We start from the raw sequence: 115,537 nt of genomic DNA on the forward strand, positions 1-115,537 counted from the left end.
TTTTGCGAGAGGTACGGTTTTGCTTTCGCGAGAAGCACGGATTTGCTTCCGCGAGAGGCACGATCGTGCCTCTAGGAAATGGTTTTTTGAAAGGGAGAAAAAGACGTGCTCCTGGTGTGGCTTTTTCTTCCGGTTTTTTCATGAAAAAAAGTTCTTAAAAACCTATCAACATGATATCTGATTTTGAAGATCTAGACATGAGGAATTCAAGGGTGAAAACGATTTCAGATTTGGACGCACAGCTTAAAAGAGAAAACGTTTTAAATAAACGAATTTATGGAAAAAGGGAAAACTACCAGATAACGACAAGTGACGTACATGTAGTACTTCATTTGTCGCAACCTAGGAAGGTGGAAGTGATCTTTGAAAGAAGTACTTTTCAATTAGTGATTTCGGACGGGTTGGCTCATAGCATGTTTATCCCCTGATCTTGGGCTGGTTTAGGGGCTAATATGTATTTGAATTTTTTTTAAAAAGGAAAAGTAAATGGGTCGTGCCGTACCCAACCTCCCAGCCCAGGCACAACCCTAGGTAGGTCATGTTCTCGAAATCACTAATTAAGTACTCCTTTCAAACATCACTCTCACCTCCTCAATTTGCGACTAGTCGCGCACTGCATGCGCGACACTTGTCGTAATCCGAGAGTTTTCCTTTTTCATACATCTGTTTCTTCAAACATTTTATCTCTTAAATCGTGTGTCCAAATCTCGAACTATTTTCACCATTAGATTCCTCGCGTTGAGATCTTCAAAACTAGATTCCATGTTGACACGTTTTGACGAACTATTTTTTCACGAAAAAACCCAGACAAAATAAATCGGACGGAAAAACTGAATAGGAAGCATGTTTTTTCCCTTTCCGAAAAAGGCACGGCCGTGCCTCTCTCGATAGCACCACGGTGCCTCTCGCGGAAGCTAACCCTTGCCTATCGCGGAAGGAAAAAAAATAGAAAACACATTTTTCGTGCCCCTTGCAAAAGCACAACCGTGTCTCTCGCGAGAGCACAACCATGGTCGCGGAAGCAAAATTGTGTCGTGCGGAAGGAAAAAAAACAGAAAACGTGTTTTTTCCGTTTTCGAGAGGCACGCCCGTGCTCCTCGCGAAAACACAACCGTGCCTCTCACGGAAGGAAAAAAACAAAAAACGCATTTTTCGTGCCCCTCGCGAAAGCACAACCGTGCCTCTCGCGAAAGCACAACCATGCCTCTCGCGGAAGGAAAATCGTGTCGTGGCGGAAGAAAAAAAAGCAGAAAATGTGTTTTTTCATTTTCGAGAGGCACGGCCGTGCTCCTCGCGAAAACACAACCGTGCCTCTCACGGAAGGAACAAACATAGAAAATGTGTACCCTAAACCGTGCCTCTAGCGAAAAAACAAAAAACGTGTTCCTTTTTCGTTTTCGAGAGGCACGGCATGAAAGCACAATCATGCCTCTCACGGAAGCAAAATCGTGCCTCTTGCGAAGAAAAAAATGCCCCAAAAGCTAAGGAGGACCGGTGAAAAACCAAAAAATAAAAAACATGAAAAAAAATCGTTTAAAAAGCCGAAAACGTGTGCGTAAAATAAAAAGAATAAAATCTGATAGGAGCATACAGAGCGCGACACGTGACTTAGCCCACTCTCAAGTGATCGTTGGGAGGCTCCCGAAGAAGCGCTCGAAGGAGGACCGGTGAAAAACCAAAAAATGAAAAAAAACATTTAAAAACCGAAAACGTGTGCGTAAAATAAAAAGAATAAAATCTGATAGGAGCGTCCAGAACGCGACACGTGACTTAGCCCACTCTCAAATAATCGTTGGGAGGCTTCTGAAGAAGCGCTTTGCTCTCTCATGTTCTGGAATGACCCAATTATAAAACGTGTCGGGCTGTGGAAAGACACCACAGCCGGGCACGTGGGCTATCGCGCAAGCACACCAAGATCAACCCATTTGGCCACCTTTGTATACAGCCTGGCCTAAATTCATACAACCCTTAGGGGTGCTAACGCAGTAATCAAGGAGCCTAAAAAAATTGAAGAAATCAAGGCCATGTAGAACGAGACGGAGCATATTAATTTCTGCCATGAACGAAGGGAGGTTAACATACTCCCTCGGTCTCGGTTTAGAGGGCGTGTGCGTAGGTCTAGGTTATTCATTTGACTAACTAAATATGAGTAATATGTCACCAAAAGTATATCATTAAATTTTTAAGCGGATGCAGTTTCCAAACCTATATTTTTATCACATATAATACATATATAGCTAAATTCTTCACCTAAAACGACGAGCATACCCTGTAAACCGAGACGAAGGGAGTAGCTAAGAATGTTCTTACTTTTATGTCTGGCTCCTAGATTCATCGGATTATGTAAAACTTTCTGTTGAGATTTAATAAAGTCGGGCATTTCCCTCAAAAACAAGAAAAAAAAACCTACCATACAGAGCGCCTCCCAGCGATTGAGGCACCTAGATTACGCTAGCGGACTCCTCCGTCCGCTCTAGTGTACTAGGGGGCTGTTTGGTTCACAACCTGAGAAACTTGCCTGAAAAATGAGCGCCGACGCGGCACGCACTGATTGCTCTGCCTGAGTCAGGCCTCAATTTTGGTGGCCTGGCTCCCACTAATTACGTGCCGGAAATGCTCGTGGTAGGCTGGTCGAATTGTGCCGAGGCGCCAACCAAACAAGGTGCAGGCAGTTGTCCGGCTTCGGGTCAGGCACTTTTCTCTCAGGGCAGCAACCAGACAGCCCCTAGGCTCCCAGCCTCCCAACCCAACCTCCCAGCCCAGGCACAACCCTAGGTAGGCCATGTTTTCGAAATCACTAATTAAGTACTCCTTTCAAACATCACTCTCACCTCCTCAATTTGCGACTAGTGGCGCACTGCATGCGCGACACTTGTCGTAATCCGGGAGTTTCCCTTTTTCGTACATCCATTTATTCAAACATTTTATCTCTTAAATCCGTGCGTCCAAATCTCGAACTATTTTCACCATTGGATTCCTCGCGTCGAGATCTTCAAAACTAAATTCCATGTTGATACGTTTTGACGAACTATTTTTTCATTAAAAAACCCAGACAAAATAAATCGAACGGAAAAACTGAATAGGAAGCATGTTTTTCCCTTTCCGAAAAAGGCACGGCCGTGCCTCTCTCGATAGCACCACCGTGCCTCTCGCGGAAGCTAACCTGTGCCTATCGCGGAAGGAAAAATATAGAAAACGCATTTTTTGTGCCCCTTGCAAAAGCACAACCGTGCCTCTCGCGAAAGCACAACCATGGTCGTGGAAGCAAAATCGTGTCGTGCGGAAGGAAAAAAACAGAAAACGCATTTTTTTCCGTTTTCGAGAGACACGACCGTGCTCCTCGCGAAAACACAACCGTGCCTCTCCCGGAAGGAAAAAAAACAAAAAACGCATTTTTCGTGCCCTCGCGAAAGCACAACCATGCCTCTCGCGGAAGCAAAATCGTGTCGTGGCGGAAGAAAAAAAAACAGAAAACGCGTTTTTCCGTTTTCAAGCGGCACGGCCATGCTCCTCGCGAAAACACAACCGTGCCTCTCACGGAAGGAAAAAAATATAGAAAACGTGTACCCTAAACCGTGCCTCTAGCGGGAAAAGAAACAAAAAACGTGTTCCTTTTTCGTTTTCGAGAGGCACGGCATGAAAGCACAACCGTGCCTCTCACGGAAGCAAAATCGTGCCTCTCGCGAAGAAAAAAAATGCCCCAAAAGCTAAGGAGGACAGTTGAAAAACCAAAAAATGAAAAACATAAAAAAAATCGTTTAAAAAGCCAAAAACGCGTGCGTAAAATAAAAGGAATAAAATCTGATAGGAGCATCCAGAGCGCGACACGTGACTTAGCCCACTCTCAAGTGATCATTGGGAGGCTCCCGAAGAAGCGCTTGAAGGAGGACCGGTGAAAACCCAAAAAATGAAAAAAAAAACGCTTAAAAACCGAAAACATGTGCGTAAAATAAAAATAATAAAATCTGATAGGAACGTCCAGAAAGCGACACGTGACTTAGCCCACTCTTAAATAATCGTTGGGAGACTCCTGAAGAAGCGCTCATTTGCTCTCTCATGTTCTGGAATGACGCAATTATAAAACGTGTCGGGCTGTGAAAAGACACCACAGCCGGGCACGTGGGCTATCGCGCAAGCACACCAAGATCAACCCATTTGGCCACCTTTGTATACAGCCTGGCCTAAAATCCTACAACCCTTAGGGGTGCTAACGCAGTAATCAAGGAGCCTAAAAAAATTGAAGAAATCAAGGCTATGCAGAACGAGACGGAGCATATTAATTTCTGCCATGAACGAAGGGAGGTTAACATACTCCCTCGGTCTCGGTTTAGAGGGCGTGTGTGTAGGTCTAGGTTATTCATTTGACTAACTAAATATGAGTAATATGTCACCAAAAGTATACCATTGAATTCTTAAGCGGATGTAGTTTCTAAACATATATTTTTATCACATATAATACATATATTACTAATTAAATTCTCCACCTAAAACGACGTGCATACCCTGTAAACCGAGACGGATGGAGTAGCTAAGAATGCTCTTACTTTTATGTCTGGCTCCTAGATTCATTGGATTATGTAAAACTTTCTGTTGAGATTTAATAAAGTCGGGCATTTCCCTCAAAAACAAGAAAAAAAATTTACCATACAGAGCGCCTCCCAGCGATTGAGGCACCTGGATTGCGCTAGCGGACTCCTTCGTCCGCTCTAGTGTACTAGGGGGCTGTTTGGTTCACAGCCTGAGAAACTTGCCTGAAAAATGAGCGCCGACGCGGCACGCACTGATTGCTCTGCCTGAGTCAGGCCTCAATTTTGGTGGCCTGGCTCCCACTAATTACGTGCCAGAAATGCTCGTGGCAAGCTGGTCGAATTGTGCTGAGGCGCCAACCAAACAAGGTGCAGGCAGTTGTCCGGCTTCGGGTCAGGCACTTTTCTCTCAGGGCAGCAACCAGACAGCCCCTAGGCTTGTGTGTTGGTTGACCATTGAGTTTCTAGAAAAACAATGTTTGCAAATCTATAAAAACTTCATGCGTTTGAAAAAATTAAATGAATCAAAAAATGTTCACTAATTTTTAAAAGTCGAAAATAAAAAATGATCCAGAATTCTCTCAAAGTTTGCCAATTTGAAAAACATAAATTAATTTCAAAAAAGTTCATAAATTTAAAAAATGTTCATGAATTGGAGAAAATAGTCAAGAATTAGGAAAAAAATGTAAATAAAATGGAATAAAACCCGTCATAGAAAACCAGAAGAAAAGCCGTCCAAAACCGATGGGGAAAAACCTACATGGGCTGCCCATATAGAGCTAACGTAGGGGGATGTGAGAGCACTATCTACGGTTAATAAATTAAACATTGTGGCGAATTCATAAAGCTTCGCGAGATTGGCTCAAAAAAATCTGCGGTTAACTGTCAAATAGTTTTTTTTTCAGGAGGGGCTTTGTCTCGCTCGCAGCGAGCAAGAGCTCCTGGTCGACACCTATTGGCATTAAATCGACATGCTACGGTTGAAGTGAGGTGCAAAGGGCTGACCAATAACGTGCCAACCTAAGGGTGTATTCTGAAACTACCTAGATTCAGCTTCTACACTATAATTTGCCAGGCAACACTAGGTAGTGGTTATTTTTGGTTTATTCGTTTTTCTTTGATTTTTTGCTGTTTCCTACATTCCATAAATACTCCAAAATGAATGTGTATTTTGAAAAATATTTAACACATACTAAAAATGGTTAATGTATTTGAAAATGTTCAACGCATGTTTTAAAAATGTTCACCATATATTAAAAAACGTCCTCGTATATTAAAATGTTCACCATGTACTTGAAAATATTAACTGTATTTATGTTTAAAAAGTTCTCCATGTGATAAAATAATTTTCTTCATGTTTTGAAAATGAGCATTGTTTATTAAAAAAGAAACAGTAAAAAAAGGACTGGAAGGAAAAACCAAAAACTAGCAAAAGGGAAACAAAATGCACAGCAAAAAAACTGAAAAAAAGACCCTGGAATGACACCACAAATGAAACAGCATGAAAAAAATGAAACACAGGCCACAATAGAAAGAAAAAACATTGCAGCAATGCAACTAATGAAATAGTAGGAAAAAAAACAACAATGGAAAACCAAAAAGAATCTCCAGCAGGTTAGCAAATGCCAAAGTGGGCCTACCCAATTTTCCTCGCATGTGGGCATCGCCATATCCATTCGATGTGTGCGGGCAAAAAATAGGATTTTGATCCCTCAAAAAAGAAAAAGAAATAGGATTTGCCAATGCGAGCATCCCTCTCCTCAAGTGACGAGCTATTGGGCTGGACCAGTACCCTGTTGCTTCACTTGATTGTTAGTTGCTTTCTCTGATTTTCCTTTTTGGTTCTTTTGTATTTTTGTTTATATTTTGAAATACACTAAATATATTTTATTAGCTATTTTTTAAATGGTCATCGTGAATTTTAAAAATGTTTATGCAGTGTAAAATAATGTTCACACAACTTTTAGAAAATGTTCATGCAGTTATATTATTAGGGTATATATAGTTTGCATGATCCCCATTATTATGCAATCACCTCAACTCCTCTTAATAGTACGGTTATCCTATGACTCCCAAAAAAACCTTCGAGTCTTCGGAAGAATCATCACCCATTTTCTTTTTGAAGTGGGGGTCAACCAACTTCATATAAACTCATCGAGAGACCAATGTCCTGAGATAAACTTAATAACCAACACTGGTCTCACTAACCACATTATCATCGACACCAAAATATCATTAGGGACTAAATGCACTTACAATTTTGTATGTGCTTTGTTAAAATCGATCTCATTTTAATATCAAACTCAATTCAGACACAACTTGCCCAACATAGTATTGAACCAACATGAACATGTAAACCACATTTGATCACAGCTAAAGCATCATGCCAGCTATTAGATCTCCTCATAAAAACATTATATACTATATTCTATTTGTGTGTGGCTAGTAGACCCGAAACCACTCTTGGGATATTTGTAAAATTGTATGATTTATATATCTATCTCGAGATATTTAAGAATATTAAAATATGCACCATAACGCACATACATACACTATAATTTGACGCAAATTTCATATAATAATCGATGAAAATATGAGATTTCATTCATTTCTATTTTTACGGTTTAATGGGATCAACTTAAATTTTAAGAGAAATTATTTGGAAAAAAACTTTGTGGCTACATGATACAATATACATTTAGTATGGTGCGTGTGTGGTGTATATTTCAATGGTAGATGTTAGAAATTCATATCAAAACATGTTATTATTAATTGTGGCTATATACAATATAATAGTTAACTTTATAATTTTCTATAATAAATCAAAGTAAGTAGGAAAGTTTAGTACAAATATTATATGTTTTAACTCGCTTTGAGCCTAAAGTTTGGATCGCCGTTGTAGATACGATGCCAACATATTGATTCCATTCATCACAAACTTTCATACTGGGTGTTTGCAATGCAATGAAATGAACAGAGTGCAACTCTGGGTGGTTTGCAATGCGATGAAACTTTGCCAACAATACACCATTTGCCTATAGTAACTAATTCTGTATATCGGAGGAATGATCCGATTAGGAATATACCTCGTAGTGAGAAATTTGAATTCTTTTTGTAAAATATAGTCGCATCAGTGAGAAATTTGAGGACATTCATGTTAATGGGGGAATATGACTCCTTGTTCTTCAAACCATTCCAAGATGTCTTTCAAAAAGAACATAATCTACGTCTACTGCAAATGTCTTCAGTATCTCCTGACTTCAATTCCTTTATGTGTATCTTGGCAAATCGTACACATCTTGGGTATCTAAAAATTCAGAATGGTTCTAGTGGCTTTGCCATATGTCCTGATTAGGTTTTTCTATCTTCAAGTATTGAATGTTGGTTTTTTAAGTCATTACATACGGTTCATCTAGAGGATTGCGAAGAATGGAGAATACTTCCATCTCTGGAAATGCTTCGGTCTCTTAAAAGATTGAAGTTGAGCAACATGCAGAGAGTAAGAGAAATCATGGTTCTGTCATTGGAAGCGCTGGTTTAGATGGAATGCCAGATTTACGGAGATGTTCCTGTACTTCTGTGGGGGAGATGAAGTCTAGTTTAAGTGTGTTGGAGATTTGGAGTTTCTCTGCACTTGAGGTGTTTGATCTATTTCAGAAAGATTGTAACTACGAAATTGAACATAAGTCATGGTTTCCCAGCCCTAGCCAACTCATTATGGTCTGTTGTCCTCGTTTGCAAGTACATAACCCCCTCCGCCTTTAGCCACATATTCTAAACTAATAAGACTAGTGTTTCAACAATTGTGTCAATGGGGGGATCTTCCATGGAAACATTAAATCTTTATGGATATGGACTTCCGAGTGAGATGATCGCACTTGATGACAAAATGTTAGCGTTCGATAATATTAAGGATATAAAATACTTGGAGATATTGTTGTGCAAAAGCATGATATCTATTTCATTCATAGGTTTAAGTCAGGTCATCTCTTTAAAGAGTTTGAAATAGAGTACTACAAGAACTTTTCTCATCACATGTTGTGCGAGAGCAGACCCATGAAGACATGATAACTGCAAATGCGGCTGCTCTTGAAAGTCTTTGTATTAGAGATTGTTGAATAATAGGAAGTGGCTATCTCTTATTTGTGACATTCACATGCCCTGAATGAATTGACTTTATATGACTGCCCGTAGTTGAAACAACTAAAGACAGAAGAGGAAGGAAAGGTTCAATCAAACTTTATCTCAGCTTCCGAGGCTTCGTCATCTTGATATGTAGATGGTGCATGGCCAAGGTCAGATGTAGACGGAGTTGTGCACACCCTGTTGAATCTCAGAAAGATAACCATTGGTAAATGCCCTCATCTAATATTTGACGGGACTAGTGAAGACTTGGTTGGATTTATCTCCCTTGATGAAGATGCCTAAGAGAGGGGAAGATGTCTCCTCCCGTAATCACTTGATCAACTTGTTTGGATATTATCCCCAAAAAAACACTACGACCCTGTTTTGTGGGGAACCTCACGCGCAGAAAATTAGAAGTGATTGAAGGAAGTTTGGCATACCTACAGATGGATTCCTGTACGTCGTTAGAAGTACTGGCAATTGAAAATTGCCATTTGTCGTCGCTATAGAGGGCATACGATTGCTTGGATCCCTCGGGTCTTTGGTATTATTTGTGAACTCAAGCATGGAATCTCTACAACTGCATTGGTGCATGACGTTGGAATGTTTGGAAATTCATTACCGCAGTTCGCTCGTCTCACTAGAGGGCTTGCGATCCCTCCTGAACCTTAAGCATTTGGAAATACTCGGTTCCCCTGCCTTGGGTTCCCTTACCTCATCGGAGAGTTATGGGCCAATTGAGGGAATTTCAAGCCACAACTATGAGTTATTCCACGCACTGGAAAGTCTCGAGGTCCGCAGGGCTGGGAAACCAGACCAGGGCTGGCCGGACCTGACCGGAGGACCGCAGGGGCACCACCACCAGGGGGCCAGGCAGAGAAGGCCCAGACCCCGCCTCCACGCGCGCCAGGGCCCAGCCCAGCCGTCACCGGAAGCAGAGCCGCGAGCCCGCGCGCCAGATCCGAACCACCCCGACCGAGAGGAGGAACCGCGCGCCGCCCCCAACGCCCCCAACGCCCACAGCCCCTTCGCACGGCCGCAAGCAGTCCGCGCCTCCGTCGCCAGCTGTTGCCACCGCGCCTTCACGCCCCGTGCCCGTGCCACGCCGCCCGCCCGACTCCGACGGCCCGCGCCACCAGGAACCGAGCAGGGGAAGGAGAACGCCCCGCCGTCGTCGATGCTGGCCAGGCTTTGCCCGTCAGCTCGCCATGGCGGCGGCGAGGAAAGGAGGAGGGGAAGGAGGGCCCTGGGCCGGCGGCTAGGGTTTCCCCCCCGGCGCTCGCGGGAGCGATGTGGGAGGGGGAAGGGGATCCCTTTGGGGGTTTTTCGCAGGCTCCCGTCGTTACGAATTAATTCGAAGCTGGGCATGAGATCGATATTAGTTTATTAGTCCCTTCTTTTGTGCATCAGCTTAAGAGCGTATCAAGGTTGTCACTGCCGATCCATGATCTATTTCTTATTTCAGCACCACTGATGCTACTACAGTTCCTATGCCCGTTGCAACTGGCAATTCGTTCAGCAGAGAAAGGATGAGAACCGGTCACGAGTCAACACACATCACCACAGCTAACCCAAACGGGTGGAACAAAGGAAGAATTTTCCGAAAGGATACATGACATTACTTGTCAGCTGCAAGATGGACGAGAGGCTATCACAAGGCTTCTCAACATACTTGGGTCCGATGGTGCAATTTCAAATGTCTGTCAGAGTACAATCTCCGATCCATGTAGAAGAACAGCAAGTCTTGTTCAAGGGAAAGTGTATGGGAGAGACGAAGAGAAGAGATCCATCAAATCACTGATAAAGAACACAAAGCAACTGTCGGTTTAACTGTTCTGCCTATTGTAGGCATCGGAGGAGTTGGGAAGACAGCTCTTGCTCAGCTTGTATACAATGATCCAGCTGTGGAAAGCCAATTTGATCACAAGATATGGATTTGGGTGTCTAATAAATTTGATGAAATGAGACTCACAAGAGAGATGTTAGATCACGTCTCCCAAGAAACACATGATGGCATATGCAGCTTTTCCAAGCTTCAGGAGGTCTTGAAGGATCATATTAAATCAAAGAGGGTTCTACTTATTTTAGATGATCTCTGGGAAGGCATGGATGATGGCCGATGGAACAAATTGTTAGCTCCGTTCAGTTCTGATGGTGCAACTGGCAATATGATAGTTCTGACAACAAGAAAACCGTTTCTTGCCAAAAATAGAGGTACAACTGGACCAATTAACTTGGATGGTTTGAAAAATGGTGATTTTTGGCCAATGTTCAAAACATGTGCATTTGGTGATGAGAATTACAAAGAGCAAGCAAGTCTAGGTGACTTAGGACAGAAAATAGCAGGATGGTTGAAAGGAAACCCATTAGCAACACAAACTATTGGGGCACTATTAAGACATCATCTTACTGTGGATCATTGGAATAACATTCTGAAGACTGAAGATTGGAAATCCCTACAACACACTGGTGGTATTATGTCTGCCTTGAAGCTTTCCTATGATGACTTGCCCTACCCTGTAGGGCAATGCTTCTCATATTGTTCTATATTCCCCTACGGTTATGGATTTCTTGCTGAGGATCTAGTTCGTCTTTGGATTTCACATGGATTTGTGAAGCGTGATCATTCAAGTAAGAGTTTGGAGGATATGGGACGGTACTATTTTACTGACTTGGTGAACCGGGGCTTGTTTGAGCAGGTTGAACTTCAATGTCAAACTTACTATGCCATTTGCGTCCTGATGCATGATTTTGCAAGGCTAGTTTCAAGAACAGAGTGTGCAGCTTTGGATGGTTTGCAATGCAATGAAATTTTGCCAACTGTACACCATTTGTCCATAATAACCGATTTTGTATATCAGAGGGATGATCAGACTGGGAATATACCTCGTATTGAGTGGTTTGAACTTTCATTACAAAGTATAGTCGCATCAGTGAGAAAACTGAGAACATTAGTGTTAATTGGGGAATATGACTCCTTTTTCTTCAAAGCATTCCAAGATGTCTTTGAAGAAGCACATAATCTGCGTCTGCTGCAAATGTCTGCAACATCTCCTGATTTTAATTCTTTTCTGTGTAGCTTGGCAAATCCTACACATCTTCGGTATCTAAAAATTCAGGATGGTCATACTGAGCAGAAGGCTTTGCCTCGTGTTTTGAGCAAGTTCTTCCATCTTCAAGTATTGGATGTTGCTTTCTTTAATGCATTGCATACGGTTCATCTAGAGGATTGTGGAGAATGGATAATACTTCCATCTCTGGAAATGCTTCGGTTTCTTAAAAGGTTGAAGCTGAGCAACATGCGGAGAGTAAGAGTAGTATTAGTTCCGCCATTGGAGGAACTGGTTTTAGATCGAATGCCAGATTTACATATATGTTCCTGTACTTCTGTGGGGAATATAAAGTCTAGTTTAAGGTTGCTGGAGATCTGGAGTTGCTCTGCACTTGAGGTGTTTGATTTCTTTCAGAAAGGTTATAACTACGAAACAGAGCTTAAGTCACCGTGCCCAGCCTGAGGAAACTCATTATGGTCGGTTGTCCTCGTTTGCAAGTACAGACCCCTCTTCCGCCTTCAGCCACACTTTCTAAACTAATAATCACTAGTGTTTCAACAATTATGTCAATGGAGGGACTTTCCATGGAAACATTAAAGCTTTATGGATATGGACTTCCAAGTGAGATGATGGCAGTCAATGAGAAAATACTTGGAGATATTGTCGGGCAAAAGCATGACATCTATTTCATTCAAAGGTTTAAGTCAACTCATCTCTTTAAAGAGTTTGAAAATAGAGTACTGCAGAGAACTTTTATCTTCAGATGTTGTGCCTGCAAATGAGGATGCTCTCCCATCTCTTGAAAGTCTTTATATTAGAGATTGTGGAATAACAGGGAAGTGGCTATCTCTGATGCTACGACATTCACCGGCCCTGAAGGAATTGACTTTATATGAATGTCCGCAGTTGAAATAGCTAAAGATAGAAGAGGAAGGAAAGGTCCAATCAAACTTTATGTCAGCTTCCGAGGCTTCGTCATCAGGATATGTAAATGATGCATGGCCAAGCTCAGATGCTGACGGAGTCGTGCACATTCCGCTGAATCTCACAAAGATAACCATTGGTAAATGCCCTCATCTAATATTTGAGGGGAGTAGGGAAGATTTGGTTGGATTTACCTCCCTTGATGAAGATGCCCAAGAGAAGGGAAGATGTCTCCTCCCACAATCACTCGATCAACTTGTTTGGACTGGTTGTCCCCAAAAGACAATGCGGCCCTGCTTTGTGGGAAATCCCACGTGCCTCAGAAAATTGGAATTAAATGAAGGAAGTTTGGAATATTTACAGGTGGATTCTGTACGGCGTTAGAAGAATTGGAAGTTGAAAATTGTCATCTGCTCGTCGCTATAGAGGGCACACAGGCGCTTGGAACACTCAGGTCTTTGGTATTACTTGTGAACTCAAGCATGGAATCTCTACAGCTACATTCGTGCACGGCGCTGGAACATTTGGAAATTCAGTACTGCAGTTCACTCGTCTCACTAGAGGGCTTGCGATCCCTCGTGAACCTCAAGCATTTGAAAATACTCTATTCCCCTGCCTTGGGTTCCCTTACCCCGTTGAAGAGTTATGAGCCAACTGAGGGAATTTCAAGTCATAGCTATGAGTTATTCCCTGCACTGGAAAGTCTCGAGGTCCATGATTTGTCTCCCCTTAACACGTCATTCTGCAAGGGCCTCACCTGCCTCCGAAGCCTAATGCTTATTGAATTGGAATCAACGAGGCTAACAGATGAGCAAGAGAGAGCGCTTCTGCTCCTCAGGTCCCTGCAAGAGCTCTGCTTTGTTGAATGTGAGGATCTCGTACATCTTCCTGCAGGCCTGCATGGCCTCCATTCCCTCAATACGTTGAAGATCACATGTTGTAATAGCATCTCAGGGCTTCCGAAGGAGGGCCTTCCACCTTGCAACAAGCAAGCTAGAGGTCGAAATTGATGGGTGCTATGTGAACTGATCGCTGAGTAACTTTCTAAGGTATACTTCTACCATACATGCCCAGTTTGTTTTGGGACTAAATACCTATATGCTACTGGAGGGATTGCCCAGGCCATCCCTGTCCTGGATCACCTATTACATTAGTTATTATATTTGGTTGGGAGGGAAAATGCTTAACGTATTTTTCTTGTGATATGAACAGGTTCGGTTTCACTTCAGAACCTCGTCCTCACGCGGTCATGATAATGGCGTCTCATACTCGCAATCTCAATATTTTGTTCTCCACTCGTTGGGTCCGAAAAGGGGATTCATGCTGCCGGAAAAGCCTGGTATTTTCGCTGTCATATAAAATAAAATGAAAGCTCCAAAAGGTAAACCTTCGTTGTTCATTATCCATCTCATGTTTTGAATTAAAAAAAAGGTGATTGTTTCTCAGGTTTCTTGGCTGCACGCAGAAGATAGATAACGCTGGGAGGTCAGTTGATAATCAAAACCTCATACCCATGTGGCCATCTTGATTTTGACGTCTCGATAATCAGTACCTCTCTGCTCTAGTTGCCGGGATTTCAGAAAACAAACTGGGGGTTTATGCTGCCATGTCGGGAAAGCCTACCTACTATCCTGCTGCCATATCTGAAATCTGAAATCTTCAACAGGTAAACCTGCGTTTTTTTCGTCTCTGTTTATTATTCACCACATGTTCTGAGCTAAAAACAAGATGATTATTTTTCAGTTCTTTGACTGCATTCAGAAGACAGATCCAGAGATGCTGGGACAGGAATTCCAACATGCTAGGATTGATCGAACTCGTATATCCCCCCCCCCCCCCCCCCCCCGCGTCAGAAATTCGGGATAGCCTTTCCAGAGGACGTGCATTCTGAACCCGCCCGTCTCCTCCGACAGGACAAGTTTCTGCTTGTCTCCGTTCCATGTTCAGGGTTCAGGCAAGGCAAGCAACCAGCCTGTATGCTCACTGGTAATACTACAAATAACCCCATTTTGAAGGCGTAATGGACGAGCTATGTCGACACACTGCTTGCTTGACCGTTTTCCGAACCTTCTATGCATCAAAGGAGGATGCAGGGGCATGTGTCAGTGAGTAGTCTCAACTTGTTGGCCTATTGTCAGTGCATTTGTTTGTATTCTGGTATTGGTTTGTCGTCCTGAGTTTTCAGTTCATGTGTAACTTTTTCCTTGTTTTCGCCTTGGGCAATAACTCTGTAACTGAACATCACTTCTATCATCCATGGTGATCTGACTTGCCATTACTTCTGGGTGCAAGCAGTTTCGATGTAGTTATTCTTCGACCTTTTTTGTTGTTGTTGTTGTTGACAACGTAGTTCTTGAACCTCATCATCTTGTTAGATGTTGTTTTGTTACCATTTCAGAAGAATGCGTCCGTATAGGTTATTCATATTTACCTGCAAAACAGAAAAGGTTATACATGTTGTCTGTGTAACCATTTTTATGTTGGGAAGAATGCTTCCTTTATGTCAAGTGGTGAGCCGCAAGCGTACATGACGGTTTAGCTGTGTAAAAAAGTTTGCTAGCAGCTTACACGCATACATAAGAACTAACCTGTCAATAGAAGTGCAAGTTGGTCAGGCCAGTTTGCAGAGAGACAAAGGTACAATTCATCTCTGAGGAGCTTCTCTTTGCTCACACGACTCATTAGTCCCAAAAAATTCAGCGCTAAAGCTCAGCAGATCTTATCGTCCCCAGCACTCTTGCCTCTCTTATCAGATGAGTACTGCACAATAATTTACCGAAACAGCTCGATCACATGTTTCAGAGTCACTACCAGCTTTGTAGTTCACCACTTTTAGTCTTCCAGACAGCACCAACATTTAACATCGGATTCGCATCATAAATAATTGACATTAATGGACCAACTTCCCTTCCTTTTTTCATCTATCCATCAACCTTGCTAAAAGAAATGGAAACATCCTCTCCTCCTGGGAAACGGAGGAGAAACTATAATCCAACGACAACATCCATCCAGAATATTAAAAAGAGAAACATTGCTTTGGTTCATCACATCCATCAACAGCAGTGCACCAGCAATCGGATGGTGGAATGAAACATTAGTTAACAGCACTAAACCGAATGACAAGTCCCACACAAGACTCCACCTGAATTTAGTAATTCACCACACAAGTGATCTGAAAGACCTTATATGAGTTTACAGAGGGAGTAATTGTCAAAGCACAGCACGATGGCGCTACAGTCCCATATCCAGTCTCCATGTTCATAAGGAAATGATTTGTCTCGCACCCATAACTAGCAACCAGCTTGAAACGACACAACTGTTACACGGAAAGCTATATATAAAAGTTGCATGTTGTCTAGCACTACTAAGACACTTGATTAGAGAGGATCGATTCATGGAGGTGGATGAATCAGCATAGTTGCAGCTGCAATTTCAAATCTCTGCGGTGAACCTTCATGATGCCTGATCCAGCTTCTGCAGCTTCGCCTTTGCAGTATCAAGTTGCTCTGAATAAGAAATTGGAGAGAGAAGAATCATGTTATCACCATGAGTGATGCACACATAAAACAACAACAAAAGCGATGAGATGAGCATCGATCATACTCTGTTGGGATGCGACGGCGGATTTGATGTCCTTGCGGAAGAAGATGTTGCAGGTCTTCTGGTACGCGGCCTGCGCATCAGACAAGTGGCAAGTGGTCAGTTGCTACTACCTAGCAACTATCAAGTCATCACACTAAAACAGCCCAAATTGACCATCGCCCATATTCATTCAGCAATCTATCGTAAAAGAGTTCACCCGGGTCCCCGAGGAGGAGGGATACTTACCCTGGATGGAGGCAGGCTGTTGAGCTCGCCGATTGCCACTTGGTGCGCTCTTACCTGAACCAAATAACACATGCAGATTATCTATCTTTTACCGTTGGCGAATGAACAAATCCAAAGGACTGCAAGGCGCACAAGGTGTAGAGAAACATCCATCAGGGGATGACAGATAGCCCTACTACCTCCTTCATAAGCTCCATCTTCTTCATGTCCGCCTCCTTCGCCGCCGCCGCCGCCATGTCTCTCGCCGGTGCCGAAGCTGGAGGCCCGCTTCAGGCTTCAGGGCACCTCATTTAGACGACCACAACGCAGCTACCGATGCCTAAACGAAAGAAACAAATCTGGTTCATACCCATAAATTAGAGCTCAAACTCAGCCAAAATCGAACCTGCTGGAGTTCCAAACACAATCCACCCCCCAGCGAACCCACAGCCGATCCAGAAGGAAGCGAAGCGAGCCCCGCCCCGCGCGCGCGACTGCGGCTGCGGCTACGAGAAGGAAGATGGATAGGGTTCTAGTAGGTGGTTCTATAGAGGGAGAGGGAGAGAGACCTGACGGGGTGGCGTCGCGGCGGAGACGGGAGGACGGTGGACGACGGCGGTGCGGGGACGAGTGCGGCGACAGTGGAAAGAAGGGTTTTTTTTAGGGTTAGTGGAAAGAAGGGATGAGACCAAGAGACGGGTGCGTGTCGGCTCCCATCAGGCAGGCCCTGACTAACGGCCCATATAAGCCCAAACCTGGCCAGATGGACCACACGGCCCAGCCCATCCTAGACAGGCCATGCAAGGCACAGCCCACCCAGACACTCCTAATACACAGGCCGTGCCGGGCCGGCACTCGTGCCGCGCTCCCTAGCCCAGACACGGCACAAAAAGGAAATGGGCCAGCCCATCGGCATGTTTAGCCCACCAACCCACACATGATTTGGGTTGTTTTGGGGGCTAATATATATTCAAAAAAATCGATTCTCAAAAAAAAATATTCAAAAAATCTTAAAAAAATAATAAAAAGTTTTTTAGACAAAATAATAATAATAAGTGAATGGGTCGTGTCGTGCCGACAATTGTGCCCAGCCTCTGAGCCTAGGCACATGCCTAGGTGGGCCATGTTCTGGCATGACCCAATTATAAAACATGTCGGGCTAGGCCCAGGCCGGGCATGTGGGCTATCGGCCAGCGCACCAGGATCGGCCCATTTGGGCACCTTTGCATACAGCCTGGCCTCAGTTACTACCAATGTGGGGATATCGCTTATCAGGAACTTATCGGTCGACCCAAGATATGGAGTAAATCAACTATTTTATCGATATATCGGCCGATATATCGCCATATCGGCTGATTTATCAGCCAATTTATCTTATCGGTCAGACAGCGGTAAGCGATAAATCGGCCGATTTATCGGAATATCGGAAGATATCTTGAACAGTGATTACTACAACCAAGCTTCGGGTGCTAACACAGCATCATTAACGAAATCAAGCTCGTGCAGAACGAGACGGAGCATGTTAATTTCTACCATGAACGAAGGGACGTTAACATAGCTAAGAATGCTCTCGCTTTTATTTCTGGCTCTTTAATTCATCGGATTATGTAAAACTTTTTTATTGAGATTTACTAAAGTCGGGCGTTTCCCTAAAAAAATATTGCCATACAGAGCGCCTGCCAACGATTTAGGCACCCTGGATTGCGTTAGCTGACTCCTTCGTCCGCTCCAGTTTACTATGGTAAGCTTTGCTACATCCACGTAATCTTACGTGAGTTTACGTGCTGAATATGAGGTGGCAACGTTTAATTGGGCTTAATGAGGCGCGGGGCCCACCCTGAAAATCAGGGGGGAATGTTTAATACGTGGGGAAGAAGGTTTCGTAACTTCACGTAATAGTTTACGTAGGTTTAGCATTTTCGGTACTATGGTACTGTTTGCTTCACTATGTAAGCAATCTGCCTGAAAAAATGAGCGCCCGACAGGGCACACACTGATTGATCTGCCTAAGTCATACCTCGATTTTGGTGGCCTTACTCCAACTAATTACATGTTGGACATGCTTATGTCAGGCTGGTCGAATTGTCCTGAGGCATCGACCAAACAAGGTCCAGGGAATTGCCTGGCTTATTCCTGGCCAGGCAGATTTCTCTCAGGGCAGCAACCAGACAACCCCTAGGTTTGCTTGCTGGTTGACCTTTTACTTTTTAAAAAATGTTTGCAAAAATTTAAAAAATTCATTTGTTCAAAAAAATGAAAGGAATCCAAAATAAGTGTACACTGATTACAAAACAAAATTAAAAATGATCATGTATTCTCTGAAAGCTTGTGAAATTGAAAAACATTCATGAATTTGCAAACTTCATGAATTTTAAAAATGATTATTAATTTTAGAAAGCTAGAAATTTAAATATAAAATAATTAACCCTTTCCAGAAAACCATAAGAAACTGTCCAAAAACGTTGGGGGAAAAGCCCACGTGGACAGCCCATATAGAACTAGCGTACATAGTTCTATTTGGCACGTGTCAACTAGAAGCTCTCGCTCGCTTGCTGGTTAACACGTGCCAAATAGTTTTTCCAGGAGGGGCTTTGTCTCACTCGCAGCGAGCAAGAGCTCCTAGTTGAGACCTGTTGGCATCAAATCTACATGCTACGCTTGAAGCGAGGCACAAAGGGCTGACCAGTAACATGCCAACCTATGTTTATGTAGCCAGGAAACCCTATATAGTGGTTATTTTGTTGTTTTCTGCTTTTTATAAATAGTCCAAAATGAATGTGTTTATTTAAAAATATTTAACATGGACTGCAAATGGTTAATGTATTTGAAAATGTTCAACACAGGTTTAAAAATGTTCACTGTATATTAAAAAAGTTCGGCGTATATTAAGAATGTTCACCCTGTACTTAAAAAATATCTGTATTTATATTTAAGAAGTCCTCCATGTAATAAAGAATGTTCATCATGTTTAATAGAAATATAAATATTTTTCATTTATTAAAATAATTTTTGTCATGTTTTGAAAATGGCCATTGTGTATTAAGAAATAAAATGCTAACGAAAAAAGAAAAAGGTAAGAAAGAACTGGAAGGAAAAACCAAAAACCAACAAAAGGGACACGAAATGCACAACAAAAAACTGAATAAAGATCCTGGAATGACACCACAAACGAAACAGCAGGAAAAAATGAAACAAAAGCCACAATAGAAAGAAAAAAGAACATTGCAGCAATGCAACGAATGAAATAGTAGGAAAAAAACAACAGGGGAAAACCAAAAAGAATTCTTCAGCAGGTTAGCAAACGCCAAATTGGGCGGATCCAATTTTCCTCGCATGTGGGCGCCGCCCTATCCATTCGATGTGTGCAGGCATCTTGGCGGAATCTCTAGTTAAAGAGTACTCTTCGCAAAGATCACTCCTGCCTTCCCAGGTTGCGACAAGTGACGCCTGCATGTGCGCCACTTGCCACAACCTGGAAGTTTTCTCTTTTTCGTAGATTTGTTTATTCAAAACATTTTATCGCTTAAACCATGCGTCCAAATCTCGAACCATTTTTATCCTTGGATTTCTCGCGTCGAGATCTTTAAAACAAGATCCCATGTTAATAGGTTTTAACGAATTTATTTTCATGAAAAAAACTGGACGAATAAACCGAACCGGAGCATGGGTTTTTTCCCTTTCCAAAAGAGGCACACCCGTGCCTCTCGCAAAATCACAACCGTGCCTCTCGCGGAAGCAAAACTGTGCCTCTTACGGAAGGAAAAGAAAAGAGAAAACGCATTTTTTTTCGTTTCCGAGGAGGCACGGCCGTGCCTCTCGCGAAAGCACAACACTGCCTCTCGCAGAAGCAAAACCGTGCCTCTCCCGAAAGAAAAAAAAGAAAATGCATTTTTTTCTTTCCGAGAGGCACGGCCGTGCCTCTCGTGAAAGCACAACCGTGCTTCTCGCGGAATCAAAACCGTGCCTCTCTCGGAAGAATTTTTTTTTGAAAACATGTTTTCTTTTTCCGTTTCCGAGAGGCACAGCCGTGCCTCTCGCGAAAGCACAATCATGCCTCTCTCGGAAGCAAAACCGTGCCTCTCGTGGAAGGAAAAAAAAACAGAAAACGCATTTTTTTCGTTTTCGAGAGGCACGGCAGTGACTCTCGCGAAAGTAAAACCGTGCCTCTCGCGGAAGCAAAACCATGGCACTCGCGAAAGAAAAAAAACGCTTTTTCGCGCAATTTTTTTCCGAAATTGTTTTTTGTCCAAAAGTTAAGAAAAACTGAAATGTCAAAAAAACGTTTAAAAAGCCGAAAACGCGTGCGGAAAAATAAAAAAATAAAATCTAGAGGGAGCGCCCAGAGCGCGACACGTGACGGGCGACTGAGAGCGCACCAAGTGGCGCTGATTGTTGTGAGGCTCCCGAAGGAGCGCTCGTTAATTAGTTGCTCTCGCATTTTGGACTTGCCAATGCGAGCATCCCCTCCCCTCAAGCGACAAGCTATTCTGCCGGCCCAGCACCACATTGCTTCATTTGCTTGTTATTTGCTTTGTCTGGTTTTTCTTTTTGGTTCTTTTGTATTTTTGTTTATATTTTTGAAATACTTGAAATATATTTTATTAGCTAATTTTTTAAAAAATGTTCATCATGAATTTAAAAAATGTTTATGCAGTGTAAAAATAATGTTCACACAACTTTTAGAAAATGTTCGTCCAGTCACTTTAGGAGGGTTTTAATCAATTATCTTTGAGGTAAGAATGTGATGCCTTGGTATATATGTTTTCCATGATCCCCATTCTTATGCAATCACCTCAACTCCTTTTAATAGTGTGGTTATCCTATGACTCCAAAGAAAACAATAAAACATTCGAGTCTTCGGAAGAACCGACACCCATTTCCTTTTTGAAGTGGGGGTCAACCAACTCCATATACATCAAGAGACCAATGTCCCGAGATAAACTTAATAGCCGACATTAGTCTCACTAACCACATTATCATCAACACCAAAATATCATTAGGTACTAAGTGCACTTCCAATTTTGTATGTGATTTGTTATTAAAATCAATCACATTTCGATAACAAACTCAATTCAGACACAAGTTGCCCAACATAATATTGAACCAAGATGAACATGTAAACCACATTCGATCACAGCTAAAGCATAATGCCAGCTATTAGGTGATAATATCTTCATAAAAACATTATATACTATATACTATTTGTGTGTGGCTATTACACCAGAAACCACTCTTGGGATATTTGTAAAATTGTATGCTTTATGTATCTGTCTCGAGATATATAAGAATATTAAAATATGCACCATGCGCACATACATACACTATAATTTGACGTGAATTTCATACAATAATCGACGACACTATGAGATTTCATTCTTATTATTTTTAGGGTTTAAGGGTTCCAACACAAAAAAACTTTGTGGCTACATGATACAATTTACGTTTAGTATGGTGTGTGTGGTGCATCTTTCAATGGTAGATGTTAGAAATTTATATCAAAATGTTACCATTACTTGTGAATAAATATAAATTAAAATACAATATTTAGCTTTATAATTTTATATAATAAAATCAAAGTAAGTATGAAAATTTAGTACAAATGTTATATCTTTTAACTCGCTTTGAGAAAAATGTTTGGATCGTCATTGTAGATACGATGCCAACATATCGATCCCATTCATAGTAAACTTAGGATTATATAGGAAAATTGTAAGAGAAAATTGTTAATTTGCCGAATAGTTAAGTGTAAATGCTTCTCATATTGTTTTATATTGCCCTACAATTACTGATTTTTGAAACGTCACCATTGAAATAAGAGTTTGGAGGAGAAGCGATGATACTATCTTACTGACTTGGGGACATTGGTGAGAGAGCTAAGGACATTGGTGTTAATTGGGAATATGACTCCTTTTTCTTCAAAGCATTCCAAGATGTCTTTGAAAAAGCACATAATCTGCGTCTGCTGCAAATCTCTACAACAACTCCTGATTTTAATTCCTTTCTCTATAGCTTGGCATATCCTACAAATCTTCAGTATCTAAAAATTCAGGATGGTCATACTGAGAAGAAGGCTTTGCCTCATGTTTTTGCAAAAACTTTCATCTTCAAGTATTGGATGTTGCTTTCTTTACGCCATTGCATACGGTTCATCTAGAGAATTGCAGAGAATGGGGAATACTTCCATCTCTAGAATTCTTCAGTTTCTTAAAAGGTTGACGTTGAGCAACATGCACAGAGTAAGAGAATCTTGGTTACACCATTGCAGGAGCTGGTTTTAGATGGAATGCCAGATTTACAGAGATGTTTCAGTACTTCTGTGGGGGACATGAAGTCTAATTTAAGGGTGTTGGAGATTTGGAGGTGCTCTGCACTGGAGGTGTTTGATTTGTTTTAGAAAGGTTATAACTGCAAAACTAAATATAAGTCATGGTTGCCCAGCCCAAGGAAACTCATGATGGTCGGTTGTCCTCGTCTGAAACTACAGAACCCCCTTTCGCCTTCAGCCACATATTCTAAACTACTCTAATAAGCACTAGTGCTTCAACAATCATGTCAATGTAGGGATCTTCCATGGAAACATTAAAGCTTTGCGGATATGGACTTCCCCGTGAGATGATGGCACTCGATGACAAAATTTTGGCATTCAATAATCTTAAGGATATAAAATACTTGAAGATATTGTCGTGCAAAAGCATGACATCTATTTCTTTCAAAGGTTTAAGTCAGCTTATCTCTGTGAAGAGTTTGAAAATATGGTAATGTAGAGAACTTTTCTCTTCAGATGTTGTGCCAGAGCAGACCCATGTAGACATGATAATTGCAAATGAGGCTGCTCTCCCATCTCTTCAAAGTCTTTGTATTGGAGATTGCGGAATAACAAGGAAGTGGCTACCTCCGATGCTGCGACATTCGCTATCCCTAAAGGAATTGAATTTGTATGACTGCTCGCAGTTGAAATAGTTAAAGATAGAAGATGAAGGAAAGGTTCAATCAAACTTTATCTCAGCTTTCGAGGCTTCCTCATCAGGATATGTAGATGATGCATGGCCAAGCTCAGATGTAGACAGAGTCGTGCACCTTCCGTTGAATATCAGAAAGATAACCATTCGTAAATGCCCTCATCTAATATTTGACGGGAGTAGGGAAGGCGTTGTTCGGTTTCGTCCCTTAATGAAGATGCCCAAGAAAGGGGAAGATGTCTCCTCCTGCAATCCCTATCAACTTGTTTGGATTAATTATCGCCAAAAAAGCAATGCAGCCCTACTTTGTGGGGAACCTCACATGCCTTAGAAAATTACAAGTAATTGAAGGAACTTTGGAATATCTACAGATGGATTCTTGTACGGCGTAGGAAGATTTGAAAATTGAATGGTGGAATCTGCTCATCGCATTAGAGGGCATGTAATTGCCTGGTACTCTTAGGTCTTTGATATTATTTGTGAACTCAAGCATGGAATCTTGACAGCCGCACTCGTGCACAATGCTGGAATGTTTTGAAATTTTGTACTGCAGTTCGCTCGTCTAACTAGAGGGCTTCTGATCCCTCGTGAACCTCAAGCATTTGAAAATACTTGGTTCTCGTCCCTTGGGTTCCCTTATCACATTGGAGAGTTATGAGCCAATTGAGTGAATTTCAAGCCATGGTTATGAGTTATTCCCTGCATTGGAAAGTCTCGAGATCCATGACTTGTAAACCCTTAACACGTCATTCTGGAAGGGCCTCGCATGCCTCTGATACGTCTCCAATGTATCTATAATTTTTGATTTTTTCCATGCTATTATATTACCCGTTTTGGATGTTTATGGGCTTTACTTTACACTTTTATATCATTTTTGGGACTAACCTACTAACCGGAGGCCCAGCCCGAATTGCTTTTTTTTGCCTATTTCAGTGTTTCAAAGGAAAGGAATATCAAACGGAGTCCAAACGGAATGAAACCTTTGGGAGCGATCTTTTTGGAACAAACGCAATCCAGGAGACTTGGAGTGGACGTCAAGAAGCAGCCGAGGCGTCCACGAGGGTGCAAGGCGCGCCCTAGGGGGTGGGCACGCCCCCCACCCTCGTGGGCCCCTCGTGGCTCCCCTGACCGACTTCCTTCGCCTATATATATCTACATACCCCGAAAACATCCAGGAGCACCACGAAAAACTATTTCCACTACTGCAACCTTCTGTATCCGCGAGATCCCATCTTGGAGCCTTCGTCGGCGCTCCGCCGGAGGGGGAATCGACCATGGAGGGCCTCTACATCATCTCCAAGGCCTCTCCGATGAGTTGTGAGTAGTTTACCACAGACCTTTGGGTCCATAGTTATTAGCTAGATGGCTTCTTCTCTCTCTTTGATTCTCAATACAAAGTTCTTCTCGATCTTCTTGGAGATCTATTCGATGTAACTCTTTTTTGCGGTGTCTTTGTCGAGAGCCGATGAATTATGGGTTTATGATCAAGTTTATCTATGAGAAATATTTGAATCTCCTTTGAATTCTTTTATGTATGATTGGTTATCTTTGCAAGTCTCTTGGAATTATCGTTTGGTTTGGCCTACTAGATTGATCTTTCTTGCAATGGGAGAAGTGCTTAGCTTTGGGTTCAATCTTGCGGTGTCCTTTCCCAGTGACAGCAGGGGCAGCAAGGCACATATTGTATTGTTGCCATCGAGGATAAAGATATGGGGTTTATATCATATTGCTTGAGTTTATCCCTCTACATCATGCCATCTAGTTTAATGCATTACTCTGTTCTTATGAACTTAATACTCTAGATGCAGGCAGGAGTCGGTCGATGTGTGAAGTAATAGTAGTAGATGCAGAATCGTTTCGATCTACTTGTTGCGGATGTGATTTCTATATACATGATCATGCCTAGATAATCTCATAACTATGCATTTTTCTATCAATTGCTCGACAGTAATTTGTTCACCCACCATAATACATATGCTATCTTGAGAGAAGCCACTAGTGAAACCTATGGTCCCCGGGTCTATCTTTTATCATATAAGTTTCCAATCTACTTTTATTTGCAATCTTTACTTTCCAATCTATATCATAAAAATACCAAAAATATTTATCTTACCTTATTATCTCTATCAGATCTCATTTTCGCAAGTTACCGTGAAGGGATTGACAACCCCTTTATCGCGTTGGTTGCGAGGTTCTTGTTTGTTTGTGTAGGTACGAGGGACTTTTGAGGAGCCTCCTACTGGATTGATACCTTGGTTCTCAAAAATTGAGGGAAATACTTACGCTACTTTGCTGCATCACCCTTTCCTCTTCAAGGGAAAACCAACGCAGTGCTCAAGAGGTAGCAAGAAGGATTTGTGACGCCGTTGCCGGGGAGGTCTTCGCTCAAGTCAAGACATACCAAGTACCCATCACAAACTCATCTCCCTCGCATTACATTATTTGCCATTTGCCTCTCATTTTCCTCTCTCCCACTTCACCCTTGCCGTTTTATTCGCCCTCTCTTTTCCGTTCGCCTCTCTCTTTCGCTTGCCTCTTGTGTGCCTGTTTGCCCTTATGGCTTTGCCTAAGAACGTTGATCTTCATCTTAGAAGATTGGAAGAGATTGAATAAAACATTAGAAGCTTTAGGACTTTACAATTTGAGCATAATAATTTCTTTAGAAACGAGCTTAAAGAACAAAAAAGCTTCATATAGTACATGAATAAAGAGCTTGATGATATGTCTAAGGAATTTTATGGTTTGAATTCTCAAATTGCTCTTCTTGAAAAATCAATAGCCCAAATTTCTGATAAGCAAGCCACCTTAGTTAATAAGATGGCTGCCAAACCAAAAGGGTTAGGGGAAAATAATGATGAAGATCTAAAAGTGATTGATGTGTCCCCTATTAAATCTTTGTTTTGCAATATGAATCTTGGTAATGATGGGACTGGAGATGAGTCAACTTTAGTTAGAAGGCGTCCCAATGATTCGGAGTTTTTAGATCTTGATGCTAAATTTGGTAAAAGTGGGATTGGAGAGGTCAAAACTTTACATAGCAATGAACCCACTATTATGGATTTCAAGGAATTTAATTATGAAAACTGTTCTTTAATAGATTGTATTTCCTTGTTGCAATCTGTGTTGAATTCTCCTCATGCTTATAGTCAAAATAAAGCTTTTACCAAACATATCGTTGATGCCTTGATGCAATCTTATGAGGAAAAACTTGAGTTGGAAGTTTCTATACCTAGAAAACTTTATGATGAGTGGGAACCTACTATAAAAAGTAAAATTAAAGATCAGGAATGCCATGCTTTGTGTGATTTGGGTGCTAGCGTTTCCACGATTTCAAAAACTTTATGTGATGTGCGGTTTCCGTGAATTTGATGATTGATCTTTGAACTTGCACCTTGCGGATTCCACTATTAAGAAACCTATGGGAAGGATCGATAATGTTCTTATTGTTGCAAATAGGAATTATGTGCCCGTAGGTTTAATCGTTCTTGATATAAATTGCAATCTTTCATGTCCTATTATTCTTGGTAGACCTTTCCTTAGAACGATTGGTGAAATTATTGATATGAAGGAAGGGAATATTAGATTCCAATTTCCATTAAGGAAGGGCATAGAACACTTTCCTAGGAAGAAAGTCAAATTACCTTATGAATCCATTATGCGAGTCACTTATGAATTGAATACCAAAGATGGCAATACGTAGATCTATTCTCGCTTTTATGTCTAGTTAGGGGCGTTAAACGATAGCGCTTGTTGGGAGGCAACCCAATTTATTTTTATTTCTTGCTTTTTTGCTTCTGTATAGTAATAAATAAATCATCTAGCTTCTGTTTAGATGTGGTTTTATGTTTTAATTAGTGTTTGTGCCAAGTAGAACCTATAGGATAGCCTACGGTGATAGTTAATTTGATTCTGCTGAAAAACAGAAACTTTTGCGCGCACGAGAATAATTTTAATAAATCGAAGAAACGTGATTTTGAGTTAACTATTTTTTCAGTAAATCAATAGACAAATTTCCTAGGACTTCCTATTTTGGTAGGATTTTTAGAGTTCCAGAAGTATTCGAAAGTTACAGATTGCTACAGACTGTTCTGTTTTTGACAGATTCTATTTTTCGTGTGTTGTTTGCTTATTTTGATGCATCTATGGCTTGTATCGGGGGGTATGAACCATAGAGAAGTTGGAATATAGTAGGTTTAACACAAATATAAATAAATAATGAGTTCATTACAGTACCTTATGTGGTGGTCTTTCTTTCTTGCACTAACGGAGCTTATGAGATTTCTTGTTGAGTTTTGTGTTGTGAAATTTTCAAGTTTTGGGTAAAGATTTGATGGACTATGAAATAAGGAGTGGCAAGAGCCTAAGCTTGGGGATGCCCATGGCACCCCAAGATAATCCAAGGACAATCAAAAGCCTAAGCTTGGGGATGCCCCGGAAGGCATCCCCTCTTTCGTCTTCGTCTATCGGTAACTTTACTTGGAGCTATATTTTTATTCGCCACATGATATGTGTTTTGCTTGGAGCGTCTTGTATGATATGAGTATTTGCCTTTTAGTTTACCACAATCATCCTTGCTGTACACACCTTTTGGGAGAGACACACATGATTTGGAATTTATTAGAATACTCTATGTGCTTCCCTTATATCTTTTGAGCTAGATAATTTTTCTCTAGTGCTTCACTTATATCTTTTTATAGCACGGCGGTGGCTTAATTTTGTACAAATTATTGATCTCTAATGATTCACTCATATTATTTTGAGAGTCTTTTAGAACAGCATGGTATTTGCTATGGTTATAAAATTGGTCCTAGAATGATGGGCATCCAAGTTGGGTATAATAAAAACTATCATAGAAAGTGCATTAAACACTATGATCAATTTGATGCTTGATAATTGTTTTGAGATATAAAGGTGGTAATGTCAGAGTCATGCTAGTTGGGTAATTATGAAATTGAGAAATACTTGTGTTAAGGTTGGCAAGTCTCGTAGCATGCACGTATGGTAAAAGTTGTGTGACAAATTTGTTGCATGGGGTGCTCTTTTAATTGTCTTCCTTATGTGTGGAGGTCGGGATCGCGCGATGGTTAACTCCTACCAACCCTTCCCCTAGGAGCATGCGTAGTAGTACTTTGCTTCGAGGGCAAGTAAACTTTTGCAATAAGTATATGAGTTCTTTATGACTAATGTGAGTCCATGGATTATACACACTCTCACCCTTCCACCATTGCTAGCCTCTATTATGCCGCGCAACTTTCGCCGGTATCATGCACCCACCATTTACCTTCCTCAAAACAGCCACCATACCTACCTATTATGGCATTTCCATAGCCATTCCGGGATATATTGACATGCAACTTTCCACCGTTCCGTTTATGATGACACGCCGCATCATTGTCATATTGCTCTTTGCATGATCATGTAGTTGACATTGTATTTGTGGCAAAGCCACCTCCATAATTTTTTCATACATGTCACTCTTGGTTCATTGCATATCCCGGTACACCGCCGGAGGCATTCACATAGAGTCATATTTTATTCTAAGTATTGAGTTGTAGTTCTTGAGTTGTAAATCAATAAAAGTGTGATGATCTTCATTATTAGAGCATTGTCCCAAGTGAGGAAAGGATGATGAAGACTATGATTCCCGCACAAGTCGGGATGAGAATTCGGACTTTATAAAAATAAAAGAGGCCAAAGAAGCCCAAATAAAAAAATAAAAGAGGCCAAAGAAGCCCACCAAATAAAAAAAAAGAGAAAAGAGAGAAGGACAATGCTACTATCTTTTTTCCACACTTGTGCTTTAAAGTAGCACCATGATCTTCATGATAGAGAGTCTGCTATGTTGTCACTTTCATATACTAGTGGGAATTTTCATTATAGAACTTGGCTTGTGTATTCCAATGATGGGCTTCCTCAAAATGCCCTAGGTCTTCGTGAGCAAGCAAGTTGGATGCACACCCACTTAGTTTCTTTTGTTGAGCTTTCATATATTTATAGCTCTAGTGCATTCGTTGCATGGCAATCCCTACTCACTCACATTGATATCTATTAATGGGCATCTCCATAGCCCGTTGATACGCCTAGTTGATGTGAGACTCTGATAACCCGCAAGTATACATGATCAATTGTAGCCTCTTTCGATAAGTAAGAGTGTCTAACCCAACGAGGAGCTAAAGGTAGAACAAATATTCCCTCAAGTTCTATCGACCACCGATACAACTCTACGCACGCTTAACGTTCGCTTTACCTAAAACAAGTATGAAACTAGAAGTACTTTGTAGGTGTGATAGGATAGGTTTGCAAGATAATAAGGAACACGTAAATAAAAAAGTAGGGACTGTTTAGATAAAGAAGCAATAAAGTAAATATAGCGAGTGCACTACAAGGATACCCCTTATAAAGCAACAAAAATTCTACAACAGTTTGACTATATGTTGCAAAATTCATAGTAGATACGTATATAAGGGTTGGAGCATATGCGTTGTACAGTTGCAGCCCATGACCCTTTCATGGTGCATATATGAAAAAAAACAGAGAAAAGGAGAGAGAGACGCACGAGAAACAGAGTCTGGATTCCCCTCATCTCTCCAAAATCGCCGCCATCCATGGCCTCGTATCCCTCCTCCGACCCACCTCGCCGCTGGCCCTCCCCCTCCGCTCCTCCCACCTCGCAGCTCCAGTCGCTGCCGGATCCGCCCAATCCCCACCCATTCATCCCTCTCGCGTCCCATCTCCCTCTCTTCATGCGGCTCCTTCTGGGCCACCTGCGACGGTTGACTCAGGCGACGTCCGGCGAACCACGCCACTGTGAAGCACAGCCTGAGCCCCCCTTGCACCGCGGCCCCCTCCCATCCGGTTAGATCCGGCGCTCGCGGTCACCAAAGCCCACCCGCGACCCTCCCCCCATGGCTATTAGGGTTTCAGGTGTCGGCTCCGGTGGCCGTCGTCCACCTCCCGTCCGGTGAGTGCATCCCCTCCCCTAGCTTCATCCTCTCTCTCTCCCCCCTTTCTCTAACCTGCTCTTCTCTTCTTCTGTACACGTGCAGGGAGGAACCGCTAGTGGACATCCTTGCAGCTGCTTGGGACAAAGCAGCCATGGAGCTTCCTCCTGCTCCTCTGGCTTCGGGTGAGTTGGTCCACTCCTCCCCTCTGCTCTGGTTCGTAGCACATCAGGACCAGTAGTGGCTTCAAATTAACCCCGAGTTGCATATTCTTTCTAGGGCAACAACATTGTAGGGAACGATTGTCTTTCTATTAAGCTATTCTGAAGCCCATCTACGTCTTGGAGCAGCAACCAGTGTGTTTGAGGTAATTTGTACAGAAAACACCAGGTATATGGTTAGGAATCAGGCCGGAGTCTAATTACAGTATCTCCCCAAGGCCCCAATCCTTTTCTTTTCCAATCTTTAATATTCTACTGTTCAGGTTTTTACAATGCAAAAATCCAACATATGTTCATTTAGGCTAATTACTAAATAAATCTAACGATAGTCCATGTGGCGGCGGAGGTGTAGCGATGGTAGTTTGAAGCAGATTAGGTGGCCGCAAGCGTCTTTGGCGCCAAGGCTGTTGAGTGAAGGAACTGGCCGTGTGGCGATTCGTTTTCTATTCTCCATCCTTTAAGGTCATAACAAAAGAAAGAACTATGCAATTGACTTGATCACTATTGTTTTATCTAGAAAAAAATATATGTTTTGTACGCGTGTATTGATGAGTACTCCTCTTGACTCGATTGTGTTGCATGGAGTGAAAGCATCCAGTTGGGGTGGTCTGCAGCTCTGATCACCTCCAGCAGCACCACATAATCAAAGTGCCAAACAGTAGTGCTGCACTGCTGCCTCCAGCCAGCATTTCACTTTGATGTTTATAGGTGGCTTAACATGATCATTTGATGTGTATCTTATGTAGAAGATTTGAATGATGTACGTGTTCATTTCAGAAAACATTTCTTAATGATGCCTTGCATATATACAGGACAGATATTCATGTACATTAGCTTTAGTTTTGTTTGTTAACTAGAAACTGTGGTTTCCTTTTTTTAACCGAAATCAATAAAGCATGGGATGCATTTGGGGTTTCCAGATAGCTAATATTAGGAGCACACAAGATTTAGACTCCTGCTTTGTAATTAAAGGAAATCAGAACATTCACCAATATCCTCTGTATATTTTCTAGCCTTGGATTCCTGACTTCTTCATACAAATTATAATTTGGAAACTTTATTTATAGGAATGATAAATAGTATGTACAAATGCCTTTACTAAAATTAAATTTACTTTAGCCAGATGGAAGCCAACACAATATCACATGTAATATTTCTCGGTTAGTCAAAAGTATGCTTCTTTTAAAATTTATGGTTCTAATATTTTTTCTCACATAAATATGTTCCAGTTATATATGGTAAACTAAAATTGTCTAGCCTATGCAGACGCACGGGTTAATGACTAGTCTAACTAACTCGGGGATAAATTCATCGAGCCAGATGTAAAGTTACCAAGGTAGTAACTAGTACACATAGAACAGGAGGAATATAGCCATATAGGTTGCTCTTCTTTTATTAAGTACGAATGGATCTTGATGAAGCTTTACTTCTTTTGCACTGTTCTAGAGATGCATGAGACACCTGTAACCTTTTCCCTTGGTTTTGAAGCTACACGCACCAACTCGATGTACGGCGACTCCATGGAGCAAGTCGAGTTCGTGGAGCAAGTCATGGACGATGCCATGGAAGGTATACTCTCTCCCTCTCCCTACCGTGGTACTGCTCATTGTGTCCATGACCATTGAGCCGTGCTAGGTTCTATGCTGCTGTCCATGCAAATTTATAGCATTTGGGGCTGTAGGTTTCAGCGGATTTATTTAGCAATAAATAATTCTGTTGGTTCACACAAAACAGTTTGACTGTAGGTGTACATAATTAGCAATGGATCTCTAGGCTGGTGATGACTATGTAAATTCGTTTCAGTGGATTTGGGGCTGTAGTTTTGTTCCAAAGCGTGGTGAGCACCTTTAGGTTTGTTTGTTTCCTGTTGGATGACTGAAACCAACTAGAGCTAAATGTTTTAGTTCAGTTTCAGATGACTAAAACCGTTTTGGTTTAGTTTGCTAACTAAATGGAGAGGAGAAGAGAAGTGGTACTGTCACTCACATTGCCCTTGAATGCACATCAGCACTTAGGCTACTCTCCATATAATTTTATTAAGCCATGTTTTTCTGCTGGCTGTGTCATATATTGTGGCGTCTTGATTAGTCATCAATGACAACTAACACTCATGCCGGTATCTCTTCACGATCATAATAGGGACGTAGCTCTTGCTATAGTTGTAAGTTGTGATCCTAAATTTAAACTTCATGATGCTAAAATTACAAATGAATTCTTGGCAGTGCATGTCGATATGGCACTTGTGAAAACTGCAGATTTGGTACGGAGTCACAAAAGCTGCAATACTCAATAATGCAGAAAAAAAAAGATTGCATGGCCTTCAACCTTTGTACGTGCCTAATATCCTGCTGCCTCTATCACTACATTCATCATGTCAATGCATTGTGTATTAACAGTTCATTTTGTTATTATCTTTGTAGATTCAAAAGATATATGGATGATTATAATGGTGCATGGCAAGTATATTGCAATGATGATGATGTTCCGGTTCATGATGATGATGATGTTCCAGTTCATGATGATGATGATGGATGCTATCAGTTTTAGTTAAGTTGTAGGGATGATGTTCCTGTCGGATGATGTTCCCCGGTTAAGTTTAGTTAAGTTGTAGGGAGGTTGAAGGATGCTTTCTATTTATGTTTCGCTGTCAAGAAAATATTTAGGTTATGCATCACATTTCGATGATGTTTCCCCTGTAATGTCAACCATTGTAATCCAACAACTTTATCCAATATATGATTTCTTTCTCTAAGGAGTATATTCTTTTATTTTTTTCCACACTTCATATACATAATTATCACTGTTATGTTGAGCATTAATTTAATTATTGGCAATATTATTTACATTATATACTCCCTCTGTCCGAAAATACATGTCATCAAAATGGACGAAAAAGGATGTATCTAGAACTAAAATACATCTAGATACATCCCTTTTTATTCATTTTGATGACAAGTATTTCCAGACGGAGGGAGTATGTAACAACACATGTAGCGTTGAAAATTCCTAGTTGCTAGAAATGAGATTTGGATTCTTGTACATTAAGCACCAACATATAAAAGTGTTGTAAAGGTCGGCTTTATCTGTTGCACTCTTGCAATGGCCCTTTTTACCAACGACGGTATAAGCGTTGCATTATGCGCTAGCAACACTGGATAAGGCTACACATCCCAAACCGTTGGTAAAGACAGTTACAACGCATATATGGACTTATAGATACGGAAAAATGCGTTGCTATAGGTGGGGTATTGTTGTAGTGTGTGGAAAAGTGGTGGTAGGAGTTGTGAAATTGTCCCTAAGCTAACATACTTTCTCTTCTTGGATCATATGCACTTATGATTGGAACTCTAGCAAGCATCCGCAACTACTAAAGATCATTAAGGTAAAACCCAACCATAGCATTAAAATATCAAGTCCCCTTTATCCCATACGCAAACAACCTACTTACTCGGGTCTGTGCTTCTGTCACTCACGCCACCCACCATAAGCAAATCATGAACATATTGTAAACCCTACAGCGGGAATCCCTCACGCTTGCGCGACACGGAGGGCAAAATAGGACAGCACCAATAATAAAACATGCAACTCAAACCAATCATAGCAATTCATCAATCACCAATAGGACAACGAAAATCAACACATCATTGGATAATAATATGAAGCATAAAGCACCATGTTCAAGTAGAGGGTACAGCGGGTTGCGGGAGAGTGGACCGCTGAATATAGATGGGGGAAGGTGATGGAGATGTTGGTGAAGATGGTGGAGGTGTTGTGAAGATCGCGGTGATGATGATGGCCCCCGGCAGCGCTCCGGTGCCACCGGAAGCAAGGGGAGAGAGCCCCCCTTCTTCTTCTTCTTCCTTGACCTTCACCCTAGATGGGAGAAGGGTTTCCCCTCTGGTCCTTGGCTCCCATGGCGTGGGAGGGGCGAGAGCCCCTCCAAAATTGGATCTATCTCTCTGTCTCTCTCTGTTTCTGCGTTCTAGAATTCTGCCCTGGCACCGTTTCTTTTATATCTGGAGATCCGTAACTCCGATTGGATTGAAACCTTCGCCCAGATCTTTTTCCAAAAATTAACTTTCTTGCGGCCAAAGAAGGGCATCACCCGCCTTACGAGGGGCCTAGGAGGGTGGGGGGGCGCGGCCACCTGGAGTGGGCGTGGGCCCCTGTCTCGTGGCCACCTCGGGCATCGTCTCACGTTGATTTTACTTCCCAATATATATCATAAAAATACCAAAAATATTTATCTTATCTTATTATCTCTATCAGATCTCACTTTCGCAAGTTACCGTGAAGGGATTGACAATCCCTTTATCGCGTTGGTTGCGAGGTTCTTGTTTGTTTGTGTAGGTACGAGGGACTGTTGAGGAGCCTCCTACTGGATTGATACCTTGATTCTCAAAAACCGAGGGAAATACTTACGCTACTTTGCTGCATCACCCTCTCCTCTTCAAGGGAAAACCAACGCAGTGCTCAAGAGGTAGCAGCCTCCGAAGCCTAACGCTTACTTTGTCGGATGAAATCAGACTAACAGATGAGCAAGAGAGAGCTTCTTCTCCTTAGGTCCCTACAAGAGCTCCATTTTAATGATTGTGAACTTGTAGATCTTCCTGCACGACTTTGCGTCCACCCTTCCCTCAATATATTAAAGATCAGAGATTGTAATATCATCGCAGGGCTTCTGAATGAGGGCCTCCCACCTTCACTTGGAAAACTAAAGCTCCATGATTACAGCATCGAGTTATCAAAACAATGCAGATCGCTTGCAACAATGAAGCTAGAGGTCGAAATTGATGGTAGTTACGTGGGTTGATCGCTCAATATATTTCTAAGGTATACTTCCACCATACATGCCCAGTTTTTTTTACTAAACACCAAAATCATACAATTATATGCTATTGGAGGGATTGCCCTTGCCATCCCTGTCCTGGCTCACCTCTTGCGGCACTTATATTTGAAGGGAGGGGAAATGCTTAACACATCTTTCTTGTGATATCCACAGGTTTGGTTTCACTTCAAAACCTCATTCTCGTGTGGTCATGGTAACGGTGTCTTACTCTCATAATCTCAACATTTGTTCTCTCAACTTGTTTGTAATCGAACCGGGGATTTATGATGTCGGAAAAGCCTAGTGCTTTCTCTGTCATGTCGAAAACCAAAAGCTTCACGAGGTAAATCATGTCTTTCTGCGGTTTATATATTATTCATCCCATGTTTTGAATTAAAAGAGATGGTTGTTTTTAGGTTCTTGACTAGATGCAGAAGTTAGGTCCACAAATACTGGGAGATCGATTTGATAACGAGACCACATCACATTGTCCTCGCTATTAGACAACAACTTTGAACTTAGGCATTTACTGAACCCATCCGATTTGTCTTTTCCAACAGGACGAGTTTTTCCCGCCTGATCTGTCTTTTCTGATGGGGTGGCTTTTTGTTCATCCCCATTCCATTTTCAGACTTGAGACCATAACCCATATGCTTTTACCAAGTTGTTGCATTGAATGTCTGCCCACCTACATGGTAGTTCCTACAATTGTAAAATCTATTACAGCTAGTGCCTGGCTTAAGATGACCGAATTGAACCTTATTCATCTGAGCATATTTTGTATCATTTTTTTTTGCGTTGTGATTATGGATATAATGATGCTTGGAGCATGTTGTGTTCTAAGTTCACATAGTCACACAAACATACATTTAGTTGTACTCTACTTACTATTAAAGTTCTTAGGGCATCCCTGTTTCTCTACAGAACTTATGATTCAAGAAAGAACAAAAAAGCTAAGCGCTTTGTTTCTATCTTATGGGTATGAAACTCTTGTGGGTTGATTTTGCTTGATTGTTTGTGTGATACACTACGGCAAGCTATGACATGAGCCAAAGTGATACAGGGTTAATTACTGCCTGGAAGCCAACACAAGGAAAACGGTAACAAATAGGCTATACTTAGGAATCGAATACTCAACAATTGCACACACTAGTAGAAAAACACCTATTAGACCCGGTTCGTAAGGGCCTTTAGTCCCGGTTCATGAACCGGGACTAATGGGTCGTTACTAATACCTGCACCCATTAGTCCCGGTTCAAACACGAACCGGGACAGATGTGCCCCCACGTGGCCGGTCCGCCGAGCCCAGTCAGGGGGGGTCTTTGGTCCCGGTTGGAGGCACCAACCGGGACCAAAAGTCCATTTTTTTTAGAAAAGTGGCTGCTTTAGGGGTTTTGGGGGTTATTTTTAGGTTGTTATTATAGCTAGCTAATAGAGAGAAGTGTCCTCTCTTATATCTTCGTCCTTGGTTTACCCGCTGATATAATAACTCATGCATGCTCGCATCATACATCATCATATATAATAACAAGTCCTACTAATCATGCATCATCATACAACTTCTACTCGTTATTAATAATAAGTCATACGATCATCATCCTCATAGTCATCGAACCCAACCCTACATAATTGTTCTTAACACATGATCATCAGTATCAGGTAGGACCCCTAAACACCCTTAAGGTAAAATAGCATAAAACAATAAAGACCCTGACTCTCCATTATGAAGAATGGCGATCATCATGTCTCCAATTCTTGCCCTTCGTTGCTTTTTGCTTCCAAGAAGCTCCTTATGACTGTCCATACATTTTTTCCATTCTTTGATTGTCATGTCTCCACTTCTTTTAGAAACCCGGTATGGACAGTTGAGATTCGTAGGAAGACCTGGTTGTATGTCTAAAACATGAAGGGTACTGTGCGTATACATCAGATGAGGCACACAATCATTCGGAATTATCTGTTGAAAAACATAGTAATAACTTCATAGTTAGCAATGATGTACTAGTTTTAGAAGTGTGCAAAAAGATGCACGGATGTCGTAATAGTAAAAAATCTTACCAGGGTATCTCCATGGTAGTTACCGTAGTTCAACACGTGCACTAGTGGCACGTATTGACCATAATGTTGAGGAGTTTGATTGTAGATATTTTAATTCTCAAGATCAGTACAAAATGCGACCAGATGATTTTTCTCCTGATAAGTTAATTCGAAGCCTTCGGTGTAGTAGGTTCTGTCTACCATCTTCCGCACATTCTTTGAAGAATGAAAATAAGCTGTCAATGGAAATAAGTTGTCAACTATTTTGAAATAAACAATATAAATTACTTAATAACTATGTTAAGCTCACATGGGGGAAGAATTGGAGGTGTATCCACAAGGACCCAAATCGAAGGTCTCTCTTGCTCGATTGTAGGATCACCAAGATCCATGGTGACAAGCATACCCTCATCAAGACCATACATCTTGCAAAGTGCTTCCCAATTTTTGCAACCAAAATGGGTTACACTCTGAGCATTGTACAGCTTTACTTGAAAATCCACACCATGATGGGTACTTAGGATAATTTTTTTGGTTTCGAAACTTTCATGGTCTTCAAAACCCATCCTCTCCAAGACATAGCGTCTTGCAAAGCATGGGATAAGCTAGTCGAATTGGAAAAGATGAAAAATACACGTTAAAATAGTTGAAGTCGTGCTTAATTACGAAAAAAACTATTGTCGTCGTTGCGTACCGTATGAACATCGCAGGTCTCCTTGAGCTTAATGCTGAAGCGTCGATCTTCGTCCAGCTCAATGAACCTGTCGCAGATACCTCGGTCGTCGTGGCATCAGTCGCACTCCCCCGGGCGGTTTTCGTCGTCCGATGAGTACAACATTTCCGGCCTATGTTCATAATTCAAATATTAAACTAGATCATTATTATTAATCACGGATTGACTATCGGTGATCGATGTACGTAGCTCCTCCTTTCATTCCCGAGTGCATTATTATACCAAATTGTCTAGCACACGGGAATGAAGGAGAACTTATCCAATATTAGCATTCAATAAGCAAAACCAAATCATAAAATAAGCAAAACCAAATCATAAAATAAAGTATAGTATTCAAATTAGCATGCATTCAATAATTATAAGCAAAAGTACATCATCTCTTGGTGTCCGTACATCGTCGAATATTATCACTAATACAACTAGAACCGTAGCGCCCGACGGGTATCGACGCGGGCGGTGGACACCCAAAGATAAGGAACCATCACAGGATCATAGCTCCGGTGAGATCCCTGAAGAACCTGCCAGGTATTGTCGAACCTGCCCTCCAATGCAACCATGTAGCGACGGACGTGCTCGTCCTCCTCGCTGACACGGTGACGTACCACCTCTGCGGTGTCCGGAAGCCTCACCACCGTCACTGGCCCACGCGACCGCCACCAAACAAGGATCGGGTCAACAACGGGCTGCCTCCTCACCAACCTACGTCCCCCGGAAGGTAGCACCTCCCAATACCAGCCCGGCGGAGCCCAGTCCCGAACATGGCCCTGATCAAGCAGGCCTCCACCGCCGAGTCGACGACGACGAGGATGCGGGATAGGCATCGCCGACGTCGATGCCGGAACTACTTCTATATATAGTTAAATAAAGTAGTTTTATTAATTAAATCAACTATCTAGTTCAACTACTAAGCACTTACTATAAATAAATAAAGTAGTACTTACTAAAAACAAACTACTTCTATATATAGTAAAATAAATTAGTTTATTAAATCAACTAGCTAGTTCAACTATATATAAACTACTTCTAATTTTTTTCCTTTTGCTAAATACTATGAACAAAAAATCATTAAAATTCTATGAACAAAATTAATTACACAATCTAAATATCACCAAAAAAATCTATTAACAATAATATCACCAAACATGCATATTCAATAATAATATCACCAAAAAATCTATTAACAGAAAAAAAATCTAACATAATATGAACAAATTAATTACTACACATCTAATCTAACAAAAAAATCTAATCTAACAAAAACAATCTATGAACTACATATCTAAATTACTACACATCTAATCTAACAAAAAAAATCTATGAACTACAAAAAAAATCTAAAAAAATCTAACAAAAATAAAAAAAGTTGCTCACGGTCGGCGACGGCGACGGCGAAGGCGACGGCGAGGTGCGGAGCGGGGCGGCGACGACGTCGAGGCGGCGCGGGCCGGGGCGGTGACGTCGATCGGGGCGGCAGGGCGGGCGGCGACGGCGCGCGGGGCGGGGCGGCGCGGGGCGGTGACGGCGTCGGGGCGGGGCGGCGACGGCGAGGTGGCGGCAGGGGACGCGGCGACGGGAGTGGAGGAGGAGATCGAAGTCGGGAGCGCTAAGTGTTGTATATATAGCAAAGGCTTTGGTCCCGGTTCGTGAAACCAACCCGTACCAATGGACCCGTCTAATTACTTTTTTATTTTCTGCAGCTGTTTTTTAGTTGATTCTTTCTACAGCTGTTTTTTTAGTCCCACCTCGCCAAGCGAGAGGCACTCGCAGCTATTTATAAGCCCTGAGTGCAGAGACGATGAAGAAGAGGGTCAATGCTCACCTGCACGTTGGTTAGCTTCAAGCCTTGAGGAATACGGTAGACTGCACAGAGCTATGTGCAGTGCAGTTGACACTATTCCGAAAGGTTTGAAGCAAATTAACGAGCATTGCGCCTCTTTTTTATTTTTAGTGACTTATTACAACTCAGAAATAAAAAGAAAAAAATAAATGTAGCAGAAAAGAAAAAAAACTATATAAAAAACCACTCGGAAATAAATAGAAGAAAAAATAGTTTTGATTAACTTTACTAAAAAATGAGCATAGATGTTTATTTTTAATGACTTATTACAACTCAGAAATAAAAAGAAAAGAATAAATGTAGCAGAAAAGAAAAAAAAACTATATAAAAAACCACTCAGAAATAAATAGAAGAAAAAAAATAGTTTTGATTAACTTTACTAAAAAAAAGCATAGATGCTTATTTTTAATGACTTATTACAACTCAGAAATAAAAAGAAAAGAATAAATGTAGCAGAAAAGAAAAAAAACTATATAAAAACAACTTAGAAATAAATAGAAGAAAAAATATTTGTGATTAACTTTACTAAAAAATGAGCATAGATGCTTATTTTAATGACTTATTACAACTCAGAAATAAAAAGAAAAAAAATAAATATAGCAGAAAAGAAAAAAAACTATATAAAAAACTACTTAGAAATAAATAGAAGAAAAAGTAGTTGTGATTAACTTTACTAAAAAATGAGCATAGATGCTTATTTTTAATGACTTATTACAACTCAGAAATAAAAAGAAAAAAATAAATATAGCAGAAAAGAAAAAAAACTATATAAAAACTACTCAGAAATAAATAGAAGAAAAATAGTTGTGATTAACTTTACTAAAAAAATGAGCATAGATGCTTATTTTTAATGACTTATTACAATTCAGAAATAAATAGAAGAAAAAATAGTTGTGATTAACTTTACTAAAAAATGAGCATAGATGCTTATTTTGAATGACTTATTACAACTCAGAAATAAAAAGAAAAAAATAAATATAGCAGAAAAGAAAAAAACTATATAAAAAACTACTCAGAAATGAGCATAGATGCGCTTATAGAGAAAATTCAACCTAAATTCATAATAAATTTCTACTAACTTCAAAGAAATTCAGTATGAATTTAGGTTAAATTTCCTGTATAAGGGCATCTATTTTCATTTTGAGAGGAGCTCAACAAGGCAGAGAGGGAGGGGCTTACAAACCGGTCTGAGCCCCCTTCGGTTGGCGAGGTGGGACTAAACTCTGGCCGCAACAAGGACCAACCCTTTAGTCCCGGTTGGTGGCATGAACCGGAACCAGGACCAATAGTGGTGGGCCAGGAGCAAGGACCATTGGTCCCGGTTCGTCCCTCCAACCGGGACCAAAAGGTCCAGACGAACCGGGACCAATGGCCCACGTGGCCCGGCCGGCCCCCAGGGCTCACGAACCGGGTCCAATGCCCCCATTGGTCCCGGTTCTGGATTGAACCGGGACTAATGGGCTGGCCCGGCCTGGACCGTTGCCCCCTTTTTTACTAGTGACACGTAGCCAATTAAGGAAACCATTAGCCATACCAGGACACAAATAGATGCATAGACTCTTCACCAACACATGCCCTGGATAACCCTGTTAGCTATCACTGGATAGTCGGTTCAGAAAGACTCAAGCAAGCAGCAGGTCTACTTAGTTCAATCAAATCATCCTATCACCTTCATAATGAGTCTATTTTGACTGCAGTCCCCTATCTACTCTACATATTTAGAAACAAATGATCTATCTCACACTCAATCGTAACTAGCAACCAGCTTGTAATGGCACCACCATTATTATACATAAAGCTATATAAGTTGCATACCGTTGTCTGCCAATCCTAAGACACTTGGATTGGAGAGAATTCATGGAGGTCGATGAATGGAGTAGCAACATCAGCAGTATAAGTGCAACCTCAAAAGCTGCTAATTTCTGCCACAATGAACCTTCATGCTTGATCCAGCTTCTCAAGCTTCGCCTTGGCGATATCAAGTTGCTCTGAATAAGAATTATAGAGGGTGGAATCATGTCATGTTACCACCATGAAGCACCACATAGAACTAAGAAAACAACAACACCACCACCTCCTCCAAGAACAACAACAAAAGCAATAAGCATCATACTCTGTTGGGATGCCACTACGGATTTGATGTCCTTGCGGAAGAAGATGTTGCAGGTCTTCTAGTACGCAACCTGCGTAAGTCAGACAGGTGGTAAGTGGTCAGTTGTTACTATCAAGCCATCACATTAAGACAGCCCAATTGACCTTCACATGTAGAAATTTACAGTAAAAAAAGTTTTTTCACCCGGGTCCGGGTGGAGGGACACTTACCCTGGATGGAGGCAGGTTGTTGAGCTCGCCAATCACCACTTCATGAGCTCATTTTTTGATAAAGGAGTATACTAATATTGCGATGATACCAAATACACCTAGCCAGTGCACCACAAGATGTCTAAAGACATCAGGGATCACACAGCCAAGAAATAAAAAAACAAGAAAAAAACAAAGACCACGTCACAATGTTGAACCACTCGCAACAGTAGCACTCTAACCACCACCGAAGACAACACCAGTACTACAGTCTACAAACGATATTCTCCAAAAGCGACGCCTCCAAGAAAGAAACAAAGGACAAGCGTTGTCGTCGCCTGATCGAAGGTCTTGGGTTTTCACCTGGAGACAGTCCGAGTTCCAAAACAATGCCATAACGTATGTAGATTAACTTTTACTATCGTGAAACAAATCGAAAGAAGAAGGACTGCATCGAGGTAGAGAAACATGTAGCCCTACCTCCTTCATAAGCTCCATCTTCTTCAGTCCAACTCCTTCACCGCTGCAGCCATGTCTCGCCAGTGCCGTAGGTGAAGGTCCTCTTCAGCTTCAGTACACCTCAGTCAGGCGACCGCAATGCCCAAATGAACGAATCTGGTTCATATGGAAGGACTCTTAAACTAAAGCTGAAACCACGCCGCCACCAATACCGAATTCACTGGAGGTCCAAAGCTAGTCCACCCCTCCAGCCGCCGATCCAGAAGCAAGCGGGTCCCGCCTCGCGCGCTCTCGGCTGCATCTACGAGAAGGAGAGTGATCTAGCAAGAGGTTCTAGAGAGGGAGAGAGACCTGACGAGGTAGCGCTATGGCGGAGACGGGAGGGCGGAGGATGAAAATGGTGTGGCGACCGGGGAAACAAGGGATGGTACCAAGAGACGAGGAGGAGCAGCGCGTGTCGGCTCTCATCAGGCCCTGACCACCGGCCCATTACGGCATGGCTCACATCACTAACTCCCATAGCGTAGCCTAGCTTCAACTTGTGGGTTTTTTCCTTCTGTTTTGTTTTCACAAGAAATTACACACAATTCTCGCAAATTTTTAAAAATATGTGAAACAAAAATAATTGTAGACTTGAATGTTTTTACCTTTTTGAAAAAATGCTCGTGAACTTCAAAAAATCTCATGAATTCCGAAAATATTCATGGATTGAGAAAAATGTTCACAAATTAAGAAAAATACATGAATTAAAAGATGTTCACGTATTTAAATTCCTTTTGTGGATTTCAAAACTTCTGATGGATTGTAAAATATTGCAAATTCAAAAATTGTTGACAGATTTGTATTAATGCTTGTGGATTTCGAAACATGTTCATGTACTCGGAATATTTTTCACAAATTCAAAACATGTTTTGAATTTTAAAAATATTCATCAATTCAAAAATAGTTCTCAAATTTGATAAACCTTGAAAACATCTCGAAATTCTGAACATTTTTTTATTGTGAACAATTTTTGTAACTCCAAAAAAATTTGAGAATGAGAAAATTCATTGAAAAAAAGCAAAAAGAAGACGTCATTTCTAACATTTTTTTAAGATTTTTTGAAATTTGTGAATTAAAAAACATTAGTAAAGAACACATATTTAAAGGAAAATGGAAAGAAACAAAAAACAGAAAAATCACTACAGAAAAAAAGGATCAGGCATAATCGGCCAGAGAAACTTTCTAAGACCAGTCGTAGTGGTTTTTGCTCATTCGCTTCGCTTCGATTCCTAATGGGTCGACATATCTACCTAAGCTAGTGGTCGATCAAACCCCTAACGCCCACAACAACCGATACATATCAATTGTGGTGCCTCCCTAGCGATTCATGGATTGTGTTGGCTGGCTCGTCACCCTCTCGGCTGTATTAGGTTGGCTCACTGGTTCGTTGCCTAGTTTGCTATTGACTTTTAGAAAAATGTTTGTGAATTTTTTAAAGTTCATGAGTTTGAAAAAAATCAGGAAGCAAAAATAATACATTAATTTGATTTTTTAAGTAATGTTCATGAATTCACAAAAAAATATTTTTTAAAAAGTTCATGAATTTGAAAAAGTCATAATTTGAAAAACAATCATGAATATTGAAATTTAAAAATAGTGGATTTGTGAAATGAAAAAGAAGCAAAAATGAAATAAAACTTGTCCTTGAACAACAACAAAAATCCATCCAAAACTTGTGGGAGAAAAACCTACATATGCCGGCTCATTTACGAACTTGCGTATGGGTATGTGTGTGAGCTCTATCTACGGTTAACACGTGCTGAATAGCATTTTTTGCGAGGGGTTTTGTCTCGCTCGCAGGGACCAATAGCTCCTAATTGAAGCCGAGCGCACAGCGACAACCCAGTAACGTGCTTGTGGTCAGTCACCGCTGTGTAGTGGTTATCTTGGGTTTATTCATTTTGCGTTAGTTTTTATTTTATTTTCTAATTTTCAGAAATACAAGAAATTTTGTAAAATTTTTGGTGTAGAATAAGAAATATTTAATGTGCTTGAAAATTGTCAACGGTTACTTAAAAGTGTTCGAAATATATTTAAAAAGTTCACCATGCATTTAAAAAAGTTCACTAAAAAAATTCACTGTGTAATAAAAAATTGTCATTGTGTTTAAGAAAAACATTTGGCATGTATCAAAAATAATATTTGCCTAGTTTACAAAACGATCACCATATATTACAAACTCCAGAAAATTGAAAAATGTACATTAATTTGAAAAAAAGTGCATGAATTCACAAAAATCATGAATTTAAAGAGTCTAGTGATTTGAAAAAAGTTCTTGAATTCACAATAATTCTTGCATTTGAAAAACTTCAGGGATTTGAAAAAAGGTTTGCAAATTTGAAAAAAGAAACACAAATTTGAAAAAAAAATGTTCATGAATTTGAAAAAAAAGAGTAAAACTCATCCAGGCAAACCAAAAGAAAAACTTTCCAAAACCGCTTGAGGGAAAAACCTTCATGGCCGGCCCAGATTTAACGACCGTAGGGGGATGCGCGAGCGCTATCTATAGTTAACATATGTGCCCGCGGATTGCCCCCCCCCCCCACCCTCACGCCCGCGGACGGATGTGGTGTCTGATTTGGGGTTCAAGGTTGGAGATGCCGTGACACTACAAGGACAACAACATTTTTCAATAGCAATGCTTTCTGGAAGGGAGCGAAGCCCATGCATAGCCGTCACCGGACCCAACTACTGAAGGTAGATTCTAGGTTTTCATCCTGGAGACCAAGTGCGAGCATCTTCGAAAATGCCTCCAAGAAGGCAACGAGCAAAAAACGACACTAGTGCTAGGTATAACCAATTCGGGTCAGACCTAGGGTTTTTCACCATGGAGCTCGAGATCGACTTCCATCATGTGTTGTCGCCTTCACTTTTCTGTGATCCCAACAGCTACATGCATTCCGCTGTGACTGGCAATTTGATCCCTAGTGCACAACCATATCCACTGTGTCAAGCCGAAACTGGAGAGGGAGCAAGATCTTCATTATCACTGTTGATAGAATTATCAACCCATCCTGTAGCCTCCGCCACCGGATGCAGTTCATCACCAACAACACATTAGTAGTGGATCATAACGGCGAGGTAGCCTGATGGCTTGTTAGTTGAACTATGCAGATTAGGTGGGCAGAAGGAGCCCCTCCTAGTGCCTGGTGTGGCGCGCGGGGTCGCATTCAAAAAGAGCACATGGAAGCAACTACCAGTCACATGGATCGTAACCTCCTAGAGCGCCTGATGCCACACACCTAGATCACACATTGAATGGGCAAACATTCCAGCTTGGCTATGATCTATGATGGATGTGGTTGCCGCACCGTCCATAGATCTGACAATTTTTTTTAAAAAAAAATTTCAAAATTTTTTCTAATTTTTTTTCTTAATCTCGTGTCACTATGGTCAGCCACCTCATGGGAAGCCGCCATGCACTGTCTCGCCGCCAGAGCACAGTGGGAAAGGCCCCGCCGCCAGCACCACTGCATAGGCTTCACCCGACGATGACCTCCGATGGCGACGGGGCGAAAGAGTAGGCAATGAAGGCCGATGGTGGTGTAGATGAGGTCGCCACCAGCGCCACCTCACCGGCTACCAAGCATGACCACTACTAAAAAAAGGCCTGCTAGTGACGCACCTATTTTTGCCATTAATGGCGTACTATAGGTGCGCCACTATTATCACGCCATTAGTAATTTTTAGTAATGGCGCACCACGCCATTAATAATAATTTTTTTTAAAAAAAATTCAAAAAAATTTCCAATTTTTTTCTTAATCTCGTGTCACCTAAAAAAAGGCCTGTTAGTGACGCACCTATTTTTGCCATTAATGGCGCACTATAGGTGCGCCACTATTATCACGTCATTAGTAATTTTTAGTAATGGCGCACCACGTCATTACTAACAAATTTTTTAAAAAAAATCAAAATTTTTTCCAATTTTTTTTCTTAATCTCGTGTCACTATGGCTTAATTTCAAGTCAAATCATACTCCATGGTCAAACTTCCCGAAAGGTCACCAGCATCAGCTCACTTAACAAGCACTTGTTGATATATCTAGCATATCAATCCTATTAAACCTTGTTGATGTCTAGGACTTTGTTCATGTTCATGTTCATGAGTGTGATGAAATTTTGAAAAAATATTTCAAACTTCCGTTCATATTACATACCATATTTTAAATATTTTTTCAAAAAAAAATCGAAACTAATTTTTTCTGTTACTAGTGGCGCACCTACCAAATGGTGCGCCACTACTAAGTTTGATTTTTTTTCCATTTTTCCCCTCTAGATCTTAAAAGCCCCATATCTTTTATTCTGTTAGGTTTTGGGGGATTTTAAAAATCTTCAACGGGGTTCCCCCGGTTGAATTTGGATGTAACTTTTTGAGTAGATGATTTTTCATATAAAAAACTTTTTAATCCGAGTTCGTATGCGAAAGTTATGCCCATTTTACAAATTCCAGAGAGATTTGCAAATAAAGTCGAATTTCATATTTGTAAATTTTCCCAACAACTAGACCACATATCACATGAGAAACTTATTTTCTTTTATTTTTTTGACATCTCCATCATTTTCTTTATTTTTTTAAAAAACTGAAAAGGCGGTCAGGGGGTGCATTTGAAAGTTAGTAATGGCGCACCTTCACAAGTGAAGGTCATTACTATGTGTATGACTTGGTCAAACCTTGGTCAAAGTTAATAATAGCGCACTTTATATAGGAGCTGGCGATGCACGATCATGGATTGCTGGTCTGACGGCAGCGACAACGTTCAGACTTGACCATCGGCTCGACACTACACCATCGCCACTTCTGCCCCTGTCTCATCAACGACCTAGCAGAGTTTGAAGGTATTCCTCTCAAAGCTGCCGGTGTCCCACCCTGCTCAGCGTCTTCAGCCATCGTCATTGTGCAGATTAGACGATCTTGCTATTCCTCTCTCCTGCCAAGTTCTTATATCTCTCCTCCTGATTTATTGATTATTTATTCTAGATTAATAATCTCCATGGAGGATGGCGTTGCTAATTTGTTCTAATGAAGCTGGAGGACATCTCAGAAGGATTGTATTTCAGACACTTTCACTCTGAACCTCAATCCTGGAGGCCGAGCCTTCAGCTATTTGCTTGCAGCAGATTAGAAGCTTAATTTGCAAGATTGACATTTTTGGTACTAGCATAGTTACTTAATTACATTCTATTCATGCATTAGCTCTGTTGATTATATGCAAATATACAAATAGATTACGTCTGTCCATTTCTTGTGTTAAATTGCTCATTGAAGAATACCCTTTGATACTTTAGCAAGTTTTTGGAAGTTCAGTTTGTAGTACTTTTTATTGGTTATTTGATCAACTGCTCATGTACCCTAAAATATTTATCTGACGTGCCATTTTATTCGGGTCATTTCATGTTTCTGTATATTAAAAATTCTTGATATATACTTGTGATAGCTAGGCCATGGACAACAGTTAGGCTGTTCACGCCATTTGATGGACTAGCAAGGTTAGGTTGTTCTACATTGAAAGTCAATCTTCATCCATTTGTGGTGTCAGCTCTTGTTGCCTATGCTTAAAATTTGATGCAACAATTTGCAGGTTTTTGATGTTTGTGCTTTAGAGAAGTTCACTGAAGCTTGCAAGTTGTTTCGCAAGACTCTGACAACCTTTCTCGCCTTCTGATACTCTTCTAAAACACCAAGGTGAGAATGGTTGCAGGATTGAGTGATATTTTCATGCATTATTATCTTTCAACTTTTTTCTTGGGAAGTTCAGGCTCTTGCCTCACCAAGGTCGTACCTCTTGCACGCACATGACGACAAAAAGAATATCCAATACAACAAAGAGGGGTAAGCATTATGAAGAACAGCGGAAGAATGGTAAAGCTTCGTTGCAAGTGTTAGCCTCCTACAATGCTTAATATTCGATTGTTTTTCGGCTATTTCAGCTAATTACTCCCAAGGAACTGAAGCAAATATTTGAGGAGTTGTAATCACAAACACTCATATTATATAGGAGTAGATATTTTACTATTCAAATTATGGCATATATTTCTATGATTCCATTAAAAAAAATCCTATGATTCTATCTGGCGCGGCAACATGCGCCTTTATGTTCTAGTATATACTAGAACGAAGTGAGTATATGGTCTTAGGCCTTTTCACACACAAAAATTGGTCCCCATAAATGTTACCATAATTGGTAGAAATTTATGAGTATACGGCAGTAGGGAAATGTTGCTACGAAGGTATCACATTTTCATAGTTACTTCAGTGATAACCAAATTGACCATATGTAGTTTTTATTGTGGGGAATCATATGTAGTTGCAACTGAAAGTGCACTAAATTGTTTTTGACATCTATGACAACTTCATTTGTGTTTCTAACCACATGCTCTAGTGTAAACAGCACTGATTAAATTAAAGTGAAGCATGGATGGTTATTTCCCCTCTTATCGAAAAAAGGAAAAGCGGAGTGCCCAAGAAAAGCGGAGTACCATACCGTTTTCTTATTTCTTGAGTCCTTAGGAAAGCCGCACTATTAAGAGGGGATACATCATAAAAACATCTGGGAATCAACTTGTCCTCTCACATGGTCTGAAAAATCTCACAATGAAAAGCTTCTGTTCAGGCCGAAACTTCCGGGACAACCGGAACTTCCGGGGACCGGAAGATCCGGGAAGCTTCCGGGGCACCTAGAGAAACTGCTCTTTTGTGCAAACTCTCTGTGTATCCTGGAACCTTGCCAGACCCAGGCCGGAACTTCCGTCCTCCAGAACTTCCGTCCCCTGTTCTAACAGCTTCCGGGGTACTACAGAGTGGATGCAAACCCTCTGTGTAGCCCGGAACCTGGACAGAACTTGGCCGGAACTTCCGGGGTCTGGAACTTCCGTGTGTGGCCGGAACTTCTGGGATACGTAGAAGTCTGCCTCCAATGGCCAGATTCCATCCCCACCTATAAATAGTCTTCTTCTTCCTCATGAAGAACGGGATGACTCCATTTCTCACCTCCATATTCAGACCTCGGTTTCTTGGATATGTCCCTCCTTAGCCACCCAAAACTCTTGATCTTTTGTGAAGCAAAGGAGAAGTGCTCGATCTACACATTCACCAAAGCGAAAGTTGATTCGCCCTTGTTTTTGTGGTGCATCTTGTTACTCTTGGAGGTTGGAGACTCCTAGGCGGTAGGAGTGCTCCGTGGAGGAATCGACCATTGTGATTTCCCTCGAAAAGTTTGTGAGGGTTTGGAGACCACCCCAAGGTCTACCACTAGTGGTTGAGAAACGCCTTCGTGGTGTTGTATCAAAGGGAGAATAGGGTGAGACTTCGTGGCGTTGGTGTGCCTTCGTGGTAACATCCACCTCTCTAACGGTGATGTAGCTTCCTCCAAGGAAGTGAACATCGGCATACATCCTCGTCTCTCATAGTTGCGGTTATTCCTAACCCTAACTTCCTACTTGTGGTTACTTGTCTCTTAATCTTTACTTATATCATATTATGCTTGCTTACTCACATACTTGTGTTCTTGTTTACCTTGCTTAGCTCTTGGCATCATACTTGCAATTGTTAGGCTCATTTTCATATTCCTCATTATTGCCTAAAATTGCTAAGTAACAATTAAAATTTGTAATTGTACCTATTCATCCCCCCCCTCTAGGTCCATCTCGATCCTTTCAGCAACCAGCGGCGGAGACATGCCCCAGTAAGGGGCTGCCTGGGCGTGAGCCCATTTCCCTTTGCTCACTATAGCTACAGTGAACAAAGGCAGCCTGGGGCGCCCGGGGGCTCGGCAATATCCTAGCGCCGCCACTGGTTGTAACAACTATGAACATGTTGGAAAATATAAGTATATGAACTAACAAACCCTGTACTCGAGAAGCCTCTACCAAATTATTTGATCGATAAGCTTTAAAACACACTACTAATAGGTTTAGATATTTAATGGCACATAAAAACTTACTATAATACATTAGATGATATCATGTGTGTGACTGCGGGAAACTTGTTAAAATTAATGTATAATTGGTGCTACAAAAATAACTACAACTACTAAAAAAGCAAATGTACGTGTTCTTGATTGATATTTAAATGAACTAAAATGTATGAAGTATGTAACGAAATGGTGTGTAGGAAGAGAAAAGGTTTTGGACTGAAGTTATTGATATGCCATTTTCAAACAAAAAATGTGAAGCGTGAACTACATAAGTATAATCCAAGCATCCAGGATACATATCGTCCATGATAACACATACAAGTAAAATATAACTTATTGATGTGGCGTAGTTGCATTGTTTGACTAGGTAAGTAATATAAGATTATACAACCATTTGCTGATTAAGCATATTTTTTTATTTCGAGGTTCTCAATGCCCAACCCACCTAGATCCTTAGGCCTACACAAAATGTCCCATTTAGCAAGTCTGTACTTTTGCCATTGTAAAATTATTCTAGTTTCATTGGATAACTACTAAGCCAGAACATGGCAGCAACTTACCTGAATTATGATACAGACCGAGTCTGAAACCATATTTTGCATCCTTGTGATCATAGGTTAATTTATTTGGGAGGCTGGTCTTTAGGGATAGAGGCCTGGAGTCAACACTATAGTAATTTTTACTTGTACTACTCAACGTGAGGTCTCAAAATTAAATTCACCATTTAAACTTTCTACGCTAACAATTCACATGCCCGGGCTCAACAGATTGTCAAGCCCCAATCAGTAATTATAGTGAACGGACGTCCAACTCTTGCAGCGAGCCCCTCGCGTCGCCTCCCTTGCAGGCGACACGGGGGATCCAACCTCCGCCGCCGGAGACTCCTCCCGTGCCGGTCCTCCCCTCCGCCGCCACAGGTGGTCGGCGCCGGGCAAAGCCCGTGTGTGCGACACGGTGGCGGAAGGCCTCTCCCCTCTCCCCGGATCCATGGGTGGCGCGGGCGCCCATATCTGCGAAGGTGCGGCCTCCACTTCAGCCCACGGCGGCGCCTGTGGTCGTGCTGGTGGGAATCGGCCAGCTGCACAGGGGGGGGGGGGGGGGGTGGCCGGGGCGGCGACCCCATGGCTGGTGGCAGCGCGCCCGTTGGTCCGGCCGGTTCCGGCCCGTCCCGGATCTAGTGACTACCGGACGGCGCGGGGGTGGCGGCGGCCCGGCGTGGCCGGTGATCTAGATGCGGTGGTGTCGGCGGCTCTTCGCTGGTCAGCCGGAGTTCCACGTGTACCATCATCTCCGACTATTTTTGATCCGGTTCGTGCTAGCTCCGGTCCAGGGAGACTGTCGTCATCTCCCGGTGCTGGCTGCATGGATCTGGCGGCGGCGGCTGGATCCTTTTGGTCTAGTCTCCGACAGAGAAGGCAATGATCCGTGCACAAGAAGCTGGATGGAGTTCTTCGAACAGATCTGGGTGAAAACCTGCTCTTGGCTATATGCCAAAGCCGACGGTGGCGGCGCCCTACGGTGTCGTTCCCTTCTTGAAGGCATCATCGTGGAGAAGTTCTAGAGTACTATCTGCTACCTCCGGGGAAAACCCTAGATCGATAGATCAGAAGATGGCGACATGCTTGTGTCGTTTCCCCCTTAGGGGCGTCATTCTTGGAGGTGTACACGGGCTTGAGGGACCAGTGGACGACGTCTTTGGTGGAGCGGTGCTTCATCATACACATTGATGGTGACAGATCTCGATGGCATGGCGCCCTGGAGATTAGGCGTCTGATGTGTGATGATGGACTCGCGCAGGAGGGTGACGCTGTCTGGCGTCGTGGTGGTGTCGACACAGCTAGATCGGGCAAGGTAGATGCAGCAGTACAACTCTGAAGATGGATTGGTGGCAGGTGGCGGCGGCGGCTTCTGAGTGTGCGCCGGACCGGTGGGTGCCCCATACCCGGTAGGCGTCCTAGTTGGGGCCTCAGGCCTTAGATTTTAGGTTTGACTACGAGGTCCGTTTGCTATTAGGCTCAGACTATCAACATCTCGTCATTAACTGGATAGGAGTAGCGATAGATGTTGCCTAGACGGTGGCATCAGTTTTACTGTTGTATTACTTTGTAAGGTCTTTTGTGCATAATTAATAAAGTGGCTGCATACATTGTCTAGATGCAGAGGCTGGGGGTCTTTCTCCTTTTAAAAAAATCAGTAATTATAGTACACATGTGTTGTTGCTTGTCAAAATTGAAAGCCATGTGCTTTCTATAGTAACTTGGAGAATGGGATCAATAACATTTTTTCATGGAGCAATTGGATGGAAGACAAGAAATTATTGGAGATACATGGATATCGTGGCAGGTACTCTGATGTCGGGTTCCTTTAATGCAAGTTGTCACGATCACCAGCAATTTTTCAGTCAATTGGACAAAATATTGCCGTTCAATAAGAAAGCAATTGGACAAAGTATTGAGTTGTGTGACTCATGGACTATGCTTGTGAGTGAAAAAGTTTAGGCGCATCTATGTATGTAAGAACAAGCCAATTATAGTATCCCATGTGTTGGTGCTGGTCAAAAATCCGATCAATGTGCCCTTGTACTTCAACATTAACTTGGAGAATGTGATTGATAACAGTTTTTCATGGAACAATTGAATCGAAGGGAAGCAATTATTGGAGATGCATGCATATCAGGGAAGGTACTCGCGTGTCGGGTGGCTTTCATGCGAGTTGTCACGGTCACAAATAATTCTTCAGTCAATTAGACACAATATTGCGCTTAATAAGAAAAGAATTGTGCAAAATATTGAATCGTGTGACTCATGGTCATGGACTATGATTCCGAGTGAAAGTTTAGGCATATCTATCTAAGTATGAGCAAGCCAATCAGAGCAGCCATTGTTACCTCATAGGTTCAGCGCCATTCTAAAATTGTTCAAGTTTCCCTTGGATATCTTCGGATTCAAACAGATTACTCCCTCTGTCCGGAATTACTTGTCGCGAAAATGGATAAAATTGAATGTATTTAGAACTAAAATATGTCTAAATACATTTATTCCTTTGACAGGTATTTCCGGACGGAGGGAGTAGTAGCTATTCTGAAGTCTGATTCGAACTGATTTTGTAACCATAGTTTGCATCCTCGTGAGCATGTGCTAATTTATTTGGGCACTCTGCTGGGCTTTAGGGGATGGTGGCCATGACTCAACACTAAACAATTTTTTACTTGTACTCCCTCCGTTTCTAAATATAAGTTTTCTTTAATATTTCAATAAAAACTACATACGGATGTATATATATATTTTAGAGTGTATATGCATTCACTATGCTCTGTATGTAGTTCGCATTGAAATCTCTAAAATACTTATATTTGGGAAGCGGGTAGTTCTCAATGTGAGGTCTCAAAATTAATTCCATTATGTGAACTCTTCAGACTTCCTCGCTCCACGGTTACGATCCACATGCATTTTCTCAACAGATTATCCATTCCTGGTCAGCAATCATAGTACTTCCTCCGTCCGGTCCATAGGACATGTGCATGCTCCCTCATGTGTTATATGTCATCAAAAGCATATCATTGAATTTACCTATAGATGAAGTTTCTAAATATATCAATTTTTTCCACATATAATACATATTTATATTTGTTTTTTAAAAACTTTCGATCTATTCATCTTCAATTGTGGCAGTACAACGAATACTAGAAATGATAAAAATTACATCCAGATCCCTAGACCATCCAGCGACGACTACAAGCACTTAAGCAGGACGAAGGCACGCCGCTATCATCGCCCCTTCCTAGTCGGAGCCGGGAAAAACTTGTTATAGTAGATAGACCACAATAGCAATCGCTGCCAATGAATAATAGCGTAGATCGGGAGGATCCAACCTGAAGACACATGAATGTAGATGAACAACAAACAAATCCGAGCAAATTAACCAAAGACAAATCTGCCGGAGACACACCTTCACACGCCCACCAATGATGCTAGACCATCACCGAGATAGGGGCTAGGCGGGGAGAATCTTATTTCGTCTTCAAAAAGCCACCACCATCTCATCTTCCTGAGCAGGATACAAACCCTAGCAAAACTCAAAAAACATATCTAAAAACGGGACCCTCCTTCCGGCAAGGGCCAGGATCCACTGCGCCTCCATGGCATTGAGGCCACCAGAGAAGAGACAAACCAGCAACGACACCGGCGGGAGGCAGAAAAACCCTAGCCTTTTTTGGACTAAGATTTATATTTGGTTGGTCAAATTGCCGACCTAGAGCACACGCACGTCCTATACATGTGGATGGAGGTAGTACCCATATGTTGTTGCTGATTAAAAATGAAATCATTATGCTCTTTGTACATCAACAGTAACTTGAAGAATGTGATTGGCAACATTTTGTCATGGAACCATTGGATGGAAGGCAAGAAATTATTGGAGATGCATGCATATCCGGGCAGGTGTCGGGCACCTGTCATGCAATTAAGTTGTCAACAGCAATAATTCTGTCCATCCAGCTGTAATGACATGGCACCGGTGGCCGTACGTCGGGGGCGTCCTACTACGACTTTCTCAGCGGAGCTTGAAGCTTTTCACCTAGTGTGTGTACGTGTTGCCTTGCATCCATGGCGTATACTTAAGTTGGACTAAATATTGATTCGTGTGATTCATGGACTATTCTTCTGAAAGATTTTTTTAAAAGGAGGTTAAACCCTCGGTCTCTGCATCAAGCGATGCATGCAGCCATCTTTATTAATTATTTCATAAAGGTCCCACAAAAACATATATCAAATCACCCGAAAACACCACTTACACCTACAAATTCGATAATGAGGAGTGCTCTCACTCCCCATACCTAAAACCGGCGTTGTTGCCGATCCATCCACATAACGTATCAGGACTAATAGCCGGTGCAGCAGACCTAAAGCGTACACCACATGCACACGTTTTAGAAGCCGCTATCTTCATCGGACCACTAACCCATCTTCAGGAGAGAGATCTGCATCATCCTTGCCAGTCCGTACATCCGTTAACGCGACTATGGCACCCAACGGCGCCACCGCCTTGTGCTCGTCCGTCCAAACGCGAAGACTCCGGAAGATCTGTCGTGCGTAGCACCTGCCAACCAGGCATGACTCAGCGTAGCACCTGTCGGCCAGGCATGACTTGACAGCTCCACCAAAGCTTCGTGAAAGATGGAGCCGCTCCACCTCCTGCCTCTGTCTTCCAGCGCTGCTCCACAAACAACGCTCCAAGGAGATAAACGGCACCGCAGTACCGCCATCTTCCGATCTGACAGACCAGATCCTAGGGTTTTCCCCGAAGCAGTGCCCATCACCAGCAACCGCCAAGGACCCACACAGTGCCCACCACCACTCAGCCCTCAAGGCGACGCCTTCAGGAAGGTCACAACGTCAAGGACGCTGCCGCCGCCCACCGGAGTTAGGGTTTTCACCCGAGAGGCAGGGAAGGGGAAACGAAGGAGCAGACATAGACCGACTTCTCCAAGAAGGAAAGCGGAACCCTTGAGCGTCATCGTCGGCGCGGCCGCCCCTGGCCGACCAAGGGGTTTCCCTCAATCTGGATATCCTCCATCCGCTTCACCCGCGGCCAGGGTCCCGGCAACCACACCGGCACCGTCAGGAACCCGCAGGAGAGAAGCCCACCGACCAGGGCCGGATGACAGCAGCCAGATCTGGCGCCGCCGGCCGCCAGAGCAGTCATGCCAGGCCATGGTCCACCCAAGATCCGTCGGTCATCCGATCGGACCACCGGCACAACGCCAGTCCCGCCTCTCGCCGGCACGGAGGGGCCTCGCCTTCTGAAAGAAAGTTTAGGCATATCTTTCTACTAAGTATGAACAAGCTACTGACAGTAGCATGCTAGCATTATTATCTCGAGATAGTTAGCGCCATTTGACAATTGTTCTAGTTTTCATTGGACATCTCTAAAGTCGAACCAGCACTTTATGAGCCTAAAATCATATTTTGCATCTACTTTGTTTGGGGTTTTAGCCAGGATTTAGGGACAGAGTCTGGCTTAACACTACAATATTTTCTCACTTGTGGTCTCAACAATTGATTGTATAGATGTTGTGTCAATTAATTTGGATCGAAGGGAGTATGTAAATTTTCTGGACTACCTTGCCCCGGGGTTACAGTCCACATGCCCATGCTGAGTGGATTATCTAGGCTTGATCAACATTCGTGGTAGTATTGCCTATTGTGTTACTCTAGGTAAAAAAATGCAATGAATGTCTTCTCTGTACTTCAAGATTTTCACCATGGTGGCTACTGATATGTCCTACACGGCCGTTGATCATGTCACACGACCATCTCAAACGGCTTTCACGCAAGGAACAAATATACTTGACGGAGTAGTAATCCTACATGAGACCATTCACGAGATACACCAAAAACATGAGTGGTGTAGTTTTAAATATGGACTTTAAAAAGGCCTATGATCAGGTCAAATGGTCATTTCTTCAACTGGCCCTGAGGATGAAAGGATTCTCTGATAAATGGCACAAGTGAATCCAAATTTTCTGTCACTAGAGGTAGTGTAACTATCTGGGTCAATGATGATGTAGGTCATTACTTTTAGACAAAAAAGGAATACGCCAGGGTGACTCCATCTCTCCAATGTTATTTAACATTACTATTGGCTATTTTGATTAATCATGCCAAGCAGGACGGTCAGATTGCAGGAGTAGTGCCACACCTTGTGGATGATGGCCTCTCTACTCTGCAATATGTCGATGATATTTTGTTTATGGAACATGATCGGACAAGGCTCGAAACTTGAAACTGGTCCTTAAAATTAACTTCTATAAAAGTGAAGTCTTATGCTTTGGAGAAGCCAGTGAGACGGTGGCCGATTACACTCACTTGTTTGGTTGTGCACAAGGCCAATTCCCAATTAAATATTTGGGAATACCGATTGATTATCGACGTCTCACAAATGCGGAGTGGAAACATATAGAGGAGCGCTTAGAGAAATGAGTGAGTAGTTGGGAAGGCAAGTTGCTCTCTGTTGGAGGACGGCTAGTCTTGATCAATTTAGTCCTCACAAATACGATTTCTCTATATGCTTTCTTTTTTTTAAATCCCAAAAGGGCCTTGCAAAGGCTGGATTATTTTAGATAGAGATTCTTTTGGCAAGGAACAGTGAAAACAAAAAGTACATAATGGTCAGATGGAGTATGGTTTGTAGACCGAAAGACCAAGGTGGCCTTGGCATCCATGACCTGCAGGTCAAGAATGATGCCTCACTTAGTAAAAGGTTGTTCAAACTACTTACTAAGGATTGCGTTTGGCAAACCCTTTGCGCAACAAGTATCTAGGCTAAAAGGTTTTGTTTCAGGCCTATTAAAAACCTGGTGACTCGCACTTTTGGGCTGGTCTAATAGCGGTAAAGAAGCATATTTTCTATTTTTGATCCTTCAAGATAAATGACGGGTCGGATATTCTTTTTTGGGAGGACAACTGACTAGCAATGCCAGCCTCTGAGAATAATATCCAGCTTTGTACCGCATTGTTCCCGCTAAGAATGATACTCTTGCACATGTCCTGATTTCATCTCCGTTGGGTATTTCTTTCAGGTAAGATTTGATCGGCCCCCATCTTATGTCATGGCAAAATCTTTTATCCAGATTGGATTCAATTAACCTGACATAAGGACATGATGCGTTTTGCTAGAACCTCACTACATATAGGTTATTCACAGTTGACTCTATATACGGTGCGCTCACGCATTCAGAGGTCCCATGGATAATAACAAGAAAATTTGGAAGTTGAAGATTCCACTAAAAGTTCAAATTTTCATGTGGCATCTTTGGAGGAGAGGTGTGCTAACCAAAGACCACCTCGTCCGTCGCAATTGGCAAGGACATAAGAAGTGTAGTTTTTATACTCACAACGAGACAATCAACAAACACTTCTTTTTCCAGTGCAAGGTTGCGTGTATTACATGGTTAATCATCCAAAAAGCATTCAATTTATATCCGCCCACAAGTGTTGCCAATATTTTTTTCATTGGTTGGACGGTATTCCAAGTAGGTTTATAACGTTATTAAGGGTGAAAGTGTATGCCTTATTATGGTCGCTTTAGCTATGTGGAAATGACTTTGTTTTTAATAACATGAACATTTTTTGTTTGCAGGATATTTTCCATGTTACACACTCACTTCTTATGTGGTTTACACTATAACGAATGGAGTACCAACCGATGTTCGCTGTTCAGGGTGATGTGTATGCAGTTGGAGCGGGTGGCCAAGGAGTTTTTTACACAATATCGGTGGCAACATAATCTCTGGATTGGTCCATCACCTTCTTTGACATAGGCATAGTGTCGGTCCTATATGACTACTATTGCCGATATGTCGGTTTCTCGTTTATTTTTATTTTTATTGTTGTCAATCTTTTGGTGTTTTGTTGTGTACATCTTCGTTATGCTTAGGCCGGGCGTTCCTCCTCATGCTTTGTATCCACTTGACGCTACATTTTAAGTTAATAAAAGCGTCCTTTGTCGGAAAAAACTCATCAGTAGTAACTAATAGGAGAATAAATGGTCGATGCTATTCTATCAACCTGGTTGTAGTGGGAGTATCATATGAAGTATCATGCATGCTAACTATGCAATTTAGATGAGGTGGCATACAGTTAAATGAAGAAAGAGAGAATTGAATATTATGATATGATATTGTATCATATTAAATGATGTGATGTGCCATGCATGACAATAAATAATGTCATACATGATAGGACGGGAACGTATGGCTCTCGGGTGTAATTACACCTGAATTTCAAAAACAAAATTGTAATTTGTAAGAAAGTCAAAAAACCTGAAACTTTTTGCTAATAAAGTAGATTTATTGTTGCACTCATATAAAAACTTTCGCTAAGAAATGACTTTCATGTTGTCGTGGATGTAAAAAAACAAATTTGTTGCAATATACAGCGTTCACGCTATTGTAAGAGAATATTTGTCATTTTTGTCAGAATTTTATCAAAGAATATTTCGTTGCAGAATATTTTTGTATGGCAGAAGTGACAGCTCATGTTTGTTGGTAAAAAGTTCTGGAACGTTTTGATTTTTTGTAAAAAAAATTAAAAATAAAATATGTAACCAGGTGTTGTTACCACCATGTTCCAAATGGTATTTTCCATACATGATACCAACCTATGATACTACTCCCTTCGTCCATGAATAAATGTACATATAAAAAAATTAGGACAGATATAGAGTGGAGTGAAAAATGTATTAGAAAGGTGCAAACCACCATCTCTACCCTCTTTAATTATCCCACCCCCACTGAGCCAAGTGCATGTAGAAAATAAGAAGACCATATGTTCAATGTTATTAGTCATGATTACCGTGTGATGAGAGAAACATTTTTTTAATTTAAAGTGCATTCGGAAGATAGAAGTACACTCTCTTGTGGATAAATTTTAAATGGCAAATGTATACTTATTTGTGGATGGAGGAAGTATATAATATAAAGGTAGTATCATATGGAGAATGGATGTTTGGAGGCCAGGCTCCATGGAACCCGGAATTTTTGAAGAAAACAAAATTCATACTTTCCTATTTCAAAAAAATATGCAAGTATGCAAGGATGAAATGTATATATGTCTAAAAATTCAGGATGAAATATATTGAAATGCGACCTGTACAAAAAGACAAATTCATGGCCTGGAAGGATAAATAGTATCATGTGTTAAAATGCGTCACACAACACTCATTTCAACGTATTTCATTGTGAAAATTTACACATATATGCATTATGCCACCATGTATATCTATTATTTTTAGAATTTTCTGAAACATAGAAAATATGAAATTTGATGAATTTTAAAATTTTCAAAACCGAGCTCCATGGAGCACGGCCTCCAAAGGTAATATTCGGCATCATACGGATGATACTCGTCGTGCAAGGTTTGAATGGAAGGCAAGCAATTACTATTTGAAATGCATGCACATCCGGCCGGGTGTTGGTGCCTGTCATGCAATTAAGTAGTCACCAGCACTAATTAATTCAGTCCCATCCATCTGCAGTGAGACGTACGTACGTGGAGGTCGACCTGCGACGAACTCTTTTGTCATGGGAGCTTGAAGCTAATAAGCTTGGTTACCTAGTGTGCGTACCCGTTGCCATGCATCCACGACGCGTACTTAAGCACGCACACCCCCACTTGCTATTTCGTGCACTCAACACCGTAACGGCCAGCGATCGCAACACTGGTTATGTTATGTACCAGGTTCTTCACTTGATAAATTTAATTACACCAGTGTCATTTCATCACATAATGGTTTGATGAAACTAGCTGCATGCATATTTACCTTTCAGTTTGAACTGCAGGCTCAGCCATGGCTCAAGAAGTAGTGACGTTCAACGTCTTGTCGGACTCGTACGCGACGTTCATCTCGACTCTACGTAGCAAGTTGCCCAGCCCTAATGCAGACACGGTGGGCGAGAAGAAGGGGAAACAGCGGCCTGTGCTCGCCAAGCAGACCGGCGCCGACAAGCCGCCGCCGAGATGGATCCACGTCGTGCTGAAAGGCAAGGGCGGCGCGGCGCCCAAGGTGGCCATCCGCAGCGACAACGTCTACATCTTCGCCTTCACCAACGCCGGTGGGAAATGGTTCAAGCTCACCAAGGGCAAAACGAGTGTCCTTCCGGACGCCACGCCGCTGGGCTTTGACGGCCACTACACCACACTCGTCGGCGGCGCCACCAACCTGTCCACCTTGAAGCTTGGCAAGTACACCACATCGGAAGCAGCCGGCACCCTCTGGAACCACAATAACAAGTCCTACGTCAACGCCGACCTCAAGAAGGCCGTGGCGACCCTCTGCGTGGTCCTCTCCGAGGCAGCTAGGTTGACCCCCGTGTACGATGCCGTGATCACAGGTTGGGACGAGCCGGCCGGAGTCTCCATCGCCGGTACGATCGTCAAGAACTTCATCACCAACTGGGGCGACCTCTCCAAGGCCCTGCTAGGATGGAAGCGCGACGCTTACAAGAACGATGCCAAGTGGTTCAAGAACTTGGCGAGCGCCGGGATTAGCACCGGGGAAGAAGCCCTGGCGGTGGTCGAGCTTCTGCTCAACAACCCACCGGCGCTGAGCCTCTTGTCCTGGCTCAAGCACCTCTGGGGACTGCTGGTGAATGGTCAAGAAGACCCAGCAAAGAGTTCAGCCATCGTTACCCCTCTTTAGTCACAACACAACGATCGTCCAAGAATAAAAGTGTTTGCTGTTTTCAAGCAAAACAATCCGTGCAGGCATCATGCATGCATGTAACAAGACGGCAAATAAGTTCTAAGTTATGCACAATATTCTATCCACATATTCTCTCTCATAACTATACTACCAAGTTTTAAGTTATGTACACTATTCTATCTACGTATTCTCTCATATCTATACTACAAAGGGCTGCAACTTTTTATTTCATTTACTTGTATTGTTGTTGCAATCAAGGGTTCCAAGGACACTTCATACTTTTATGTCTAACTTTAAAATTTTACCAACAAAAAGTGGGTTATATGTCACAAAAACTATATCACCGGATGCACATTTCAAAGAACATCCCGATCATATATTTTTATGACATATAATCCATATTTTACTGGTCAAAATTATAAGTAAAAGTTTGACACAAAAAACAAAGTGGCTTTGTATATAAAAATAGAGGGAGTATTTGTTGTTAATGGTACTACACCAATTTCTCCTATGGGTACCAAAACTAGCAAACAGTATATCTTTTTCAGATTTGCATAATGTAGGTTCTTTTCATGGATTGAGGTTTCTTATTTACTTTGTGTAGGGGGGGAGAGAGAGAGAGAGACACGCGCGCGCGGGGGGGACTCAGCCAAGGTAGCACATGTCTACAAGCACCACTCGCACACACAGAAACCGTCGAGAGAGTACCAAAGGGGACATGAACCCTGACACAACAATGTAGACAACCGCAACAATAAAAATTACAACTTGGGATCCAGAGAATTGTTGCGCTTAAGGGCATCTCCAATACTGACCCGCATCATGGCCAGACGGTTGCGGACAGTTTGAGGGTCGGCGTTGGAGATGCCTTAACTACCGCATCGCCCGCCACTGACCTCCTTCGTTGCCAAAGCGCCTGCCAAAAATGGTAAAGCTGAAAAAAATTAGAATATTTTCATACGTACGAGTAATGACCAAGTACTAAACATACAGATTGTATTATACGGACTCTCTTCCCCCACTTATCTCTCCACCTGATTTTCACTATTGGCTCCAGTTCCCGGTAACTTCCAACCAAATATTAACACATCATCTCCTAACTTAATTTTGGTATGCATTAGTCCGTAGATGTAACATCTGTAATCACTCCCTCCGTTCACTATTATAAAGTGTTCTAACTTTTTTGAAAATCAAATGTATACATACAATGTTTTAATGTGTTTGTTCACCCATTTCAGTCCAGCTCATATGAAAATATCGAAAGCATCTTACAATAGTGAACGGGGGAGTAATCGATTAGTAGTTCAACCCACGCGCTTTTTTTTCTGAGAAAAAAGGAGGGTTATTGGCTGTCCTTTGCATCATCATATACAGTGTAGACAACCACTTTTATTAAAGACAAAAAAGTATCCAGTAGCTAAATAGTCTTACATAAAAGTAAAAGAAAGAAGATTACGTGACTCAAATCAAACAACACTTATTTGTGGTCCTTCCCAATAATAATGAGCAGCGCTAACGGGTGATGGGCATGCACTACCATGGGTAGTCTGACCATGAGATTGACACTTCAATTACAGCGCCACCAGCGCCCATGACACGTTCCATATGCTGACCATCGGTCGCGGGATGAAACGCGACAGCACCTCTCACGGTCTCATCGCCGGAGTCGCGACGCAGGTCCAGCTCAACCGTGAGCGGCATGTGCAATGGCACCGCAAGGACATGCCTCGCCAACGGAACCAGCTCCCCGGATCCCACCCGCATGTTGTTGCCATTGCCGTGCTCGTTGCAGAAGAGCATGCAGCCGGCGTTGAACAGCTTGCTGCGCGCTACGATCCTCCCCAGAACGCCAGCGGGGCCTTCTCCATCCAAGCAAGCGAGCTTCACAGTGACGCGGCCTTCGACGCCGTTGCTCAGGACGGCGTAGGTCACGTCGGCGGGGCCGTAGCGAGTGCTAACTGTTTCGACTATGGCCCTGTTGTAGTTGGAGAAGCTGCCACCGACGGTGTCGCAGAGTAGCCTCCCGGTGTCCTCCTCCTCGTCCTTATCTTGCTGCGAGGGGGATTCTTGGCTGTTGTCGTGGAGCTGGAGGTTGAAGACGACAGGCCCGTATGCGGAGGTGGCCACTGATGGACCAGTTAGCACGATGTTCCCCTGCAGTTTTAGTTTACAGAATCAACTTTCAACTGTAAATATCTTGATTGTGCTCTTCTAACAAAGTAGCAAGAAAGATGGCCTGGGAAAATTGTTGATTCCTAACCCGATACCAAAAGAGCAGAGCAGAATTGGAACCTGGCTGTCGCAGGCCTGCGGGCAACCGGGCTCGTCAGGCCGGCTCCGGCTGTAGATGACGTCGCTGCAGCAGTTGCCGCCGTGGAAGGAGATGATGCCGCACGGCGGTGGCCTGCGCCCTCCAGCGGCGGCGGGGACGCGCACGGCAAACACCTCCGCCATGTCGCGGCCGTTCTTGGGTAGGTCGGCGTAGGAGAGCAGCTGCTCGTCCGTCGGGGCGTCGTCCGCCATAGGTGTGGCCTCGTCGCCGGCCGGCCACCAAGACCCGAGTCTGATATGGAGGCTTTGTCGCTCCAGCACGTTACTAATTAACGATGGTCATCTCTTCTCATCCAGATATAAAACGTTCTTCTCTTCGCGGGCCCCACCAAAGGGGCAGTTCATCAACTCTTTTTTTTTTCCAAAAGCCACCTCATCCAAATTACTTACTTCTTTTTCTTTTTGAGCTTAAATTACCTGCACCTACACCTGTGCATCAGGCTGGTCATAGTGGGAGTAACATAGATAGTAAGAGCAATTACACTAGTATATTTCTAGTGAGTTGCATGAGAGAGAAGGGAAGCGAACGGTAGATTAACAGTCGGCTATAGCACGGGCTCCAAAAAATATTGTTAGAATGGAACGTGGGTCATGTATTAATAAAGTAGTACTCTTAGCAAATATGTACTATACGTGTTGACTCTTAAGTCAGACTATATGTGACGTGGCAGCTTCATATAGCCGGTAATTGTCTATACTATTAACCATGCTCTAGCATAGATGCCACATAAACGAAAAAGCTGATGTGGGAAATAATTAATGAGATAGACAAATAAAGTAAGATAATATATTACCATCACATAGCGTTTCCCAACACAAAATGACTACCGGCCCGCGCGCCGTTGGTTCTTGGCCGGGTACTCTTTTATGTCCGGTCGTTATCGTTCGTGTTGCGGCGTTTTGTTACTCTGCCGTGTGGCTTTATCTATAAAGTCGGACTTATGCCTTTTCTTTAAAAACAATGACTCTACAAATTAATAAATGAAGATGTTTATGTATCACACCTACGACAATACCTACTATGAGCATGGTTAATAGTACAGCCAACTGATGGCTATATGAGATTGCCATGTCATCTATAGCCAATCTTGTAGTCACCAAGTACAATAGTAAGATATAAATATGTACTACTTCATAATTAATAAATGGACCACCTCTCGCTCTCACATAGTGCCTAGGAGCGCGTGCTTTACCTGGCTCTTATTCTGTAGTCGGCTCCTCTTCTCTCCCTTCCATGTCAGAAGAATAATAATATTTTAACCCTTACAGTTTGCTTACATAAGCTTATTGTACTTGCTCTAACATACCACTATTGATTGTTACTAGTCTAAATTACTCCCCACTATTGACTAGCCTCATGTAAGGAGGAGATTCATATTAAATTTACCTGTGGGCTAGCATAGTTTTTGATGAAAACTGAGTTTTAAAAAAAGTGTTACTCTAGTCTCGAACACAAATGCACCCATGTGAACAAGAACGAAAAACCAGGGACATCTGGTGTACTTGATCGACAAATTTTCGAATTATTTTAATTCTATTAAATATTGTTCTTTGTGTTTTATTGTTCATGTGAGTGTATTTGAGGTCGATTGCAAAAAATTCATGTTCATTTGTTTCTTACGAATGTAGCCCAGATTTTATTTTGAAATATGAACCGTAGAACATGATTTTCGACTCTTCATGTTTCCGTCTAACTGTCCATATATTCATGCTTGGTCCTTTGATGGTTTTGATAATATTCTTTGAGCAATAATTCAACAGAGGATATGGTTCTGCTCTGACCGAATTCCATAGGATCCGCCGGAGACAAACCTTCACACACCCTTCGACAACGCTAGAAGCATCATCGGGATGGGTCTAGCTGGAATCTTAATCCATCTACAAGTAGTCGCCGTCGCCTCGTCTTCCTGAACAAGACACAAACCATACCAAAACTTAAAAAAAAACACATAAAAATGAAGCTATCCCGCTGGGAAGGACCAAAATCTACTGCGCCTTCATGACCCTAAGGCCATGGGCGAAATTTTTTGTTTGATTGAGCCATCATGTAATCTTGTTTGCCAGATGATTGTTTTGAGCTTGGTTCTTCTTTATTTTACCTTTTTAGGGGCTTTCTTTTACCTTTTTGTAAGACTATTTAGCTACTGGAAACTTTTTAAAAATAAAAATAGTTGCGTACATCTATGTGGGCACATTAGTAGAAAACATGGCATCAGTCCCACTTTCAGAGGGCCTTTAGTCCTGGTTCTGCAACCAGGACTAAACGATCGGGACTAATGCCCACAACTTTTAACCCCGGTTGTATTACGAACCGGGACTAAAGAAGCTCCACGTGGCCGCTGTGGGGCACTCAGGCAAGAGGACCTTTAGTCCCGGTTTGTAACATCGACCGAGACTAAAAAGGCAGACACGCGTCAGCAACTACAGGCCCTGGGCTTTTTGTTTTTTTTAAGGAGGGGTTTTCATATTATGGTTTCCCCTTTTATTTTTGTATTTACCCTTCAATTATTTTAAATTTAGGGTTTAATTTTTATTTAATGTCTTCCATTCAACTCGACGCTAGTTACTACATATAGCAATGAAAGAACCATTACATAAGATCGTCATGAACATATATAGAGAGAAGTGACCTCTCTTTCTCTGTACTTGGTCGAACAACAAGTTTTCGTATATCTATCCGACGCTACTACATATATCTATACTCCTATATGGTATACCAATAGCAAGTTATATAGATCTTTCTAATCAGACGGCTCAAATTTAATGGCTTGTGTTACAGGTCTATGTGGCTGTATATGAACCGTTGGATATGTCAATCTGACGGCATGCATTGCAGGGATTCGCTGCCCCTTTCCCTATGCTGCCAGCCTGCAACTGTCAGTTGTAGTAGTAGTTTCCAGAATGTACACGTGATTCTCCCTCCTTTCTTTGTAGCATGTCACTGTTGAGAAATTTCCAGCACTCACGTGATACATGCTGCAATAGAGTATAGTAGGACTAGGAGTACTAGCACTAGCAAGCACGCATCATGATGAGAGAGAGAAAGCATTTGATGGTGCAGCCTGGGTATAGGCGCATGAGCCGAAACCAATTGTTTTATAAGTCTCGGTATAAATGCAAACAAAGTAAAAATGTAATATTCCCTCCGTTCGGAAAAACTTATCCCTCAAATGGATTTATCTAGCATCAAGTTAGTGCTAGATACATCCGTTTAAGGAACAAGTTTGGGACAAGTTTTTTCGGGCGGAGGGAGTATATGTTACAGCTAATAGCTTTTACTTTCCTTTATAAATTTGTTTGACAAATATCATTACCATTGTTTTTCTTACCAATAAATTATGTGAAATTTCATATCAACAAAACAGACATAACTAATATTTATATTATTATTTTATTTATAACGATAAATAACTTGGAAATAGCACTCTTTCCATTGCTCAATCTAATACGTATTAAAATTTATTAGGACAAATGTTTAAGGATGAAGTGGGTATGCTTTTTCTCATGGTATTCTAAATTGTATAAATTTAGTATTACACAGAAGCATGATTAAATTGTTTATAATTTAATAATTAATGATTAATTAGCTGATGAGTTGTGTGACTCCACCTATGGTAGTTCAAACTATGACGGTACTATTCAAAATAACCCATATTTTTTTGCATGTATCTGTGTTAATATATAACTATCTCTACACGTGCATGGCACGTGCGATTTACTAGTACAATATAACATCTCTTAATATCCCTAACATCTTCCAAAATCGCATTGCAATTCCCGATTGTATTTTCCGTCTTCGGGTATGACGTGCTCAACAAAGAATCCCGCCAATTCCTCTTGAATTGCTCTTATGCGATCATTTGGTAGGAGTTCGTTTCGCTTCTCCCAGATCTAATTTAAAGAAGGGGGTCAATATACATATATAAAAAAGGGGTAATAAAATAAAATTATGAATATTGTTTACGTACTTCAAATTGTCGTGAAGATCTGCCCCGCTCAGATGTCAAGTGGCGAATAAACTCGCAAACGTAGTATCCACATAAATTATCTCCGGGTGCCTGCCACAAACACTTTACGAGAATAGAGTTTAATCAAAATGATAATCAAGCATGTAATGGTATTGAAACTAGAATCAATAAAAGATGCCCGAAACTAGCTAGTACTACTTACTTTGGGGTGTTTAAATTGCAGCTCTTTTTTCTCTAGACCCGGTACCTTGCTGGTAAACTTTTTTCAAACCTTGCCCAACAAAGAAAATGATTACTTAATACCAGAAAATGGACGAAAGTTGCCGATATGGTGCGATAATGATTGAACCTACTTTTGGAATGACTTATTAGGGAGTAATATCCTTCTAAAGGTCACTCCAATCTCCTTAGGTCGCGACAAGTGATATACTGCATGCGCTTCACTTGTCGCGACCTGTTAGTTTTTCTATTTTTTCGTAGATTCATTTATTTTAAAATGTTTTATCTCATAAACCATGCGTCCAAATCTTAAACCGTTTTCACCGTTTTTGAATTCCTTGCGTCGAGATCTTCAAAAATTAGATCTCATGTTGATAGATTTTGACAAACTTTTTTTTCATGAAAAAAGAGACAAAAAGTCCGAATCGAGAGCATGTTTTTCCCTTTTCGAAAGTCGTTTCTGAGAGGCACGGCTGTGCCTCTCGCGGAAGCAAAATCATACATCTGGCAGAAGCAAAATCATGCCTCTCACAGAAGGGGAAAAAAAAGAGAAAACACGTTTTTTCGCGTAAAATTTTTGTTGATTTTTCTTGAAAAGTTAAGAAAGGCCGGTGAAAAACCGAAAAGCCTAAAACCCGGAAAAACCCATCTAAAAAGCCAAAACAAACGCATGCGGAAAAAAATCCGGAGGAAGCGCCCACCCAAATGATCGTTGCGAGGCTCCCGAAGGAGCGCTCCTCAATTAGTTGCTCTCCAAAAACATGTCAATTGCATTGCACCGAACAAATTGTGGTCATCTAAATTTTACACCCAAATCATTGTGGTTTCTTGGTATTTGTTTTAAAAAGGCTCAACATGGCACCCGCCAGGTTCGGGTGCGGGTAATGGCCGCCCAAACCCATACCCGTCTCATTATTTTTTGCCCATACCCGTACCCGTACCCGCACCTCGTGTTTCAAATTGTTCCCATACCCGTACCCGGTCGGGCGTAGGTAATACCCGTGGGTTAAAATACCCATCTCTATCACCTTACCCGATTCACATTTCATCATGTATTTTTCAATATCTACACATATGTACCCAACTTTTCAGCATGTATACTTCAACATTTCAGTACATATATACCACATTTTAGCATTTGAGCACATATAGATGATGATTTGTTGCGTGATGGAATAAAAAGAATTATATTAATTTTTAGAAATGGATAGCAATAAGTACGAAATAGATGGCACTAAACAATGTCCACTCATATACATGGGTGTTTAGCCTTTACGTGAACTTTTAGATAAACATTCACAGCTATTTTTTTCAATTACAGGACAAACAAGACAAACCCAATTTTCTCTAATTTTCTTTTATTGAAGGTACTTTTGCATCCCCTACTTCGAAATAATCAACCTAAGGAGACTATATAATACGATCAACAAAACTGTGAGTTCACAAAATAAGATTAACGCATTTAAACAAGATCATGCACATGCATAAGGGGAGAGGATTTTGGGTCGAGGTTAGCGGTTGCGTTATACAATGGCTAGGTTCATTTAGTGAATGACACATGGAGCCTACCGTTAGAAGAAATTAGTATATGGGTATGCGGGTACGCGGGTGCGTGGGTATGGGTATTGCATTCCCATACTCATACCCGGCTTACCCGATGGGTACAAATTTTTTCCATTTATAAACCCATGGGTATTTATTTGTCCCAAACCCTTACCCTAATAGGGCTTTTACCCGCCGGGTTCGCGGGTTGCGGGTACCCATTGCCATGTTGAAAAAAGGCCCATACTTGTCAACGCGCAACGTGGTCATGAACATGGTATACATACACGGGCACCTCTAACATGGTTCATCAAATCACCCCCAAATGTCTGGATCGTATAGTCCGAACATTTTTCATCGACGCCGGTCTGTCTGGACGTGTTCATGTTCGAAATCAAATTTGGGGGAGGCTTGCAGGCACGTAGACCTTCGACACCCTCAACCCATCCAAAAACCCCTCTTCATCCTCTCCCGACGCGTCTGCTTGCTCTTCACGCCGCATTCATACCGACACATAGCGCGGCGGGACAACAAGACGGCTTCGTACCGCATTCATGTCGGCTTCCCGGCCGTTCACCTACCCAGCATTAAAACTGACACGGTGAACGCGAAGAAAACTCCGGGCACCCGCATTAAAGTTGTCGCTCCGCTTGCCTAGGCACTTGCTATTTGAAGTTGGTCGGCCACGCCACAAACCCTACCCCTCTGAGCCTCATCTCCCTCCATTCGAGTCGTTAGCGCACCACCCTACCTCTTTGAGCCCCATCCTCCTAGGTCGACTGCCGTCACAATGGTCGATACTATTGTGAGTGGTGGAAGAGCATATCGCCGACACGCCGCCACAAAGTCGCCCCGAGGTGCACGCATAAACCCGATGCACGGCCCACATTTTGCCAGGACAACCTCTGAGCTCTCCAGGAGAAAGCTTGGAGGAGGATGCCACGGAGATGGAGGAGGTGGAGGAGGAGGAGGATGTGCCTGAGTCGGTGCAACAACTGCATGTAGTCGGGTTCACCCTGTTGTAGGCGAAGGAGCACCACAACAGGGTCATGGCGGAGGCGGAACACGAGGAGCAGGCGCCACCGGTCTCCGTGTTTTAGTTGCTGTAGGAGGAGTAGCAGTACAATTTGCAGCTCCTCAAGGAGCACTGGCTGGCAGAGGAGCAGATAACTGGGGAGCTAGCATCCGAATATGCCACTGCAACCATGCTCGCGAAGGACCCGGGCATTGCCGACAAGCATCGGGCAATGTTTGATTCTATGCACAATACCCGCACCATCCGCCGCGAGTGGTGGCAGCTCCGTATGAACGAGGCGAAACACAATCGCCTTTTCGACAAGATTGGGGTGAAGAATGACGGCACGTTGGACCAACGCGTCCCCGATGCGAATGTCGGTAGCTCCACATCGTTCGCATCGGCCCGTAAAGACGACAAGGTCAAACCATCAGACTTAATCATCAACCTCATCTCCACTGGCGACATTGACGGCTAAGCGGACTCTGGCGAAGAGTAGGACTACCTACAGCTGCCAACGTCCGGCAAAGAGTAGACTATGGTCCGGTCTTTTTGTTATGTAAAAGACATTTTGATTATTAATGACCAATTTTTATCTGTTGACTCGAGTTGGATGGTATTCGCCTTTGTCACCGTTTGCGGACACGTTGAACGTATGTGTGAATATTTGACGTGTCCATTTTAAAGATCTCTGCTTTGGAGTTGCCCTTACTCCGCATGAAAACTTTGTGTTCACGAAAACTAAAAGGAGAATTGCATGCTAAAATAAAACTTCAACGAGAATTTAACAGAGCTCGAATTTGCATGAGCTGTGAATTGTTGTATGCCTCGAACACACAGCCTGACTTGAGAAAAATATATCAAAGTGCTCAAAATAATCTAAGAAAATCCCGTCAAAAACTATCATTCCAATGAAAGAACTGTTAAAACTTCAGCACAAACAGAGCAGGAAAGGTGAATACTCTGTTTGCTGCACACCGTGGAAACACCGCCAGACTGCAAAAATACAGAGTGCTCGATTTTTTCTGAAGGGATTCCCATTTAATAAAGAATATTGCCCTGTGTGGACTGATCATGATTTCTAAGAACAGAGCAAGTTGCCGTACCTCTACACATCACATGATTCTAAATTTTTTTGAAACAATTCCTCATGAACAGAGTGTTAAATTTCCCGGACAAACAGTGTTAGAAACATGCATTTTCTGTTTTTGTATGCCCATGAATACACTGGGACGGAAAAATCTGGGAAAAGATTCCAAAAATCAAGCATTTTCATATGCTGTGGTATCTACCCCGGACAACACGTCCGGCCTCGAAAAAATAGGAAGTGATGAATCAAATCTGTATCAGTTCTTGAAAATACAACATCATTGTACAATGATTTACTTATACAGTTACACTCACGGGTTTCTCAGTACAGCCTGTTATTGGGGAATCCAGTTTTGTCTTTTGGCCAATTGGAACATGCTGTACAGGAGGTTCCCAAGAGCGAGACAATGGATTCATCCAGAAACCAGCGAGAAATTCAGAATGGTGATATGGAAAAGGCTGGAACTGAGCAAGTGCATTAGACAGATAAGCGGGCGACGGATTTTTCCTTTTTCCTAGGTGGGGTGGGGAGGCACCTTACAAAAGGATCAAAACTGTAGCTGCGCGTATAACTGGAAATCCCAACAAGTAGAGAACAAACATTATCAAACTTTTTAGCTGAGTATAATTGGAAATCCCAACAGGTGGAGAAAAAATATTGAGAATATGATTATCATCATGACCACATGAGGTTGAGGATGATGTCCTGAAGTGAAACCAAATCTGTTCATATCACAAGAAAAATAAGTTAAGCATTTTTCACCCCCTTCAAATGTAAGTACTGTAACAGGTGACATAGTCCACGCAATGCTAGAAGTATATATACCTTACAAAGATACTCTGTGATCAGTCCGCATAGTCCCCATCAATTTTGACCTCTAGCTTGCTTGTTGCGAACAATCTGCATTGTTCTGATAACTTGTCACTGCACTCGCGGATTACCAGTTCTTCTAGCGAAGGTGGGAGGCCCTCCTTCGAAAGCACTAGGTTGGGATTACAAGCTATGATCTTCAACGTCTTGAGGGAAGAAAGACCCCGCAGCCCCGCAGGAAGACCCACTAGATAGTAACAATATTCAAATTGCAGCTCTTGCAGGGACCTAAGGAGCAGAAGCACTCCCTCTTGCTCATCTGTTAGTCTCGTTGCACCCAAAAAACTAAGTGTTAGGCTTCGGAGGCTGCTGAGGCCCTTGCAGAATGTCGTGTTAAGGGGAGACAAGTCATTGACCTCGAGACTTTCCAGTGCAGGGAATAACTCAATTCCCTCAATTGGCTCATAACTCTCCAATGGTATTTTCAAATGCTTGAGGTTCACTAGGGATGGCAAGCCCTCTAGTGCGACAAGCGAATCACACAAATTTATTTCCAAGCGTTCCAGCGACGTGCAGGAGTGCAGCTGTAGTGATTCCAATACCAAAGACCTAAGGGTTCCAACCAATTGCATGCCCTCTAATCCGACGAGCTGATCACAACATATAATTTTCAAATCTTCCAACGCCGTACATGAATCCAGCTGTAGATATTCCAAATTTCCTTCAATTACTTCTAACTTTTTGAGGTGGGCGACATTACCCACAAAGCAGGGCCGCAGAGCTTTTCGGGAATAATGAGACCAATAAAGATGTTCAAGTGATTGTGGGAGGAGACATCTTCCATTCTCTTGGCCGTCTTCCTCAACCTCCTCCTTACGAGATGTAAATCCAGCAAAGCCTTCCCTACTCCCGTCAAATATTAGACGAGGGCATTCACAAATTGATATCTTTCTGAGATTCAGCGGAATGTGTACGAGTCCGTCTACAGCTGAGCTTGGCCGTGTGTCATCCGCATATCCTGATGACGAAACCTTGAAAGATGAGAGAAAGTTTGATTGAACATTTCCTTCCTCTTCTGTCTTCAACTGTTTCAGCAGCGGGCAGTTGTATAATTGCAACTCCTTCAGGGTTGGCGAATGTCGCAGCATCAGAGATAACAACTTCCCCGTTATTGAACATCCTGTAATATGGAGACTTTCAAGAAATGGAGAGCAACATCATTTGTAGTTATCATGTCTTCATGGGTATGTTCTGGCATAACATCTTGTAGTTCATGGCAGTACTTCATGTGCAAACTCTTTAAAGAGATGAGCTGACTTAATCCTCTGAATGAAGTAGATGTTAGGTTTTCGAACCCAGATATCTTCAAGTACTTGATATCCTTAAGATTATAGAATGCCAAAATTTTATCATCCAATGCCATCTTCCCACCCTTTCCAGCAATTTCAAATGTTTTGGTGGAAGATCCCTCCATTGTCCTAATTGTTGAAACCTCATTAATTAATAGTTTAGAAAATATGGCTGAAGGCGGAAAGGGGCTCTGTACATGCAAATGAGGACAATCAGACACAATGAGCCTCCTCAAACTGGGCAACCATGACTTATGCTCAATTTCATGGTTATGACCTTTCTGAAACAGATCAAACACCTCAAGTGCAGGGCAATCATAGATCTCCAACACCTTTAAAATAGACTTCATATCCCCCATAGAAGTACAGGAGCATCTCTGTAAATCAGGCATTCCATCTATAACTAGCTCCTCCAATGATGGAACCAATACTTCTCTTACTCTCTCCATGTTGCTCAACTTCAACCTTCTAAGAAACCGAAGCATCCCTAAAGGTGGAAGTATTCTCCATTCTTCAGAGTCCTCTAGATCAACGATATAGAAAGCAACATCCAATACCTGAAGATGGAAAAACTTGCTCAAAACATGAGGCAAAGGCTTGTGCTCAGCATTATCATCCTCAAGTTTTAGATACCAAAGACGTGTAGGATTGACCAAGCTACACAAGATAGAATTAAAATCAGTAGACGTTCCAGACATTTGCAGTAGACGCAGATTATTTGTTTTTTGAAACACATCTTGGAATGCTTTGAAGAAAAAGAAGTCATATTTCCCAATTAACACCAATGTCCTCAACTTTCTCACTGATGCGACTATATTTTGTAAGAAAAATTCAAACATCTCACTATGAGGTATGTTCCCAGTCTGGTCATCCCTCCAATATATAGAATTGGTTACTATGGACAAGTGATGTACATTTGGAAAAATATCATTGCATTGCAAACCATCCAAAGTTGCACACTCAGTTCTTGAAACTAGTCTTGCAAAATCATGCATCAGGCCACACATAACATAGCAAGATAGACTTTGAACTAGTTCAAACAAGCCCAGGTTCACCAAGTCAGTCAGATAGCAGCGTCCAATTTCCTCCAAACTCTTACTTGAATGACCACGCTTCACAAATCCCTGTGAAATCCAAAGACGAACTAGCTCCTCAGCATTAAATCCATAATTGTAGGGGAATATAGAACAATATGAGCAGCATAGTTGTACATGGTAGGGCAGCTCATCATAGGAAAGCTTCAAAGAAGCCATGATGCCACCAGTGTGGTTAAGGGATTTCCAAGCTTCGGTCTTGAGAATGTTACTCCAATGATCCACAGTAAGATGATTTTTTAGTAGTGCGCCTACAGTTTGTGATGCTAATGGGTTTCCGATTAACTTCTGTGCTATTTTCTGCCCTAAGTCACTTAGACTTGCTTGCTCTTCGTAATTCTCATCACCAAATGCACATGCTTTAAAAAATAGCCAGAAATCATCACTTTTCAAACCATCTAAGTTAATTGCTCCAATTGTACCTCTCGTTTGGGCAATAGACGGTTTTCTAGTTGTCATAATAATCATATTGCCATTTGCACTACCAGAATTGAAAGGAGCCAACAATTTGTTCCATCGGCCATCATCCATGTCTTCCCAGACATCATCCAAAACAAGTAGAACCCTCTTTGATTTAATATGACCCTCCAAGACCTCCTGAAGCTTGGTAAAACTGCATATGCCATCACAAGTTTCTTGGGAGACGCAATCTAACATCTCTCTTGTTAGTCTCATTTCATCAAAGTCTTTAGACACCCAAATCCATATCTTATGATCAAATTGACTTTCCAAAGCTAGATCATTGTATACAAGCTGAGCGAGAGCTGTCTTCCCAACTCCTCCGATGCCTACAATAGGCAGAATAGTGACACCAGCAGTTGATTTGTGTTCTTTTATCAACGTTCTGATGGATCCCCTCTCTTGAGATCTCCCATACACTTTTCCTTGAACGAGACTTGATGTTCTTCGGCGTGGATCTGAGATTGTACGCTGAAAGTGATTTGAACTTGCAACACCAGACTCTGACCCAAGTATCTTGAGAAGCCATGTGATAGCCTCTCGCTTGCCTTGCAGCTGACTAGTGATGTCTTGTATCCTTTCGGAAAATGCCTCCTTGTTCCACCCGTTTAGGTCACCTGCGGCAATGTGCGTTGACTCCTGACCAGTTCTCATCCTTTTCCTGCTGGACGAATTACCAGCTGCAACGGGCCTAGGAATTGTAGTAGCATCAGCGGTGCTGCGATGAGAAATAGATCATGGATTAGTAGATGCATCTGTATTAAAAAAAAGACTCGCAAAAGTGTGCCGGTGCAATGCAGAAAAATAATCTAGGTACCGTGAAGAAGGGTCAGTTGCTCCACGTTTGTGGTTACAAGCTTTGCTCTTGAGATGATTGCGCAAAACTGATGTCCCTTTTTTGGTTTCACACATAAGCTCTGTTTGACAGTGCTTACATCTTGCTCTAGTAGGCCCTCTGTTTTGTTCAAGAAATGCTATGATTTCAAATTGATTCCATACCTGGGACCGTAACCTGCTACTCTGTACATTGTCAGCATTTTGTCTAGAAATCTCAACTTGCTGCGCTCCATCCGTTTCCAGCATTGTCTCTAAAGTAGAAGAAAAATGGATTGGAACTGCCAATTAGCAAGCAATTCAGCAGTACGTAGTAGGATCTAAATTCATCACCGAAATTAATTACCAGGTTGGAGCTCCTGCTGCAGCCTGTAGCAGTCCAACTCGTCGACCACATCGTCGGCGTCATAGAGCAGCTCCTTGACGGCTGCGAGAGATCGGGCCAGCGGCTTGTTCCCGGCTGCCCTTCCGTGCACAGCAGAAACCACCATCTCCACTGCCTCCACCTCGGACTTGAGCTGCCCGATGTCGTTGCCGAGACCAGCTTGCCGGATCCATGACTCCAGCTTGCCGCCGGCTGAGAGATTTGCAAGGATGGTGTCGGCAAGCCACCCAATCGCAGGCTCCAGGGCCGCGTCTTCCACCGCCTCCATCAGGAGATCCCGCGGAACGGCGGTAGCAGCAGATGCAGAGGGCAGCAGCTGGATGCGGAGTTCGATTTGGTAGCTCAGAGAGGGGATGAGATGCAGCGGCAGTGAATGAGATTGAGGAAAGCGATGAAACGACAGGGCTCCAGACTTGAGAGACGTTCAGATTGCTACTCGTGTCGTATTTCCTTCTTTTAAGGTATATACTCGCATCGTATTCCTATTTTGCCCCTCTCACATGGGCTGTCCTCTCAACGACCTCCCTCGTTCCCTTGCCTAAAAAAAAAAACCTCCCTCGTTCCCGGGAAAGCACAAATTTTTGGGTAAGATCGCTAATTAGAGACTACTCTTCATCTCCTGAATCGTGTATTACGAACCATTTTCATCATTAGATTTTTTGTTGACATCTTCAACGCTACATCAAACCATGTTAATAGAATTCGATGAACTTTCTTTTGTGGAAAAAACCAAAAATAGAAAAACAGTTCCCGTGTTAATAGAATTTTTGTTTTCCACTTTTTTCTAGGAAGCATGCCTACGCGTTTTCACTCCTTGGAAATCATAATCGTGCTTCTCGTGAAAACACAAGTTGTGCTTTTTCCTTTTTTTGGAAGCAAAGTTGTGTTTGTCCTACAACCATGCTTCTCGTGAAAGCATGAACTATACTTCTCACGAAAGCACAACTGTGCTTTGTGCTTCTCGCGAAAAATCATTACTTTCTGAAAGAAAAAACAATAAAGATTTTCCACCAAAACCTAGGGAAACCTAGCAAAAGCCAAAAAAATCAAACAAAACTCGAAAATGTTGCAAAAAAATAAAATTCAAAGATGCACCAGCACACAACACGGGCCGATGTTTGGGTGCACCAAGTGGCGCTCTCTAGGCCACAAAAAGTGACAGCTGGGTTCCCCAAAAAGGGAACCCTCTAATTAGTCGGTCCCACTATTGGGCACTAATGTGTGCCGATCGTAACGAGCACGACAACACGCATCACTTACGTCCCACTTATATGGGCAACAACCAGCAAGTGGAGAAGGCGCTAGCGAGTGAGGGCACACCAGCCATACACAATTTTCTGATATTTTTCACTTTGCTTTTCTAATATTTTAGTCGGCTTAATTTCAATTTTTAGATATCCATGAATACGGTTTTTTTTCATGTTCAAAACCTCATGACGTTAAAAAATGTTTGTAAATTTGGAAAAACATCAAAAATTTGAAAATTGTGTTCACAAACTGGGAAAATGTTTGTAATTTCTAAAATATTCAAGAATTTCAAAAAAATAATGAATTCAAAATTTATTAGGGAATTAAATGTTTCGATTTTTTTTGAATTTTAAACAACTTTTTAGAGCATTCACAAATTTTTCCATAAATTTAACATTATTCAGAATTTCTTTACATAAAAAATCATGAATTCATAAAATGTTGTAGAATTAAAACAATGTTCATGAATATTAATATTTTTGCATAAATTAAGAAAATGTTCTTAATTGTAGAAAAATATTCATTAATTTTAAAAATGTTCATAAATTCAGAAAATCATATTGTTTTAGAAAAGTAGTCGCAAATTTAATAAATTGTTCACAGATTTAAAAGGCTGTTCATAAATTAGAAAGATATTTGTGGAAAGTTAAAGAGTTTAAGGATTTCAAAAATATTTAAAAGTATTTGTGAATTTAAAATATCCACGGATTATTAAATAATGTCACAAAAAGGAAAATAAAAATAGATGGAAAAATCATGAAAAGATCGTTCTGAACCCTTCCCGAAACCGCATGGAAAGTTTTAGAAGCTTTTGTAAACTGGCCCGAATCCTCCTCGAATCAGGGCATGTACAATGATGGCATATGGATACATATGCCTCATGACAAAAAATAATTTGAGGCACCTATATTTATTTTTTCTCCCCAATGCAAGCTACCACTAGTGGGCCTCATTAAGAAATAAAAAATAAAAACTCTATTACACATGCATCTCTACTTTTCACTCTAACCTTTTCAGCTTTTGTCACCGGACCACACTTTTTCTCTTCAAACACCCGCCTTCTAAAAAGGATTCCGCTTCCCTATCCGAACCTACTTTACGTCATACCCGATCTTACATGGCATGCAAGGCATCACTTTGAGGCTATGCATTGTACATGCCCTCAGACTGCCTCCTCTTGTGAGCCCGCGAAGAGATGGCGCCAGTGAGCGAGTTCTATCGACACAAGTGCTATATCTAGCATTAAGCGAGTGCTCCTTTCGTCTGGCTAAAGCTTTTCGGCCGCGCTGTAGTGAATAGGCCGGGCCAAGTTCTATCTGTTTTTTCGTTTGCTTATTCATTCGACATGCTCGGTTGGTTGGTCGTTTTCGTGTTTTCATTTTTTTTCTTATCGTTTTCTTTATTATTTCTTGGTTTCTTCACTTTTATTTTTTTCTGTTTTCTTTGATTTTTCATCGGTTTTCTTACTTTTTCGTTTTTTTTCTATTTTTGTTTCTTTACTTGGTTTTCTTTGTTTTTTTTCTTTGCTTTCTTTGGTTTTTATTTATTTATTCCTTGGTTTTCATCTGTTTTCTTTTTTTATTCTTTTTGCATTTATTACTTTATTTTTTTAATTTTTTCCTTTGGTTTATTCTATTTTTTTCATTAATTGTTGCTTTTCTAGGTTTCTTCTGGTTTCATTATACAATTTTTGTACATGTCAACAACATTTTTCGAATACACGTTTAACATTCTCTCAATACAAGTGTAACATTTTTTATGTATGGTTAACTTTTTTTTTTCTAATACGCATTTTTACATTTTAAAATATAAGATATAGATATAAATATAGATATAGATGTTTGCACATGGAAATACAAAATATAGGAAGTTAAATTAACAGGATTAATTAGCTCATTACTCTTAAGCGTCATCAAGTTATTTCACATCGATTGAGAACTACGTCGGAAACAATAACTAGAGACCGAAGCACACACTAGATTGCATCATAATGAATAACCAAAGCCGGGCGGAGGGTGATGAGGTACAATTCCATGCCAGTCGGTGCAAGGAGAATGGGTGAGGGCTCCTGCGACTCGCCCGGCTTCGTCCGGGGGCGCGGCCGCAACTCACTCCTCGCCGTCCTCCTCAAGCCCGGCAGTCGTCCCCAGCCACCTCCACGCCGCTGTGGTTGCTGGCTCCTGCCTTGGAGGTAACCCTACCCTGCTCTCTGTTGGTAGTTCGTTTCATGCTCGTCCCTGTGCCTCTGTTCCGCGTCCTGGAATTGCTTTCCGTCAGCGTGTGCTGGCCTATTTCCTCTCCTTAGTCCCCCACGATTTGGTGGCCTTCCCTGAGCTTGGCCCTCCCGGCATCCTGTGGGTCGTCGCTCCCTTCCCGTCGAAGTGCTTTTCAGCTGGCGGGTGGCGAGTCTTCTCTCCTACTTCTTCTGTTCCCCGGATGAACAGCTAGTCGTCTCACCAGATCGAGCCTTGGTTTTCTCGGTTGAGGTCACGAGCCCCGTCGTCACCGAGTTTCTCGTCGCCGTTGGCCCTGGGCTCATGCCCGCCATTAACCTTGCTCTGTTCAGCTCGAGTGGTGGGGCCTACGCTGCTGCGGCCAAGGCTCGGGCTCGCCCCGTGTGCGTTGCTGCCCGTTGCCACCAACCAGGTGTTACTGCGGGAGCGTCTAGGGCTAGGCGCCGTAGCCTTTTAGGAATTTCGTGCCCCATCCCTTTAGATGTTAATTCCCTCAGTTTGCTCCCCCTGCCGCGGGCTAACGTTTCGCTCGCTGATTCGTCGAGAACCCCCGAGCGATCTCCAGCCCATCCTGCACCCGATCTCCCGGCGAGTTTGGTCGCGTCCCCGTGCGACAACTCGGTTGTCGGTAGCGGTTGTCCGCCGCACATTGACTGCGCGGGAGATGATGGCCCCGCGACGGCTCTCATCTGCGTTTACTTCCCGGGCTGCTGCAGGGAAAAGCCCCTACCGGGACGCTCTCCCCGATTCGTATCCATAAACCTCCCCAGCGCCCTCTCATCCCCCCTCTTGCTCTCTGGTTGCTTCCGCTGCCTCTCCATCCTCCATTACGTCAGAGACTGCCGCGACCCCGTCCGTGGCCGACGTTGTCGTGTCTCAGGGCACCGTGCCGGCTCGCCGCGTTGTGCCATGGCATCCCCCCGCAAGCTTTCGTCCTCCCATGTCGCCAACGCCTCTCTTTCCAGGCCCGTGACCGCTCCCACTCCCCCGCCTCCACCCCTGCCGCCACCCGCCCGTCGTCCGGCCACCCCATACCCCTTTGCGCGTCCCCGCGTGGCCAGGCCCCCAGATGTCGTGCCCCTGCTCGGGGGGTTCGAGACTGGGGGACCAAGCTCGCCGGCTGCGGCGTCTCCGGAGGAGTGCAGGGAGCCACGGTTTCGCGACATCTCCACCTCCGCTGTGGTGTCTTCTCCACCGCCGTCCCCGGTCCCTTCCTCTCCGGTGACCAGCCACCCGGAGCCGGTCGTTGCCGCTCCGCCTCCGCCTCGCGCCTTAGGGCAAGGGCAAGTTGCTCCTCGACTGGCTCCCGGGGGAGAGGGAGGGCAGGGTCTGGCAGCGCCCCAATGTCAATCATGGGCTCGTCGGCGGTCTCGGAGTCGTCTCGGTCCTCGGGACGCTCCATTGCAGCTGAGTCCCGCCGTCCTGACTCGGTTGAGGTGTTCATGCCGGAGGGCGACTACGCCGCGGCCATGAGGCTTGCGGTCGTCACCATCGAGCCGTCCAACGCCTTCTTCAATGATACGGCGGCGGTCCAGGCGCCTCTCCTCCGCCATATCGGCCACATCCTCCCTAAGACGATTCCCTCGTCGATCGGCACGATGTACCTTCATTTCGCCACTCCGGCAGATCGCAAGGAAGCCATGCGCCACCAGCCTTTCATGCATGAGGGGGCGCATATCGACCTTCACCGTGACGAACGGTTCGGGCGTATGGACATGCATGTGGGGACGTGTGCCCTCCTTGCAGCCACCTGCTTCCCCACCGAGCACTTGAAGCCTGCCGGCATCGCTGCGGCCTTCACATCATTCGGCAAAGTGTTGGAGATCGATCCTCTGGTTCTAGCGGGGAAGGAGCTGGCCACGGTGAGGGTGGTGGTGCGCCTCCGCAACCCACGCAATGTGCCCTGCGATGTCTGGTATATCGGCAGCCGCTGGGGGGTCTGGGTGATCTCTGTTTGGCCGGTGCGCGCGTGGGCTGCCGGAGACTCCTTCACTAGAGAGGGGGTGTAGCTCCCTTTCTTCCGTGACCTGCCTTCGCTGTTCGCACACAACTTTCCTGTCCTCCAGGGGACCCCGACAGGGCATGGCCGCGGTGGCGGTGTTAACGCTCCTTCCTTCCAGGGCGTGGGTGTGGTGGTGGGCGGCAGCTTGCCTCGGTGCTTCGTGTGCTTGGCGCGCCGCCCCTCCCAGTCCAGGTCGGAGCTCTCTCCCTGCCTCTAGCCCACCCTGCTCCGCATGCTGCCGCGCCGCTCCCCCTCGGCTCGCCTCTCCTCTCGGACTCGGCGAGCTCCCATTCTCGGGTAACTATAGTCGAGATGGACAAGACTCTACCCGATGGCAATGTGGAGGACGGGGGAGGTGAGGCCCGTCGCAATCTCCGTCTGGCTAAGGAGAGTGCATCATGGGTCAGCATCGAAGCTAAAGCTGTCCGACTCAAAGCTTTGAAAGAAGCTCTCTTGGGCTGCTCTCCCAGGCTCAAGACGAGGGTGGAGACGGACACGATCCTGGATGCTGTTGTTGCTCCTTTGGGCAAGAAGAAGGTGGCGAGCCTTCGCTCTGCCGCCTCCATTCCTGCTGCCCCGGTGCCAGTCCCCGCAGATGACTAGTAGGCCTACTTTGGTTGCTGTTCGGAGGGTGGAGCGACTGCCTCCCCCCTCGGTTATCTGCCCTCCCTCGGGTCGGCTTCTATCTTTCTTTCACTCTTTTCCTCTCCCTAGTTGGGCTTTTCTTAGCGTCCGTTGCTCTGGTGTGTGGGGTTGTAACGGGGAGTAATTCTGTGAGAACTATTCGCATATTTTCCTGGAATGTCCAAGGTTTGGGTTCTAAGGACAAATGTGATGTTGTGAAGAACCTCGTGGTCTCCATAAACCCTTGTTTTGTTTGCCTTCAGGAGAGAAAGTTATCTTTCTTGGACTCCCGTAAAGCGGTTACTTTCCTTCCGGGGCGCCTCTCTGATTTCATCTCTAAAAATGCGGATGGGAGTCGCGGGGGGGACGGGGGGGGGGGGGGGGGGGAGGGGTGACGGCTTGGGATCCTACTCGCTACGCTCTGGTTTCCTCCTCAGAATCCCGCTTCTCTCTCACATTCACGTTGGTTTGCACTTCCTCCGCCGCGCGTGTGGTGATCACCAATGTGTACGGACCCTCTGATCACTCCCTTGTGGATGAGTTTCTGGGAGACATGGTTGCCTTGCATGCTCATGTCTCCGATGCCTGGCTCATGGTAGGCGATTTCAACCTTGTTCGTGCCCCGTCTGAAAAGAATAATGATCGTTTTGACGTCAGGCATGCTGCTAAGTTCAACTCTTTGATCAATACTCTTGCCCTCCACGAGCTCTACCTGTCAGATCGCTTGTTCACGTGGTGAAACCGGCAAGACCCTCCGATCCTTGCTCGGTTGGACTGGGCGTACTTTGACAATAGGTGGGACGCGGCCTTCCCCGACTCGACCATCTCCTCTCTCCCTCGTACTACGTTCGATCACGTCTCGCTTTCGGTGGCTGCATCCACCAAAATCCCTACCCCCTCCCGTTCTTCTTCGAAAACGTTTGTTTGACCGACCCTCTCTTCCTCCCCTCCACTCTTCCTTCCTGGACTAACTCGGTCCGAGGCACGGGCGCAACTGGAATTCTTTCTGCCAAAAAGAAAGCTTTCAGGTCTGCCTCCAAGGCATGGAAAAAGCGTCACCGATACATCCCCACTTTCGATAATGACTGCCGGTTCTTGATCGAGCTTTTTGATTTTTGGGAGGAAACCTCGCTTTGGGACGACGCTCGCCTGGCTCTTGGGAGCTCAATTCTCCGCCAAAGCGCTCACTGGCGTCAGCGCGGGAAGCATAGGGCGGTCTACGAGGGGGATGAGAACACGTAGTTCTTCCGCGCCTCCGCCTCACAGCGCTGTCGCTGTAACGCGATCCCCGCCCTGGTAGTCGAAGAGGTGCGCGTGGTGGATCATGCAGGCAAGGCCGCGGCGCTGCCGGGCTTCTTCACCGACCTCTTAGCCCGGCCGCGCCGGCCCATTTGGCGCTTCTCGCTCTGTGGGCTTTACGCCCGCTCTGCGAGGGTGGATGAGCCACCCCTCGTTGCGCCATTCAGCTGCGCCGAGATCAAAACGGCGGTCGATGCGCTTGACCACACCAGTGCGCCTGGCCCCGACGGGCTGGGCCCCGCCTTCTACCAAGCTGCTTGGGGGGAAGTGGTGGATGACATCCAGAAGCTGTTCGACAATATCCGTTCAGGTTCTGCCTCCCTGGACGGGATCAACCGGGCCTATGTGGCTCTCCTCCCCAAGACAACTGGAGTCCCGACGCCGGCTTATTTCCGTCCAGTCTCTCTGCAAAATGGAGACATAAAGATCTTATGCAGAGGGCTGACCGCCAGACTCTAGACGCAGATTGTGGCTTTGATTGATGAGGACCAGTCTGGTTTCCTGAAAGGGAGAAGTATCTCTGAAAACTTCATCTATGCCATTGAGTTGATCCAATGCTGTCACAAGAGAAACGCCCCCACGGTGGTGCTGAAGCTGGATTTTTTCAAAGCCTTCGACTCGATCAATTGGGAGAGCCTTCGCTCCGTCATGGAAGCTCGAGGGTTCCCGGCTGCCTGGTGTGATTGGATTGATGAGATCCTTCATTCGTCCCGCTCTGCGGCCTTGCTGAATGGCATGCCTGGGAAATGGTTCAAATTGAAGTGTGGTCTCCGTTAGGGGGACATGATCTCGCCTTACCTCTTTCTGATCGTGGCTGATGTGCTGCAGCAGTTGTATCCGCCAAGATACAATGATGAAACACCCCTGGTGCCCAATTCCCCGGTAGTGGTGCTTCATTATGCCGATGATATCCTGATCATCATGCGAGCATGTGAAGGAGGGGCAGCCCGTCTTCGTCAGATCCTGGATATGTTTGTTGAGGCTACTGGGTTAAAGATAAACTTCACCAAGAGCACGCTCGTCCCTGTTCATGTCGATCCAGAGACCCAGGAGGTGGTCGTACGAGCTTTGGGCTGCGCTGTGGGGTCTTTTCCACAAACTTATCTCGGTCTGCCTCTGTCTTGGAAAAAATTAAGGTTCGCGGACTTCCTGTCAATGCTGGCTAAAGTTGACAAATACCTGCTAGGCTGGGCGACGCGCCTCCTCTCTCATGCTGCGCGCCTGGTCATGATCAACGCGGTTCTTGACGCCTTGCCAACCTATGCCATGGCAGCTCTGCTCCTCCCCCCCGCTTTGATCACAGAACTGGATGCCATGAGAAGGGCCTTTCTGTGGAATGTTGCTGAGAGAGCTTCGGGAGCCTAGTGCTTGGTTGTGTGGGATCGGGTGTGCCACGCAAAAACTGAAGGTGGATTGGGTGTCCGCAGCCTTGCGACCCAGATCGAATGCCTCTTGCTGAAAATGATTCATAGGCTGAATACTGCTCCGCAATCAAGATGGGCTGCTTGGGTCTGGGCGGATGCAACTGGGCGCTCGCTCCTGGGGCGTGGTGACCACGCGCTGGGCGAGCAGGGAGGGGTTCTAGCTAGGTTGGTCCCCCTGTATCGTGCTCTCTCAACGGTTGGCGTGGGGGACAGGCGCACGGTCTCCTTCTGGTTGGATCACTGGCTGCCTTGCAGTGCTCTTGCGGCTGCCTTCCCTGCTCTTTTCTCCCATACCACATCAGCTGAAGTGACAGTCTGGCGGGTGAGAGCCGATGGGCTTCGCAGACACCTCGTCACGCGCCTCACACGAGTCGGAGAGCAGGAGCTGGCTGTTGTCTTGAGCAAGATTGAAACAACACCAGTCTGGGAGGGAGGGGATGAGCGGTCTCTCCTCCACATCTCGGCCCCGTGCGGGCGCCTGTCATCTGCCATGGCGTACCGACTGCTGAGGTTCGGAGGGGTGGTCACCCCATGGGCTGCATTCGTCTGGGATGCACGGGCACCATCGCAGGTCAAATTCTTCTGTTGGCTAATGGTGCAACGACGCATCCACACTAGAGATGTGCTGCTGAGGAAGCATATAGTTGAGACAGATGGTGTTGGCTGTCCTGTCTGTGAAGTGGCACTCGAGAGTGCAGATCATCTGATTCTCTCCTGGCCGTTCGCGGCGGCTTTCTGGAGGAAAATTGGTGTCGACGTCACTGACGCGGTGGTGGATAACCTAGGTCAGCTGGCTTCTTCAGCGAGCACAGTTGTCCGTTCCGCTCAGGAATTCTCTATGCTATGCTGTTGGCACTTGTGGAAACACTGAAATGTTGTGGTTTTTCAGGGCAGCGCCCCTCTCTTGACCGGTTGCTTGGCTGCTGTCGGGAAGACACCCTCTTGTGGCGTGGTCGCCTGAAAGAGCCCTGTCGAGCTCATGTCGGCATCTGGATGACGGCCTTGCGGTAGCGGGTTACGAGCTAGGGTTCGGCTTGCTGAGCGTCTTGATTGATGCTTGTAATCATCGGGGCTTTTTGCCTCTTTGATTAATATATTCAGGTGGGGGAAACTCCCCCCCAGGTGAAAATTAAAAAAAAACAACCAAAGCCCTTTCGGACAGACAACGCTACTACTACCTTCGTCCTGGTTTATTGGTCTCCTTCACATTTTACGCTAAATTTTGATCTTTAACTAACAAAATGTTAATGCATGTAACAAAAATAGTATCGGCTGGCCCCTAGTTTATTGGTGGCAATTTCAACATGATCTCAAATGCTGCTGACAAAAGCAATGCGCGCCTGAATCAGCGCATCATGTGGCGCTTCTGGGGGTTCATGGCCGACTGAAGCTGCAGTATCTTTACCTTCACGGAAGGCAATACACCTGGTCTAGTCTAGGAGGCTCACCCACACTGTCTTCTGTGCTGCCTTTCTTCAGCAGCGTTCGACCACTGCCGTCTCATGGTCGATTGTACCCCGCATTCCCTGGGGACATGACGATTCCACTTCGAGAATTGGAGGGTTCCAGCAGGTTGTTTTGATTGCATGGTCGAGCGTGGAACCAGCTCATGACCAGTTCAGGCGTATCTTCGATCGCCTGCGTTTCCCTGCCAGTCGCCTGCAAAGAAAGTTGGAGCACAAAGACGATCAGGAGCGTCTCTCGCCAATTGATGATCGCCCGCGAGCTCATCGCATGTCTGGACGCGGCCCAGGATATGCGCCCATTATCCATCGCCGAGACTTGTCTACGCCGCTGCCTGAAGGGCATGTACCTTGGGCTAGCGTGTCTCGAGCGCTCCATCTTGTGTCAGCGCGTCAAGCTTGCTTGGCTCCGCCAAGGGTGACGCCTCCTCTGCCTTCCACCGCATCCACGCCGCCCATCGTAAGCAGAAGAATAGAATCCTCTCTCCATGTTCCGGTGAAACGACCATCTCCACAGACGTCGCTCTCTCTCGCGCCGCTTTTGAGCACTTCTCAGCGATCATGGGCGCCGCAGACACGCATGATTTCTCCCTGCAGCTGGCCGAGGTTGATCCCAGGAGCTTCGACCTATCCGCACTGGACCACCCGTTCATTGCTGATGAGGTGTGGCGTCTGGCGTGCGGTCAAGCTGCTTCCATCTGGCAAGGCGCCCGGGCCCGATGGATTCTCGGCTGAATTCTTGCACAATTGCTGGGAAACAGTCAAGGACGACTTCATGAAGCCGTTTGACAAGCTGTATCACATGAATGGTCATGGGTTCCAGTGCCTCAACAAGGTGTTAACCACACTCCTCCCTAAGCGCGCTGATGTTGCTTCCCTGCTCGACTACCGGCCCATCAGTTTAATACACTTGGTCGCGAAGCTTGTCACGAAACTCTTGTCCCTCAGACTTGCCCCAAGGCTTGGTGAACTCGTCTCCATCAACCAGAGCGCGTTCATTGCTGAACGATGCATTCACGACAATTTTATGCTTGTACAGCAAACGGCGTGGCACCTCCACCATGCCAAGGCGCACCAGGTCCTCCTCAAGCTCGCGCATTTGACTCTGTCTCCTGGCCGTTCATGCTTGAGATCCTTAGGCATCTTGGATTCGGGCAACGCTGGCAGGAGTGGATGGTGATCCTCCTATCTACGGCCAGCATGCGCGTCCTCGTCAATGGGGTGCCAGGGCCCCCGATTCTGCACGCCAAGGGGTTCCCCGAGGGAGACCCTCTCTTGCCCATGTTGTTTGCATTTGTTATCGACGCTCTCAATTTTCTACTACAACATGCCATGAGATCCGGCATCCTGCACCGCCTGACCGCGTGACACATGGTGTCCAGTATGTCCTTATAAGCTGATGATGTCGCCATCTTCTGCCATCCGGACTCGATCGACCTGCGCGCTGTGATGACCCGCAAGTATACGGGATAGTTGTAGCCTCTTTCGATAAGTAAGAGTGTCGAACCCAACGAGGAGCTAAAGGTAGAACAAATACTCTCTCAAGTCCTATCGGCCACTGATACGACTCTACGCATGCTTGACGTTCGCTTTACCTAGAACAAGTATGAAACTAGAGGTACTTTGTAGGTGTTGTTGGAAAGGGTTGCAAGATAATAAAGAACACGTAAATAAAAAGTAGGGGCTGTTTAGATAAAGAAGCAATAAAGTAAATATAGCGAGTGTGGAAAAGTGGTGGTAGGAGTTTTGGAATTGTCCCTAAGCAATTTACTACTTTACTAGACCGATAGCAAGTTTTATGTGGGAGAGGCCACTGCTAGCATATCATCCCTGACTTGGAATTCTATGCACTTATGATTGGAACTATTAGCAAGCATCCACAACTACTAACGTTCATTAAGGTAAAACCCAACCATAGCATTAAGATATATTGGTCCCCCTTCAATCCCGTATGCATCAATTTCTATGCTAGGTTGAAGCTTCTGTCACTCTTGCCCTCCAATACATAGTCCTATCAACATACAACTAACTCTATGGTGTGATCCGCGCGCGCGCTCATATGATGGACACCAAAGTACAACAACATAACCACAAGCAAATTAAATCAATCATAGAAATTCATCAACCACCAATAGGACAACGAAAATCTACTCAAACATCATAGGATGGCAACACATCGTTGGATAATAATATGAAGCATAAAGCACCATGTTCAAGTAGAGGGTACAGGGTTGCGGGAGAGTGGACCGCTGTAGATAGAGGGGGGAAGGTGATGGAGATGTTGGTGAAGATGGCGGACGTGTTGGTGAAGATCGCGGTGATGATGATGGCCCCCGGCGGCGCTCCGGCGCCACCGGAAGCAAGGGGGAGAGGGCCCCCCTTCTTCTTCTTCCTTGACCTCCTCCCTAGATGGGAGAAGGGTTTACCCTTTGGTCCTTGGCTCCCATGGCATGGGAGGGGCGAGATCCCCTCCGAGATTGGATCGATCTCTCTGTCTCTCTCTCTGTTTCTGCGTTCTGGAATTCTGCCCTGGCACTGTTTCTTTTATATCCGGAGATCCGTAACTCCGATTGGATTGAAACTTCGGCCAGATCTTTTTCCAAAAATTAGCTTTCTTGCAGCCAAAGAAGGGCACAACCGCCTTACGAGGGGCCCAGGAGGGTGGGGGGGCCCACCTGGAGTTGGCGTGGGCCCCTGTCTCGTGGCCACCTCGGGCACCGTCTTGCGTTGATTTTACTTCCCAAAAATCACAAATATTCCAAAATAATTCTCCGTCCGTTTTTATCCCATTTGGACTCCGTTTGATATGGGGTTTCTGCGAAACATAAAACATGCAACAGACATGAACTGGCACTGGGCACTGGATCAATATGTTAGTCCCAAAAAATAGTATAAAAAGTTGCCAAAAGTATATGAAAGTTGTAGAATATTGGCATGGAGCAATCAAAAATTATAGATACGACGGAGACTTGTCACGCTCTGTGCACCCTGCTGCAAGTCTTTGGATCGGCGTCCGGGCTACACACCAATCTCGCTAAATCCTCCACCACTCCCATCTAGTGCACGGCCGACAAGATTGCCATTGTTACCGGGGAGCTGGCCTGTCCAATCTTGGCGTTCCCAATTTGGTACGTCGGCCTCCCTCTCTCTATGCGTAAGGTGCCGGCACCCTGATGCCCCTCGTCGAACGCATGGCCAAGAAGCTGCCAACCTGGCACGCCTCGATGCTGTCTCGTGGTGAGCTCTTGGCCTTAGCCCGGTATGTCCTCTATGCTATGCCAATTCACCTCCTTATGACTATGGCGCTTTGCCCTCCCATTCTCAAGCAAGTCAATCGCATCGTCCGGGAATTCCTCTGGCACGACCGCAGTGAGGCCAATGGTGGCCATTGCCTCGTGAACTGGCAGAAGGTTTTTCGGCCTCTCGCCCTCTTGGTGGTCTGAGGATTCTTGATCTCAGCCGCTTTGGCATCGCTCTCCGCACCCGCTGGTGTTGGCTACAGCAAACTTACCCTTCTCGCCCCTGGGGTCACCTGTAGATCCCGCCCGACCCTGAAGCTCGGGCCATCTTTCGTGCCTCAACTACCTGGGTGCTTGGGGATGGCCGCTCATGCCGGTTTTGGGAAGACCATTTGTTGGACGGTGATGTCTACTACACAACCTTCTTCTTGTAGACGTTGTTGGGCCTGCAAGTGCACAGGTTTGTAGGACAGTAGCAAATTTCCCTCAAGTGGATGACCTAAGGTTTATCAATCCGTGGGAGGCGTAGGATGAAGATGGTCTCTCTCAAACAACCCTGCAACCAAATAACAAAGAGTCTCTTGTGTCCCCAACACACCCAATACAATGGTAAATTGTATAGGTGCACTAGTTCGGCAAAGAGATGGTGATACAAGTGCAATATGGATGGTAGATATAGGTTTTTGTAATCTGAAATTATAAAAATAGCAAGGTAACTAATGATAAAAGTGAGCGTAAATGGTATTGCAATGGTAGGAAACAAGGCCTAGGGTTCATACTTTCACTAGTGCAAGTTCTCTCAACAATAATAACATAGATAGATCATATAACAATCCCTCAACATGCAACAAAGAGTCACTCCAAAGCCACTAATAGCGGAGAACAAACGAAGAGATTATGGTAGGGTACGAAACCACCTCAAAGTTATTCTTTCGGATCAATCTATTCAAGAGTTCGTACTAGAATAACACCTTAAGACACAGATCAACCAAAACCCTAATGTCACCTAGATACTCCATTGTCACCTCAAGTATCCGTGGGCATGATTATACGATATGCATCACACAATCTCAGATTCATCTATTCAACCAACACAAACTACTTCAAAGAGTGCCCCAAAGTTTCTACCGGAGAGTCAAGACGAAAACGTGTGCCAACCCCTATGCATAGGTTCATGGGCGGAACCCGCAAGTTGATCACCAAAACATACATCAAGTGGCACGTGATATACCATTGTCACCACAGATAAACACGGCAAGACATACATCAAGTGTTCTCAAATCCTTAAAGACTCAATCCGATAAGATAACTTCAAAGGGAAACTCAATTCATCACAAGAGAGTAGAGGGGGAGAAACATCATAAGATCCAACTATAATAGCAAAGCTCGCGATACATCAAGATCGTGCCATAGAGAGAACACGAGAGAGAGAGAGATCAAACACATAGCTACTGGTACATACCCTCAGCCCCGAGGGTGAACTACTCCCTCCTCGTCGTGGAGAGCGCCGGGATGATGAAGATGGCCACCAGTGATGGGTTCCCCCTCCGGCAGGGTGCCGGAACGGGCTCCCGAGAGGTTTTTGGTGGCTACAGAGGCTTGCGGTGACGGAACTCCCAATATATCTTCTTCGCCGATGTTTTTAGGGTACGTAGGCTTATATAGGCGAAAGAAGTCGGTCGGGGGAGCCTCGAGGGGCCCATGAGAGGGTAGGGCACGCCCAGGGGGTGGGCGCGCCCCCCTATCTCGTGGCTCCCTCGATGATCCCCTGGCTTGCACTCCAAGTCTTCCCGATCATATTCTTCCTAAAAATCACGCTGCCGAAGGTTTCATTCCATTTGGACTCCATTTGATATTCCTTTTCTTCGAAATACTGAAACATGCAATAAAACAACAATATGGGCTGGGCCTCTGGTTAATAGGTTAGTCCCAAAAGTAATATAAAAGTGTATAATAAAGCCCGTAATCAATCAAAACAGATAATAAAATAGCATGAATGCTTCATAAATTATAGATTCGTTGGAGACGTATCAGCATCCCCAAGCTTAATTCCTGCTCGTCCTCGAGTAGGTAAATGATAAGAGAAAGAATTTATGAAGTGTGAATGCTAGAAGGTGCACAAGTTTGATCAATGATAATTTCAATCACCTTTTCTAGCATGATAATATGTCATAACAGTATTTCATCTCATAAAACTTCTCACAATAAAGTAACAAGCAATTCACATGTTAAAGCATAGACCATAAACTTTCTTGAAAACTAGCAAACTTCATTCTCAGTCATCAAACAATTGCAATTCATCTTATTTTCAGGAATAACAAACTCCACATACTCAACTATCATATAGTCTTCTACAATTGCTAACACTCACGCAATACTAATGGTTATGGAGTTTCAATCGGACACTGAGAAAGATAGGGCCTTATAGTGTTGCCTCCCAACGTATTCACCTTTGGGTGATGTCAACAATAATAGTTCATGCTAACTTACATCCATATCAGGATCTTCCCAACACGAGGTGCTTGCCAAAGGATAAAATGAAAAAGGGAAAGGTGAAGATCACCTTGACTCTTGCATAAAAGTAAAAGACATAAAGTAAAAGATAGGCCCTTCGCAGAGGGAAGCAGAGGTTGTCATGCGCTTTTAGGGTTGGATGCACAAAATCTTAATGCGAATGAACATCACTTTATATTGCCACTTGTATATGGACCTTTATTATGCAATCCGCTGCTTTTATTTCTTCCATAACAAGATCATATAAAGCTATTTTCTTCACACCAAAAGATCATACATATTTAGAGAGCAATTTTTATTGCTTGCACCAATGACAACTTACTTGAAGGATCTTACTCAATCCATAGGTAGGTATGGTGGACTCTCATGGCAAAACTGGGTTTAAGGATATTTGGATGCACAAGTAGTATCTCTACTTGGTGCAAGGAATTTTGGCTAGCATGAGGGGGAAAGGCAAGCTCAACATGTTTGAATGATCCATGACAATATACTTTAACTGAGATGTGAGAAAACATAACCCATTACATTGTCTTCCTTGTCCAACATCAACTCTTTAGCATGTCATACTTAATGAGTGCTCACAATTATAAAAGATGTCTAGGATAGTATATTTATATGTGAAATCTCTCTTCCTTCAATATTCTTTCATGAATTGTTCAAATGACCAATACAATGCTTGCTAACCTTCAATAAATTTTCAACCTCTACTTCTTAGATGTGAAGTCATTACTCCCATTGGGATAAGCAAACGAGGCATATATAATTTCAGATTTATGACATTCAACTCATTCAACCATTTACTCATAGAATATAAGTGAAGCACACGAGTAAGTGACAAACTACTCCAAAAAGATATAAGTGAAGATCAATGAGTAGCTAAATAATTATGTAACTATGCGAAGACTCTCTCTCATTTAAGAATTTCAGATCTTGATATATTATTCAAACAGCAAGCAAAGCAAAATAAAATGACATTGCAAGGATAGCACAACTCATGTGAAGAAGCAAAAACTTAGGCTCAACCGATACTAACCGATAGTTGTTTAAGAAGAAAGGTGGGATGCCTACCGGGGCATCCCCAAGCTTGAACTTTTGTGTCTCCTTAATTCCTCTCATATCATGGTTTCTCTATTTCTCAAAAAGCTTCATCCACACCAAACTCAACAAGAACTCGTGAGATAGGTTAGTATAAACCAATGCAAAACCTTATCATTTTCTACTGTAAAAATTCACTAAAATTATAATTCCACATTGCATACTAAATATCTCTGCATATTTAATACTCCTATCCTCAAATAGAATCATTAAACAAGCAACCATATGCAAACAATGCAAACATAACAGCAATCTGCCAAAACAGTACAGTCTGTAAAGAATGCATGATTCATCATACTTACATAACTCCAACAATTATGAGAGAAAATTCCCACTGTATTAAATTTATCATAGCTCATTATGCAAAAAGTTTCAACATTATATCATTCTCTGACTTTTCTAGGGAATTTTTGCACAGCGGTAAACTTTCTGTTTTCAAACAGCAACATGTATACTAGCAAAATAAGCATGGTAAAGGCTATCCTTGACATTTTTATTGAAACTAAAGATGCAAAACATTATTCTAAATAACAGCAAGCAAATACTAACTAAATAAAATGACGCTCCAAGCAAAACACATATCATGTGATGAATAAAAATATAGCTCCAAGTAAAGTTACCGATAAACGAAGACAAAAGAGGGGATGCCTTCCGGGGCATCCCCAAGCTTAGGCTCTTGGTTTTCCTTGAATATTACCTTGGGGTGCCTTGGGCATCCCCAAGCTTAGGCTCTTGCCAATCCTTATTCCATAGTCCATCGAATCCTTACCCAAAACTTGAAAACTTCACAACACAAAACTCAACAGAAAACTCGTAAGCTCCGTTAGTATAATAAAATAAAACCACCACTTAGGTACTGTAATGAACTCATTATAAATTCATATTGGTGTAATATCTACTGTATTATAACTTCTCTATGGTTCATACCCTCCGATACTACTCATAGATTCATTAAAATAAGCAAACAACACATAGAAAACAGAATCTGTCAAAAACAGAATAGTCTGTAGTAATCTGTATCAAACGTATACTTATGGAACTACAAAATTCCTACCAAATTAGGAAGTCCTAAGCAATTTGTTTACCAATCTAGAGAAAAAAGAATCAGATCAGAAGCATGTTTCTGTGAATTAACAAATCTAATTTACTGTGTGCAAAAGTTTGTGATTTTCAGCAGGATCAACACAACTATCACCGTAAGCTATCCTAAAGGTCTTACTTGGCACTTTATTGAAACAAAAGCTATAAAACATGATTACTACAGTAGCATAATCATGTGACCACACAAAAACAGTAAGGATAAATATTGGGTTGTCTCCCAACAAGCACTTTTCTTTAATGCCTTTCTAGCTAGGCATGATGATGGCAATGATGCTCACATAAAAGATAAGAATTGAAACATAACGGGAGCATCATGAAGCATATGAATAGAACATTTAAGTCGAACCCACTTCCTATGCATAGGGATTTTGTGAGAAAACAACTTATGGGAACAATAATCAACTAGCATAGGAAGGTAAAACAAGCATAATTTCAAAACTTTAAGCACATAGAGAGGAAACTTGATATTATTGCAATTCCTACAAGCATATGTTCCTCCCTCATAATAATTTTCAGTAGCATCATGAATGAAGTCAACAATATAACTAGCACCTAAAGCATTCCTTTCATGATCTACAAGCATAGAATTTTTACTACTCTCCACATAAACAAAATTCTTCTCATTCGGAATAGTGGGAGTGTCATAAGACACTTGAACACTAATTTTTTTCCACATTAAAAGAGTAATGTTCAGAAAAAGGGTAATCATAATCATGACAAGATTTGTAAATATAATCATCACTACTTTTTATAGCATAAGTTTCATCACAATAATCATCATAAGTAGCAACTTCGTTCTCATCATAATCAATTGAAACCTCTCCCAAGATAGTGGAATCACTAAATAAAGTTGACACTCTTCCAAATCCACTTTCATCAATATAATCATCATAGGTAAGAGGCATGCTATTATCATAACAACTTTGCATATCAAAACTTGGGATGCTAAAAATATCATCTTCATTAAACATAGCATCTCCAAGCTTGGGACAAACATTAATTTCAGCAAATATATTCTCAAATATTTCATCCTCATCAAACATAGCTTCCCCAAGCTTGGGCCCTTTCATATCATAAGCATAATCACTCTCATCATTAAAAATATGGATAGCACCAATAGTATAGCAATTATCATCATCACAATGAGTAGTAGGAGCAACATCATTTGGGAGGGATACCTCTCTAACTTTGTTGCTCCTTCTTTTCTTTTTCTTCTTCACATTATGTGTGGGTTCAACCTTCCTCTTTGAGCTCCTTATTGACGAGATTGGTTGAATCACTAGTAGAAAAGGACCTAATATGAGACACATTAGTGCCGGTTTGATTTTGAGCTGGCACTAATGTGTCCATTAGTGCCGGTTCCAACGGCTAGCCGGCCGTTCTCATTAGTACCGGTTCGTGGCGAACCTTTAGTACCGGTTCGTGGCACGAACCGGTACTAAAGAGGGTGGTGGCAGGGTGTTGTCAGTCTGGGGCCCCTCCAGCACCTTTAGTACCGGTTCGTGTCATGAACCGGTACTAAAGGTCGCCATACATAAACCCTTCGTCCACCCGGGCCACTCTGTTCTTCCCTGTTCCCCTCACTTCCTCTGTTCTTCCCCTCTCTTCCTTGATCTCCTCACAAATTTTGCCCAAAATTTGTCAAGATTTGAAGGCCCCCATCCATTCAAATGATCACAAAGGTTAGCAACTTTGTCCTTTCAACTCTCATTGCTAGATTAGCTCTTGCAATGCTTTGTATAGTGATTAATTTGGGAGGAATTATATTTGCTAGTATTTGATTTATATGCAATTTGAGGTCAAAAATAACACTTAGTTTGCATATGTAGGTGTGGTTTACTTAGTGCCTTCTAAATCTCCGTCGTAACCACCGTCGATCGCCCGCACCGTCCCGTCGTCGGCACCACCTTGCGGTGAGGCTCTTGTTCATGAATGTTTTACATTACCAAATTGATGTTTGTGTGATTTGGATATATAGTTACTCATATAATTATCTGACCCGTACGTTGTTTGTTATACATAGTGCCATGGTTTTGATATCCGTCCCCGTCGGCCCTCGTCCTTGTTATGATTCGGATGTGGTATATTCTCTTCTAAAACTAGTTGTTGCATTTTGTGTTTATGACAAATTATTCCCATCAAGTTGACATAGATATTTTTATCTAGGAGGTATGTGAACCGAAAATTCCAACCGACCCTATTGTCGAGAGGTTAAATTTAGTTGAAAGAGAAAACGAGTATTTGAAAGAAAAATTGAAAAGAATTGAGGGGGAGAAGATGGAATTGGAGTTGCATCTTGCCGATGTCGTTGATGATCACAAGATCAAGATGGAGAAAATGAGGTTGAAGATTAGAAAGATTAGAAAATATGCCATTGATAGTGTGGCTTGGTATCATTATGCTGTTGGATCAATTGTTACCCTAGTTGCGATCTTCATCGCATTTGTTGTTGCATTTAAATTCTTTAGCTAGAGAGTTATTTGTATGTTGCATTTAATTAAGTGTTGTATATGAAATTTATGTATGAACTTTATGTATGAACTTGTATTAATTTGGTCTATTCGGTGTTGTGTAATGAAGATGAGCCGACAATGGATGTATGATGACCGATGCTCTCCCGAGTTCATTAATGGCGTGCATACTTTTCTGCGGGCCGCTGAGGCAAACAAGCGGGCAGATGGTTTTATGCCTTGTCCATGTGCTGGCTATAAGAATGGTCACAGTTACTCTACGTCAAAAACCATTCACGTCCACCTATTTAAGTCCGGTTTCATGCCCCACTACAATGTTTGGACCAAGCACGGAGAAATAGGGGTTATGATGGAAGACAATGAAGAAGAAGAGGACGACGACGGCTATCCTAGCCATGGGTTCCCTGAATACGATGATACAACAATGGGGGAAGAAGCTGAGCCGGCAATGCAGGAAGAAGATGAAGAAGAGGCATCAGATGAGCCCGCTGATGATCTAGGTCGGGCCATTGCTGATGCAAAGAGAAACTGCGCAAGTGATCTGGAGAGGACGAAGTTGCAACGCATGTTAGAGGATCACAAGAAATTGTTGTACCTGAATTGCGAAACTGACAAAAAAAAGTTGGGCACCACACTTGAATTGCTGCAATGGAAGGCAGAGAATGGTGTATCTGACAAGGGATTTGGAAAGTTGCTGGTAATGATAAAGAATATGCTTCCAAAGGACAACGAATTGCCCGAGAGTACGTATGAAGCAAAGAAGGCTGTCTGCCCTCTAGGGTTAGAGGTGCAAAAGATACGTGCATGCCCTAATGACTGCATCCTCTACCGTGGTGAGTACGAGGATTTGAACGCTTGCCTGGTATGTGGTGCATTGCGTTATAAGATCAGTCGTGATGACCCTGGTGATGTCGAGGGCGAGCGCCCCAGGAAGAAGATTCCTGCCAAGGTGATGTGGTATGCTCCTATAATACCACGGTTGAAACGTTTGTTCCAAAACAAAGAGCATGCGAAGGCGATGCGGTGGCACGCAGAAGACCGTAAGAAAGACGGAAAGTTGAGAGTACCCGCTGACAGTTCGCAGTGGAGAAAAATCGAGAGAAAGTACTGGGAGGAGTTTGCAGGTGACCCAAGGAACGTATGGTTTGGTCTAAGCGCAGATGGCATTAATCCTTTTGGGGAGCAGAGCAGCAACCATAGCACGTGGCCTGTGACTCTATGTTTGTATAACCTTCCTCCTTGGTTGTGCATGAAGTGGAAGTTCATTATGATGCCAGTGCTCATCCAAGGCCCTAAGCAACCCGGCAATGACATTGATGTGTACCTAAGGCCATTAGTTGAAGAACTATTACAGCTGTGGAATGGAACAGGTGTACGTGCGTGGGATGAGCATGAACAGGAAGAATTTGACCTAAAGACGTTACTGTTCGTGACCATCAATGATTGGCCTGCTCTCAGTAACCTTTCAGGACAGACAAACAAGGGATACCGTGGATGCACGCACTATTTGGATGATACCGACAGTATATATTTGGATAGTTGTAGGAAGAATGTGTACCTGGGACATCGTCGATTTCTTCCGACAAGGCATCCCGTAAGAAAGAAAGGCAAGCATTTCAAAGGTGAGGCGGATCACCGGACGAAGCCTCACCACCGTACTGGTGCTGATGTACATGATATGGTCAAGGATTTGAAGGTAATCTTTGGAAAGGGTCCTGGCGGACAACCTGTTCCGAAGGACGCTGACGAACGCGCACCCATGTGGAAGAAGAAATCTATATTTTGGGACCTGCCATATTGGAAAGACCTAGAGGTCCGCTCCGCAATCGACGTGATGCACGTCATGAAGAATCTTTGCGTGACCCTGCTTGGCTTTTTGGGCGTGTATGGGAAGACAAAAGATACACCAGAGGCACGGGAGGACCAACAACATATGCACAGAAAAGACATCATACATCAGGGTCAGGCCAGCTACGCTCTTACCAAAGAAGAGAAGGAAATCTTCTTCGAATGCCTGCTCAGCATGAAGGTACCGTCTGGCTTCTCGTCGAATATAAAGGGAATAATAAATATGGCAGAGAAAAAGTTCCAAAACCTAAAGTCTCATGACTGCCACGTGATTATGACGCAACTCCTTCCGGTTGCACTGAGGGGGCTTCTACCGGAAAATGTTCGATTAGCCATTGTGAAGCTATGTGCATTCCTCAATGCAATCTCTTAGAAGGTAATCGATCCAGAAATCATACCAAGGTTACAGAATGATTTGGTGCAATTTCTTGTCAGTTTCGAGTTGGTGTTCCCACCATCCTTCTTCAACATCATGACGCACATCCTAATTCACCTTTGCGAAGAGATTAACGTTTTGGGTCCTGTATTTCTACACAATATGTTCCCCTTTGAAAGGTTCATGGGAGTCTTGAAGAAATATGTTCATAACCGTGCTAGGCCAGAAGGAAGCATCTCGAAGGGCCATGAAAATGAGGAGGTCATTGAGTTTTGTATTGACTTCATTCCTGACCTTAAGCTGATTGGTGTTCCTGAATCGCGGCATAAGGGCAGACTGGAAGGAAAAGGCACGCTAGGAGGGCATCAAATAATATGTATGGACGGGCATTCTCTCACTGAAGCACACTACACAGTTCTACAGAATTCTGCCTTGGTGGCTCCGTATATGGAGGAACACAAGAATTTTCTATAGTCCAAACACCCGAAGAAGTCTGACGACTGGATTACACGTGAACAAACGAGGACTTTCACCAATTGGTTGCAGAAACGTGCCCTGAATGATGGCGATATTCAAAATGACCTGTACTCGCTGTCCCAGTTACCATCTTCGAATATAATGACTTTCAAAGGGTACCAGATAAATGGGAATACATTTTACACGATCGCCCAAGATAAGAAGAGCACCAACCAAAATAGCGGTGTCCGCTTTGATGCAACAACCAACACGGGAAAGGAAACATATTATGGTTACATAAAGGACATATGGGAACTTAACTATGGATCAGGTGATTTGAAGGTCCCTTTGTTTCGGTGCAAATGGGTCAATATGACACGAGGCGGGGTAACGGAAGACCCGCAGTACGGAATAACAACAGTGGATCTCAACAATCTTGCGTATGCAGACGAACCATTCGTCCTAGCCAATGATGTGGCGCAGGTTTTTTATGTGAAAGACATGTCTACCAGGCCGAGAAAAAGAAAAGATAAGGAAGCGAATGGATCATACGACGAGCCAAAGCGCCACATAGTTCTTTCAGGAAAAAGAAACATCGTGGGAGTGGATGACAAGACAGACATGTCAGAAGATTATGAAAAGTTTGATGAAATTGCTCCATTCACAGTGAATATTGACCCGAGAATCCAGTTAAATGATGAAGATTTTCCATGGCTACGGCGCAAAGGGACACACGCGAAGAAAAAGTTTCACACCCAAAGATTTGGGATGTGATCGGCTTCACTATCATCACTTTATTCTGTGTTTCACACCCAGGAGGGAATGTCTATAATAGTTAGGGTAGTTATGTGTTTTGGCATTTGAAACGCGAAGAAATTTTATGTGCAAACAAATTCTTTTCATGCATTTACTGATTTTTTTTCCAGCTAAATGACCCTGAAATTGAAAAGCATTTCAAATGAACTCAGAAAAGGTTGAAAGTTGGCATGGTATCATAATTTCATACAAATAGCATGTGCAAAAAAGTAGAGAGGGTTACGGCAAAAACTGGATGCACTTCGTGTACAAAATGGACAATCTCTTTCGAAGTATCAGGGTTTCCGACGAAAACTGAACTGTTACAAAGGCATTTCATTTTTTAAATAACCTAAGCATTACCAAATTGAATATAATGATAAAACACACCAATATTAAAAAAGAATCACTAAAAAAACTTTTTTCAAAGTTAAGTTATTCACAAACTAGTGATTCACACAAATTTCAAATAATTCAAAATTTAAACTATTCAAATTTGAAAACTACCGGCACTAACAGAAAGTTTGTAATTTTTTGTACCTAAAGCAAAAATATTCACAAAGAAACTCTAAATACAGCAAAAAACAACTCAAAAATAAATAAAACAAAAATAAATAAAGCGAAAAAAATTAAGAAAAAAAAGCCCGCCTACTGGGCCAAAGCAGCCTGTATACGACTAGGAACACAACCTTTTGTTGGGCCAGGATGCAGGCCCGCAAAGGCCCAGTAGGCCCACTGGGTGGAAGAGGACAGGTAGGCCCAGTAGGCCTGCTTAGGAGAGGAGCTCGAGAGAGCTACCGCACTGGGGCTTATAAACCAGTGCCGTAGCACCTCGGCTAGCGAGGTGGGACTAAACTTGTGCACCGCCTGGAGCCAGCGCACCCCCTTTAGTACCGGGTCATGGCTCCAACCGGTACTAAAGACCCCCCCCCTTTAGTACCGGTTGGAGCCACCACCCGGTACTAAAGGGGGTGCGCTTCCCGCCGCTTGGCCTGGCCAAAACAGACCTTTAGTACCGGTTGGTGGCTCCAACCGGTACTAAAGGTCCATCCTATATATACAACACTGGAAAAAAATTCAGTTTCCCTCTGTTTCTTCCCTCTGTTCCTCCCTCCGTCGCGCCGCCCTGCCCCGATCGACGTCGTCCCCGTCGACATCGCCGCCGCCGCCCCTCGTCGCCGACCCCGGCCGTCCCCGCCCCTCGTCGCCGCCCCCGTCGACGTCGCCGCCCCGGCCATCCCCGTCCCCGTCGTCCCCGTCGTCCCCATCGCCACGCCCCGCCCCGTCCCGTCGCCCCGTCGTCGCCGCCCCGTTCCGTCGCCCCGTCGTCGCCGCCCCATCGTCGCCTCGCCGGTGAGCTCGCCCCGGCCGCCATGTCCACACACACACACACACTACACACACACACGCACACACACACACTACACACACACTACACACACACACACACTAGTTTGTTTGTTATAAATTTTTTCTGTTTTTTAGTTATAGAAATGTTAGAAATTATTCTGTTTTTAGTTATATAAATATTAGAAATGTTATAAATGTTTTCTGTTTTTTAGTTATAGAAATATTTATAGAAATGTTAGCAATTTTTCTGTTTTTTAGTTATATAAATATTAGAATTGTTATGGAAATGTTAGTTATATAATCAGGAAATTTTAGAATTAGTTTTAGTTAGATGAATTAGATTAATGTCAAATTGTTAGAATTTGCATATATATAGAATTTTAGTTATCACAATCCAATCATTTAAAAAATGTTACTTTTTGCAGGCATATAGTATTTGTTCTCAATGATATGCCCGGGACTGGGCTCCGCCGGGCTGGCACTGGGAGGTGCTACCTGGAGGGGCGCGCCGCTTGGTGAGGAACCCGACCTCGGGTCCCGTCGTCGACCCTGATCTTCTTTGGTGGCGTTCGCGTGGGCCACATTCGGTGCAGAGGCAGCCGGCCCCGCCGGAGGTGGTGCGTCGCCGTGTCAGGGAGGAAGATGATCACGTCCATCGCTACATGGCTGCTATGGACGACGTCAGGTTCTCCACTACTTGGCGGGTTCTTTGGGCAGATGACCGGAGATATGATCCTGTGATGGTTCCTTCTCTTTGGGTGTGCACCGCCCGCGCCCCAGGAACCGCGAGTGGCGCCCTAGATTCTTCTGTAGTACTCGATCTTTATTAGGTACCTAGCCAGTGATGTATTCGATATATAATATTCGAGACGATGTATTCGAGATTATATATATTAAGACGATGATGTATTCGAGATTATATATTCGAGACGATGTATTCGAGATTCAATTTTTACTTATTGATTAATTGCATCCATGCATTGTAATTTGAATACTAAATTGTTTTATATTTCTTCTGTATTAGTAAAGTAAAAGCTATGGCGGACAATACCGGCAGAGAGAGAGAAGAGGAATTGTTCGACATCATACGCAGCCCTCACAGGCTAGATGATCTGAATGAAGCAGATGACGGCTCCCAATATCTGAACAATACCGGAGAGGGTGATGAAAAGATATTCGATCTCGACGACCGAGCTGATGAAGTCATGAACTATGATTATGATGACACAGACAATGTTTGTGATGACACAGACAATGCTGATCTTCAAATAACAAAGACTACCGGCGAGGTATATTTATATAAGCATGCATCATGGTGATCATCACATGTTTGTTTATTGAAGATATATTAACGAAGGTGGCGGACAGCGTTGCTTTTCCAGTTACCCCCGAAGCAACCTACCATTGCATCCCGATTCCAGAGGGCTATGCTCGTGTCATGGTTGATGAAGTGGTGGACCCATATTCAGGGCTAACGCTTGACATTCCTGGAGGTGAAGACGAGCGCACACTGGGAGAGGCCATACATCGTATCATCCTATGGAGAAAGGATTGCATCATCTTTCGAAGTCCACCGACACCGCGTCGTCTACCGACTCCTCCTCGAAGTCCGCCAACGAGTCAGCAGACTCCCGCTCCTCCAAGTCCACGAACGCATGAGACGACTCCTCCTCGAAGTCCGCCACCTCCTCCAAGTCCCCGAACGCGTGAGCTGACTCCTCCGGTTTCAAGTCCGGCACAACATCATGCCACTTCTCCGGTTTCAAATCTGGCACCGTGTCAGGCCACACCTCCTGCTTCAAGTCCGGCACATCGTCAGGACACCTCTCCTGGTCCAACTCCACGTCAGCCGTCTCCGCCGTCTCAGCAATCGCAAAAGAGACATGCCACAGCTTTGGTGCGTAGTGGTACGAGTCGAGGTAGTTCAGGAAGTATAGGCGGAGACAAGCGATATAAATATGGTCCAGGCCTCGCTCCTCTTCCTCAGAGGCCTTACGACATGACTAAGGAGCAAAACACAGCCATAGTGCAAGCCCAAGTGGACGCCCATTTTGGACCGAAACCGGCACCGCTGCCAAAGGAGAAAGTGCCTGAGAAAGTAATTGACCACTTCATTCGTATGGCTAGAGAACCAGCTCCCAAGCTTGTTGACTCGGACTATGAGCGCCAAATCAGGAAACTACATCGAGAACGGCTAAAGAAGGAAGCGAGCTCGAGCTCGAGCCAACAAGCAGCTGGCAAAAAATGCGGGAAAACCGTTCCCCAGTTGGGAGAACAGGCGGCGCAAGCGATCCCCCCGCTTGTTGTGCCAACAACACATGAGAGGAGTAGTACACGCGCCTAATATTATTGTGGGCAAACCGTTAGCGTTCCCCAGCATGGCGACGTGGTAATAACGGAGGATCATATAATGCAGGCTCAAATGCTCAATATCTCTGTTGGACAACTCCTCGAAATCGAGCCCATGCCTACGCTTAGAGAATCGGAAATAGCATGGAAATATGTCTGGGGCCTACCTTTGGTCCATCCAGACAAGGTCAAGGACCTCCCAACGAGAATGTATCAATTGCATCAATGGTACATGAACATTACCAAGAATTCCAATCGAGAGTCCCTCATGGTGAATGTCAAGCATGAGCATTATTACCATGAGAAAGCTCTGGCCATTGAGTATCCAGAACTATTTCAGTTATACAATCAAGACGCAATCGACAAGTCTATCGTCAGTTGCTATTGTCTGTAAGTGATTTCTTTCTGTAATTTAAGTCTCAAGCTAGTTATGTAGTGATAATTTTGATCAATCATTACATGTAATTATCCTCACTATATTCTTTTTCTGTGGTATTATATGCAGGATGAAGATGTATGAAATGAAAAAAGCTGGACGCTATGGCGTTGGGTTCATTGACCCAAATACCATTAATGAGGACATATGGCAGATTAAATGTTGTCAAAATGCTGTAGAGGAAAGCATGCTAGAGTTCTTGAAGCGCCTCAATAGCAATGAAGATATACTACTTCCTTACAACTTCCCGTGAGTCACACTCTCTTGTACTACAAATTCTGTTTTTGCTTACTAGCTAACTAGATGTTAATGATTAAGTGTATACGGTTTACGGTAGTTGATTAATTTTATGCACATGCCCGCTTAATTAAGACATGCAAACGTGTGCGTATGCAGTTGGCACTGGGTCTTGTTAGACATTAAAGTTGAGGAAGGAAAAGTTGAATTACTAGACTCACTAACTAAAGAAGATACAGACTACACCATCGTGAAGGGGATAGTCAACAGGTAATTTCAATCATTATTAACTATATCTTGGCCTATTAATTATTAGTTCGTCATTTCCTGATATGAACTATTTAATAACCCCTTTATTAATTTTCTTTGCCGGCGGGCAGGGCATGGGCAAAGTTCATCAAGGTGACTCCAGGCAAGTGGCCAAAGAAGTTGTTTTGGCATCGACCCAAGGTAAGTAATTAAGTAGTACTAGCTAGCTACCATCTCTTTAATTCTTGTTTCAATATCATTAATTAATTATCATGCTTGATTAATCATTATCTGATTCAATTCCATTCTCGTAAAGCCCCTGAAGCAGGCGCCGGGGAATGATCTGTGTGCATTCTACGTTTGCGAGAACATTCGCATGATGACGTGCGAAAGGAGCAGATCTGATAGACAGGACTGGCTACGTTTGTCAGAACACTATTCACACCATTATCGATATCTAGTCACACAACTAACACACATGCATACTGATCTCCTTCTTAACAGTTCAGATCGGTGCGGGATAAGCTCCTACCATCGGACCGCATACTAGCACTTCAAGAGGAAATAGCCGGATTTTTGCTCGACCAGGTCATAGATCCCAAAGGAGAATACTATTACCCGCTACCGCCCCCATGAACCACTTGTCATCGTGCTCCGGAGGCACCAAAGGCAACATATGTAGGAGAAATTGTATATGTATATACATGTGTATGTGTGAATAATTAATGGTGTTGGTTTGTGAGACATTCGATGATATATATATATATATGCGGTTCTACGTACGAGAAAATCTATTTATATATATGCATAATGTGTACAATTTGTAGTATCGTGAAATACCATCAAACAAAAAAAATTGAATGGAAAATAAATCAACCCCCCCCAAATATTTAGTACCGGTTGGTGTTACCAACCGGTACTAATGGCCTACGCGCAGCCCGGGCTTGGCACTTTAGCGTCGGTTCATGACGAACCGGTACTAAAGGGGGGGCCTTTAGTCCCCACTCTTTAGTGCCGGTTGGCAAACCGGCACTAAAGGCCATTACGAACCGGCACTAAAGCCCCGGTTCTGCACTAGTGAATAGAAAGCTCCTCCTCATTACCTGATTCATCATAAGAAATAATAGGAGGATATTGGGAAGTCTCTTCCCTTTCATTAGTATTCTCATCATATTCTATTTGCTTTGTTTTCTTTAGGTAATTGGCAATATAAGGATTTTCAATGCAATTCTCCGCACAAAACATATAAATCGTTTCTAGATCAAAATCAAGAAGTTTATAACGGGCAAATTCTGGAAGGTGCTTAATTAAACGATTCATTTCTTCATAACCCATAAGCAAACTAAGTTCATTATAATGGGCAAGGGAAATCAAATCATCACAATTTTGGACACGATTCGATCATGAAACAACTTGCATCGGAGATGTAAATGACCACTTTCATTGCAAAGTTCACAAGTATGGCCAAGGAAATATAATTTTTCAGCACTCTTATCTAGCCTTTCTTGTAACAATTTAGTTTCTAAATGCTTATGCCTCTTACAATATCTATCTTCTCTATTTGGTGTGTCCATGCAAACCCAATGCTCTCCATAAAGAAGTACTTCAAAGAGTGCCCCAAAGTTTCTACCGGAGAGTCAAGACGAAAACGTGTGCCAACCCCTATGCATAGGTTCATGGGCGGAACCCGCAAGTTGATCACCAAAACATACATCAAGTGGCACGTGATATCCCATTGTCACCATAGATAAACACGGCAAGACATGCATCAAGTGTTCTCAATTCCGTAAAGACTCAATCTGATAAGATAACTTCAAAGGGAAAACTCAACTCATCACAAGAGAGTAGAGGGGGAGAAAAATCATAAGATCCAACTATAATAGCAAAGCTCGCGATACATCAAGATCGTGCCATAGAGAGAACACGAGAGAGAGAGAGAGATCAAACACATAGCTACTGGTACATACCCTCAGCCCCGAGGGTGAACTACTCCCTCCTCGTCATGGAGAGCGCCGGGATGATGAATATGGCCACCGGTGATGGGTTCCCACTCCGGCAGGGTGCCGGAACGGGCTCCCGAGAGGTTTTTGGTGGCTACAGAGGCGTGCGGCGGTGGAACTCCTGATCTATCTTCTTCGTCGATGTTTTTAGGGTACGTAGGCTTATATAGGCGAAAGAAGTCGGTCGGGGAGCCTCGAGGGGCCCACGAGAGGGTAGGGCGCGCCCAGAGGGGTGGGCGCGCCCCACTGTCTCGTGGCTCCCTCGATGATCCCCTGGCTTGCACTCCAAGTCTCCCTGATCATATTCTTCCTAAAAATCACGCTGCCGAAGGTTTCATTCCGTTTGGACTCCGTTTGATATTCCTTTTCTTCGAAATACTGAAACAGGCAATAAAACAACAATATGGGCTGGGCCTCCGGTTAATAGGTTAGTCCCAAAAGTAATATAAAAGTGTATAATAAAGCCCGTAATAATTCAAAACAGATAATAAAATAGCTTGAATGCTTCATAAATTATAGATACGTTGGAGACGTATCAGACGGCTGATATGACTTCAACGTATCTATAATTTTTTATTGGTCCATGCTATTATATTATCGTTCCACTAGTAGAAAACAGGGCTTTGGTTAAGGCCAGGATAAGGGCATTAATCCCGGTTCACTCATGAATCGGGACCAAAGGGTGCGTCAGTCCTGGTTCGTGAGGCCAGGGCGCCGGCCGGGCCTCGGGGGCCATTGGTTCTGGTTCGTCTGACCCTTTTGGTCTCGGTTCCAGACACGAACCAGAACCAATGGGCCTCGCTCCTAGCCCAGCACCTTTAGTCCCGGTTGGTGGCTGGAACCGGGAACAAAGGTTGTCCTTTAGTCCCGGTTTTAGCCACAAACCGGGACTAAAGAGAAGCCTATATATACCCCTGCCTCTGCCCACTCAGTTCTTTGTTTTTTGGCCAGCCATGTGGGAGAGGTGTGTAGATCCTTGCTTGCGAGTACTTTGGATGAGTACTCACGGTTGCTTTCTCCCCCCTTTTCCCCCCTTTCCTTTCTTTCTGGTTGTCACAACCAGATGCTGGAGTCCAGGAGCCAGACGCCACCGTCGACGACGACTCCTACTACGCTGGAGGTGCCTACTACTACGTGCAGCCCGCTGACGATGACCAGGAGTAGTTTAGGAGGATCCCAGGCAAGAGGCCTGCGACTCTTTCGATCTGTATCCCTGTTTGTGCTATCCTTCTCAAGGCAAACTTGTTTAACTTATGTCTGTACTCAGATATTGTTGCTTCCGCTGACTCGTCTATGATCGAGCACTTGTATTCGAGCCCTCGAGGCCCCTGGCTTGTATTATGACGCTTGTATGACTTATTTATGTTTTTAAAGTTGTGTTGTGATATCTTCCCGTGAGTCCCTGATCTTGATCGTACACGTTTGCGTGCATGATTAGTGTACGATTGAATCGGGGGCGTCACAGGTGTGTGTTGCTCTAGCTCTCAACTCCTATGCACATGAGGTGTTCGATGAAATGCCCGAGCCACAGTTAAGCTTTCTCCTCTCCAAGCTCGACCTCCAAGCTCCATTTTCCTCAAGATTTGTCTAGGTTTGGCGGTCCGTCCTGTCCTGTCCCCGTCCTCACCGCCATCGATCGCCCGCGCCGATCTTGTCGCCGGCACCACCGTGGTGAGCCTCTTGTTCTTATCTTCTTTCTAAAAAATCTTACTTGTATGATTTAGATAGATACTTGTATAATTTTCTTACTCTTATTATTGTTTGTTATTATATAGTGCCATGGTTTTGGTATCCGCCCCCGTCGGCCCTCGTCCTGTCTATGATTCGGATGTGGTATATTATCTTTTATAACTATTTGTTTCATTTAGTGTTTATGACAATTATGCCGACCAACGTGACATAGATGTTTTTATCTAGAAGGTATGTGAACCGGAAATTCCCAGCCGACCCTCTTGTCGAGAGGTTAAATTTATTTGAAAAAGAAAACAATTACTTGAAGAAAAATTTGAAAAAAATTGAGGAGGAGAAGATGGAATTGGATTGCATGTTGCGGATGTCGTCGATGATCACAAGATCAAGATGGATGCAATGCACTTGAAGATTAGAAAGATTAGAGAATATGCCATTCATATTGAGGCTTGGTATCATTATGCCGTTGGATCAATTGTTACCTTAGTTTTGATTATGATCGCATTTGTTGTTGCATTTAAATGTTTTACATAGTTTCAGTGTATGTTTTACATGCTCTAGAGAGCTATATGTTGTTCAATGAGAACTATGTATGAACTTTATGTATTTATTTTTTCAGTAATAACATTTGATCACTACTGTAGTTTGGTTTTAATGTGATGATGAACTTCTATTAATTTGGTCACTTCTCTATTCATGATTTTCTGTAATGGTTTTTGACACACTTAAATGCACACAGATGAACTGACAATGGATGTACGGTGACAGACGCACCTCCGAGTACATTAAGGGCCTGCATAATTTTCTCGAAGTGGCTGAGGCAAACAAGCAGAATGATTTTATGTGTTGTCCATGCCCTATTTGTGGGAATACGAAGTCTTACTCTAACTCGAAAACCCTTCACATCCACCTGCTTGAGAAGGGTTTCATGCCACACTATAATGTTTGGACCAAGCATGGAAAAAGAGGGGTTATGATGGAAGACAACGAAGAAGAAGAGGATGATGACAACTATCCGCCCCCCGAATACGGTGATGCTGCAACGGGGGAAGCTGAAGATCAAGAGGAACCAGATGATGTGCCCGATGATGATCTTTGCCGGGTCATTGTTGATGCAAAGAGACAATGCCAAAGTGAAGGGAGAAGTTGAAGTTCGATCACATGTTAGAGTATCACAAAAAAGGGTTGTACCCAAATTGCGACGATGACAACACAAAGCTTGGTACCACTCTGGAACTGCTGCAATGGAAGGCAGACAATTGTGTATCTGACAATGGATTTGTGAAGCTACTGAAAATAATGAAGAAGAAGATTCCAAAGGATAACGAATTGCCCGACAGTACGTACGAAGCAAAGAAGGTTCTATGCCCTATAGGATTGGAGGTGCAGAAGATACATGCATGCCCTAATGATTGTATCCTCTACCGCGGTGCGTACGAGGATTTGAACACATGCCCGTTATGCGGTGCATTGCGGTATAAGATCAGTCGAGATGACCCTGGTGATGTTGAGGGCGAGCACCCCAGGAAGAGGGTTCCTACCAAGGTCATGTGGCATGCTCCTATAATACCACAGTTGAAACGTCTGTTAAAAAACAAAGAGCATGCCAAGTTGATGCGATGGCACAAAGAAGACCATAAGAAAGACGGGAAGTTGAGAGCACCCGCTGACGGGTCGCAGTGGAGAAAAATCGAGAGAAGGTGGGGGGACTTTGCAGGTGACGCAAGGAACGTATGGTTTGGGTTAAGCGTAGATGGCATTAATCCTTTTGGGGAGCAGAGCAACAATCATAGCACCTGGCCCATGACTCTATGTATCTATAACCTTCCTCCTTGGTTGTGCATGAAGCGGAAGTTCATTATGACGCCATTGCTCATCCAAGGCCCTAAGCAATCCGGTAACGACATCGATGTGTACCTAAGGCCATTAGTTAAAGAAATTTTACAGTTGTGGAATGTAAAAGGTGTACGTGTGTGGGATGAGCACAAATAGCAGGAATTTGACCTACACGCATTGCTGTTTGTAACCATCAATGATTGGCCTGCTCTAAGTAACCTTTCAAGACAGACAAACAAGGGATACCCCGTATGCACGCACTGCTTAGATGACACCAAAAGTATATATTTGGAGAAATGCAGGAAGAATGTGTACCTGGGACATCGTCGATTTCTTCTGACCAACCATCAATGTCGAAAGAAAGGCAAGCATTTCAAAGGTGAGGCGGATCACCGGAAGAAGCCCGCCCTCCGTACTGGTGATCACATACTTGCTATGGTCAATGATTTACATGTAATATTTGGAAAAGGGTCCTGGCGGATAATCTGTTCTGAATGACGCTGAGGGACGCACACCCATGTGGAAGAAGAAATCTATATTTTAGGACCTACCCTATTGGAAAGACCTAGAGGCACGCGCACCCATGCTAGGCTTTTTAGGCATGTATGGGAAGACAGAAGATACACCGGAGGCACGGGAGGACTAGCAACGTGTGCATGAAAAAGGCGACATGCATCCAAAGCAGTATGAAGGTCCTGCTAGCTACGCTCTTACCAAAGAAGAGAAGGAAATATTCTTTGAATGCCTGCTCAGTATGAAGGTCCCGTATGGCTTCTCGTCCAATATAAAGGGAATAATAAATATCCCAGAGAAAAAGTTCCAGAACCTAAAGTCTCATGACTATCACGTGATTATGAAGCAACTGCTTCCGGTTGCATTGATGGGGATTCTACCGAACAACGTTTGATTAGCCATTGATGGTTCACTAGAGCTTGCACAATTTGTTAGCACCTTTAGGATCACTAGAGCTTGCACCATTCCATAGATGGATCACTGGAGCTTGCACACTTTGTTAGCACCTTCAGGATCAACAAAACCTTCTGGTTGCATCATATACAACTCTTCTTTAAGAAATTCATTAATAAATGCAGTTTTGGCGTCCATTTGCATGTTTTCATAATCATAAAATGCGGCAATTGCTAACATGATTCAGACAGACTTAAGCATCTCTACGGGTGAGAAAGTCTCATCGTAGTCAACCCCCTAAACTTGTCAAAAACCGTTCACAAAAAGTCGAGCTTTGTAGATGGTGACATTACCATCAGCGTCTGTCTTCTTCTTCAAGATCCATTTATTCTCAATGGCTTGCTGATCATCGGGCAAATCCACCAAAGTCCATACTTTGTTCTCATACAAGGATCCTATCTCAGATTTCATGGCCTCAAGCCATCTGTCGGAATATGGGCTCATCATAGCTTCTTCATTGTTCATAGGTTCGCCTTGGTCTAGTAACATGACCTCTAGGACAGGATTACCGTACCACTCTGGTGCGGATCGTGCTTTGGTTGACCTATGAGGTTCAGTAGCAACTTGATCTGAAGTTTCATGGTCATTATCATTTGCTTCCTCTCAAGTTGGTGTAGTCATCACAGGAACGGATTTCCCTGGTGTGATACTTTCCAATTCGAGAGAAGGTACGATTACCTCATCAAGTTCTACTTTTCTCCCACTCACTTCTTTCGAGAGAAACTCCTTCTCTAGAAAGGTTCCATTCTTGGCAACAAAGATTTTGCCTTCGGATCTGTGGTAGAAGGTGTACCCAATTGTTTCCTTAGGATATCCTATGAATACGCACTTCTCCGATTTGGGTTCGAGCTTATTAGGCTGAAGCCTTTTGAGATAAGTGACGCAACCCCAAACTTTAAGAAATGACAACTTAGGTTTCTTGCCAAACCACAGTTCATACGGTGTCGTCTCAACGGATTTAGATGGTGCCCTATTTAACGTGAATGCGTCTGTCTCTAATGCATAACCCCAAAACGATAGTGGTAAAAATCAATAAGAGACATCATAGAACGCACCATATCCAATAAAGTATTGTTACGATGTTCGGACACACCATTACGTTGTGGTGTTCTAGGTGGCGTTAATTGTGAAACAATTCCACATTGTTCTAAATGAAGGCCAAACTTGTAACTCAAATATTCGCCTCCGCGATCAGATCGTAGAAACTTTATTTTCTTGTTACGATGACTCTCCACTCCATTATGAAATTCTTTGAACTTTTCAAATGTTTCAGACTTGTGTTTCATTAAGTAGATATACTCATACCTACTCAAATCATCTGTGAAGGTTAGAAAATAATGATACCCGCCGCGTGCCTCAACACTCATTAGACCGCATACATCGATATGTATTATTTCCAATAAGTCATTAGCTCGCTCCATTGTTCCGGATAATAGAGTTTTTGTCATCTTTCCCATGAGGCACGGTTCGCAAGTATCAAATGATTCATAATCAAGTGATTCCAAAAGTCCATCTGCATGGAGTTTCTTCATGCACTTTACACCAATATGACCAAAACGGCAGTGCCACAAATATGTTGCACTATCATTATCAACTTTGCATCTTTTGGCATCAATATTATGTATATGTGTATCACTATAATCAAGATTTAACAAGAATAGACCACTCTTCAAGGGTGCATGACCATAAAAGATATTACTCATATAAATAGAACAACCATTATTCTTTGATTTAAATGAATAACCGTTTAGCACTAAACAAGATCCAGATATAATGTTCATACTCAACACTGGCACCAAATAACAATTACTCAGGTCTAAAACTAATCCCGAAGGTAGATGTAGAGGTAGCGTGCCGACGGCGATCACATCGACCTTGGAACCATTTCCGACGTGCATCATAACCTTGTCCTTAGCCAATCTTCATTTATTCCGCAGCTCTTGTTTCGAGTTACAAATATGAGCAACTAAACCAGTATCAAATACCCAGGCGCTGCTACGAGCATTAGTAAGGTACACATCAATAACATGTATATCAAATATACCTTTGCTTACTTTGCCATCCTTCTTATCTGCCAAGTATTTGGGGCAATTCCGCTTCCAGTGACCAGTCCCTTTGCAGTAGAAGCACTCAGTTTCAGGCTTGGGTCCAGCTTTGGGCTTCTTCCTGGGAGTGGCAATGAGGGAGTCCTGGATTAGGGGGTGTCCGGATGGCCGGACTATAGCCTTTGGCCGGACAACTGGACTATGAAGATACAAGCTTGAAGACTTCGTCCCGTGTCCGGATGGGACTTTCCTTGGCGTGGAAGGCAAGCTTGGTGAGGGAGTCCTAGACTAGGGGGTGTCCGGATAGCCGAACTATCATGATTGGCCGGACTCCAAAACTATGAAGATACAAGATTTAAGACTTCGTCCCATGTTCGGATGGGACTTTCCTTGGCGTGGAAGGCAAGCTTGACGATACGGATATGTAGATCTCCTACTATTGTAACCGACTCTGTATAACCCTAGAACTCTCCGGTGTCTATATAAACCGGAGGGTTTTAGTCCGTAGGACACAACAATCATACCATAGGCTAGCTTCTAGGGTTTAGCCTCCTTGATCTCGTGGTAGATCTACTCTTGTACTACCCATATCATCAATATTAATCAAGCAGGAGTAGGGTTTTACCTCCATCGAGAGGGCCCGAACCTGGGTAAAAACATCGTGTCCCTTGTCTCCTGTTACCATCCGCCTAGACGCACAGTTCGGGACCCCCTACCCGAGATCCGCCGGTTTTGACACCGACATTGGTGCTTTCATTGAGAGTTTCTCTGTGTCGTCGCCTATAGGCCCGATGGCTCCTTCGATCAACAACAACGCGGTCCAGGGTGAGACTTTTCTCCCCGGACAGATCTTCGTATTCGGCGGCTTCGCACTGCGGGCCGATTCACTTGGCCATCTAGAGCAGATCGAAAGCTACGCCCCTGGCCATCAGGTCATATTTGGAAGTTTGAACTACACGGCCGACATCCGCGGAGACTTGATCTTTGACGGATTTGAGCCACAGCCAGGCGTGCCGCACTATCACGATGGGCATGATTTAGCTCTGCTGCCGGACAGTGCCCTGGAGGCCGCACAAGAGTTCGCTCCGACCCTTAGTTCGGATCCGACGGCGCCAATCGAGGATGGATGGTTGGACACCACCTCGGGGGCTGCTACATCTACAGCGATGGAGCCGAATACCGACCCT

At 43.4% G+C, this 115,537-nt stretch overlaps 4 protein-coding genes, 1 long non-coding RNA gene and 3 pseudogenes across 8 annotated transcripts; 5 read left to right on the forward strand and 3 right to left on the reverse strand.

The window, feature by feature from the left end:
* Nucleotides 1-9,243: 9,243 nt before the first annotated feature.
* On the forward strand, nucleotides 9,244-13,638 carry LOC125507142 (putative disease resistance RPP8-like protein 2; annotated as a pseudogene).
* A 2,072-nt stretch (nucleotides 13,639-15,710) lies between these two features.
* LOC125509829 (uncharacterized) lies at nucleotides 15,711-17,139 on the reverse strand. 3 transcript variants are annotated; one of them, XM_048674852.2, is made up of 5 exons: nucleotides 17,005-17,139; nucleotides 16,636-16,775; nucleotides 16,457-16,510; nucleotides 16,232-16,301; nucleotides 15,711-16,134 (listed from the first exon to the last, which is right to left on the reverse strand). In XM_048674852.2, exons 2-5 carry the CDS (start codon nucleotides 16,690-16,692, stop codon nucleotides 16,082-16,084), a joined length of 234 nt encoding a protein of 77 aa, XP_048530809.1. In that variant the 5' UTR covers nucleotides 16,693-16,775; nucleotides 17,005-17,139; the 3' UTR covers nucleotides 15,711-16,081. The 3 variants fall into 3 exon arrangements, with proteins under 3 accessions (XP_048530809.1, XP_048530810.1, XP_048530811.1); XM_048674853.2 differs by having other exon boundaries at nucleotides 16,842-17,088; XM_048674854.2 differs by lacking the exon at nucleotides 17,005-17,139 and having other exon boundaries at nucleotides 16,636-16,794.
* A 30,394-nt stretch (nucleotides 17,140-47,533) lies between these two features.
* On the forward strand, nucleotides 47,534-53,285 carry LOC125556282 (uncharacterized). Its single transcript, XR_007305048.2, has 3 exons — nucleotides 47,534-47,629; nucleotides 47,772-48,280; nucleotides 48,373-53,285. It is a non-coding gene; the product is annotated as an uncharacterized LOC125556282 (long non-coding RNA).
* Nucleotides 53,286-60,791: 7,506 nt separating this feature from the next.
* LOC125509832 (60 kDa jasmonate-induced protein) lies at nucleotides 60,792-62,139 on the forward strand. The gene is made up of 2 exons (XM_048674855.2): nucleotides 60,792-60,944; nucleotides 61,046-62,139. Exon 2 carries the CDS (start codon nucleotides 61,054-61,056, stop codon nucleotides 61,903-61,905), a length of 852 nt encoding a protein of 283 aa, XP_048530812.2. The 5' UTR covers nucleotides 60,792-60,944; nucleotides 61,046-61,053; the 3' UTR covers nucleotides 61,906-62,139.
* Nucleotides 62,140-63,277: 1,138 nt separating this feature from the next.
* LOC125509833 (60 kDa jasmonate-induced protein) lies at nucleotides 63,278-64,518 on the reverse strand. Its single transcript, XM_048674857.2, has 2 exons — nucleotides 64,201-64,518; nucleotides 63,278-64,062 (listed from the first exon to the last, which is right to left on the reverse strand). Exons 1-2 carry the CDS (start codon nucleotides 64,429-64,431, stop codon nucleotides 63,442-63,444), a joined length of 852 nt encoding a protein of 283 aa, XP_048530814.2. The 5' UTR covers nucleotides 64,432-64,518; the 3' UTR covers nucleotides 63,278-63,441.
* Nucleotides 64,519-72,022: 7,504 nt separating this feature from the next.
* LOC125509864 (uncharacterized) lies at nucleotides 72,023-77,428 on the reverse strand (annotated as a pseudogene). The gene is made up of 4 exons (XR_015602381.1): nucleotides 76,966-77,428; nucleotides 76,603-76,873; nucleotides 72,899-76,503; nucleotides 72,023-72,795 (listed from the first exon to the last, which is right to left on the reverse strand). The product of XR_015602381.1 is annotated as an uncharacterized LOC125509864 (transcript).
* A 7,766-nt stretch (nucleotides 77,429-85,194) lies between these two features.
* LOC147972023 (uncharacterized) lies at nucleotides 85,195-85,776 on the forward strand. The gene has a single exon (XM_087524206.1). The coding sequence runs from the start codon at nucleotides 85,195-85,197 to the stop codon at nucleotides 85,774-85,776; it is 582 nt and encodes a 193-aa protein (XP_087380332.1).
* Nucleotides 85,777-97,827: 12,051 nt separating this feature from the next.
* LOC125556297 (uncharacterized) lies at nucleotides 97,828-101,172 on the forward strand (annotated as a pseudogene).
* The last annotated feature ends 14,365 nt before the right edge of the window (nucleotides 101,173-115,537 follow it).

Source organism: Triticum urartu, chromosome 5A, assembly GCF_056163025.1.
Source record: "Triticum urartu cultivar PI428250 chromosome 5A, HENAU_Tu73, whole genome shotgun sequence".
Classification (NCBI taxonomy): Eukaryota; Viridiplantae; Streptophyta; class Magnoliopsida; order Poales; family Poaceae; genus Triticum; species Triticum urartu.

Coding starts and splice junctions, on each gene's coding strand:
- LOC125509829 (XM_048674852.2), bottom strand. CDS start 16,692: ATGGCGGCGGCGGCGGCGAAGGAGGCGGACATGAAGAAGATGGAGCTT. Junction 16,302..16,456: donor ACAGCCTGCCTCCATCCAGG/GTAAGTATCCCT, acceptor TCTGATGCGCAG/GCCGCGTACCAGAAGACCTG. Junction 16,135..16,231: donor CGCCGTCGCATCCCAACAGA/GTATGATCGATG, acceptor TTTCTTATTCAG/AGCAACTTGATACTGCAAAG.
- LOC125509832 (XM_048674855.2), top strand. CDS start 61,054: ATGGCTCAAGAAGTAGTGACGTTCAACGTCTTGTCGGACTCGTACGCG.
- LOC125509833 (XM_048674857.2), bottom strand. CDS start 64,431: ATGGCGGACGACGCCCCGACGGACGAGCAGCTGCTCTCCTACGCCGAC. Junction 64,063..64,200: donor CGCAGGCCTGCGACAGCCAG/GTTCCAATTCTG, acceptor CTAAAACTGCAG/GGGAACATCGTGCTAACTGG.
- LOC147972023 (XM_087524206.1), top strand. CDS start 85,195: ATGATCTCGCCTTACCTCTTTCTGATCGTGGCTGATGTGCTGCAGCAG.